The 144,179-nt window shown below is 45.7% G+C and overlaps 3 protein-coding genes across 3 annotated transcripts; 1 reads left to right on the forward strand and 2 right to left on the reverse strand.

Annotated features, from left to right (window-relative positions):
• Positions 1-6,155: 6,155 nt before the first annotated feature.
• TM6SF1 (transmembrane 6 superfamily member 1) lies at positions 6,156-34,515 on the forward strand. The gene is made up of 10 exons (XM_066355709.1): positions 6,156-6,564; positions 11,334-11,437; positions 13,871-13,968; positions 15,479-15,582; positions 18,448-18,530; positions 19,253-19,374; positions 21,657-21,761; positions 23,827-23,919; positions 24,092-24,211; positions 33,524-34,515. Exons 1-10 carry the CDS (start codon positions 6,473-6,475, stop codon positions 33,713-33,715), a joined length of 1,113 nt encoding a protein of 370 aa, XP_066211806.1. The 5' UTR covers positions 6,156-6,472; the 3' UTR covers positions 33,716-34,515.
• A 136-nt stretch (positions 34,516-34,651) lies between these two features.
• On the reverse strand, positions 34,652-81,088 carry HDGFL3 (HDGF like 3). Its single transcript, XM_066355710.1, has 6 exons — positions 80,441-81,088; positions 54,045-54,121; positions 52,377-52,515; positions 51,592-51,750; positions 44,949-45,095; positions 34,652-36,985 (listed from the first exon to the last, which is right to left on the reverse strand). The coding sequence occupies exons 1-6, from the start codon at positions 80,522-80,524 to the stop codon at positions 36,980-36,982; spliced, it is 612 nt and encodes a 203-aa protein (XP_066211807.1). The 5' UTR covers positions 80,525-81,088; the 3' UTR covers positions 34,652-36,979.
• Positions 81,089-103,389: 22,301 nt separating this feature from the next.
• On the reverse strand, positions 103,390-135,787 carry BNC1 (basonuclin zinc finger protein 1). Its single transcript, XM_066355359.1, has 5 exons — positions 135,574-135,787; positions 119,819-119,918; positions 118,603-118,838; positions 113,984-115,848; positions 103,390-105,611 (listed from the first exon to the last, which is right to left on the reverse strand). Exons 1-5 carry the CDS (start codon positions 135,580-135,582, stop codon positions 104,927-104,929), a joined length of 2,895 nt encoding a protein of 964 aa, XP_066211456.1. The 5' UTR covers positions 135,583-135,787; the 3' UTR covers positions 103,390-104,926.
• Between the last annotated feature and the right edge of the window lie 8,392 nt (positions 135,788-144,179).

Consider the following 144,179-nt stretch of genomic DNA (forward strand, 5'->3'; position numbering starts at 1 on the left):
AGGAGCTGGAAGCATCAACTCCCATATGTGCCTTGACCAGGCAAGCCCAGGGTTTCGAACTGGCGACCTCAGCATTTCCAGGTCGACGCTTTATCCACTGCACCACCACAGGTCAGGCAAGAGGTTTTTCTGATTAACCTCAGGGGTAAGCTGAACTGCAGCAACCTTGGGTTTGAATATAGTCCTTGTCCCAGTGCTCAGGCTTTTCATGCAAGAATGTCAACTTACCCTCCATTTGTTTGCCTGCCACACCATAATATTCTGTCCTTATCAACATAGAATACCTGTTGGCCACTATAATTTCAAACTCCCTCTTGCCTCATTTGTATTAAAACATTATTATATAAAATGATATTCATTGAGCAGTGACTGAAGGATATTGATCAATATGCTCTGATCAGAGCAGGCAGTTAGGTTCCAGCTGGCATGTGAGAAGAAGACTATTGGCGAGTCCCATGGGGAAGGTCTCTGAGGTGATGTCCAATCTCTACGGGAGATAGTTCAGTGGTCACTGGTGATGTCCGTCCAGGGCTTGGACTGGAAGAAGTGCTGGTGTGCTCACCAGAAGGGTATTTTCCACCCCTGCCCCCAGATATTGTAACTTTTATCTCTGAGCCAAGCTAAAGCTGCAGAAATTCATTGTGAAGATCATTTGTGTGCAATTCTTTTGACTTTGTGAGTGTGCTGAGGGGTCTGGGCACTATGCCAGTCCCTTGCATTGAGGTTGCACTGAGACAACTGTTCAGAATCAGGCTCTATATTTATTGCAGGAAACGTTGCTGAGGACATACTATATGACATCGTGTTCCCTTTGAGAGGATCCATGGGAGAGTTCTGAGCATCTGATCTGTTTTTATCTTATGGGCACTGTGAACGTGATCACTGATTTTGTTTCCCTTCTTGTTTTGGTTGCTAGGAAACCCAGGACAATGGACAGACCTCATCTAGCAACTGCACAAGACATCTTGGCAAACGTTTTGCATACTAACTTCATCTCTTCCATCATTTTCTTATCACTTTCTTGCAGACTTCCTCCTTCTCCCTCTTTCTACTTCCCTCCGTTCTTTCTACCCTGCTGTCCTTGCTGCCTCTCTTTTTTTTTTCTCTTCAGTTAATTGAGCCTGTGCCCTATTCTTGGCATTGTGTTAAATGCTGGGCATGCAGCCATCACCACCCAAAAATATCCATGTTAATAACTGCAGCTCTAGTCAGGGTGCTCATGGTTACAGAAGAGAAACCTAGTGTTTAATGTAACGTAGTGTTTATGGTCCCTTAGTGTTTCTTTGAGAACACTGGTCAGTCTGTGATCCCTTCTCTGGGCAGGATCTTAGTGATCTACCCACCAAGGCACACCATCCTTGCCCTGGTCATTCTCAAGTCATTTGTTCTACAGACTATATAGCCCTCAGATCAATCAGTTTGATTGCCCCTTGCACATTCATCTAGTGTGTGCAGACTTTGATAAGAACACAAGCACAACTTTTGTCAGAAGGATTAAAAAGCAGGACATGAGTGTATGAAGAGAGGAAGAGAAAGGCCCTGGCTGGTTGACTCAGTGGATAGAGCATCAGCCCAGTGTATGGATGTCCCGAGTTCTATTACGGGTCAGGTCATACAAGACCATCTTCTTTTCTCCCCCTCTGTCTGCTTCTCTACTCCTCCCTCTTTCCCTTCTCTTTCTCTTTTCCTCCCACAGCCAGTGGCTCTATTGGTTTGAGCATCGGCCCTGGGCACTGAGGATAGCTCAATTGATTTGAGCATCAGCCCCAGATTGGGGTTGCTGGGTGGATCCCAGTCAGGGTGCATATGGGAGTCTGTCTGTCTCCCCTCCTCTCACTCAAGAGAGAGAGAGAGAGAGAGAGGAGAGAGAGAAGAGGAAAGCCATGGGAAGGGGTGAAGTAGGAGTGGTAATAATGGTGGTGGAGAAGAACGTTGCCATGTGCTCCTACTCTGCCTGGTGGCTTTCATTCTTTTTGTTGTTGTTGTTGTATTTTTCCGAAGTGAGAAGTGAGAGGGGGGTTGGGGGGATGGGGAGATGGGGGACACAGACAGACAGACTCCTGCATGCGCCTGATCAGGATCCACCTCGCATGCCCACCAGGGGGCAATGCTTGGCCCCTCTGGGGCGTTGCTCCGCTGCAATTGGAGCCATTCTAGTGCCTGAGGCGGAGGCCATGGAGCCATCCTCAGCGCCTTAGCCAGCTTTGCTCCAATGGAGCCTTGGCGGCAGGAATGGAAGAGAGAGATAGAGAGAAAGGAGAGGGGGAAGAGTGGAGAAGCAGATGGGCGCCTCTCCTGTGTGCTCTAGCTGGGAATCAAACCTGGGACTTCCACACGCTGGGCCAACACTCTACCGCTGAGCCAACCAGCCAGGGCCAGCTTTCATTCTTAGTTCCTACTTCCTCGTGACAAGTTCCCCGTAGTTCTGCTTTCACTTCCTCTCCATGGCAGAAACAGGCATGGCGATGGGCCCTTCTATTTAATTTCTAATAAGTCGATTATTTTTTAATTGACATGACAAAGAACTGTGTCTTTCTCTTCAGGGAATGTGCAGTGTGTGGACCTCCATGTTCCTATTCTTGCTTCCAGAAACCTTGGAGTCAAATTTCACAGCTATAATATTAGCCTTCATGGCTTTGAAAGATTGATGCTCTTGAAAAAAAAAAAATCAAACAACCACTTTACTGTCTGAGTGTCTTCTATTTTAAATCATATCCAACCCTTTTTCAAATGAGTGGGAACTTAATAAATACTGATCTGCATTTAGAAGAACTCCAAGGAGACTTTAGCCTCCTGGGCAATGAATGAGTCAACTGGCCAAATCTGTAGTGTGTCCATTCACCATTTCTTTCTTTTTTTATTTATTGATTGATTTTAGCAAGAGAGGAAGCGGGGTGAGGTATGAGAGAGAGAGAGACAGGAACATCAATCTGTTTCTGTATGTGCCCTGACTGGGAATCAAACAACCAGCAACCTCTGCACTTCCAGACAATGCTTTAAACCAGGGGTAGTCAACCTTTTTTTTTTTTTTTTTTTTTTTTTCATTTTTCTGAAGCTGGAAACAGGGAGAGACAGTCAGACAGACTCCCGCATGCGCCCGACCGGGATCCACCCGGCACGCCCACCAGGGGCGACGCTCTGCCCACCAGGGGGCGATGCTCTGCCCATCCTGGGCGTCGCCATGTTGCGACCAGAGCCACTCTAGCGCCTGGGGCAGAGGCCACAGAGCCATCCCCAGCGCCCGGGCCATCTTTGCTCCAATGGAGCCTTGGCTGCGGGAGGGGACGAGAGAGACAGAGAGGAAAGCGCGGCGGAGGGGTGGAGAAGCAAATGGGCGCTTCTCCTGTGTGCCCTGGCCGGGAATCGAACCCGGGTCCTCCGCACGCTAGGCCGACGCTCTACCGCTGAGCCAACCGGCCAGGGCCTAGTCAACCTTTTTATACCTACCGCCCACTTCTGTATCTCTGTTAGTAGTAAAATTTTCTAACTGCCCACCAGTTCCACAGTAATGGTGATTTATAAAGTAGGGAAGTAACTTTACTCTATAAAATTATAAAGCAGAGTTACAGCAAGTTAAAGCATATAATAATAATTACTTACCAAGTACTTTATGTCAGATTTTTGCTAAGTTTGGCAGCATAAATCTTTATAAAACAACTTACTATAGTTAAATCTATCTTTTTTTAAAAAACACCTTAGTCATCCATTCTTTTTTTTAATATTTTATTTTTAACTTTATTCAGTTTTTGTTTTGTTTTGTTTTGTTTTTTAGAGAGACAGAGAGAGAGAGAGAGAGAAGGGAGAGGAGCAGAAAGCATCAACTCTCATATGTGCCTTGGCCAGGCAAGCCCAGGGTTTTGAACCAGCGACCTCAGCATTCCCAGGTCGACACTTTATCCACTGCGCCACCACAGGTCAGGCCTAAATCTATCTTTTTATTTATACTTTGGTTGCTCCGCTACCACCCACCATGAAAGCTGGAATGCCCACTAGTGGGCGGTGGGGACCAGGTTGACTACCACTGCAACCAACGGAGCTATCCACCAGGGCACCATCTACCAATTCTAAGGTGTCCAATGCGGTGCTTTGCTGATGGTTGGCTGTGGCATTAGAGATATAGTGACTTATAGTCAGAAAACCTGAATTCAGATTTACCCTCTCTCTCTTTAGTTATTTCACCTGGGGCAAGTTGTCTTGCCTCTTTGAGCCCAGGTCTTCACCCACACATGTCTCTATATTCTTCAGTGAGCTGCTTGAGGACAAAAGGAGACAATGTTGGTCGAATGACCTTATAATCTAGCGTTGCAGAATGGGATTAGATTCACTGGGTTTGTGACCTCCCCCAGAAACCTGAGCGGTTGAGAGTCTTCCCAACTACAAAGTACTCTCTGACCACTCATATTTTTAGCATTAAGAGAAACTGTTAACAAAAACCATATAACCCCCGATGTGTATATCACAGCACACCGAAACTTTGCTGTGGCCCTTGGGTCCCTTGCAGACACCAAGGGAGAAGCTTTCAGGGTTGGGATGTTGGATGCTTCTACCATTAGAGTCACATGCCCATGGCTGCTGGTGCTCTCAGATAGCATCCCGTCCCCATTCTCTTTGATTTTACCCTCTTCCTGAAACATTGAATTAATTTATTTGACTTTAAACCACATCTCTAGGCTGATGATCCCAAAATCTGTATCTTTAGCCCGTAGACTAGCACCCCCAATTGCCTATGAGACAGCTCCCACTGGGAGCCCTGGGGGAACTGAAAACCCAACAGATTCAAAACCAAACTCACCTTCAGCCACCTCCTCCCAGCTTTCTCCCCTTACAATCCTTCCCTAGATCTTTCACATCTGCCCTCTCCTCTTCCCTCTCATCGCCATCACTTTGGTTCGGGTCCTCATTATCTCTTGCCGGGACAATTGTTGTAGCCTCCTAATTGGTCTTCCCACCTCCGATCTCTCTTCTGGTCCACACCAGCTGATAGGTGGGGCGTTAAAGGCGCTACTCTGATCAAATCAGCCGCTCCTCTGGCTTGGAAGTCTTCAATGCTCTCTGCACACGAGGTTCTCTGAGATGGAGCCCCTGGTCTTCTCTCCATCTTCACTTCTTGCCAGCTCCCAGCATGAATGATATCGCAGCATTTCCAATCAGAGTAAATGACTTGAAGTTTATCAAGTGACATGCTCTCTGACGCGTTTCTGCCTTCACCAGATGCTGTCTCTGTTGCCTGGAGCGCCCAGGGGATTCCTCCAATAAGCACCGGGATTCAGGATTAGAGAGCTGGCTTTAGAAAGGCTAGGCAACTCTGGAGCACATTGTGCCTCTTTTCGGCTCACTCCTCAGTCTCTTCAGCTCACTGGCAGTTTTAGGGACACGAAGTACACGTGTATCTCCCTCCGTTGTTTGAGCTGTCTGTTCGTATCTGAAACTCATTTCCCTTCCCTTTCCCAGCCAGTGGACCAATCTAGGCTGTCCAAGGGGATTTTCTGAGACCTCCTCCCCCAAAATGGTGGAGCAACCAGGGGAACACTTGGTTGGCATTCGCTATCTCTACAACCAATAGGCATCTGTCTGGAAATGTTCTGTGAGCAGAGCCTTGTCTTCGGGTCCTGTACCCTGCAGGGTCTGGTGTGAAGGTTGCCTGGGATAGACATGAATGGTGCTCTAGTCTCTTAATTCATGGTATTCATCTGAGTGTCAGTTTCAATCCAAAAAATGGGAATTGCAGGTGACAGTAGTATATAGTGAGTGGTACAGGGTAAGCACTTTGTGCACACCACCTCAGTGACTCCACAATCACACTGACGTGGGTCATCCTCATTTGATAGCGGCTAGAAAAGACACAGAGACGTTAAACAGCTTGTGAGTGCGCACCCAAGTTTTAAAAAGGGATTCGGACTCCATGAAGGGTATTGTGCTTGGTGCCCGCTGATGGCTTACTCCATCGACAGGTTCCTAGGTTTCTAGTCATCTGTCCCTTTCCAACCCTGGCCATGGATTCCCCACGTGGATGCTCTCACGGACCTTTCCCGCTCAGACATCCCACCCCCTCCCCAGGTCTGGCTCCACCCTCCTCTGGCTCGGCTAGCACCTCAACCAGGATCCTCCCCAGGTCTCCCACGACAAGCTCTGGGCTGTGCTGCCACCTTCCCGCAGAGCTGCCGTGCCGCTGGGGCACCTGTCCCCTGGCAGGGGGCTGTCACCGTCCCTTGGCGTGCCCCGCGCGCGCGCCTGAGCCCTGGCGCCCCTGGGCTGGAGGACCGCGAGAGAGCCCCCCACCCGGGTCTGCACAGTGGCCCTGCATACCCCGCGGCTGCGCGCCGGCGGAGGGGGCGCTGTGACCCCGCGGGGGGCGCGCGGGGCGGGGCGCGGGGCGCTCAGAGGGCTCAGTCGAGGGGCACCGGCGCTGCCGGAAGCAGGGGCGGGGCGCCCGCGCGGGATGCGGTGAAGGGCAAGCGGCGCGTCGGCGGCGATGAGTGCCTCTGCGGCCACCGGGGTCTTCGTTCTGTCCCTCTCGGCCATCCCGGTTACCTATGTCTTCAACCACCTGGCGGCCCAGCACCAGTGAGTGGGCGCACGGGGGGTACGGGAGTGGTGGGTGGCGCCAAGGGGCAACAGGAGCCCCGGCAACTTTTCAGATGGGGCTGAGCCGCCACCGCAGGGCCGTGGGTCGCTGGCCTCCGGGACTCCGTGGCCGGCAGGAGGGGTGGAGGGCAGGAGAGGCGCCCGAGGTTGCACCGGCAGGGGTCCCCGTTCAGGCGCAATTCTGGGCCAAGTGCTGGGTCCCGATCGTGCCAGCACTGAGCCAGGCACCCGGGGCGCAGAGGTCAGTAAGGCAATGCCCCTGCCCTTGAGGAGCTCACACCTCTGCTCTGTGCGGAGCCTGTTCGCTGTGCTCGTCGTGCCTTGCTCGGTTCACGTTGACAGGAATGTTTCCATGTATGGACACATACATACTTATCATTTCTTATTAATTTTAGAAACTGTTCAGAATGACTAGCAGAAATATCCCTGAACCAGGGACAGAGAGCTGGGTTCTAGGCCTGGCTTGGGCACTGATTGTGTGACCTGGCCTCAGTTTTCTGGTCTGTCCAATGGCCTATGCTTGCATCCTTGTATCAGGATCCACAGAGACTGGGTGGAATGGGGAGCCGAGAGGGAGGCAGAGCTGTGCCGTCCTGCTAAGGAGATGGGTGGGGCTGAAGGTGGCGCACATGGGCTTGGTTCAGAGCCCTGCCCCTCAGTCCCCAGTGAGGGATCCCTGGCTAAGTAACCCTGAACCAGCAGCTGCAGGCCTGTCCTGGCAATGGGAAAGGTGCCAGGCTTCGTGCCTGCTGATGTTCCCTGCTATCTGCGGGAGAAGGAAGTAACCTGTTATGTTACCCACCGCAGTTGGTGCTAAGGAAATTGCATCAGACTGTAGGCTGCAAACCCTCTCTAGACCTTCAGGCTGCGGAGATGTGTCTGCCCACAGGGCGGTGACTTCCTCCTCTCTTGCTGCTGGAGCACCACTTGCTGCCTCCTTATCCAGATGGCACCCATCCATCCTGAGCGACCCCTCAGCATGGGCAGTGACAGCCCTTGGCCTGACCCCAGTCTTGGGGCACCTCTCCTGGAAGATGCAACTCTGGGCAGTGAACGTCACACATCTGTGAATATAGTGCATGGGAGACCCTGCACTTCTAAGTGGGCATTTTGGGCAATTCAACGAATAGTTGTTGAGTACCTACTGTATACTTGCCGCTGTCCTAAGTGTTGGGGATATAGCTGAACAAGCCAGAAAGGACTGGGGAGGCGTGTGTTGAGACAGACATCAACAAATGGAATGGGAAAAACACAAGAGAGTGACTGGGAATTAAAGACTTCTTGGAAGGGGTGACCCTTGAGCTGCAGGATGTGGTCGCAAGAACATCTGGGGACAGAGCCTTCAGTTAGGGGAACAGGGAGCAGTGCAGGGACTGGGATGTGGCTGGTGGTGAGGATGTTTTGGAGGGAGAGCAGCACAGCTTACTGACCGACTGCATGGGAAGAATAGGGTCTGAGGATGACCCTGAGTTTTCACCTCAGCCACTGGGAGGATGGTGATGGCATTTACCAAGTATGTGTATTGCTGAGCACACTGCTGATCCCTGCAGTTATGACTAATTGTTCCATCCATTCTTCCCATTCCCCTATAGGTTAGAGTCCCAGTGGTCTTGGATCCCTCCCTCTTCTTTCTCCACTTCCTCCTCCTCACTGTCCCCTTCTCCGTAAGTCCTGGGGCTGGGCTACTATATGTTCCCTCCTTCCAGTTCCCCTGGCACTGGCTCTCTGAACCAGACCAGGGCAGAGCTGCCCCGCGCCCAGCCCCTCATGCTAGTGCTTCAGCCACATCAGACTCTTCTGTGCCCCTTGGACACTCCCTAGCCATCCTGCCTTCTCTCCTCCATGTCCCTGGCTGTTGGAGCCACACCTGGACTTTATGGCCCAGAGTAAAATACCACCTCTTCCTTTTCCAGACCCTCCTCCAAGCAGATGTGATCTCTCCCTCCTCTGAGTCCCCCACCCCCAACGATTGCACTTCTCCCACGACCGTTACTTTCCTCGGTCAGAACTTTCCTTCTCAGCCATAGCTCACCTTCTTGTTGACCTACCTGTCTGGCACTCAGTTAGTTGGAAGTAGTTGAAGCTAGTTCCTTTCCATCAGACCTTTTACCAAAGCCTGAAAACCAGAAAAAGCAGATTAGGTTGAGGAGTCAGGAAAGGGTTGGGATCTCTGTCTCTCTGTTTCTCTCTGTCTCTCTCTCTGACACACACACACACACACACACACACACACACACACACACACACGGCTCATACTCACCCATACCCAACCCCTCTCAGTTGATGTCTGTTCTCAGAAGGGCATCAGTAACCTCTGCTCATCAACCCCCATTCCAAAACCAACAACTCAACCGTTGGGTTTGTCCTAACCCTTCACCATGCTCCATGTCCTTGCTGGACCCATTTCTCCCTGTCCCGGGCAGGTCCTGCACATGGTTGTCACCAGGAGACACAGGTGGCCTGCTGCCCCAGCTCTCTCCTGCCTTTGCTCCTCCTCTAAAAGGGAGAGCAAGAGAGGACTCCATGAACCAGTTTCCACTGCTCTCCATGGTGTAATGATGCTGCTGTCAGTGGAGGGCCTCAGTAGGAACAGCTGTAGGGGTTGTCTTCTGGCCACTGCCTACATCAGGCTGTGATTAATATGCCAGTCAGCTTACATAGTATACCTGACCATTGTCCTCTTCGTGGGATGCTTCAGCTCAGCATCATGTTCCGAACCTACACCAGCTTCCTCTTCCATCCTTGCCTCCATTGGCTTATTCCTACGGGAGGAGCCTGAGTCATCCGCTGATGTGTGCCACTAGAAACTTCCTGTTTCAGTCTCTTACCTGGACACCACAGTCATACTCATCATAACATTGTGTCATCCATCCATCCATTCATCCATCCACCCATACATCCATGCATCCATGCATCCATGTCCACCATCCATCCACCCATACATCCATACATCCATGCATCCATGTCCACCATCCATCCACCCATACATCCATGCATCCATGTCCACCATCCATCCACCCATACATCCATGCATCCATGTCCACCATCCATCCATTATCCATCCATTTACCCACCATCCACCATCTACTATCATCCACCCATTCATGTGACCGTCCACTATTCAGCCATTCATCCCCCACCCATTCTCCATCATCTATTACTTACCATCCATCATCCATCCACCCATCATCCATTTATCTATCCATCATCTGTCTATCCATATCTCCTTTCTCACTTCCTCCCTCATCCATCCGTCAACTATTTACACCTTAACAGAGGTCCCCACGTGGACTTCCAGCATCACAGTCTCCCAGGTATCTTGAAAAAATTTGTGTATTCCCATGCTCCAAACTCCTGAAGTATTCTGATTCTGCAAGTCTAGGGTACATCTGATACCCAGAGCCCACTCCCCTGTCCTTTGTGTGCTGGGGAGACAGCTTTCCTGCTCATGTGGCCAGCCTCCTTGGGGTCCATCTACCTGCAGATTGGAAGGATCACTTCCCTTCTGTGACACTGGGGAGAGATTTCTGACTGGTGCCTGGCACACATCCCAGCTGTGGCACATGGAGTGATCATCAGCATGAGTTTGTCCCTCAGTTATTAGTAGATGTTGGTGGGCTGTGGAGCCTGCAGCTGAGGAGGGTACTTCCTAGAAGTCTCAGGGCCATATGGTGAAGGTTATTCAAAGCCTCACATTGGTGTGGTATGGAAAGGCCTCAGCTGAGAAGTGGCATTTCCTGCTACTCTCACAGGCCGTTGAGAAGGCCCTGGTGTGGGGGCCCTCGAAGTGGGGCAGGTTGTTCTTTCTTCACAACAGGAGGCCCTGTTGGTCCTGGAGGTGTGAGAGGAAGAGTGTCGCTGTGGGACCAGAGGTGACCCCCAGGGAGGGAGAGCTCAGAGTCCATTAAAATAGGTCCCCGTATATAGACAGGGACCTCTCCTATTAATCCACAATGCTGGGCACATAGAGATGCAGAATATATTTTTTCCCTCAATGTATTTTTAAATTAATGAATACACAGACTAAAATAAATGCCGTGGCATTCCTAAGGTCACATAGGTCGGCAGTGGCAGAGCAGCTCCTAGAATCAGGTCTCTTGACTGCTAAGTCCACCAAGCCCCATGGCCCCTTGCTGCCCACTGCGGAGGGGCCGCTAGTCTGCTTGATGCCCTACCTCTTCCTAGGAGCAGGTTCAGGGACTGTGCCCAGCCTTGCCACCCCTTGGCTTTCTGGGTGTGGGACGGGATGCTGACCTGCTGGCCCTGGGGGTGGGTGACTGGCTTCACTCTGGCCTCAGATCTGGCCCAGATTCTTCCCCTCCTTGGACTGGCCTTGTCCTCTGGCCCCTTTCATTATACACATGGCCTGTGGCTCTCCTCCCTCATCTCCCTGGAAGGTGTTTGTAACTGTGACTCCGGCGTGTTTCCTGGAGCTCAGGCTGAGTGTTTCCGGTTGACACTGTGGAAGGCCGGTCAACCCATGGGGAACAGGCTTGGAGGCGCAGAAGCATCATTTGTGCAGAGGAGCAGGCTGAGAAGAGAGTCAGGACCCAGTGGTTCTGGTCCCCAAAAAGTCACAGGGGTGGGCCAGAGGAGCTGAATGCTGCAAATAAATACCATTAACTCCACAGTGTTTGGGCTGCAGACTGGGGCAGAGCTGGGAGCGACTGTATTCAACAGCCAGGAAATTCCCGGCACCAATGTGTTGATGTTGATAAATGATCGCCTCCCTGTTCCGGCCCTTGCAGCTTCTGGACAATTGTTGGGGCTGCTGCCCTCATCCTGCTCCTGGTTGCCCTGTTGGCTCGGATCCTCGTCAAAAGAAAACCACTCCGGGATCCGCTGTTCTTTGGTACGTCCGGCCCGGTGGCGGGGAACTGCTGGGTCCGCTGAATAGCTCAGCAAGGTGGCCCCCGTCCCTTCTTCTCCGTGGCTGTGAATAAAGTGGCAAGAAGTGGACAGGGGTAGAGTGGCAGGAAATGAGGAGTATTTCAGGATGACAGGGCACTCTCCTCCAAGCAAACACCTCGTTCAGGCTGTGGGCCCCACCCCCGCCCAGCTGGAAACCTAGGAAGGAGCTGGTACTGAGTCCAGGTGGGAGGTCAGAGTGTGCTGGGGACATGGGGTCAGGGAGGGGAGAAGTGGAGGGTGTCCTTCTGCCAGGATCCCAGCCATGTTGTTGCAAACGGCAGGGTTTCGTTCATTTTCTTATGGCCAAAAACTATTCTGTTTTCTATACAAAGGTGGGCAAAAATAGGTTTACAGTTGTGAGTACGTAAAACAGACTATTTTTGTATTATTGTTATTTATTTGTATTACAACTATAAATCTACTCTTGCCTACCCCTGTATATAATATAAACACACACACACACAGGTACACAGTCCATTCCTCCGCTGATAACATTTAGGTTCTTTCCTTTGCTTGGCTAGAAATGTTTACTTTCCATGCTTATGTGTCTGCAGACCAGTTGGGGCTGCTCTGCTTCCGGCTGTGGGTAGACTCAGGGCTGTCCCGCGTGTCTCCCTGTTCCTGGATTCGCAGCTCCCCAGGGTGCACCTTGACACCACAAATACAGAGCCTGGCTGGGGCTCGCGGACAAAGAGCGACGTACGGCTCTTAAGGCCTTGGCTTGGAGCTGACCTGTCACTTTCACACACATTCCACTGACCCAGGCAGGTTCTGTGGCTGAGCCCATCATCCGTGACATGGGAATATATTCTCCGCTTGGTAAAGGTGGGAACAGAACTGTAACTAATTTCTCCCGATTTGCGTATACAAAGCACTCAGCTGCAGTCACATCTCTCCTGACTCCTGAGGTTGTGAGCACCCTCGCTCCTACACTCTCAGCCCTCTGTCCTTGTCCCCATCAGAGCATTGAACACATTGCAGTGTCAGGAACAGGCCCCAGGCCAGACTCCTGCGCACCGGAGGGCAGAGGCTGTCCTTGTCCTCTCTGACCTGGCGTCTGACACTCCTGTTGGTAGAAATGTTGACTGGTCATGTGCTGATGCTTCTTTTCTGGGAGACACACGATGGCCGATCACCTAGGATGGCTAATTACTGTCAGTGAGACCCGGGCCAGAGGCCTCCAGGCTCCCTGGGGAGGCAGGGTCCACAGGGCAGCCTGCACGGGCCTTCCGCTGCTTCTGGGGAAGTGTCGCCATGCACTGCCTGCCCCACTCTCTTCCCTTCTCTCTCCACTGGCTTTCTCCACTGTCCATGCCCATCACAGTTCATGTCAACTTGAAAAATACAGCTTTATTGATAACCTAACATATGCTAAACTTGATCACTTGCTGTTTAAAAAAAGTATTTTTCCTTAGCCCTTTGTTGTTGGTAGTTTTAAGCCCATTTAGAAGATTCTGACATCCTGACCTGTGGTGGTGCAGTGGATAAAGCGTCAGCCTGGAACGCTGAGGTCACTGGTTCCAAATACTGGGCCTGCCTGGTCAAGGCACATATGGGAGTTGATGCTTCCTGCTCCTCCTCCTTCTCTGTCTCCTACTTTCTCTCTCTAAAATGAATAAATAAAGTCTTAAAAACTATGTTAAAAAATATGCTGACAACCTTAATAAGGCGCTCTAAGATGCTGTGTCTTTCCTTCTTTAATATTCAGTTCCATATTGTATCTACTTTTTTAAATCCTTCACCATTCTTCTTAAAGCCACTATCCCTTGAATATCAGCCATTGTCTGTCTCTAAGATCTCAAGTGTGGTGTAGGGAAGCATATACTCATTGGGTCTATAATCTTCAAACAACATCAGAGTAGTTAACTCTTTCGCAACCAGCACAAAGTTTCTGGCAGACCGACTCCTGTTGGTACAAGGTTAACTGATTATGTGTTGACGCAGACCAGTGGTGGGGCAAACACGCTAGACAGAAACTGAGTTGGCCTGTTTGCTGATCATTGAGACGAATCATCTCTTTTGAGTCATTATTTTAAACCTGGTGGTTGCCTCAATGCTTTGGCTACTGGTTACAGGTTTTGTCCCGGTGGGGTGCAGCTGTAGCCCTGAGCAGCCACTTATAGGGTATGGAGGATGGGACAGAGGTCACGGATGAGTTTGTCATCCTTACCCCCCAGCGGGCTTTCCCTTGGTGAGAGCACGTGGGCAGTGACGTCAGACCCATGGCACGGGCGGTATATGTTCCATTAGTTTGTGTTGACAGCATGCACAGGATCCTCTGGGAAACACGGACAGCAATCCGTGATTACTGGTGAGTGCCAGCCCTCTGCCCCTGTCTCCAGCGCTGCGCTGTAACTGCTGCTCTCCGCCCTAGTGTTCGCGGTGTTTGGATTTACCAGCGTGGTGAACCTCATCATAGGACTGGAGCAGGATGGAATCATTGACGGGTTCATGACACACTACCTGAGAGAGGTATGGCACTGCTTCGCGACTATGAGCTTTAAGCCCATGAGCCAGCCACCTGAGCCACTTTGCCCAGAGGTGAAATCCTTTCACTTGGTATAAGCAGGTATGATACACGGTACGTCATTCACTGCCATAGACAGGGGTCGTTTATTCACATGGAAAGTGGGGATTAGGGCATGGAGCACGATTCTTTTCAATGTGTAGTCTGAACAACTATCTCCCACCTGACCCACTGCCTTTCTTCTTAATTTGTATTTAACCTAAGTGAGGTACTTTACATGAATTGAGGATTTGTGTAATATTTTTAAACTATTACTACATCCAAAAGCCCACATCTGTCTTATGTATATAAATGAACAAACGCTGAGGCATTTGATGAAGTTCCCTGGCACCTGAGAGAGCTAGTCCTATTTTCTAATTGTATGGTGTGATGAATCCAGCCCCAGAGAGGTTAAGTAACAAACTCAAGGTCACACAGGAAATAAGGAGCAGAGCTGAAAGCGGAGTCTTCATCTGAATCTCAAATAATGGGGAGCTTTGTATGCATGCTCAGGGAGTTTTTATTTTATCCTATATGTGAGGGAAGGTTTTAATTCAGGGAACAATGCAGGCGGCTCTGGGAAGGAAAGGCTTGAAGGGAAGAGTCCGTGCCAAGAGCTGGGTCCCCAGTCGGGAGGCTGTGAGTGCCTGGATGGAGGACTTGGGGACGAGTTGGGGGTGATGGGGAGTAAGGTCTGAGATGATGTCCTGCTTTGGGAAGGTGCCGGTTATTCAGCTCGAGGGGAGCCCAAGGAAGAATCAGCTCTGCAGATGTTGGTTGAAGTGGACTCCGGGGTCCTCCTCCCCTTCCTCCCTCCATGTCTGACATGGCAGAGAGATGGTATTGTGCCAGCGCAGTGACAGACCGGAGACCCACCCTCAGCACGAGGTCCACAGAGGGAGGAGCAGTTGGGGGAGGCCTCATTGTGTTGGTGACACTGCTGCAGCCTTTTTCAAATGTGACAACGACAGTGGACAGTAAGCGTTTTCTAGGGAGGTGCAGGGCCTTTCAAGGAGAAGAACAGTTTGGGCAAAAGCTTTGGAGGTGAGGCACAGCCTGTGTGTCCTGTGTCCCCTGCTGCCCTGGGGTGCAGGTTTGCCGGGGTGATGCTGAGCTCACCAGACAGGAGGGGTTTCAGGTGGTTGAGGAACATCCTGGCAGATGTCCCAGCTGGCAGGGCTTTGCAAGTGTGAGGAACGTTCCCAGCGCAGAGGGGTGGGGGCATCTGAGTACCGTTAGTACCTCAACATCTGGAAGGAAAGGAGCTTGCCCAGCAGATGGTAGGGGGAGAAAATGGTCGAGGGTTTTGGCAGCTCCAGGGTAGTGATATTTCCACATTCCCACCAATTCTGTGATTTTATCAGATGATGACACGTGTCCTGTTTGATTTTATTAATACTTGCCGTGCAGGCCTGCTGTTTTACGTCGGTATCTGAGTTGTATGTAAAGTGGACTTCCTTTTACTGCCTCCCTTAGGGTGAACCGTATCTGAACACGGCGCATGGGCACATGGTCTGCTACTGGGACGGCTCTGCTCATTATCTGATGTATCTGGTGATGGTGGCAGCCATAGCATGGGAGTAAGTCACTGCGCCTCGTGTGTGTGCCTTTGCCACCTTACCAACCGATCAGCGGGCATGTAAGGAAAACACACGCAAATGCACAGACAGGCACGCATGGACGCGGAGAGCTCGCTGGAGACAGTTAGACAGGTTTTTTTTTTTTTTTTTTCCTGAAGCTGGAAACGGGGAGAGACAGTCAGACAGACTCCCGCATGCGCCCGACCGGGATCCACCCGGCACGCCCACCAGGGGGCGATGCTCTGCCCACCAGGGGGCGATGCTCTGCCCCTCCGAGGCGTCGCTCTGTTGCGACCAGAGCCACTCCGGCGCCTGGGGCAGAGGCCAAGGAGCCATCCCCAGCGTCCGGGCCATCTCTGCTCCAATGGAGCCTTGGCTGCGGGAGGGGAAGAGAGAGACAGAGAGGAAGGAGGGGAGAGGGTGGAGAAGCAAATGGGCGCTTCTCCTATGTGCCCTGGCCGGGAATCGAACCCGGGACTTCTGCACGCCAGGCCGACGCTCTACCACTGAGCCAACCGGCCAGGGCCTAGACATGGTTTTATTCGCTGGACTACACTGCCTTTAAACGTGTCCTGCTAGGTTAGCCTCCAACCAAAGTGCCACAGTGACAGATTGGGCAGACCCTTCTCTTTCTCTTTTTTTTCAAAAATTTATTGATTTTAGTGAGGAGATGGGGGCAGGCAAGAGAGAGGGGGAGAGAGATCTGTTCCTGTACGTGCCCTGACCAGGGATTAAAGCCACAACCTTCAGATTTTGGGACAATCCTCTAACTCAGTGGTCCCCAACCTTTTTTGGGCCACGGACCAGTTTAATGTCAGAAAATATTTTCACGGACTGGCCTTTAGGGTGGGACGGATAAATGCACAAAATAAAATTATGCGACCGGCATAAAAACTGTGGTGTTTTTAAATATAATTGTCGAACTTACGATATTTATTGGGCTAAGTTAAAGGAGAAACGAGCATGTCATTATTCAGGCTGTATTTAAATTTGTTATTCTGACAACGTTTCATGTTATTTATTCTTTCTGCACGGACCGGTACCAAATGGCCCATGGACCGTTACTGGTCCGTGGCCTGGGGGTTGGGGACCACTGCTCTAACCAACCAAACTCTCCGGTTACTGCTGATTACATTCACTTATGAGAACAGTCTTTTTCAGGAATTTCCGCCCAGCACATTCTAATTCAAACCTTTAACCTCATTTCAGCTGAAAGCTCTCCTTCCCCAATCCAGGTGTAGCTTCGCCCCACGCTCTGGGGCTACACCTTCTCAAGTCACTCTGCATTGGCTTCTCTGGGAATGTGTGTACATGGGGGCCTCAAGCGAGAGGCACAGTCTGAGGTGACATTGGTATCTCCTGTGTGTTGGCACCCTGCATTATGACACACCAGGCCTGTGTTGTGGGGCACACCTGTGTTCTCTGGAGACCCTGGCTACAGGAAGGAAGCCCTGCATTGTGCCGAGCCGGCCAGCGAGCACTGCTCTGCTGCCTGAATCGAGGATTTCCCTGCCCATGATGGCACACCCACAGCTTCTGCCTGCTGGCGTCCCTGTAGCCCACGACAGCTCAGGTCCAGGCATCTTCTCAGGCTGGCCCTGGGCTCCAGGCTCGAGGTGTTTCTGAGAATGCCTGGGCTCTGCTTGGATGCAGTCAGGAGTAGGCCAGTTTCTGCGTCTCTGTTAGCACTCACCAGGGAAGAAGACTCCTGCCTGTCCTCCTGCTGACAGTCCCTGTGAATGGGTCTCTAGGAATCGATGGGCTTGGCTTGGGGAGTGGGGAAGGGCAGGCAGCCCCTTATGGAGGTGGATGATGGGGATATCAGTAGAAAGATCTTTTGGTCAACATCATCTCTTAAGAAGATTAGGGGTACAAGCCCTGGCCAGTTAGTTCAGTGGTAGAGCATCAGCCCAGTGCATGGATGTCCCGGGTTCAATGCCCTGCCTGGGCACACAGGAGAAGTGCCCATCTGCTTCTCTACCCCTCCCCCTCTCCTTTCTCTCTATCTCTTTCTTCCCCTCCTGCAGCTAAGGCTCCATTGGAGCAAAGTTGGCCCGGATGCTGAGGATGGCTCCTGGCCTTCACCTCAGGTGCTAGAATGGCTCTGGTTGCAAAGGAGCAACACTCCAGAGGGGCAGAGCATTGCCCTCTAGTAGGCTTGCTGGGTGGATCTTGGTGGTTGGGCGCATGTGGGAGTCTGTCTCTCTGCCTCCCTGCTTCTCACTTCATAAAAATACAAAACAAAAACAAAAACAAAAAAGATTAGGAGTAGCTCTGGCCAGGTACCTCAGTTGGTTGGAACTTCATCCCGAAGGGTAGAGGTTGCCAGTTTGATCCCTGGTCAGGGCATGTACAGAACAGATCTATGTTCCTGTTTCTCTCCCTTCCTCTCTCTAAAACTGATCAATAATTTTTAAAAAATGTATATATATTTAAAGAAGATTAGGGGTGCATGACATTTATCTACATCTTTGGAGCTATGGTCAAAATTCTGTGACACCAGGGAAAAGCCCACTTAACATTCTATTATTCATACTTACAATGATTTAAGATATGAATCCAATTTTCTTTCTTTTTTGAGCCTTCTTTTTTGTTTCATACATAAACATGGGAGTCTTTCACAGCTATGAGCACGTTGTAGTTAACAGGTCAAAGAGCAAGCAAAGTTCCTCTTCAAAAGGACACAGAGGGTTCTATAGTATATCACCCCTGGAAGCAAAATTTGATCACCAGGGTTCCCTGTGTCTGACCTATTACTCTCCAGTGAGGTTTGATTCATGTATTTTACTAGTTAGAATAAAGGTAGTACTGTGAGTAATCATTTGCAAATAATATTCTAAGCCAAGATTCTTTTTTTTGTTACAGGGAAAGTTATAGAACCATTGGCCTCTATTGGGTCGGATCTATTATGATGAGCATGACTGTGTTTGTGCCAGGAAACATTGTAGGTAAAGTACTTTCCTTTTCTGAGACAATGGGGACTGTTTTTAAGTAGAGAAGCTATTTTGGTTGTACTAGAACCAAGAAATTCCAAGCTTACCAAAAAGCTGTTTTGCCAAATTATTCTTTTCCTCCTTAATCTTACTTTAAGAAATGCTTTTGAGAAATTCTCAGAAGTGTACATTGAACAACTAGGCAATTTAATGTCAGTGATTCCTGACTTTTAGAAGGATCTAGATGGGGTAAGTATTGTGTTTGTGGCTACATTTAGTGTTTAAATACTTCTTTCAACTTACATACAGGGTGGGGCAAAAGTAGGTTTACAGTTGTGAGTACACAAAACAGTTCATCTTGTTATTATTAATATTATATTATTTTCCATACAAATAACTGTAAGCTTACTTTTGCCCCACCTTGTATATAACTTTGACACAGTAAGGGAATTCAGTGAATGTATTTGAAAATTAAGACTGTTTAAAGCTAATGCAAATGAGGTTATTTATGAATTCAAGAAATCAGGATATTACAGTAAATATACTTTAAAAATACTATAGATGGTACTAAACACCTAACAGTTTTGGGTTGACCTGTTTTTTGTTGTTGTTATAAACATTGTCTGGTCCATAGCAAAACTTTAGATAACTACAGATGGGGAGGTATCCTAAATGTTACTCAGGTTTATACGTGCTTTTGGTAAACTTTTGATTTTTTCCTTCTCTTTTTTCAATAGGCAAGTTCGGAACACGCATTTGCCCTGCCTTTTTCTTAAGCATACCATACACTTGCCTTCCTGTCTGGGCTGGTCTCAGAATCTATAATCAGCCACCAGAAAATTACCATTATCCCTCAAAGGTGATTTTGATTTAGTTGAATGTAATCTGTCTTCACATTCACAGGATTTACTCTCACCCACTGGCTACTGAGCTCCATGTATGGACAGGAGCATTTGGGGCATTGATACGTGTGACTGTTGATTCTGCAGTGTTGGTGCGTGCCTTAGTTCTGGTGGGCAAGACTGGGCGTGAATACGTCTGCTTCCTGTGCTGGGGGTCACCGTGGCGCTTCCCCTCAAATTCCGCATGTGTGCTGAGTGTGCGGTTTGTCTGGGGCTGTCAAAGGCCTGGAGTTTGAGTGTGTGGGTACCTCTTTCAGAGCAACCATGCCTTCATCTCCCCAAAGGGAGGCTGGTGAGATACTGTGTTCAAGTAACACACACAGCCATGGGGTCTGATTACTGAGTTCCAGGCACTTGGAAACCAGCTCCAGATGCCTTTGGGGACTGCTCCCTTCTATTCGCAGCCAGTGGTCAAGGTGAAACAGGACTGGCTGGGCAGGATCTGGTTAAGGTCTTCATTTCTAAGCTAGTGACATCTTCCTAAGTCTCTCTTCCTTTTATAGGTATCAGGTCCTTAAGCAAAACTGATATCTGAACATATGCATTACTAGAGATAATCAGAACATGATTATTCATTTTATAAAAAGACTTACAATAGGATCCATTAAAATAGATTTTAACTTATAAACATTTCATGTAACATTTCCACTCTTGCTACACAAACGGAAGTTGGTACACAAACAACTGGTACCCCTTTACAGTTACATCCTCTTTTTTTTTTTTTTTTTACAGAGACAGAGAGAAAATCAGAGAGAGGGATACACAGGGACAGACAGACAGGAACGGAGATATAAGAAGCATCAATCATTAGTTTTTTGTTGCACGTTGCAACACCTTAATTGTTCATTGATTGCTTTCTTATTTATGCATGCCTTGACCGCGGGCCTTCAGCAGACCGAGCCAGCGACCTTGGGCTCAAGCTGGTGAGCTTTTTGCTCAAACCAGATGAGCCATCACTCAAGCTGGCGACCTCGGGGTCTCAAACCTGGGTCTTCCGCATCCCAGTCCGACGCTCTATCCACTGCGCCACCACCCGGTCAGGCAACAATTACATCCTTTGGAGGACTAGGTGGTTGTTAAAGAGAAAAAGCAAACACCACAGCCTTGTCCTCATTCTACTGCCTTTGAAGGCTCCGTGTCAATGTGTTAACTGTGTTCATATCATAAGACACAGAACTGTTTATGATGATTATTATTTTAGTGAGAGAAAGAGGAGAGACAGAAAGGGAGAGAGATGAGAAGCATCAATTCTTCATTGCGGCACCTTAGTTATTCATTGATTGCTTTCTCATAAGTGCCTTGACCCAGGTGCTCCAACCAAGCCAGTGACCTTTGGGCTTAAGCCAACGACTGGGGGTCATAGCTATGATTGCATGCTCAAGCTGGCAACTCCATGCTCAAGCTGGTGAACCCGCACTCAGTCTCCCAGGTCAACACTCTACCCAGTGAGCCACCACCTGGTCAGGCTATTATTATTTTTTAATAATAATAATAATAATAATATTAAAACACAGAGATGACCAGGGAGAAATGGTCATTGTTGAGCAGTGCTGACAGGGACGTAAATTCAGAATTGCTCTGCAAAGCAATTTGGCTACATTCTCAACCTTACCAAACTGAACCCTTTAACCAGTAATCCCACTGCTAGGGCCCTACCCTATGAAAAGCGTCAGAGAGATGCTGTCAAAGGTTTATGTGCAAAGTTGCTCACCACCTTAAGTATAACTGAAAATGCTTAAATGTCTAACAGAGAAGAGCTCCATACAATGTGGTGCTTCCACATGATATTACCTTTTCAAAGGATTTTACTGATGTGGGACAGTCCTATAATACAGGTAGGTAGATGTTGAGTGTCCAAAGAACAAATACAAATCCATTTATACATTAAGTCCTAAATTTGTGAAAAATAAAGCAGCTATTAGTAGTAGGGTGGTGGGTTTATGGTTTATTTTTAAAATAAGTATGTCTTACATTTAGAATCACAAAAATGCTATATGAAGAAAAAGTATGGACTCAGAGCTAGAAGGGCCCTTTGAAATCACATGGCCAATCTACCCATTTCACAGATGAGGAAACTCAGACTGAAGAAGAAAATTGTCCTGAAGTCACATGGCTGGTGATTTATGATATGAACTGTGAATCTTCAGGATTCACTCATCATCCATTGCACTTAGATTTCAGTAAATCTCAGATTCTTCTTTGGCACTTTGGGCCTGCTCATTCGTTACTCTTATTTTAGGTCATTCAAGAAGTGCAAGCAAAGGACCTGCTGAGAAGACCATTTGATTTTGTGTTGGTCATATGTCTCCTCTTGGCAACTGGATTTAGCCTGTTCAGAGGCTTGGTAAGCGTAACAGATCAAAGTTACACATATACTAGACTGCCTTGCACACTGACTGATATCTCTCCCATTAGATCCGGGATGGTGAACCTGCCCCCTACCCCTCTCCTATGGGATCAACCGCAAACCTCCCCTTTTAAGGGCGTGGAACCATTCTGGGCTACTTCCTGTGGCCCGTTTCAGGTCCTTATATAAAAGCTTTGTCCCGAAGTATTGTCCCTCCTTTATTTTAGGGCAACTGGAAAATGAGCCATTAGACTGTCATTCTTTTAGTCTCTTTGATGTTTCTGATTTAAATATCTTGGGAAAGGGTGATAACTTAAGACCGCACTATAACTTTGGTCTAGGGCTTCCATGTGTCCTTAGGAGTAAGGCAGTAGGGGTTAGGAAGGGCTACCAGAGTAAGGGGTTAGAATCCTTGCCACTTAAGTAGCTGTGTGGCCTTTGAAAAATTTCCTCACCTCTTTGACCCTCAGTTCTTCCTCTATAAAATAATAGAATAGAAGCTAGTTTATAGTGTTTTGAAGATTAAATAATGAACATCAGACACATGCAGATGTTATTTTTATTGATCAATGATCCTTTACAGTGCCCCAGTGTCATGATTTATTTTTATTTTTTTAGTGAGAGAGACAGTAAGGGAGAGAGAAGCATCAACTCATAGTTGTGGCATCTTATTCATTGATTGCTTTCTCATATGTGCCTTGTCCAGGGGTCTCCAGCTGAGCCAGTGACCCCTTGCTCAAGCCAGTGACCTTTGGGCTCAAGCCAGTGACCTTGGGCTTCAAGCCACTGACCTTTGGGCTCAAGCCAGCGACCCTACAGTCAAGCCAGATGAGCCCACACCCAAGCCAGCGACCTCAGGATTTTGAACCTGGGTCCTCAGTGTCCCAGGCTGACGCTCTATCCCCTGCACCACCACCTGGTCAGGCTCATGATTTATTCTTGAGACACTAATTTGAACAGGCAGAATTTGATGGTGAATTATATTCAGCTTCAATGGCAACTATTAACTGTCAAAGCCTGCTGGCATCACACAGCAGTTGGGACACAGACTGGCAGGTGTGAGCTGGTATAGGGGATTCACTGTTTTGGGGTCAGTGGGCTGGGTTCAGGCTGAGACGCTGTCATAAGATGTGGGTGGTTGGATACTCCCTGGGGGAGACCTGGCCAATAGAAGAGGCTCAGAAAGGGAAGTAAATGGGGAAGCTGGGCCACAGGCTTTGCTCAGAGCACAAGCGGTGCTAGTTTGCTGTAGTGCCATTATAAGAACTGCAGCAAAAACAGCCCCACCAGCAAGGCTATACCCACTCCCCTGTGCACAGGAGAATGTGTACACATGATGTATGCGCACTTGGCGGGTGGGGCTTTTAGGTTGGGACCCCTTTTCCCAATTCTGTCACCAGCTTGTGTTCATGTGTGTCATCTACTTGGGACATCTATGTCCAAGGACAGGAAGGATGATGCCTAAGGGAGGTGATGGAGAGGGGACCCAGTAATGAGCAAACGAGATGCTTTGTCTCTTCTGTGGCCTCGAGTCTCCTGTGTTGGGACTAAACCTGCTCTGCTCTCAAAGTGGACTCAGGAGGTGGCTTCGCACAAGAAGCCCCTGCTTTCAAATCCTGGTCCTTTACTGCCCCCTAAGGCCACACACTCTGGGAGACACTGGACAGAGGATACTGTTTTTCAGTCTTGAAAAGCACAGTAAGATGAACTTGGTAAAGAAATGTGCTCCCCTTCTTGCAGAGATCAGCGGGCTAGCTCCTCCAGGGAGAAGTGCAGTGGGTGTGCTTCGCTAGCAAAACCTCGGTGCTTAACCTGAATCCTTGGGGGGCACCCGAGAACAGGGCATTAGTTCCAGTTCCTGCCCCAGTTAATGTCAGCTTCATCTCCTCAGAGTAAATCTGCAGAAGTACTTCTCTCCTGCTTTTACTGAGGAGCTCCCGCAACATACAGTTGTCACACTGCCAAGCCGCTTTGTGACTAAACCTGACACGTTCAGCCTCATCAGCAAACAGAAGAACCAGATGCGACCGCATCTTGATAATGAATTCACTTCTATTTTTAGATTGCTTTGGATTGCCCAGCTGAGCTCTGCCGATTTTATACACAATTTCAAGAGCCCTACCTAAAGGATCCTGCTGCTTATCCTAAAATCCAGGTCAAGTAGTTACGAAGCCTAAGGTTTTTCTTAAACTCTTCTTCTCTCTTTAAGAACGGGAAAATGTGGTTCCACGTGGGAAATAGGGATTAACAACTTGATCTTTGACAATGTTAATTTCTGGTGCTTTCCTGCAGGCCAGGCTAACTGCTGATGTTTCTGTTCAACACAGATGCTGGTATATCTGTTCTATTCTGTCCCTTATTTTCTGATGGCGCTGTATGGATTGGTGGTGCCAGGGTGCTCCTGGATGGCGGATGTGACACTGATCCACGCCGGAGGACTGGCTCAGGTACTAAGAACTGGCTCCACAACCAGTGTTCACTGGGGAGCCGGCTATCATGGTTGAGTATCTATAAAACATCCCTGCTCGGTGTTTTAGGGTAGGAAATTGGACTATCTCATTTTGTTTTATAGTTTTTGGTTTTTTTAAGTGAGAGGAGTGGAGATGGTGAGACAGACTCCTGCATGCACCTCAACTGGGATCCACCTGGCAACCCCATCTGGTTCTCAGTGCCCGGGGCTGATGCTCGGACCAACCAAGCCACTGGCTGAGGGAAGGGAAGAGGGAGAGAAGGGGGACAAGGGGGAGAGAAGCAGCTGGTCACTTCTCCTGTGTGCGCTGACCGGGGATCGAACCTGGGATGTTTGCATGACAGGCATATGGTCTACCACTGAGCCAACCTGCCAGGGCCTGTTTTATAGTTCTTGAGAAGACATTTCCACATACTCATTTTATTGAAATCTCACAGTAACCACCTGGTAGGTGCTCCATCAATTACACAGATGAAGCCCTGCAAGGTGGCAAAGGCCACCTATCCAGCAGGTGGCACCGCTGCTTTCACACCATTTCCCAGTCTCTCAACTCCACAGCTACTAAGGAGAATTGAGAGCCGTTAACTTTAATTATTTATTTATTTATTTCCTGTATTTTTCTGAAGCCAGAAACGGGGAGAGACAGTCAGATAGACTCCTGCATGCGCCCGACCGGGATCCACCCAGAACGCCCACCAGGGGGCGTCGCTCTGTTGTGACCAGAGCCACTCCAGTGCCTGGGGCAGAGGCCGAGGAGCCATCCCCAGCGCCCGAGCCATCCCCAGCGCCCGGGCCATCTTTGCTCCAATGGAGCCTCGCTGCGGGAGGGGAAGAGAGAGACAGAGAGGAAGGAGATGGGGAGGGGTAGAGAGGCAGATGGGCGCTTCTCCTGTGTGTCCTGGCCGAGAATCGAACCCGGGACTTCTGCACGCCAGGCCGGCGCTCTACCACTGAGCCAACCAGCCAGGGCCGAGAGCCATTAACTTTAAATGTCTATCTAAATCTAAGACCTAGAATTCCACTATCCTGTGCTAGACAGAACCAGGACTCATTTAAAAAATGTTTTCCTGGGAAGTAGAACCTGTCACTCTGCTCGCCTTTGCTCCTCAGGCCCATCCCTGGCCTTAAATAAGTGTTCAGAGAATGCTTCTACCCTGGTCTGGAAATGAAATTAGCTATGGGATTATTTTATTACACAAAGTACATTTTTTACAGAACAAATACCAAAACAAACTGACCTTACGAACAAGGAATAAAATTAATTCATTTTATCTTTTATTTTCTTACTATATAAGTAAAAAAACCAAATGAACTTTTCTTTTAAAATTACTCTCTTCATCTTGCTCTTCTAAGTAGGTACAAGAATGAGGTTCACGTACACACTGGGCATATCCCGTTCATTATAATCATGGCAGAGTAACTACGATGGCAAAAAAGACACTACAATTTACAGGGCTGGGAAAGTTAACGATGCTCACGGGAAGTGGTGGTGTTAAAATAATTGAACAACCGGTTCTCTACTCTAATGACCATTTTAAGTATAAAAAAATGATATACTGAAGGTAGTTTATATTTCATGTAATACATAAATAAGAATGAAAGAGGTACACAAAGCTAGATGATGTTACGAATTTTAAAATATTAACCCTTTGAGTTTTTTGTTAACCCTTTGAGTGAGGACGTACGTGAACGTTCGTACTACTCAAAGGGTTAATGAAAAATATTATATAATACTTGACAAAAAACAATACACGTCACCCCCTGGTTGTTTGGCACCTTTTCTCTTTACATTGTTTACTGAAGTAACAAACGTGAAGGAATTAAAATGTATTACTTTATCAAAGGTATAATGAGGGTTTGTTTGTTTTTTGTATTTTTCTGAAGTTGGTAGCAGGGAGGCAGTCAGACAGACTCCTGCATGTGCCCTACCAGATTCACCCGGCATGCCCACCAGGGGGCGATGGTTGGCCCATCTGGGCCGTTGCTCTTTGCAACCAGAGCCATTCTAGTGCCTGAGGCAGAGGCCACAGAGCCATCCCCAGCACCCGGGCCAACTTTGCTCCAATGGAGCCTTAGCTGCAGGAGGTGAAGAGAGATAGAAAGGAGAGGGGAAAGGGTGGAGAAGCAGATGGGCGCTTCTCCTGTGTGCCCTGGCCGGAAATCGAACCCAGGACTTCCACACACTGGGCCGACGCTCTACTGCTGAGCCAATTGGCCAGGGCCAAAGGTATGAGTTTTAGGAAATGAATAAATATTACAAGCATAGTTCCATCAAATTTTTTTCACCTATGGACAGAATGAACATTACTGTGGGTGCTTAGAATACGCTGTTGTGCAGAACTCTAAAAAAAGAGTAAGGAACGTAAATCTGTGATTTCCACAGTGGGTAGCTGCCCAGGCGCCCACCTTAGAGAGAACCCTGATTACAAATGCCATTTTAACAGCCGCTTTGCCAAGCTCAACAAAAAATTGTCAGTTCTGCCCAACTGGCGTGAACCAGCTGCCCCCTACTACTGCTCCTGGGTCATGTTGGGCTGCATCCTTTCTAAGGTACTTTGTGAGAGTTTGAACTCTTGGTATTCTTTACCCTTCCCGTTCCCTTCCTTCACATCTAGCCCATCACTAGGTCTGGTTGGCTGTCTCAGAGCAATTCTCAAATCCATCATCTTCCAGCTCTACTGCTGCTACACAAGTCTGAGCTCTCATTATTTTACTTGTAAGGCAAACCACGCTGCGTTTGATTTACCTACTTGTGTGGGATAGGCTATGTGCTCCACCGGAGTAGCAAATACCCAGCGGCTTAACACAATCAAGTTTTATTTCTTGTTTGTACAAAGACCACATATGATCTTTTAAGAACCAGGCCTGCCACCGACCCCACTGCAAGGGAAGCTGTTGAACAGGTCCTCCTGTGTGATGCACGCATCGCTTTATCTCAGCAAGTTTTTTAAAAGCCTCACTTGGACATAAGAAAGCTGAGGTTAGGGGCAGTTTACTTGCCTCAGGGTACTAACTTACTTAGCAGAAGACTAGGGATGTGAAATCCTGCCTGACCCCAAGGCCTGCGTTCTTCCCCAGTTACCCCTCTCCTCATGCAGCCAGCCAGCCACGGCACAGCCCCTACGGTGCAGTGTCAACACGGTACAGGGCATGGGGTTCTGAGAACCTCGGGGGTGGGAGGCAGTGACGTCTGAACTGGGCCGAGTGGGCTTCATTAGACTGAGACCCAACTCCAACCAGGTGGCCCTGGGAAGGGCAGTGTGGGCAGTAGAGCAGGTGGCAGCAGCAGCCTCAGGCAGACCCCAGGCTGTGCAGGAATCCTCAGGCTTGTCCATCACCCAGTTTGACAAGGGCGCCTGAGCCTGCAGACTAGACCATGTGAAGTCAAAAGGCCATTTCTGCTGCCTGGCACACTGGTGTGATCTGAGAATTCTGTACCTCTTGGTGGGGCTTTGGTATCTGCCTCTTGGGAATGTTTGGCCTAAAGAAAAGTTACAAATCATGCTGCAGCAAAACTGCACACAAGAATGAACTCCAGTCCTGTGACTTTTCTATTTGGGAAACGTATGTGGCATGGGAGGGTAACTGACACATCATGGAAAGCACTCTCTATATGCTCAACTCACACTTTTAGCTCACTAAAACACCGTTCCTGTTCACAATCCCACAAACCATCAAAACCTGCATTTATTGAAAGATCCGGTAAATTCCTGAGAGCAATGTGATTTAATAAGAAAAAATATTTGAAAAAATTCTAGATCCGTACAAGTTGAAGGAAAACATGTTAAAGTTATTGGATCCCTGATTTCAGTCCATGTAGGAGTCGTAACAAATTTGCTGCTTTCAGAAATCAACAGATCAATCAGAAAGTAAATCCAATCCAACCAGGGCACATTTTACACCCAAGTTCCAATGGGGACTTAAATCATACCCTGAGTGTCTTCTCATGTAAAATCTCCACCATAGTATTACTGTTACAAGTATAATCTGAAAAGTATTACAGGCTCTTTAGATCCACTCGTTGGCATTTTCTGTTAATTGAATATTTTTCTGCTAAAACATCACTGCAAATCAAACGAAAAAACCAATATGGATATAGTAAAAACGGCTAAGGGCTTGAGCCCTGAGGCAGACCAGTCCCAATCTCAGGGGTCACCAGTGACCTCAGAGACCTGTTACATCAGCACTGGGGTCCTCAGGTGCCCCCTCCATAGTCAGGATAATAACAGTATCTTTCTCATAGCTCTGCTGTGAGGATTAACTGAGGTAGTATCCACAGGGCTTCCAACAGTGCTGCACACATAATCAGCCATGAACCTCTTGGCTATCATATTTGTTGTTAGAAGATTCCCAGGAAGAATCCTGAAGGGAAACACATTGTATACCTCAGCAGGTTCACGTATCCATATGTAGCTATGTATATTGTGTGTAATTACCTAAGTCAGGGAAACCGGGAGAAAGCTTTGGGACAGCTTCACAGTGGGTTTGGCAGGAAACCTGCCATGCTGTCAACACTCCTGGCTGCAAGAGGACCAGGTCATCAGGCGACGCCCTTTCCATCTACGCCCCAGACTCCCATTTGCTAGGATGTGCAGGTGCCATGGACTTTCTCACAAAAGGGTCTGGAGGCTGCTCTGTGGGTAATCTGGTTGTCAAGACTTGACTCTATTGGAGGTGAATTTTATAAGTTTTTTCCTTCAAGGAAATCTTTAAGAAATACCTGCAAGTGAAGGTTTAGGAAGAACGTGGGCAATTGGGACACTAATTGCAAATCGTTTTAATCACGTATTTCGGTGTGATTCATCACAAAACATCTTTCTTATTCAAAGTAGGCTTTGGGTTTTCATGTCTCTACATGCTTATTATTCTTTAGTGGAGACAGTCTGGAAATTGTCAAAAGGTCGGCAAGGGGAACTAAATACATAGAGCCCTGGTTTTCAACAAAGTCCAGTACAGTTCCTGATCAGGTACTCCGGTTGGGTTTTGTGTCTGTTGGCGGAGCCTCAGGTGTTTGGCACAGTCCTAAGCTCTTGACAAAGATCAACTCATGGAGCCCACATGGCAAGCCTAGGAGGCTGGCTCCACTCTTATCTTTTACAGACGAGGAAGCCAAAGTGGTGACATACCAGTGGAGCCAGGATTGGATGCACTCAGTCTGCTTCCAGATTCAGTGTTTGTTTATCATTTTTAGCAAGTGCGAGACAGGAAGGGCAACAGATGAGAAGCATCAACTTGTAGTTGCGGCACCTTAGCTGCTCATTGATTGCTTTCTTGTATGTGCCTTGATGGGGAGGGGGAGACTCCAGGCAAGCCAGTGAACCCATGCTCAAGCCAGCGACCAAGGGATCATGTCGACGATCCCATGATCAAGCTGGCAACTTTGGAGTTTCAAAGCCAGGACCTCAGCATCCCAGGTTGATGTTCTATTCACTGCACCACCAACAGGCTATTTTATTAGTATTTTAAACAGACAGAGAAAGGTACAGAGAGAGAGAGGGAAGCATTCGTATTCCACTTAGTTGGGCAATCATCATTGGTCACTTCCTGTATGTCCTGACTGGGGATCACACCCACAACCTTCGTGTTTTGGGACGATGCTCTAACCAACCACACTATCCTGCCAGGGCCCAGAGTCAGTGTTCTTAACCATTAGCCTATGCTTCTCAGTAAACCCTATGAAATGGATAACATGATTCTGGATTAGCTACTTATACTGTATCACCCAAACAGTATGGATATTGTCCCAATAATCATGTCCCTTTCTGCTTGTATTTATGTGGACACAAAACTTTCAGTTCTCTTTTCTGGAACCAGGAATGTGAGATTTTCAGTCACCCCTTCCAGGTTGTCTCTACATAAGAAAACATATTATAATTGAACTTTTCTTTGCCTCCTTGCATTGTCTACCCTAATCATCTATTCTAAAAATAAAAATATCTCAATTAAATTTTAGGTAAAAAATAATTTAGAATTAAGTAGAAGACAAATTAAGAGGCACTCAACCTCACATCATTCAAGTTTGGAGAAACGCCTGGGGATCCACAACTTGCACCTATAACCCTGGGCCACATGCCGGTTCATAGCACTGAGTTCACTGATCTTCCTGACCCCAGCCTAGGGGTCAGGCTGGGCTCTCTAGGCCTCATCATACGGAAGGAGCATCACCCAGGAGACATACACCGTGCAGCCCCTTTTCAGTTCCATGCTTGGGAAGGAAAGCCTTCAGGCAAGACTGAGGTTTTCCTGAAACTTCAGAACGTTGTGCACTAGACTCCAGATGCACTGGGAGGAAGCTATGGTTGGGTGCTCAGCTGAGATGTGGTCACCATAAATATACCATCAAAACTGCGTGGTATTGGCCCTGGCCGGTTGGCTCAGCGGTAGAGTGTCGGCCTGGCGTGCGGGGGACCTGGGTTCGATTCCCGGCCAGGGCACATAGGAGACGCGCCCATTTGCTTCTCCATCCCCCCCTCCTTCCTCTGTCTCTCTCTTCCCTCCCACAGCCAAGGCTCCATTGGAGCAAAGATGGCCCAGGCGCTGGGGATGGCTCCTTGGCCTCTGCCCCAGGTGCTGGAGTGGCTCTGGTCGAGGTAGAGCGACACCCCGGAGGAGCAGAGCGTTGCCCCCTGGTGGGCAGAGCATCGCCCCTGGTGGGCGTGCCGGGTGGATCCCGGTCGGGCGCATGCGGGAGTCTGTCTGACTGTCTCTCCCCGTTTCCAGCTTCAGAAAAATACAAAAAAACCCAAAAAACAAAAAAATTCGCGGTATTGGCCCTGGCCAGTGGCTCAGTAGATCGAGTGTCAGCCCAGCATATGGAAGTTCCAGGTTGATTTCTGGTCAGGGCACAGAGAAGTGACCATCTACTTCTCTCCACCTCCCTTTCCCCTCTCTAAGCCAGGAGCTTGATTGGTTCAAGCATTGGTCTGAGTGCACTTGCCCCAGGCACTAAAAATAGCTCCATACTATAGCATCAGTCCCAGATGGGGGTTGCTGGATGGATCCTGGTGAGGGGTCATGCAGAAGTCTGCCTCATTCTCTCCTCTCCTCTCACCTAAAAACAAACAAAAACTGCACAGTACTGGAAACTGCAGAAAACTGGCCTCAGACTTCTCTCACATCCAGACACCTCTTGATTAGAAATATATTTTTGCCCTGGCCGGATAGCTTGGTTGGAGTATCATCCTCGATTCTGGTTCAATTATTGGTCAGCGCACAAACAGGAACAGCTCAATGTTCCTATCTCTGTCTCTCTCCCTCTTTATAAAATGAATGAATAAATATATTTGACCCTCATTAAATAATTCTGAAAGGCCTACAAAACATGTATGAAAATAAATGTTTTGTGGAAAGTTGATGTATTTTTAGTCACGAGACCATGACTGCAGAATATTTATTGAACTCTAACAATCTGAGAGGCGTCGCACAAAACATTAGACACAGTACTTGCCTGGTGGGCTTACAGTCTAATCTAAGGACGAGCTGTTTTTCCGACTGCTCTGAGTGTGCTGTTGGTGAAAAAGAGGGATCATCAGCTGCAGGACTGGAGCAGGACAAGCCCAGGCATCCCTAGCCAGTAGGCATGACTGCTCACATTACCCACGCTCTCTAAGTGTGGCTGGCATCTCCCCCAACCTGGTGATTTCTGTGATGTATACAGTACATGTGCCTATAAAGATAAAGACACCAAACCTGCATTTCTGAAAATCAGGGTTTGTATCTGGTCTCTAGTACAGAAGACAAAATTTGGTTATATATCAGGGGAACACTGTTACTCAAAGTAGGCCCAAAATGGGGGTGGGGGGCGCTCTATTCAGTGCTTCCGGAATGCCCTTAGGCACAGCAACTCAGGGCAGCCTCCTAGTGCCCTTTGCTCGCAGGGTCTTTTGTCTTCACAGCCCCAGCTGCAATGCGTAACATTTGCTGGGTTCTGTTTGGGGGAGGGCAGGCATGTTTCCCGGCAGAACCCCCTCAGGGCCTCATGGGTCAAGTGCAGAGGTGTCTTTAGCAACAACACAGCACACTAATACAATTTCTAGCTCCAGAGAATAGGAAAATTGTATCAGAGGTCCCCAGGACGTATCAGTAATTTGTGAAAACAAACCATTAAAACATCTGTCACTGATACAAATCCACACACTTGCTACTTATGGAAGCTCATCATTTCCTTGTAAATAGTCAAATGCTCAGTAACACCTTCATCTGTCAACCACTCAGCAGAATAAACCGATTTCATATAGAAGGAAATGTAAGTTAACTTATATGTACTTAAAACAAATTAGTAATAGTTTTCATTATTAAATATGTGCCTTCTTTAGATTAACGTAGTTTTGTTTTTTTTCTTCTTTTTTGGATCCTGATGAATAATTCACCACTTATTACATTTAGATTCCTAATTCTTTATTCGCGAATATCTTGAATTTCAGCAAGATATGAAAAAGCAGACTCCAGGACTGCATTTTGTATATTACAAGGATCCTGAGGTTATCTTCTCACAGAAGCCTTTTCTAATACAGTTTTTCCGTTCTTGTGATAAGTATCAAAAAAGCCCAACCAGCACATGCTGATGGAAGCTCTGAACAGTGTAGATGTACAAATGGGAAGCTCTTGCCTTTCCTCATTATAAGCTCGCCGGCTGTACTTGAACTTATAATTGGATTTGAAAGGGTTGTCTGCATGGACAGCTGACATTTTATAGAGAGCAACCCTAGCACTGCCCCCCACCCACACTGGTAACAACCTTATCTTACAAAATAACCTGTAGCATCTTTTAAGTTGCATAAGAAACAAATACATGAATCCACGAGCAAACAAAAATATATAATCAAGGGCTTTCAGCTTTTGCTTCAGGGAGTAGGTGCAAGACTGAGAAATGACACCAAGGTCCTCAGCGCCATTTGAAATAGTCATGCTAAAAATATTTTAGCTTTCTCAATTCCGTACTTTCTTCATTTTTGTAGGAACACAATTTGTGAGCCACAATTGGGTCTCTTTATAGGATCTCCATAGTGCAAATCAGAAAGAAACTAGGATTTTATTGTTATATTGAACTACTGTTTGGTATGGGGCACTGGATTGGTTATAAAACAGCTGCTAGGATAAAGCCCCTCTAAAGGTATATTTTATTTGAACAATTCTATCAAGACTGCCCTAAATTCAAAGAAATATTGAAGACCATGGATTGTTTGAAAGGACTGGTTTTTCAGGGCATAAGAACATGTTCTGAATGACTCATTCAGAACTCATAACACAGAATTCATGCTGGCTTTTTCTTTGTGTTTTAAACATACAGGCTCAGTTTTCTCACATCGGAGCCTCTCTTCATGCTAGAACTGCTTACGTCTACAGAGTCCCTGAAGAAGCAAAAATCCTTTTCCTAGCTTTAAACATAGCATATGGAGTTCTTCCTCAGCTCCTGGCCTATCGCTGTCTCTACAAACCAGAGTTCTTCATAAAAGCAAAAGCAGATGAAAAAGTTGAATGAAAACGTGATACCATGTTGCTCTTCTCTTAGACTCCTCCTGACTTGTTATCCCGGAACTGATGTTTGTCCCATTCCGCTCCCTTCCCACGCAGGACACTTGAGAACATATAAACTAGTGTTCTGCACTGTGTATGTGAGCTACCCACGGGATTATGTGGGTAAATTGTCTTTTTTTTTTCTGAGGGAAAGCTGAAGTTGTTGAGAAACAGTTTGCTTCAAGAAATATATTCAGGATGTTTTGTGAATTAACTTGACCATCTAGCTCAATACTGTTTGCACATATTAAGTATCAGTGTGAAAAATTACATTTTAGCTATGACAACAGTGAACATCAACACAAAATTATTCAAAAGTGAATATGGTTTATAAGTATTAAAATTCAAAATAGTAAATAGAGACTGAAGAAATATTTTTTGCATATAAGATGTATATGATTCATTATCAACATCGATATAAAAGGCAAATGATCAGAGCATTTTAAAATGTTATTTGAAAAATGTTTTCCCAAGGAAAGTATATTTACCTCTGTCTTAAAAACAGCTTTTACTAAATTTTTTTTTTTTCCCCTGAAGCTGGAAACGGGGAGAGACAGTCAGACAGACTCCCGCATGCGCCCGACTGGGATCCACCCAGCATGCCCACCAGGGGGCGTCGCTCTGTTGCGACCAGAGCCACTCTAGCGCCTGGGGCAGAGGCCAAGGAGCCATCCCCAGCGCCCGGGCCATCTTTGCTCCAATGGAGCCTCAGCTGCGGGAGGGGAAGAGAGAGACAGAGAGGAAGGAGAGGGGGAGGGGTGGAGAAGCAGATGGGCGCTTCTCCTGTGTGCCCTGGCCGGGAATCGAACCCGGGACTTCTGCACGCCAGGCCGACGCTCTACCACTGAGCCAACCGGCCAGGGCCACTAAAATTTTTTTTTTTTAAATAGCTAAGGAGGGATTGATAACTATCATTATCCTAAATGGAATACTTGTTTTACTGGTGACTAAGAGATATTTCTATTGTATTTCTGTGTATATTTTTAATAAAATTATTTTTGACCTTTTATGATGACAAATTTTATTATATTTGAAACATTTCCCCCCAGAAAGTTTGGTAGTTTATTTTAAAACCTGTCATTTGTATGTTCCAATTCAAAATGTCACCTACATTCTCCTTATGTTTTAGTGTCAGCAATGAAGAGGGTTTTGATGAATTAAATTTTATTTAATTTTAAATTAAAATACTCAAAATTAAAGGCCCTTAAAGGAAAAAAAACTGGGTGTCATTCCTACTATCTTTTGTGTGTGTGTGTGTGTGTGACAGAGACAGAGAGAGAGAGAGCACGAGAGAGAGAGAGACAAATAGGGACAGACAGGAAGGGAGAGAGATGAGAAGCATCAATTCTTCATTGCGACACCTTAACTGTTCACTGATTGCTTTCTCATATGTGCCTTGACGGGGGGGGGGGGGGGGGGGGGGGCGGCGGCTAGAGCAGAGTGATTGACCCCTTGCTCAAGTCAGTGGTGACCTTTGGGCTCAAGCCAGCAACCATGGGGTTTTGAACTTGAGTCCTCTGCATCCCAGTCGAATACTCTATCCACTGTGCCACCGCCTGGTTAGGCTCATCCCTAGTTATCTTTTAATGAACTTTTCACATCTAGGATTGTTGAGTGGCAACAGCATAATAAAGAAAAGTCAGTGTTTGCCAAATGAAAGGAACCAGAGACACCGCCAGCCCACGAGCCCGGGAGCGGGGGAACTGGTACCCTCATACCAGCGGCTGCCATCACTGTCACTCTCACTAACGGCCCTAGACATTTAGGGCTTCTCACATTTTGTCTTCATTATTCATTAGCTCCTTACCAAAATAAGAAAACTAAAAGAAAATGGGGTCCGGATCAATACACAGGTAACATCAGCATCTGAACTTAGGGCCCACTGCGTGGAAAGTACCTACGACGTATAAGCAACCACAGAGCTGTTCCTAACCCGCCCCACAGTTTACAAAAAACTCCTAAAACCCAGCAAGTGTTTAAAAAGAAAAAGAAAACCCTCACCTGGACTGGATTCTATTGTTGACTTGCTGTTAACAAATTTTGCTTTAATATATGAATTACATTAATACCTCACATTACATATATGAAGCCAAGTTACACTAACTGAGTTGTTTACAACCTCAAATCTTACTCCCCAGTACACATTCCAATAAATTTATTCTGTAAAAACAATACATTTTTGTTTTTAATTTTTTTTACAGTAAACTTTTCAACTACAAACCTCGAGTACGCGAAATATGTTCCAAGGACAAGCATAACAGGATTGAGAAAACCCAAACTGACTAAATGTGTTCTCACAATATAAGCTGGCATAAAAATAAATAAAATTCTCTAGTATCACAATAGCAACAAGAATGTACACAGAAGAATGGCCTGTGAGTGGACGGTAACTATTCTAATTCTAGTTCGGAAAGAAAACAAGTTTATTTTAAAAGTCTCTACTTAAAAGTTAATGCTCTGTCTGGTTTCCCATAGGGCTACGGCTGACTTCCGGCTGTGAAAGGTAAAGGCCCCGCCCGGAGTGATGTGTTCAGACTGTGTTGGCAGTGGGAAAAATAAACTTGCCTTTATTTTGGAGTTAACACAAAGAGACTCACTGACTTCACATAGAGAAACTGAGTTTGTGTACATAACAACAGGGTTTCGAGAAGTATAAGCTGTCAACGGGCTATATCTAATACAGAATAGATCATTTACAATATGATTAAAACTTTACACATGGCCTCAACAGCGAAGAACAGTCTAATTTCGTCTTCAATATGCCAACATTGTATATCTAGGAATTGGTTCCTGGGTTCTGTCACAGAGAAGAAATATGCATCATGGTGAGTGGTCATTTTTTTTAAAAAAATGCAAATTTATATATTAACTGAGTGTTTGGTGGTGTGGAGTCAAGGCAGGAGCAGTGAGAACACGACCGCCTTGATCAAAGGATCCTAGACATGTGTAAGTTTGTGCAAAAGTCTTGATAATCCTTAGTGGTTAAGGGCAACTTCATGCAACCAAATAACAGAAAATGAAATCAATAACCTTAAAAAAGGGTAAAATGTCTTTTTTTTCCCCGTTCTCTAAACACAAACAGAGAGGAATGTGGATAATGTACATACAAACTGGGATTCTGTCAATGACAACAGGGACCATGTTGGTTCATATCAAATCCAAGAGTGTCAGACAACCAAATGCACGACCATTTGTGGTCTCTCTGAATATGCGGCGTTTGTTCCGGTGGTTAGGTCTGCAAAAGAAAGAAAAGAAACCTTCAGGTGACTGAGATGTCAACAACAGAAGCGATCACACCTATAAGCACGCCACTGGGCCTCTTGCGATTTTCACCAGCTGGCAGCCCTGACCACTCAGCAAGAACAGCCTGAGGTTCTGCTTTATACCCATCGGTGCAAAATGCCAAAGGATCTATTGTGGGAATTCTAGTGTCTTATTAAAAAAAAAGGAAAACCAAACAATGAACTTTGCTTACTGCCTGGCAGCCCTAAGTGCATGGTGCAGGCTCTAGGACATGAATGCAGTGGGGAAACTGAGGCAGTCCATCTCTATGAGGACAGTGATGCCACAAAGAGCAGGAAGCTGTTTAAAACTTGAAAACAATTTGGCATGTATGCACATCGTTCTGTATAATATTTACAACTCAATTACTGTGATATATGGCTTGTAGAAACACTAGGGTTGACAAAATCAAGACGGACAAAAAGGAAGGAAGCCTAGCTGTCTTTCAGAGTTTAGATGGCATCTGTGTGACAAACATAGAATGTTTCCACTTCCTAAAAGAATGTTTCCATGTGGGTCTCACTTTAAGCTACATCTCTCCATAGGAATCCTATTTTTATTTTCTTCATCATTAACCCAAATACATTCAAGCTCCTAGTAATGCTCTCATGGGATGAGTGAAGGAGGGAACTCAGGCCCCAAATGTTTTCCTGAAACAGCCTGCCTCAGCCCTTCCCTCCTCTAAGCAGGTGAGTGCATTTATGAGCACATACAGCTCACTCAGCGTGTCCTCACACATAGACCCAGTACCAGACTGACCTGTCTGCACCCGAATGACTCCAGAGCCTCCAGAGAGGAGAAGCTGCTAAACCTACCATCCCCTCAAGTGGCAGACATACACTTCACTTCTCAGCTCTACCAAAATGAGAAAACTAATCTTAAAAACAAACAAAAAATCACATTTAAAATCTCTAAACTTGCAAAATTCAGTGCCTGGTGACCCCGATTAACCAATGAAAGCACTAGATATAAGATTATAATCCCAGCCTGACCAGGCGATGGCGCAGTGGAGAGTATCAGACTGGGACGTGGAGGACCCAGGTTCGAAGCTCCAAGGTTGCTGGCTTAAGGCAGGATCACAGACATAACCCCACGGTAGCTGGCTTTAGCAAAGAAACACTCACTCTGCTGTAGTCCCCCAGTCGAGGCACATATGATAAAGCAATCAATGAACAACTAAGGAGACTAAGGAGCCGCAACAAATACAGTGTTTCCGTAAAGTCATGGTGCACTTTTGACCAGTCACAGGAAAGCAACAAAAGGCAATAGAAATGTGAAATCTGCACCAAATCAAAGGAAAACTCTCCCAGTTTCATACCTATTCAGTGTAGTTCAATGTGGGCTCACGCACAGATTTTTTAGGGCTCCTTAGGTAGCTATCCCGTATAGCCTCTACAGACTCCTCACTGATAGCCTACCAGAACGGGGTTTCTCCACCAGAACTGCTGGTTTCCTTCAACTACTTATCCCACTGAGTAATGTTATTCCTTTGTGGTGGTGCTTCGTTATAAACGCGCCAATATTCACATTGCACTTTGGTCACAGATTCGAATTTAGCGAGTCACAGAACACACTGAACTTTCCTCTGTACCGTCCACATCTCCACTGGCATGGTTGTTGGCTGCTCCACTGTATACACGATGTTACGTCATCATCCGCACATGCTGCCACATCATCCTCCAGAAACTGGAAGGGTTTTCCTTTTATTTGGTGCAGATTTCACATTTCTATCGTCTTTTGTTGCTTTCCTGTGACCGGTCAAAAGTGCACCATGACTTTACGGACACACTGTAATTGATGCTTCTCATCTCTCTCCCATCCTGCCTGTCTGACCCTCTCTGTCTCTGTCACCAAAGGAAATAAAAATAAATTAAGGTGCTGTCAAATGCGTGCTTATAAAAGCAAATTATAAATCATTTATTTATTTAACTTCTCATACCATAAATTCTGCTTGCATCTGTGCATCAAAAAAATTATGGTATGTTCTGGCCATGGCGTTCTCAGGGTTTGCAAGACAGGAAGTCTCCTCCAACTGAGCAGCCGGAAGTGCTTCCTCCTGCATGGCTCCCTCCCTGTATGGGACAATGACTGGTCACTCCAGTCAGATCCTCCTGAGGCTTCTGTTGCTGGCGGTTAAGTCGAAGCACACCCAGGACACAGGAAGCAGAAGTTATGACACAGTACAAGTCATAGGATCTTTCATGGTTCACCATTTTCACTTGGAAAAAAAAATGATGATAAAACTATGGTTATTGGCCCTGGCCGGTTGGCTCAGTAGTAGAGCATCGGCCTGGTGTGTAGAAGTCCCGGGTTCGATTCCCGGACAGGGCACACAGGAGAAGTGCCCATCTGCTTCTCCACCCCTCCCCCTCTCCTTCCTCTCTGTCTCTCTCTTCCCCTCCTGCAGCCAAGGCTCCATTGGAGCAAAGATGGCCCGGGCGCTGGGGATGGCCCCTTGGCCTCTGCCCCAGGCGCTAGAGTGGCTCTGGTCGCAACAGAGTGACATCCCGGAGGGGCAGAGCATCGCCCCCTGGTGGGCAGAGCGTCGCCCCCTGGTGGGCGTGCCGGGTGGATCCCGGTCGGGCGCATGCGGGAGTCTGTTTCTCCCGGTTTCTAGCTTCAGAAAAATACAAAAAAACCCCAAAAAACTATGGTTATTAAGACTCAGGTATCTGACACTTTGTCAGATATAAATGAAATGAGCCTATTACTTCAAGGAAAGCAATTGGCAGTATTTGTTGCCAATGAGAAATTTTTAGTTTCTAAGTGAAAATCAGAACTCTGAAAAACTTAAATCCTCCATGATTAACAATTTCCCAACAGATTTTTCTGACAAGATAGGGAGTGATATAAAAAATGTGGTTAAAATTATTTTATAATAAAATGGGTATATTTATAGTAAAATATTTGGAAGACATGGTTAATTCAGGGAATCAATATTTTCCAAATGGGTAAAGGCTATTCGAAGTGCCAGACAGTCCAACAGAATTCCACATTGCAACTTACCCTGGAGAAACTACCACTTATAGAGTTGGTGTAATATCAAAGTATGTCTCCACAGTGATCTACAGAGACTATTAAAATACTTGCATCTCCCTTTTCCAACTAACATCTACGTGAGGCCAGGTTTTCTTCAAGTAATTCAACCAAAACAACACACTGCAACCGACCAAATACAGAAGCAGACAGGGAAACCCTGATGCTTCCTATTAAACCAGGCATTAAAGAGATTGTCTCAAAAATTCTTTTTGGAAAATGCAGTTACTTTTTATAAACGTGTTATTTATGTTAAGTAATGGGTTTATTATTATTTTTTTTTATTTTTTCTTTCTTTCTTTCTTTCTTTTTTTGTATTTTCTGAAGTTGGAAACGGGGAGGCAGACAGACTCCCGCATGCGCCCGACCAGGATCTACCCGGCATGCTCACCAGGGGGTGATGCTCTGCCCATCTGGGGCATTGCTCTGTTGCAACCAGAGCCATTCTAGTGCCTGAGGCAGAGGCCATAGAGCCATCCTCAGCGCCCGGGCCAACTCTGCGCCAATGGAGCTTTGGCTGCAGGAGGGGAAGAGAGAGACAGAGAGGAAGGAGAGGGGGAGGGGTGGAGAAGCAGATGGGTGCTTCTCCTATGTGCCCTGGCCGGGAATCGAAGCCAAGACTCCTGCACGCCAGGCCGACGCTCTACCACTGAGCCAACCGGCCAGGGCTTTATTATTATTTTTAAATGAATTGATAAATATCTTTAAGATTTAATTTCTAAATATTTAAGGAAATACTAATAGCTATACCAAAAGCTCTTTGGGGCCCTCAATAACTTTTGAAATTATTACAGGGATCCTGAGACCAAAGAGTTTGAATAAGTAACAATGAGAAACCAAGCTGGAGAGAGAAACTGGGGCTGGAGTGTCAAGACTGAAACACGGTGGGGGGTGTACTGTGGACTTGGTCTCAACGGCAATGGGAGACATGAGGATGCTGCGCTGACAGAGAACACCAGGCCCACAGTCAGAAGAACAAAGGCAGGGCTACTGTTTAGTGGTTACAGCGAACACAGCACTGTGTCTGTCCTCCTGACAGTGAGTCTATCCTCTCTCTTCCCAAGGCTGGGGGACAGCCTTGTGATTTAGGAACTTGACTCCAGCTCCAGGGCTGGGCAGAACCCAACTGGTCCAAGCCAGTTCTAACCACAAACCAGTGGTTATTTCAGGAGTGGGCAGTTTTCTGACATGGTTCGCCATGACCCCTGCCTCCTGGTATCATACCCTGTGTCATCCCTTCCCCTTGAGGGTGGGTGGACCCTGTGACTTGTTTCTTTTTTCTTTTTTTTTTTTTTTTTTTTAATACAGGGACAGAGAGAGAGAGTCAGAGAGAGGGATAGATAGGGACAGACAGACAGGAATGGAGAGAGATGAGAAGCATCAATCATAAGTTTTTCGTTGTGACACCTTAGTTGTTCATTGATTGCTTTCATATGTGCCTTGACCGGGGGCCTTCAGCAGACCGAGTAACTCCCCGCTGGAACCAGCAACCTTGGGTCCAAGCTAGTGAGCTTTTTGCTCAAGCCAGATGAGCCCGCGCTCAAGCCGGCGACCTCAGGGTTTTGAACCTGGGTCCTTCCACATCCCAGTCTGACGCTCCATCCACTGCGCCACCACCTGGTCAGGCTGTGACTTGTTTCTAATGAACACAATGAGGCAAACGCAATGAGATGTCACTTCCGAGGTTAGATTACAGAAGACAAGACAGACCCCTGTCTTGCCAGCATACTCTCGCTGGTACTTTGTGCTGCTCCGATGAAGCCAGATACCCTGCTGGAGGTGCCCATGGAAGGACTCACATGGCAAGGCACCAAGTGAGGCTTCTGGCCAAAAGTTAGTGAGGAATGGGGCCTCAGTCTGACAACTGTGAGAAACCAAACCCTGCCAAGAACTTGAATGAGCTTGGAAGAGGACTACCCCTGAGCCTCAAAGTGATCTGAGCTCCTGTTGACACCTTAACTGTAGCTTTGGAGACACTCAGAGACAGAAAACTCAATAAGTGACACCTGTCCGGATTCCTGATCCATAGAAAATGCTAGATAATAATAATAATAAGAAGAACAAAATTGAAAAATATATTATTTAAGCTAATGCTAGTCATGGGCTAAAATTTTGAAAATTAAAGAAAATAATAAATGTAACACCAGTGGTCATCAATGGGGAGGAAGAGGATGGGATGAACATGTATATTAGATATAAATCATTGTTATGTTTTAGTTTTGGTGTTGAGTGGTAGTATCACTGATATTCTTGGGAATACTATGTTTATTTCTTTATATTATACATATATTTCTGTAACAAATATATTACTAAAAGCAGGTTAAAAATGGACCCTAGGCTCTTACTAGCTGTGTGATCCTGGGCCAATGCTTTCAGCCTCAGTTTCCCCAGCTCCAGAACAGGGACAACCCTGCGCCCACCCCCTGGGGGTGTGAGGACTCATAGCAGTGCTCGCCGGAACAGGCGGTGTGGATCCTGGTAAAAATGTGAGCCCGCGCTACTCAGACCACCACTGTTGCTACTTCTAGTAGGACTATTTTCTGAGGTGCTTTCAAGATATTCAAGTACAAATGATTCCATTAACAGGAAAATGAATCCGCGCAGGAGACAGAGGGGGATGTCATCAGTGACAGCACAGAGGGGATGAGATGGGGACAGGGGAAGCTTTCAGGGTACAAGTGCACCACGACAGGCTGCAGAGAGAGGCTCCGGAAGGAGACAGCAGGACCTGGGAGGTGGAGTAGACTGGCCACCTGGAGGCCAAGTCAGGAGGAGAAAGGGGTCAATGGCGCGGGATGCTGCAGAGGAAATGAGAAGACCCGGGAGACACTGGAGGCGGCACTGAGAGGGTCCCCAGGGACCTGTGTAAAAGCAGTGCCAGTGAAATGGCTGCAGGAGAAGCAGAAATGTGGTGGGGGGAAGGCATGAACAGGAGGTGAGGAGGTGGACATGAAGAGAGAACTCTTTTAAACCTTTTTTTTTAATACAGAGACAGAGAGTCAGAGAGAGGTATAGACAGAGACGGAGAGATGAGAAGCATCAATCATTAGTTTTTCGTTGCGCATTGCGACACCTTAGTTGTTCATTGATTGCTCTCATATGTGCCTTGACCGCGGGCCTTTCAGCAGACCGAGTAACCCCTCGTTTGAGCCAGCGACTTTGGTTCCAAGCTAGTGAGCTTTGCTCAAACCAGATGAGCCCGCGCTCAAGCTGGCGACCTCATGGTCTCAAACCTGGGTCCTTGGCATCCCAGTCCGACGCTCTATCCACTGCACCACCGCCTGGTCAGGCAAGAACTCTTAAGACATTCAGAGTCAAAGGGAAAAGTGAGAAGGGGATAAGAAGTGGAAGGGAGGCATCCCTGAGGTTAACAGAGACCTGACACAGTCTGTGGGCCCAGGGGAAGAAGCTTGTGGGAAGAAGGCAAGGGACAACTGGCAGGGCGGGGCCCTGGAGGACAAGGAGGAGATGGTACTGGGGACCCTGACTCAGGTGCCAATCAGTGCTTCTCACACTTCAGCGTGCACACAAATGACCTGGGACATAGTTCAAACACAGCTGCTGCCACGGCAGGTTTGGGGCTGGGCCTCTGATCGTGCCTTTCTAACAGCTCCCGAGTGAGGCTGATGCTGCCTGTCCACAGACCATGCAGGAGCAGTGCAGTGAGCCCTCCACCTCCTGCTCCTCCGTCCCGGGAAGTGCAGCTAGAAACGAACTCAGCAGTGCTGGGATGGAGCGGTGGGAGTTCCGGCTGTGTGCGGACTAGAGCTCTCTGGGAGGGAGGCAGTGGGCAGAACCAAAGGAAATCAAATGTGTCAGGTCCCGGAGCCTGCAGTGAGGCTACAGGCAAAGGTAATGGCACAGGACTCTCTAGTGGAGAGGGGTCCAGAAAAAAAATGATAGGCAGGGGACAGGGCAGAGCTGGGCTGGATGAGAGGAACACGGACATCTGGACCTACCAACCTGGGAGCACCTTCGAAAACTGATGGAGGACAGAGCTGAGAGGTCAACGGGACTGACAAAAACAGGCAAGGACTCAGCTGACAGCAGAATTCAACAGACTAGTAATACATTTCAAGGGTTATTTTTTTAAATGATTCACTACTGTTCAATCAGACTCATGGAAAATGACCAGGGGCAAAACTTACCATCACTAACACTTTCATAAGAGGGTTCTTGCCTGTGGCTTTGAAGTTAACAGGCTAACAAAAGTTAACAAGACTCCTTCAGAGACTCCAGAAGGAACTGACCTTGGTGACATTCTCATTTTAGACATCTTAATTTCTTTAATTGTGAGTGAATACATTTCTGTTATGTCATCCCTAGAAAACTAATACAATTGGGAAAACTTAAAAAAAAAAAAGTTACCAATACTCATTGTGGACAAGTTTTCTTCTTGATCCTTTAAATGTCAACATTCACATACTGTTTGAATATTTCAATATTTCAAGTCCCCATGGGCACATTAAATCACAACTGCTTCCAGGAAAGAAGCAGTACAAAACACTCAACTTCAAACATACTATTTGTTTGTAACGAAAGAAATGCAACTGTCACAGTTTTAAGTGGCATTTCATAATTTCAACATTTCAACCTTACTTTCACAGGCTCTCAGGTTGCTCAAAAGTTAGTTTAAAAAAGAATAAACTATCCACAGAGTTTCACCCTGATAAGCAGGTGCAGCTCCCACCTGGCTCTCTTGTGTGCAGGTCCTAAGCCCCTGATCCCTTGTTTAGGAACTGTCAGTGGATAGCTATTATCAGGCTGGGAACATTCTCCATTTCCTAAGACAATGTTACTAACGCTGAGGTATGGATCCTGACTGAAGCAAGTATCTTCTGAATGAATATGAGACAAGAAAAGCGCCCGCATCTCCTTACCCCTTCGCTGGTTTTCTGCAAGTCTGAAGTTGTGTTTCTTGTGTCATTGCCGGCATCTCCACCCTCTGAGCTGCTTTTGTTTTCCTCTTCTTTGCAGTCCTTGTCATCTTCATCTCCTGGGGATTTCCGGGATTGTTTAGAGGATTTCTAAATGTTTAGATAAGTTAAAAATTACAGTCAAACACAGAAACCCAAACACACAAGTATAAGAAATGCAGAAAGAGCCGACCTAGCTGCAACATGCAGGGTGCCAGACTGGGCTAGTGACCTTGGACCTGTCATTTCACCTCATAGGGCCTCAGTTTAAGCAGCTGGAAAGGAAGTAGAGGTGGACTAGATGACTGTTTTGAAAGTTCTGTTCCAGCAGTGAGAGGTTAAAAGTAGACAATAGGGAATCATATACCCAGAACACTGTCAATGATTAAATATAACAGGTCGGACGCCACCCGAGGAATGCCACAGAGCTGGAAGGCTCCCTAAGGTCAGCGTGTCCTGCTTCTTTTTACAGCAGAAACTGAGGTCCAGAGAAGCGAGGTGAATTGTCCACCATAACATGTGGATACTCATGCTGGGGCACCTTCTGGAGCTGTCTGGGTGACGGTACACATGGAAATATCTCGACAAAACTTTTACATCACTGTGTGATATAAAATAGTTAATTTTTAAAATTATGGATAGTCATATAAGAACCCAAGGCCGGCCCTGGCCGGCTGGCTCAGCGGTAGAGCGTCGGCCTGGTGTGCGGGGGACCCGGGTTCGATTCCCGGCCAGGGCACATAGGAGAAGCGCCCATTTGCTTCTCCACCCCCCCCCCCCCGCCTTCCTCTCTGTCTCTCTCTTCCCCTCCCGCAGCCAAGGCTCCATTGGAGCAAAGATGGCCCGGGCGCTGGGGATGGCTCCTTGGCCTCTGCCCCAGGCGCTAGAGTGGCTCTGGTTGCGGCAGAGCGATGCCCCGGAGGGGCAGAGCATCGCGCCTGGTGGGCGTGCCGGGTGGATCCCGGTCGGGCGCACGCGGGAGTCTGTCTGACTGTCTCTCCCCGTTTCCAGCTTCAGGAAAAAAAAAAAAAAAAAAAAGAACCCAAGGCCATTCTGGTGAACTAGCGCTTCTGTTTCTTATCATCTTGCATTTGAAATCAAGATGGACTCTGGGGAAGAAAAAAATACGGTGACAGTTCACAGCCAGAGCTGCTTTGCTGAACAGCATCAAAACGACTGAAGGCTAGTCTCACTGGACACACCTTCAAGAAAGTAAGCTGTAGCATTTTACTATCATTTCCTCTTTGAGAAATTTTAAGAGTCCTTTTTAAAAATTTTTATTTACTGATTTTTTTTAAGGTGAGGAGGAAAGTATAGTGAGATAGACTCCCGCATACGCTTGAACCAGGATCCACCTGGCAACCTCGTCTGGGGCTGATGCTCAGCCCGACCAAGCCATTGGCTGCGAGATAGGAAGAGAGAGAAGCAGATGGTCACTTCTCCTGTGTGCTATGACCAGGGAATTGAACCTGGGATATCCATATGCCAGGCCGATGCTCTATCCACTGAACCACTGGCCAGGGCTTTTTTATTTATTGATTTTAAAGAGGGAGAAAAACATCAGTTTACTGTTCTATTTATTTATGCATTCATCGGTTGATTCTTGTATTGCTTTAACAAGGAATCAAACCTGCACACTACCTTGGTGTATTGGGTTGACTTCATAATCAACTGAGCTACCCAGCCAGGGCAAATTGGTTTTTTAAAGATTTTATTTAGAGAGGGGAGAGAGAAAGAGAAGGAGTGGAAAACATCAACTCGTAGTAGTTGCTTTCTATATGTGCCTTGACTAGGCAAGCCCACTGTTTCGAACTGGTGACCTCAGCGTTCCAGGTCGATGTTTTATCCACTGCACCACCACAGGCCAAGCCAGACAAGGGCAATTTTAAGAATCTTTAAGCACATGGCAAATAAGGGCTAAGGCAAAAGTGGTTTAGCCAACTCACTTTTGGTCTTCCAGAAATGAATTAGTAAATGGGAGCTTCCTTGGAAAATCAATATTTTAAAATGCAACTTTCAGAGAGAAAACATCTGCTGGCAATGTGATAGAATACATAACTACACTGCTTTGCATCTTTACTCAACTGAAACTACCAACCCAGTCCAAAACGTCTGTTTAAAGTGAGATCATTTTGGCCTTGGCTGATTGGCTCAGTGGTAGAGCATCGGCCCAGAATGTGAATGTCCTGGGTTTAATTCCCAGTCAAGGCACACAGAAGTGTCCATCTGCTTCTCCACCCTTCCCCCCTCACTTCTCTCTCTTCTCCCCTCCTGCAGCCATGGCTCGATTGGAGTAAATTGATCCCGGGCACTTAAGATGGCTCCATGGCCTCTGCCTCAGGTGCTAAAAATGGCTCCAGTTGTAAAGAAAGAAGAGCCCCAGATGGGCAGAGCATCGCCCCCTAGTGGGCTTGCCGGGTGGATCCCAGTTGTGGCACACACAGGAGTCTATCTCTGCCTCCCCTGCCCTCATTAAATTAAAAAAAAAAAAAAGATCAATTTTACTTTTTACATGAAGGGATTTAATAATTCCAAGGTACTGAGTGTCTAGAGTAAGGGTTAGGATCAAGTATGACAATACAAAAGTGGAATACTTTTTGTTCCCCTAGGAAATAGGGTATGATTACTGAAACATAGCAACTGCTTTATACAGTAATTCTAAAATAATAGTCTTGACCTACAGTTCCTCTAGATCAGTGGTAGTCAACCTGGTCCCTACCGCCCACTAGTGGGCATTCGAGCTTTCATGGTGGGCAGTAGCGGAGCAACCAAAGTATAAATAAAAAGATAGATTTAACTATAGTAAGCTGTTTTATAAAGATTTATTCTGCCAAATTTAGCAAAAATCTGACATAAAGTACTTGGTAAGTAATTATTATATGCTTTAACTTGCTGTAACTCTACTTTATAAATTTTATAAAGTAAAGTTACTTCCCTACTTTATAAATCACCATTACTGTGGAACTGGTGGGCAGTTAGAAAATTTTACTACTAACAGAGATTCAAAAGTGGGTGGTAGGTATAAAAAGGTTGACTACCCCTGTTCTAGATAATAATGTACAACTCCCTAAAATTCATGGTGTTTACAAAGGCTACTTATGAGTAACCCTATGAGTGATTTACAGGTATTATAACTGGGTAGACACAGATCAGAATCAAGACAGTAAGAAATCTAGCTGTAGGCCCTGGCTGGTTGACTTAGTGATAAGGCATTGACCTGGCATGTGGATGTTCCGGGTTTGATTTCCGGTCAGGGCACACAGGAGAAGTTACCATCTGCGTCTCTACTGCCCCCCTTTCCTTTCTTTCTCTTTCTCTCTTCCCCTCCCTCAGCCATGGCTAGACTGGTTCAAGTGCATCGGCCCCAGGAGCTGAGAATAGCTTCACGAAACCTCCACTTCAGGAGTGAAAAATAGCTTGGTTGCCAGCATGGCCCCAGATGGGCTGAGCATCTATCCTGGATGGGGGTTGCTGGATGGATCCTAGTCAGGTAACATGCAGTAGTCTGTCTCTTTGCCTCCCCTCCTCTCACTTGGAAAAGAAAAAAAGAAATCTGGCTGCCATGCTGTTTGGTAACCTTGCCAAGCTCTTACCAGGCATATTCATTGCAGTTCTGGAATTTGGGGAAAGGACCCTTCATCTGTTTCATCCGTGTGGTCTTGATTTGGTTGTGTGTCTAGTTGTTATCTCTGTCTTAGCATCATCATAAATTTAATTTGTTGTGAAGCCCTCTGAACAGCCCTACTGTAAACAGTAACTAATTTACATGCAAATAATTTTGATCTATGACTTTTCAGTCTCTGTTAAGGCTCAAATATGAATCATCAGTATACTTACTGCTAAAATATATATATATATATATATAAAACCTCCCTCAAATCTGCCTGTGCTATTGCTTTTCATTCTGATTACTGACTGAACTTTGTTTTTTTCACAGAAAGATGGAATTAGGTGGGACCTTTATGCTTATCTAGCTGGGATGCAGTAAAAAAGTTTGCCAATCACTGATTTTTAGTGGCAAAGAAAAATTATTCGACTTTAAGAAATAGGTGTAAACCGATGTATGAGCCCCAGTACTTCTGATCTTCATAAGAAACAATGAAATTTAAAAGCCATATAAGCACATTACTAAATGCCTAAGCCACCTAGGATAATTTAGGGTGGCACAACATATGACACACACTCAGCAGGTAATCATAAATTCAGTAAGATCAATTCTATTGGGTAGTTAAGTGAAGTCCAAAAATCTAAAATAAATTCAGCTTAAAAAATAACTGGAGGCCCTGGCTAGTTGGCTCTGTAGTAATGTCAGCTTGGCATGTGGATATCTCAGGTTTGATTCTGGCCAGGGCACACAGGAGAAGCACCCATCTGCTTCTCCACCCCTCCCCCTCTTGCTTCTTTCTCTCTCTTGTCTTCTCCTCCCCTTCTGCAGTCAAGGCTTGATTAGAGCGAGTTGGCCCCAAGCACTGAGGATGGCTCCATGACCTCCGCCCCAGGTGCTATAAAATGGCTCTGGTTGCAATAAAGCAAAGGCCCCAGATAGGCAGAGCATCACCCCCTAGTAGGCTTGCTGGATCCCCGTCAGGACACATGTGGGAGTCTGTCTCAGCCTCACCTCCTCTCACTAAATAAATAAATAAATAAATAAATAAATAAATAACTGGAATGATGCCCGACCTGTGGTGGCACAGTGGATAAAGCATTGACCTGGAATGCTGAGGTCACTGGTTTGAAACCCTGGGCTTGTCGGGTCAAGGCACATACAAGAAGCAACTACTATGAGTTGATGCTTCTCATTCCATTCCCCTTCTTCTCTCTCTCCCCCCTCTCTAAAATCAATCAATAAATCTTAAGACAAATAAATAAATAACTGGAATGGAAAATATAGTTTGACATGGAAAATTCTAATTATTTTGTTATTTGCAAATTTTATCCCTATCCAAAGCAAATACCATGGTTTTCATTAGATTCATGGGAAGTCATATGTATTTATACAATCTTACCTGTATGCAAGTTGGGTGGATTTTATAGACCATAAAATAAAATGTTTATAGTCTGATAAATTCCTGGCACTTAATTTTAAGCAGTTTCCTAAGTCTATGCAGCCACAAACTACAGGAATCTAAATGGAAGTAACTTATCCAAGCATTCAATCATGCGACAGACCAACTGAAGTCAAGTTTGGACCAATCTTTGATCTTCAAAGGCCCACCTATCTTGCTTTCAGTTTCTAAAAAATGAAGTTTTCACAATCTCATGGTTTTGTCAATTATATTTCTGAATTACTATATGAAAAGCCTAAGACTTTCAATTTGTAAATCTGGGATCATGTCACTCCTCTGTTTAAAACCTTCAATAAGTTACTATTACATTGGAATAAAATCCAAAGTCATTAGTGTGACATACATCTCTCCATTACTTAGCCCCTCTTGTCTCTCTCCCTTGATCACGATCTTCCAACCATGCCTGCCTTCTTCCAATTCAGAGCCTGCCAACCCCACCACCTCAGAGCCCTGCCACCCCCTCTCACTCCCCCTGTGTTCTCAGTGTCAACCTCGCCTTTTCAGAAAGGCCTGGCACTTCGTCTAAAGTAAGTACCCTTCCCTTCTCTGTCATTGCCTGCTCCCATTCACTCCCTTCACAGTGTCTATTTAGTTATTATTTGTTTGTTTACTCCGCCCTCCCCCATCCACTCACTTTACTGTAAGTCACCTGAGGGTGAGGAAGTTACACAGGGTAGGGATGAAACTGGATTTACTTGCCACTGTGCACCTAGTGCAAGTGTCTAACAGACTCAGTGACCAGGAAATAGGAGAACTGAACAAAAAAGGGACAAAGAACATTCTTTAAAGCAGTAAGTCAAGTAAGACTCTCTTTCTATGTCTGTCTGCAACACAGTGCGATGGTCTTGTATTGTACTGATCACCTATGGTCCTAAATTCTTTTTTTTTTTTTTTTTTCCATTTTTCTGAAGCTGGAAACAGGGAGAGACAGTCAGACAGACTCCCGCATGCGCCTGACGGGGATCCACCCGGCACGCCCACCAGGGGCGACGCTCTGCCCACCAGGGGGCGATGCTCTGCCCATCCTGGGCATCGCCATGTTGCAACCAGAGCCACTCTAGCGCCTGAGGCAGAGGCCACAGAGCCATCCCCAGCGCCCGGGCCATCTTTGCTCCAATGGAGCCTTGGCTGTGGAAGGGGAAGAGAGAGACAGAGAGGAAAGCGCAGCGGAGAGGAGGAGAAGCAAATGGGCGCTTCTCCTGTGTGTCCTGGCCAGGAATCGAACCCGGGTCCTCCGCACGCTAGGCCGACGCTCTACCGCTGAGCCAACCGGCCAGGGCGGTCCTAAATTCTTGATACTCATCTGAAGGTTACTGTAGGCTGCACGTCTAGCTTATCTTCTTGACTAAAGCATAGTTCTCCTCTTGCTGAGAAGGTGGTATTTTCGGGGCCAAATCAGCCAGTTGCCCTCACCTGAGGTTACAGAGGCTCCACAGAGCACATACATGTCAATGTATCCAATGAATAAAGTAAAAATAACCCAAAACTTTCAATGACTACGCACACAACATCAGTAACAACGGGAACAGTTTCTAAGTTACCTTTGAAGTGTAGGACTTTTTCCGCTTTGAGCCAGCCTTTTCATTCTTCCTTTTGCCTTTTCCATCTTCTTCAACTCGATCACCTTCCTCCTCGCTGCTCGCGTCGGCAGTGTTCCCGCCTTCTCCCTCAGTTTCTGATGAGCTCTGTTGCTGAATTGCCTAAGAAATAATAAAGTATTAGCTAATTACATTTCTGAAACAATAGCAAAGAACACAGACTAAGAATAGAATCATTCTATTTTAATTTGAAAGGGTTTAGCTTACAATTAAGATTTTCAAGGCCCTGGCCAGTTGGCTCAGTGGTAGAGTGTCGCCTGGCACGTGAATGTCTTGGGTTCAATTTCCGGTCAGGGCACATAAGAGAAGCAATCATTTCCTTCTCTTTCCCTCCCCCTCCCCTCTCTCTCACAGCTATGGCTCTATTGGTTTGAGCAAGCTGGTCCCAGGCACTAAAGATGCCTATGAAGCCTCTGCCGTAGAAGCTAAAAATAGCTTGGTTCCAAGCAATGGCCCCAGATGGGCAGAGCATCCCTCACTTAAAAAAAAAAAATTTTTTTTTCAAAATAAAGGACTGTCAATCTCAATATTCCTGTGACTATATGACTTGAACCCTCTTGGATAACATAATTACATTTGATCCAAAATGCTACTAAAGTAAAAAAGAACTCTCGCTTCAAAAGGAGGGAGGATAACTTTTAGAACAAAGGACATATAAAAAAGATCCATAAAAGGAGTTAAAACTGCAGAAATGAGCTATAGCAAGTGATAATGAAGTAAACCATCACCTGGTATCCAGTGAACTTTACTCCTGGGTTATTTTCTATTTCCCACAATCCTTCATTAAATCCTTTTCGTTTGTTTGACTTTCCAAACTTGTCTTTGTATTCCTTATATGGAAAAAGGTCTTTAGGACCTAGAAATGCACTGCAGAGATACATTAGAAATAGAATTGATACTGTGACCTTCAAAAATAAGGTATTTTTAATATCAATATCTACTAAGGTGGCAGAACATACTTCAGTAAACAAATTAAAAATATACAGAAATCCTGAGTTAGGCACACAACACAAGATATTTTACACATGTTTCAAGGCAGAAAAAGTGGATAGCTGGGTGTACAACCACCAGCAACCCTGGACTGTGCTACTTCCTAGCAATTTCTTTATGAAAGAAAACAAAAATTGTATAATCCACAGTGTCTATTAGATAAAAGCAAAACAAAAGAAAATCAAACTTCCTGAAAGAAACACAACTATTTCTCATGTGCAGACAAGAAAGATACATGTCTTTAAGGGCCGTTCCTTGGCGAGCTCTCTTTCCAGACAAGAATGAGGAAAATGTCAGAATGTCAGAGACAGCAAGCTAAGACACAGCTCATGCCTGGCTCTACTAACACTCAAGCGAACATAGGGGATGACCTTGAATTTGAAGACATAGCAGATTTTGTGATAGCTTTCCCCCTATTTGCAATTCCTATTCCATTTGTATGCATGTAATTAACCATATACATTCTTAGTGTGTCCAACTGCCAACGATCCCCTAGCACCCACTATCTTCTTCCTTTTATTGACGGATCACTCCTCCCAACTGTTGCTCCACTACAGCTGATGTGTTCCTGCCCTCCTTACAGCTAGATGTGGCCCAGGACCAAGTTCTTGCCACTGGAATGAATGCAAGGGGAGGTAATCTGTGCAGCCTGTAAGGTATTTCCCTGTAAGAAGTTACTTGTTATTCACTTCTCCTCCCGCCCTTCCCTGGGAGATGCACAGGTGCTGCTTAGCCAATTTGTTTTAGTATTTTTAAATTAAAACATTTTTTTCCTTAGAAATAAGCAGACAAGGACAACACCCCAGAGAAGGGCAGGACAGGGTGACAGAAGAACCCGGGTCCCTAGAATTCTACTCACCTTGTTCTGCCTATCTCTGGATTGTTAAAAAAAAAGAAAAAAGAAATAACTTTCTATATTATTTGAATTACCTGTCTTTTCAAGTTCCTTTATGCAACGGGTTAACCTGTACTCTAACCAGTACGATTAGAAAACTTTCAGAATTTGTGGTGTGTCTGCATCTGAGTCCAACACATTGAGAGAGCCTGAGAGAATGTAATTTTGTACTGTGAGGTATGAATGGAGAAACTTCGCTACAAGGGAAGTATGGAAGAGCTACAAAAGAAATGACCAGGAGTGGTGAGGGGACCACTGGATGGTTGGAAAGTGTCCAAAAGGGGAAGTCTAAGTGATTCCCAACATTTAAGCAGAAATAAAAATGACATTCAAAAGCACAATAAATGAAAATACATATCTTAAGAAAAATATATTAGGAAGTTTGGTAATTTTATATAATTGATTACAACGATTTTCCCAACATGTCAAGTATTATAGATCGTCTATTAACAATGTTGTTTAGCAGAGTCAAATTAGAGCTTTTGAAACTATAAGTGGTTCGCTGACTTACGTTTCGTGGGTGCCGAAAAAGAAGATGGGGTATTTGTTTGCTGGAGGCTTCACTGCTCCCTCGGGGAGTTCATCAATCTATCACAAAGAAATTTAAGTTACTCAGTATGCAGTTAAATTATGTAAAATACCGTAAACGTGATACAAACATTGTTCTAATAATTTATTGCTAATTTCAAAATAAAATGACTCTATTATCAAAATCCCAATAGATTTTCTTTTCCTGAACCTTACAAAATGATTCCAAAGGGCATATTTTATGGCCCAACACACAGAGACTGCGCTGTAAATTGACTGTAAGCATCATCAGGAGCCACAACTCCCCATTTTCTTCCGCTTGACAGAATTACTCCTGGGAATCTATCCTAGTGAAGTAATTTTAAAAAAGAATAACAACAAAAAACCCCTAAACATTTACTTTTCGGGAATAATAGCAAATTTATACACACACACCCCTAGAAATGCAAGCACTGCAAGATAGGAGAATTCTGGAAAATTAACTTGATGAAATACTGGATTACACAGTCATTGAAAGATATCATCTCTTGCCACTGCGAATCTCTCTCCCCACCCATCTCAGCTAGAATTACCATTGAAAATGAACATTTAGCCCTGGCCAGTGGTGCAGTGGACAGAGTGTTGGCCAGGAACACCAACGTCGCTGGCTTGAGCCCAGGTCAGGGCATATACGAGAAGCAATCAACAGCACAACTAAGTGAAACAAGTTGATGCTTCTCCTCCCCCAAAATAAAAATAAAAAATGAAAGAAAATGCACAGTTGATTCAGCCACTTCCTCACTTCCAATCCTTTTGCAGATTAGAATAGATAAATACTATCTTATTAAGATACTACTGTTTGAATAGTGTTATTGAAATATTTGAAGTACTTGTAGAATTAAAAATGAGGCATTTGAGTTATAATTCATAGAAAAAAGGTAAATATGAAGAGCTAAATAAGTAAAATCCAACAATGCAATATTTCTAGACCAACCTCACAGGAAATAGAAGGCAAAAATTACCCCCAAACTGAACACAGCATTCCTAGCTCTGTGTGCATCTAAAACCTGTGGAGCTCTTTTTTTTTCTTTTTTTACAGAGCCAGAGAGAGGGATAGACAGGGACAGACAGACAGGAACAGAGACATAAGAAGCATCAATCATCAGTTTTTCGTTGCATATTGCGACACCCTAGTTGTTCGTTGATTGCTTTCTCATATGTGCCTTGACCGCGGGCCTTCAGCAGACCGAGAGTAACCCCTTGCTTGAGCCAGAGACCTTAGGTCCAAGCTGGTGAGCTTTTTTGCTCAAACCAGATGAGCCCGCGCTCAAGCTGGCAACCTCGGAGTCTCGAACCTGGGTCCTTCCGCATCCCAGTCCGACGCTCTATCCACTGCGCCACCGCCTGGTCAGGCAGTGTGGAGCTTTTAAAAACTAAAAAGACAGTACTTCAGACTTTCACTAGACCTACCAATTCTTATGTATAGCTGAGGCTGAGAGCCTCACTAGGTTCAAGTTCAAATTCCTTACAATGTTATACACACACACACACACACACACACACTTAGACTGTTTCAAGAAATAGTCCTTCACTTCCTAATCTCCAGCCTTTCTTTTGGTTTCCAGGTGTGAGATCACAAATACCTACAAACCATTTCTATCTACAGGTCCTCCAAGCAGCTTACACTGGAGGAGAGGCTACAAATGGGAGAAGAGGCTCACACGTAGTGTGGAGAGTAAGAAGAGAGCCTGGTAGCTAGGCTCCTGGAGAAATCCACAGGCCTGTTAACTAACACATGGCATCAGCCTGGGTTTACTCACCATCACAAGTGTGTCACTGAGCTGAATAAACCATGTGTCAGAGCAGATGCTCTAGTGCACTGAGAAAACACGGACTCTGAGTCCAGAAATGTGCAGTGAAGCCCTGCTTTGGATTTTTTATTGTGATTTCAAAGGTATCACTTCATCTCTGAGGCTTTGACTTTCATGTCTGTAAAATGAGATGGCCACACAAGGCAGCCTCCAGGTTTCCTCCAAGTCCTGGAGTGCCATGGGTTGTCTAAAATGGACCCGACTTTCTTTCAGTCTGTTTTTGTTTCCTATCTTAATTATGCGGAGGGATTTCACCGCTTTTCTCCCAAAACTATTTTTAAAAAAGATAACCATGTAAAACTAAATTCAGACATATTTTTAAATTTTTAATTTAAAGGGGTGACATTGATCAATAAGAGTACATAAGTTTCAGGTAATAAATTCACATATCTTGGCCTGACCTGTGTGGCGCAGTGGATAAAGCGTCGACCTGGAAATGCTGAGGTCGCCGGTTCGAAACCCTGGGTGTGCCTGGTCAAGGCACATATGGGAGTTGATGCTTCCAGCTCCTCCCCACCTTCTCTCTCTCTCTCTCTCTCCTCTCTGTCTCTCTCTCTCCCTTTCTCTCTCCTCTCTAAAATGAATTAAAAAAATTAAAAAAAAAAAATAAATTCACATATCTGTGAAATGAATTTGTAAGATTTGTGCCAATTTGGGCAAATCTCTTAACTTTTGGTATCAATTTCACTGGGTTTTATGTTGCCAACATAAAATGACACGTAGTATCTGCTTTCCCCCCATAAATTCCATTTGTTTGATATAAAGCACTGCCATCTCTCTGTTTGTTGTACTGAAGTGTGATAAAGAAGTATTTCCAGTTTGGGGGTAATTTTTGCCTTCTATTTCCTGTGAGGTTGGTCTCCTAGAAATATTGCATTGTTGGATTTTACTTATTTAGCTCTTCATATTTACCTTTTTTCTATGAATTATAACTCAAATGCCTCATTTTTAATTCTACAAGTACTTCAAATATTTCAATAACACTATTCAAACAGTAGTATCTTAATAAGACAGTATTTATCTATTCTAATCTGAAACAAAAGGTATTTGGTGTTATCTCCCCTCATCTTCCCTTTCCTATTCTTTATTAATCCTTCCCCCTTCTTTTCGCTACTGTGTCTTACTGTTTGGTTTAATAAATTAGTAATCACTGTTCCTGCTACAGTGATTATAGGCAACTACCCAGGGCAGATGCCGTCACAGGTGCAGGACAACGATACAGAGCTACTCTCAAGTGTCAGCTTCAGCTGAAGATCCCAGACAGAGATGACACATTCCAAAGCAGGTAACCGTATCATGCCAGTCAGAAACCCTTAGGTTCTGGTCGGTTAGCTAAGTCAGTTATGAGTGTGGTCCCAAAACAAAACGGCTGCAGATTTGATCCCCAATTAGGGCCCACACGGAAGCAACCACTGAATGCACGACTGAGTGGAACAACAAATGAATGCTTCCCATCCCCCCTCCCCTCTCTCTGTCTATAAATATAAGTCTTTAAGTAAAAAGAAAAAAAAAGAAAGAAAAAGCCCTGCCAGACAGCTCAGTTGGTTGGAGCATCGTCCTAAAGTGCAGAGGTGCTGGTTCAATCCCTGGTCAGGGCACTTACTAGAGCAACTTGATGTTCCTGTCTCTCTCTCCCTGCCTTTCTCTCAAAAACAGAAACAAAAACAAAAATCTTGTAAACTTTAGCTTTACTGTAACAAAGAAACAAACAAAGGCAGAGATGGCAAGAGAAGAGTTAGAGAGTAGGATTGTTAGAAAAAACTCCCCTTCCCCAAGACCATCTGAAGAGCTCTGGAGTCTGACTCAAGTCTGTGAAGTCTTAAGAAGTGGAGGACTTTCTGAGGCAGAGTGAAAGGGGAACGGCTGCCTGGGACTGGCCTGCACTCCCCGAGATTCCATGGTCAAGACACAAGACTTCATGAGCCATTCCGGCCTTATACAACCCCAGTTCTCGAGTTTGGGCTTGATGTACTTCTAATGAACAGAATATGGCAAAAGTTACAGGATGTCACTTCCATCTTGCTGACTCTTATCCTTTTGCCTGCCTGCTTTGAGGAAGAAAGCTGCCATATATGAGGTGCTTGAACAGAGAAACCAGGTGGCTACGAACCCAAGAAGGGCTCTCTGACCAACAGCCCAGAAACAAATGAGGCCTTTACGCCAATAACCCAGGAGGAACCAAACCCTGCCAACAACGACGAAAGTGAGCCTGGAAGCAAGCCCAGCCCCTTAGGATGACCTCAGAAGATACACTAAGGCGAAAGGTGCAGGTAAGCCATACCTGGGTTCTGAACTCACAGAAATTGTAAGATAGTAAATGTGTGACATGTACACCCTAACTTAGCATTTTATTTTCAGAAATTAATTATACTTTTGTATTACCATTTTGGTGACTACCTTTTTCCATGTCTCTCTCTCTCTCTCTCTCACACACACACGTTTTCCACATATGGAATCTGTCATGTTTTATCATGAGGATTTTTCTTCTTTTTCTGTGTGCGCATATTTATCGAGGGACTGACTGAGCGGAGCTTATCTCTACAACCTCCCCCAGACTTACTTATCCCCAGGTAATCGTTATTAATAACAAAGTATGCTTCTCTCCATGTTCAAATTCATAATCATATACATACAAATGTTTTTTATACACAGACAAAAGTGTTTTGGAGGGAGGACTACTGTATTTTACAGACACACACACACACACACAAGGAATCATATTTTATCAAATTCTCTGCATTATGAAGAATCCTTAAAGTCAACTGGTGTAGATCTAAATAATTTATTTTTAATAGATGCATAATAATCCAGTGATTGGATAACCTATAATTTATTTAACTCCTCCCTTGAGGAATGGGTATTTACCTTATTTTTACTGTTTTTGCCCTTGGAAAAGGCTACATAAACGTATTCAGATTTTTATGTACTGGAGCTTTTATTTCCGTGAGACAGATTTCCAGGATTGAGACTGTTGGATCATAGATTAGATTTATTTTTCATTTTAACAGATACTGCCAGACTGCTTTCAAAAAAGGCTGTAATAATTTACATTTCCACCAAGGTTTAGAAATGACCTCCCTCCCATTTCTGACAGCAAAAGGTGTTCTTGCACTTTTAGATCTGCATTTTCCTGATTAATGATGAGATTAAACATCTTTTCATAGGTTTATTGGCCATTAGGATTTGTCCATTAGGGAATTGCTTATTCATATCATTTTTGCATTTCTCTACAAGGTTCTTTTTACTATTCATTTGTAATATATTAACTTGATATCTATAATTTCCATTGCAAATATCCGTCTCCGTTATATAATCTGTCCATTTGAAATGCTTTTGCTTGAGTTCCAGGACACTGCACTCTTCTGATACTTCCTCTTTCCTTCCCATCTTCTCCATCCTCTCTCACAGCGTCCCCTCTCACAGGGCCTTCTCTCTCTCCCCTGACTCTGTGGGTGGTCTCAAATACAAGGTTTTACTGCCATACATGTACCCCAAGGCACATTTCTATTTCCATCCCCAAACTACAGACCTCCCTCCCTTCCGAGCTTCAGCCTCACATCCTTGGGTATCTTCAGGCATTTCACATTTAAGAGTTCTGAAAACAAACTCTTAGTCTTATGACCCAACTCATCTATCATTTATCGTAGTATCGCCTATGTGAGTAATGGCGTCACTGTCCAACCAGATGCTCTTATTAGAATCTGGAAGTTCTTATTGATTTCTCTCCCATAAAGACTTATCTATCACTACGTCCTTTCAATTCTACCTCCAAATACCCAACTAACCAGCTCTTTCTACACCTACTGCTTTCCCCTCTGGTCTGTTCCACCATCATCTGATGCCTCAACTTCTACAAAAGTCTCCAAACTGGGCCCTTTGCTTCCACCGCCCTGCCCCTTCACCCTACATTCAGTTCTTCAGATCACATTATTCTGCTCAATACTCTACAATGACTTTCTATAGTTTTAAAAATCCTAAACTCATTAATGTAACTGTAAGACCCTACATGGTACAAATTTTGTGTACCTCCTGGAACCCATTGCCTACCCCCTCCCCCAGTCCTAGCTTGTTCTGTATTAGCCTGTGGGAGAGGAAAACACAGCAGAAAGGCAGGAGGGAGGAAATACTCTGCCTACGTTCATATTTAAGGTAGCAGACAAAAGGCAAGCATCGCTGAATCAAACCCAGAACGTCTGTGAAAAGAGGGCCCCATGCCCTGGACTACTTGGTAGCAGACAAAAGGTAAGCATCACTGAATCAAACTACAAATATGACGGCGCATCGAATGCCTCCAAACTTAACTTATAGCGGCATTAAAACATTCTAAGGATTTAGAACCATCTGCTAAATGCATGCTATTGTACTTTATCCTTTTTAAAGAAAAAAGATGTGAAGATAGCTTTGTCTTTCTGCCAAAAGCAACAATCTGAAAATAAAAAAGCAACGCAAAAAACAAAGCAACGCAAAGAACTTTGATGAATACATGTTCCTGACAGGACTGCTAAACAAATATGTAAAAATAGAAAGTAGACAGTAGGAAGAAAACACCAATATGGGCCACAGTTGAGAGTGTAGACAATGGTGATTATTCTGATTAGGGAATTAATGTTAACTTTCACGGTTTCTATGTAATTGTCAATAAAATTAAAAAAAAAAACAGCAGAGCACAATGAGCTAGTTGCAACAGTTCCACAGTAGAGGACAGGCCTTGGTGTCTGCATAATACACAGCATCCAGCACACACAGTGTTTTCTGGAGAAGTTTCTCAGAGACCGCCTCCCTCAGTTTATGTCTCGGGATGAAATTTATCACATGAACATTTGAATAATTCTAGGCATAAAACAAAATTAAACCAGATTTAGTCTTAAACCATGTTGCTTTTGACAAATAAAGCTGGTAGCTTAGCCAAACCATACTGACCGCCTTAGCTGTGCAAAAACTCATGCACTCACGGTATTTTCTAGGCGCCGTCTCATTTTTCATGTTTTCAATTCTACCCAGTTGCCTTGCAGAAGGCCAGGTCTGGGCAAACTCATGAGGTCTGTCCCAGTCTCACCTTTGCATCTTTCGGCAACTTCCTCTCTTGCGCCATTCCAGGTATTTGATAACGTCGCAATGACCCCAGGGCCGCCGATGACATCGCTCTTGCCCTCCCCACATACACTGCATTAGACTTCCATAAAACTGACTCCTGGGCTCTCTCTTCAGAGTTTTGGTACTTTGCTCACTTAAATAATTATAAGGAACACAAGAATCAACAGAGCAAAAAGGCAACCCACACAACAGAATAAAGTATTTGCAAATCGTGTACCTGATAATGAGGTAACATCTAGAATACATAAAAAACTCTTACAACTCAATAACAAGAAACCTACAATCCAATTTAAAAATGGGCAAAGGACTTGAACAGATATTTCTCCAAAGAAGATATACAGATGGCCAATAAGCACAGAAAAAATGCCCATCACTAATCATTTGGGAAATGCAGACCAAAACTACGAGATACCTCCTCACACCCATGAGGCTGTCTACTATCAAAAACGCCCCCAGAAAAGAGTAACTGTGGACAACGATATGGAGAAACTGGAACTCCTGTGCACTGAGGGTGGGAATGTAAAACAGTGCAGCCCCAATGACAAACCTGGCGTTTCCTCAGAGAATTAAAAACAGAATCATATGGTCCAGCAATTCTGCTTCTGGGCATACACAGCAGTCCCTCCAGCTTGCAGTTTTGCTTCCTGCAGTTTCAGTTATCTGCACTGAACCTCAGTCCAAATATACTAAATAAAAATTGCATAAATGAACAATTCAGAAGTTTTAAACTGCAAGCCAGTCTGAGTAGCATGCCAATGCTTCTTTACTCCTTGCAGACAATTTTGAAGTTTTGGTTTTTTGACAGAGACAGACAGAAAGGGAGAGAAATGAGAAGCATCAATTCTTCCTTGCGGCACCTTAGCTGTTCATTGACTGCTTTCTCATATGTGCCTTGATTGGGGGGCTATAGCAGAGCAAGTGACCCCTTGCCCAACCCAGTGACCTTGGGCTTCAAGCCAGCAACCTTTGGGCTGTCTCAAGTCTATGATCCCATGTTCAAGCCAGTGACACCGTGCTTAATCAGGTGAGGCCACGTTCAAGCCGGATGAGCCTGCTCCCAAGTCAGTGACCTTGGGGTTTCGAACCTGGGTCCTCCATGTGCCAGTCTGACGCTCTATCCACTGCACCACTGCCTGCTCAGGCAATTTTGAAGTCTTTAATGAAAAGATAAATGACAGTACACCTCCTAAGATGTTTTTTTGTTTGTTTGTTTGTTTGTTTTTAGTGTGTGTGAGAGAGAAACAGGAAGGGAGAGAGATGAGATGCATCAACTTGCCCTGGTTGGTTGGCTCAGTGGCAGAGTGCTGGCCTGGCATTTGGAAGTCCCAGGTTAGATTTCCAGTCAGGACACACAGAAAATGTGAGCATCTGCTTCTCTTCTTCTATTCATATCCCCCCCTACCCCCAGACAAGGCTCGATTGGAGCAAGTTGGCCCCAGGTGCTGAGCTTTAGGCCTTGCCTCAGGCGCTAAAATAGCTTGGTTGTTGAGCAATGAAGCAGTGGCCCCAGATGGACAGAGAATCACCTGGTAGGGGGGCTTGCCAGGTGGATCCCAGTCAGGGCACATGTGAAAGTCTGTCTCTGCCTCCCTGCCTCTCATTTAATTAAAAATAAAAAAGCATGAACTTGTCATTAGAGAAATACAAATTAAAACCACAACGAGATATCACCTCACACCAATCAGAATGACACATTAACAAAACAAACATAATAAGTGCTGGTGAGGATGTGGAGTAAAGGGAACCCTCCTGCACTGCTGGTGGGAATGCAGACTGGTGCAGCCTCTGTGGAAAATGGTATGGAGATTCCTCAAAAAATTAAAAATGGAACTGCCTTTTGACCCAGCCATCCCACTTTTAGGAATATATACTAAGAACACCAAATCACTGATTCAAAAGAAAAAATGCACCCCTATGTTTATGGCAGCATTGTTTACAATAATGAAGATCTGGATACAGCCCAAGTGTCCTTCAGTGGATGAGTGGATTAAAAAGCTGTACTACATATACACATGGAATACTATGGGGCCATGAAAAAGGAAATACTACCTTTTGCAACAACATGGATAGACCTGGAAACTATTTTGTTAAGTGACATAAGCCAGGCAAGAAATAAAAATATCATATTACCTCACTCATATGAGGAATCCAATGAACAATGTGAACTGAGGAACAGAATAGAAGCAGAGGAGAGATCAAAGGAACCAGAGGAAAAGAGGACAGAGGGAAGGGGATGAGAGGATGAGATCAGAGAAGGGAAAGAGCTTGGTGAAATTATATATACATAACAGCATTATAGAGAGCAGAAGAGCAAATCCTGGAGGAAAGCGGAGAGGGTGTTGGGGGAGGGGGCAAGAAGGATGTTGAGGGGAATTCAGGGGTGTGGGAGGATGTATTCGATGGGACACTTGAATCTATGTAAACACAATAAATTTAAATCAATAAAAAAATAAGAAAAAAAAAGCATGAACTTGTAGTTGTGTCACTTTAGTTGTTCATTGATTGCTTTCTCACATCAATTGAGCCAGTGACCCCATGCTCAAGCCAGCAACATTTGGGCTCAAGTTGATGATCCCATGCTCAAGCTGGTGACCTTGGGGTTTCAGACCTGGGACCTCAGTGTCCCAGGCTGATGCTCCATCCACTGCACCACTACCAGTCAGGTTCTTGAGACATAAGGTTTAAGATAAATTCCAGTGTTGTTATTTTGAGCATAAGGATGAGAAAACTTAAGTTCATTTATCATTCTGACCAAGTGACTTGCTCAGAGTTACAGAGCAAATTACAAAAAGCTGCACTAAAATCCACTGCCCTTTTACTCACCTCCACAGGATGAGAGCAAGAGGTGAAAGGAAACACAGAACTGACAGAGATGTTTTGACAATCAGGTAACACCATGATTTAATTTAGAAAATTTAAAGCGCAGGTAAGAAAAGGGTTTTAACCAGTTTGGGGATGAGCTATTCATGTGTTCATTGTAATTTTTTCCTTTGTTAACGGTGGTAAAATACACACAATATGAAATGTACTGCCTTAACCATTTTCAGCGGTACAGTTCAGCAGTGTTAAGTACATACACATCATTGTGCAACCATCACGTTCCTCCTGGGTTGGTCAGTTCTATTGTAGTTACTTCTTGTTCGTCCAGTCTAGCTGCTTGGCTGATGGGAGAATCTTGTCATCACTTTCTACATGTACTCACTTTCATTCTTTTCCTCTCGCACCTGCACTCCTGTTCCCTAATCTAGCTCCAGCTCTTTAAAGAGAAGGTCTTCTCATTCCTGTTCACAATGGGGGGTGCGGCACCATACAGACACGACTTCCTCTGCTCACTGGATCTTTATTAAGTGAAACACGAAGGTAAATAATATGTTGAAAATGACGGAAAAGAGGATGAGCAGGAAGAGAGTAGTGAAAGTATTATCATCAGAGGAGGGTGGACAAGGGCTGGCCTAGGGCCAAGAGGACTCACACGTAGTATTAAGGACCTACATGACATTAATCCTGGAGTAGCCCCAGGCTGTGGGGCTTCGTGGTTATGTCCAGGTGGTCTCGGTAGACCACTTGCTGAGGCAGAGAAGACCGACTATAAGAATGACCCAGAAGGGGGTTTGTGGGGTGAATGTCCCAAAGTGGAACCAGCAGGGGCTGGTATAAGAGAAAATGAGGAGGCCAAGGGGCTGACTCAGTGTTTACCGTGACAGTAAGTGAGAAACAATTTTAGTGGAGCAAAGCAGGGTTCTTCAATGACTGTCACCTCCACCAACTTCTCCAACAGTCTGCTCGTGTTGAACTGCTCTATTTCTGTAACTTGCTTTTACAGCAATATGAAAACAAGGAACACATTTGTTCCTGGTTACCTGATCCCTTGTAGTTAAATACATCTTTGCCCCAAACACAAAGCTTATTAAAAATAAGCAATGAGACATCATATTTCATAACCCTATCAAATCAAAGGCTTTGTCCTGCCACCTGTGTAACACCAGATCGGGCCAGGAAACAGAAGGCTGAGCTGCAGAACAACCAGAGGTCTTGAATACCTGACATTACACTAAAATTAATCTAACATCATCCCTTTTGTTTCCAGATATTTGTTTAGTCTAATGAGGTTATTTTCTAACAGAAGTGTGTTTATTTTGTGTGAGCCAATTGGCCAGATATGAGATATAAAACTGTGCTTATTATAACTTTTCAGAAACGTATTTTTTCAGAAATTTAAGAATCTCTGATTATCATCAATGTTAGGTTCTCTCTAATTGATACTGCTGTAATAATAGCAAGGAAATCTCTTTTTGGTTGGACAAAAGGTGATTTTAAAAGAAATACAGTATCATTAGAAATGTGTTGGACCCATGACTTTACATCGTACCACAAACCGGCCCCACCTGTTACGTCCTCTGGTTTAAAGCTGCCAATCATACACAACTTGACACCTCCGCCATCTAGTCTCACAGACCCATGAATATCCCAGAGCCTTGGGGGCTATCAGCCAGGGAGCGCAGCAGTTAGAAAATGGACAGAGTCAATTATCCTTCAGAAGGCATATATATGAAACTATAATTACCTTCAAGAAAGTTGTTGATAGCCTGACACAGTGATAGCCTGATAGATTGTGGCACAGTGGATAGAGCATTGGCCTGGGATGCTGAGTACCCAGGTTTGAAACGCCAAGGTCGCCAGCCTGAGCATAGGATCATAGACATGATCCCATGGTCACTGGCTTGAGCAAGGGGTTACTGGCTTAGCTGAAGCTCCCAGGTCAAGGGACATATGAGAAAGCAATTAATGAATGACTAAGGCACAACTATGAGTTGATGCTTCTCATCTCTCACGTTCCTGTCTGTCCCTCCCTCTCTCTCTCTTGCAAAAAAAAAAAAAAAAAAAAGAAAAAAAAAAGCTGTAGATACATTTGCAGTTCAAAGATAAAAAGGAAGATGAGAGTAGAAAGATTTGCTCTGTATACCTGGCCTTTTGAGATATCAAGGGAGACACTGGTCTGGGTGGTCAAATGACCTAGCACAATACTGTAACTTTCATTTTTTAAGTTCATATAATCTTCATATAAGACTGCAACTACTCCTTTCCCAAATCCAAATACTGTTCTATACAAACAGATATAAATCATACAGTAATTTCCCCTTGGCCTAACAGACCAGTCAGTGCTTTTCAAACCCTAGGTCCGTGATGGCGAACCTATGACTGCGTAGCCATTTTCGATGCCACGCAGCCGCATGCAGCCGCATACCCGAGAAGTATGCCAGGTGCAGAGGCCAAGGATAAAACATTTGCTGTAGTGTAGACACTCTGCGCTGGAGGTCTGTAGGCCAAAACAACAGAACTCTGGCACAGAGTGTCTAGTTCTGGGACTTCCGGTCAGGCCATTAGGGGATCTTTGACCTCACTTCCGGCCATAGGAGCAGGGAGCAGCAGAGTGCCCCAGGGGATGCATCTCGGGTGCCCTGTGATCGCCATTACCAGCAACCACATAACCACAGCAACCATCATCCAATCTCCTGTTCTGGGGTGTCGTGGATTTCTAATTGACCATCATTACTGAGATAAGTGAGGAGGAGGCGGGAGAGGAGAGGACCTGTGCTATGGATGCCGTTTCCCTCCATTAGAAATAGCAGCAGCCATCTTCATTTACATAAGATGCAACTTGCAGAATTTCAAGACAGCATCTGGGCTCAGGTGTTTGTCAACTTGAGGTCAAAGCTTGAGAATCTGGAAAGGTGCTGCTTGGAGAATCAAGAGTGCCACTACAAACAGGAAATCTGGAGTGCCTGGAACCGATTACCAGACACTTTTAGCACCCTGAAAAATATAGCAGTGGCTTTACTCACAATTTTTCCCTCTACGCACTTTTGTGAGACCTTATTCTCAGCATTAATAATATCAAAACCAACAAAAGAAACAGATTGACAGATGAAGTTAGTAGCGCTTGCTTGGGCTTGAAGTGTACAAAATACCAACCTTCAATTGAAGATTTAGCCAATGAAATTCAGCAACAAAAAAGTCACTAATAGGCAGGTTAAAAAATTCCCTCTCTCCCTCACTTATCTTAGTTCCTGGCACCCCACACGTTAAATAATATCAGGACCAACAAAAGAAACCAACAGACAGATGAACAAAGAAGTCACTAAGCAGGTAAGTTAAATAATTTTTGGTTTATTAAATAGTTATATATTACAATTATACATTTTAAACTTTAAATATCACAAAATTATGGTTTTTTTCTCGAAGTGACACACCACCCGAGTTATGGTCAGGTTTTTTGGCGAATTTTGACACACCGAGCTCAAGATTGCCCATCACCGCTCTAGGTATTGAAACCGATGTACTGAGTTGCAACATGACTTTATATAAGATCCTATCACATATGATTTGGTGAAAAGACTTTTCTGGTGTGTATGAAATTAATATATATTTCTTACTGTGGGTTTAATTCAAAAAAGTCTGAAAGCCACTAAACTAGATTGTATCAGAATCCATTAGCAACAATGACTTATTTCCAAGTTCTAAACACTTTTTCAAATTTACTGACTTAATCCTCAAGAAGCAGTCCAGTGAAGGAGAAAATAAAATAGTTGGTTTGATTTTGTGACTCACAGGTCTAGAGGGTATTAATTTTAAATCCATTCAACATATGCTAATCGTATAAAAATAAACTAAAAATTTATAATATTGTTCCTCCAAAAGTAAAGATGCCATTAATACAAAAAGCTCTATTTCAGTGAGAGAGGAAAAGAGAACTAAAGCCACAAGTTTCTGATGTTCCTCCCTACAAAAACACTTCCTAATCTTCCGTGAAACTCGTCTAAGTATTTGCTGAACTCTACTGAACCTATTGACTTCTAACAACTCTCATCTTAAACATACAGGGTGGGGCAAAAATAGGTTTAGGCTGTTCATATGGAAAATGATACAATAATTAATTAATAATACAAGAACAAACTCTAGCCCTGGCCAAGTGGCTCAGTGGATAAAGCATCAACCTGGTGCACCAAAGAGTTGACCCCAGGTCAGGACAAGTACCAGAAGCAATCAATGAGTACACGCCTAAATGGAACAACGAGGTTAAACAAGTTGATGGGAAAGTTGGAAAAACAACAACACCGTTTCACATACTCAAAACTGCTAAGTTCCTGCCACGTTATCAAGAATTTTCCAGTCCCCATGGAGGCAGCCCTGCTGTCAGCACCTACACCCACACTTTGCAAGCCGGCTCTCTGCACTTTGGAGAAGTCTAAGACAGTGGTCCCCAACCTTTTTTGGGCCACAGACCGGTTTAATGTCAGAAAATATTTTCACAGACCGGCCTTTAGGGTGGGACAGATAAATGCACAAAATAAAATTATGCGACTGGCGTCAAAACTGTGGTATTTTTAAATATAATTGTCGAACTTATGAGACAAGCATCAAGAGTGAGTCTTAGATGGATGTAACAGAGGGAATCTGGTCATATTTTAAAAATAAAACATCGTTCAGACTTAAATATAAATAAAACGGAAAAAATGTTAAGTTATTTATTCTTTCTCTGCAGACTGGTACCAAATGGCCCACGGACCGGTACCGGTCCGCGGCCTGGGGGTTGGGGACCACTGGTCTAAGAGACTATAATCAGACTTAGAGGATCCCCTCAGAGCTTGGTCTCAAACAAGAGGAGAGTAGTTTATTCATAGATCCTTTTGTATGGCCACACAGTCCTGTTTATTTCACCCCAAATCCTGAAGCTATGTGGAACCTCTAGAAATGTCCCGTCCTACTCAGGAATCTGTGGGAGGAGGAACGATGGGAAGTCCCCACAACTCTCAGAGTTGAAAGCCAACTCACTATTACAAAGCCCCAAGGAAGCAGCTGAAAGACATACCAGCCAAACCACAAATGCGTTTGCTGAGACTTTACAAGGTTCTTAGTATTTTATAATAAGGAGTGTGGTGTTCCAGGGAGATAATTATTAGTAGTCAATTAGCAAACACATCTTTCATGTACATCTTAGGAAAAAAAGAAAGAATGATCGTGTTTCCTGTTTTGCAGACATTGTAATCAAAAAGATGCCGGAACCTAACATATCAAGACAGCAGTTGAATAAGGTGCTTGTCTTAATTCCTGGTCTCGCTGACTTTCCCTACAGTGCAGGCAATCTTGCTTGGAAATCTGGAGAATGTCATTCTGAAGTCACGCTCACTAGTCATCAAATTACAGTACTACTTCATTGTTTTTACCTCTTTGTGGCTCTCTGTGATCCTATATATGGTTATTTACCTGACCAACAGCAGCAAATCATTACAACAAAAATTCAACCACTATCTCTATTTTAATCAGCTAGAAGGAGATTATATGAACAGCAGTGAAATATAGAAAAATGCTGTTACAGGAACTGAGAATTCAGTGTAGCAAAAAGCCACACAGGCTAGTTAGTAGTAGTTCTTATGATTTAGCTTCTTGGCTCTACTGAACCAGTAAATCTCATAACTACCTACCTGACGTTCAGAGTATGGGCTCTCTTACCATAAGGGTTGTGGAACCTGTACCTAAGTGAACTCCATCCTGTTCACTCAGAATGATCAATGCTTTTTCCATATGCATAACATTCACTTTTATACTGCTTTGTGTCAAAAAGCTTTCAGAGAGAGAGAATAGAGAAATAAAATGTTACAATTAATACGCTAGATAAAATGTGTGTGAGTGTGTGTGTGTGTGTACACACTTAATGGGTGGGTGGGAGGAGAGAGAGAGAGAGAGAGAGAGAGAGAGAGATAGATTACTTCACATCACTGCCAAATGCTTTTTCAACCTTTTCACCTAATCCAATATCCCATTTCCTATGTTCTTGTGGCATTCTTAATACTCTGGGATTAAGGCACTTTTTTTTTTTTTTTGTATTTTTCTAAAGCTGGAAACGGGGAGGCAGTCAGACAGACTCCCGCATGCGCCCAACCAGGATCCACCCGGCATGCCCACCAGGGGGCGATGCTCTGCCCATCCGGGGCATCGCTCTGTTGCGACCAGAGCCACTCTGGCGCCTGAGGCAGAGGCCATGGAGCCATCCTCAGCACCTGGGCCATCTTTGCTCCAATGGAGCCCTGGCTGCGGGAGGGGAAGAGAGAGACAGAGAGGAAGGAGAAGGGGAGGGGTGGAGAAGCAGATGGGCACTTCTCCTGTGTGCCCTGGCCAGGAATCGAACCCGGACTTCTGCACGCCAGGCCGACGCTCTACCACTGAGCCAACCGGCCAGGGCCAAGGCACTTATATTAAGTGTGACCTTCAGTGAATTTCTTAAGCATATTGAGGTTCTCATATGGGGATATCTACACCTCCCAGGAGTGCTATCCTATACATAGTCATCCTAACATGTACTCAAGACACATGGTAATCTGATTAGATATATATCCTATATGATATACCATATTCCCTCAAGTATAAGATGCAGCTTTCCCCCCAAAATCTGGGGTCTAAAAACTGGGTGCATCTTATACAGTGGTTGTAGAAGTGTGGCATTTCAAATGCCATAGATGGAACTGAGGACAGGCAATATATGAAGACAGTGATTCATCATCAGACACAGATTAGGACAAGCTAATGGATGGGAGTTTTGACAATGAGGAGTTATATGAATTTTATGATGAATAAAACTTAAGTTCAATAACTTTATGTAATACTTTTTTTTTTTTTTTTTTCAAATTTCGGGCCCAAAATTAAGGTGCGTCTTATACATGAAGAAATACGGTATATATTCAGCCCAACTTATAAACAGAAGTTAATTTAATAACTGTGTCTATTAAAATTACAAAGATTTTAAAAATTTTGAATACCCGCCCTGGCCGGTTGGCTCAGCGGTAGAGCGTCGGCCTAGCGTGCGGAGGACCCGGGTTCGATTCCCGGCCAGGGCACACAGGAGAAGCGCCCATTTGCTTCTCCACCCCTCCGCCGCACTTTCCTCTCTGTCTCTCTCTTCCCCTCCCGCAGCCAAGGCTCCATTGGAGCAAAGATGGCCCGGGCGCTGGGGATGGCTCTGTGGCCTCTGCCCCAGGCGCTAGAGTGGCTCTGGTCGCAATATGGCGACGCCCAGGATGGGCAGAGCATCGCCCCCTGGTGGGCAGAGCGTCGCCCCATGGTGGGCGTGCCGGGTGGATCCCGGTCGGGCGCATGCGGGAGTCTGTCTGACTGTCTCTCCCCGTTTCCAGCTTCAGAAAAATTAAAAAAAAAAAAAAAAAAAAAAAAAAAAATTTTGAATACCCTACTTTGAACGAATATGTCAGAAAAAAGATAGTCTTTTATTCTGCTAGTGGGTAAAGGTAGTCACAACTTTTCTGCAGGGCATGGTGACAACACAGACTTAAAACTTCAAAACACATGCATGCCTCCTAACTCAGAAATATAATTTCCAGAGAATTGTCCTAAGAAAATAATTAATGATTTAGCTAAAAGAAACATTTTTCAGAGTATTACTTTACAGTTAAAATTAAAAAAACACCTGGAAATAGGCTCTGGCTGGTTGGCTCAGTGGTAGAGCGTCAACCTGGTATGTGGATGTCCCAGGTTTGATTCCTGGTTAGGGCACACAGGAGAGGTGCGCATCTGCTTCTCCACCCCTTCCGCTCTTGCTTCTCTCTCTTTCCTCCTCCTGCAGCCATGGCTCCATTGGAACAAATTGGCCCCAGGCACTGAGGATGGCTCCATGGCCTCCGCCTCAGGCACTAAGAACTCAGTTGCTGAGCAACGGAGCATCATCCCAGAAGGGCAGAGCAGTGGTCCCTAGTGAGCTTGCGGGGTGGACCATAGTCGAGGTGCATGCCAGAGTGTCTCTGTGCCCCCCCCCCCACCTCTTACTGAATAAACAAACAAACTGGAAATAACCTTAATGTCTTATAACAACAAGTGGTTACTATTTATTATAGGCCCATATCACAAATTACCAGATGGCTGTTACACATAATGTTGTAGAAATATATTCATTGCCATTGAAAGTCATCTAAGATAGAGGATTTAATTGGGGGAAGAAAAGATGCAAGATTGTATATATTACAAAAAGTATCTACATATTTAGGTGAAAATACACGATGGTAATAACTTGGTATAGGAATATTAATCTTTTGACAATGAACATATTTGTGTAATAAAATCTCTTACGAAGGTGAAATTAACATTTACAGCAGGAAGGTCATTCCAGTCTCTCTTTTAAATAAAGATAGCTTAAGCGATTTACACTGTGTGAGCAAACTGTTTGGGTGCGAGGACCACCACCGACCTTGAAGGGCCCTTTACAGTCCGCACTTCTCTCTCGGTGGTAAAGGACCAGTGTTTTTTTTTTTTTAATTTCTAATTTTTTACAGACATTTAAATAAAATATATTAAAGATGATTAGAAAAATAAATTAAAAGCCATTAATATAAGCCTCATTTTAAAAATTAGATTCACAAACATAAAGTTACTCTCCAAGTTGCTAAAAAATTGTCTAAACTCTTTCAATTTCTGTGTCTCCCCTGTCACCATGCTTTCGGTGGCACTGCTTGTAATCACCAGGAAGCTTTTTGCAGCAACTGGTCACTGTATCAAGTAGACTAGATTCTGATCCAACATCTGAAGACTCTTCCACAATAGAGGACAACTTTTTTCAACCAATAGTAATATTTGGGTTCTTCCCCTATGACATTTACTAGATTTACTAGATCATAATGTTTTTCTAATGCTTACAGACATTTTCAAAACAGTAATATATACTTTTAAACCATCAGTTATTTTTCCAAAAAAAAAAAAAAAAAAACCAAACCAAAAACAAAAACAAAAAATAATCAAACACGATCTCATATATCAGGGATCGGGAATCTATAGCTCGCAAGCCAGATGTGGCTCTTTTGATGGCTGCATCTGGCTCGCAGACAAATCTTTAATAAAAAAATAATGTTAAAAATATAAAACATTCTCATGTATTACAATCCATTCATTTCTTACCGCTCATGTTCATGGCTGCGGGTGGCTAGAGCCAATCACAGCTGTCCTCCGGGACAACACCAAATTTTTATTGGATAATGCATAACGTACACGGGTCGCTGTATGGCTCTCACAGAATTACATTTTAAAATATGTGGCATTCACAGCTCTCTCAGCCAAAAAAAGGTTCCCAACCCCTGTCATATACTATAGTAGAAATCTGACTTTGGAGAATTAATATTTTCCAAATCATGGGGAAACAGGAATCATTAGATTAGAGCATATCAAAGGGGGTGTGTGCCAGAAAATAAAGATCCATCTGGTTAAAATGGCAGCAAAGGAAAATGTACATATTGGTAGTAAGAGTTTAAACTGCCTGTTTGCTCCCAGGATTAAGCAGAAGAAAATGAGATACTTTGCCAGCTCTTTGGCAACATGAACATAATCCCTGGGGCAAAGGCTGAATGAGCCTCTGTCATTCTTCCTGAGGAATGAACCAATGATGTACTTCTCTGGACTCAGGCCCAAGTAATGAAGATTATAAACATCTTATTTTATGTTAAGATTAAAAAGAATTTAAGTCCCTAGTGATTCCCTCAACATACACTGCCTGGTCCCCAGAAATAAAATCTCCTAGTCTAGTAGTTAATTATCAAAGGCAAAAAAATAAAATTGAGGATTCCCAACCAGTATTTATACTAATAAAGGATACAGAAACCCTTTCTTTAATTTTAACCATGATGTAGCAGGTGCTCAATAAAAGTTCAGAAGGGGTCCAGCTGTTCCAGCTGTCACACAATGGTAAGTTAAATGCTTCATTGTTGTTTTATCAAGCGAGAGGATGAAGCTTGATCAAAAATATGATGAGCAGCAACCTGGCAGGACTGAAGCTTTAGAGAAAAAATCTTTCTCACAGCTAAGAATGATGATAATTCAATGCATCAAGAAGCTTGGAGTATGGCCCTGGCTGGTTGGCTCAGTGGTAGAGCACCGGCCTGGTGTGTGGATGTCTTGGGTTCAAGTCCCAGTCAGGGCACATGGGAGAGAAGTGCCCATTTGCTTCTCCAGCCTTACCCCTATTGCTTCTTTCTCTCTCTCTTCCCCTCCAGCAGCCATGGCTTGATTGGAGTGAGTTGGCACTAGGTGCTGAAGCTGACTCCATGGCCTCCACCTCTGGTGCTAAGAAGAGCTTGGTTGCTGAGCAACGGAGCAATGCCCCAGATGGGCAGAGCATTGCCCGCTAGTGGGCTTGCTGCCTGGATCCCAGTGGGAGTCTGTCTCTGCCTCCCTTTCTCTCACTGAATTAAAAAAAAAAAAGCTTTGAGTATTAAATTCTTCTTTTCCTCCACCTCAACATAGTGTTTTAAACTGAGGCACTAATTTACATACAGTCTAGTGGACAAGTCTCAAATATGAAGCTTAATAAATTTTTATATGTGTATACACCCTGATAAGCACAACCTAGTTCAAGATACAAAACATCTCTAGTGCCTCCTCCCAATCAGAACCCACCCCATCTCCGCCTACCAGGACTTGATCATCCCTGGCAAGTTTCACCTATTTTCTTTTTTTAAGTTTTCCATTGAGAGAATGGAAGGGAGAGAGGGAAAGAGGGAAGGAGGGAGGGAAGCATCAACTCCTTGTTGTACTTAGTTGTGCACTCACTGATTGCTTCTTCTTTATGCCCTGACCAGGGATAAAACCTGTGACCTTGGTGTGCTGGAATGACAGTTTGCCCATTGAGCAACGCTGCCAGGGCCAATTTTTCCTGTTTTTTGAATGTCATAGAATATGCAGAATGTACTCTTCTTTCTCTGGCTTTTTTTCATTCAACCTTCTATTTTTGAGACTCAGCCATATTTTTGTGGGCATCACCAGTTTAATCCTTTTCATTACCGACTAATAAGGCATTGCATGAATATACTTCAAATTTGTGTATCCGTTCTCCTATTGACGGACATCTGGGTTGTTTCCAGTCATCTATTCTGGATAAAGCTGCTATGCATGAGCATTCTTTTTTTATTATTATTCATTTTAGAGAGGGGACAGAAAGAGCAAGAGAAAAAGAGAGAAGGGGGGAAGGAGCAGGAAGCGTTAACTCCCATTATGTTCTTTGACCAGGTTAGCTGGGAGTTTTAAACCTGTGACCTCAGCATTCCAGGTCAATGCTTTATTCACTGTGCCACCACAGGTCAGGCTGTATGAGCATTCTTTTTTTTTTTTTTTTTTGACAGAGACAGAGAGAATCAGAGAGAGGGACAGATAGGAACAGACAGGAAGGGAGAAGATAAGCATCAATTCTTTGTTGCAGCACCTTAGTTATTCAATGATTGCTTTCTCATATGTACCTTGATGGGGGGTGGTTTACAGCAGAGTGAGTGACCCCTTGCTCAAGCCAGCGACCTTTGGGCTCAAGCCAGTGACCCCTCGCTCAAGCTGGTGAACCCGTGTTCAAGCCCGATGAGTCCGCGCTCAAGCTGGTGACCTCAGGGTTTCGAACCTGGGTCCTCCACTCTATCCACTGCACCACCACCTGGTCAGACTGTATGAACATTCTTGTACAAGTCTTTGAGTGGACATAAACACCCATTTCTGGTGGGGATATATGCCTAGAACAGACTGCTACGTTACCAGATAGATATGGGTTTAACTAAAGTATTCAGGCCAGTTTTCTTTCTTTCTTTTTTAGATTTTATTTATTCATTTTTTTAGAGAATGAGGAGAGAGTGAGAAAGAGAGGAGGAAGGAGCAGGAAGCATCAACTCTTATATGTGTCTTGACCAGGAAAGCACAGGGTTTTGAACCTGAGACCTCAGAGTTCCAGGCCTATGATTTATCCACTGTACCCCCTCAGGTCAGGCTCAGGCCAGTTTTCTAAAGTGACTGTATCATTTGAGAGTTCTCACAAAGTTTTCTAAAAAGCTCTTCAGTTGAAACATGGGGTTTTGAAACTTTTTGTTTTTCCATCTTTTAAAGCAAAGAGAACAAAACAGTGCTTACAGCTCAGGGATACACAAGATAGTATGAGAAGAAAATAGTACAGCTTCTATTTTAACTTCTTGTTCTGTTACCTAAAAAGTAAAATTTACTAATATTTAATATATAAATTGACATGGAATCCTTATTCAGGTGGTTATACTTATTTCCTTTGGGCATACTGTGATTTACTGCCATTTGTGTGGCTAGCTGAGCTGAATTATGGAATATCTCCTTCTACTGAACTCTCATCAAATGAACAAGTGGCTAAAGGTGTGCTACAAGTTTAATACTAACAACACAAGCACAAGCAAACAAGGAAATGTCCCTGCTGACAGTGCTACTGCAGAAAATCTCTTTACAAAAGAAAAACTGGCCATGTAGTCAGAGCTCACAAGGAGCAGGCAAAAAACATTCCAGAAATTAATACTTTTAAAAATACAGATTAAATCTATTGTACTAATGATATTTTGCCAATAAGAATTTTAAAAAAGCTCTTCAGTTGATACTGTATCACGTTATCTCTTTTAGTTTCTTTTTGTGTTTTATAATGTATATAATATTCTCTCAAAAATTAGGGATATATTATCGCTTCATATTCATTTTGAAATATTCCCATTTTTTTTGTATTTTTCTGAAGTGAAAAGTGGGGAGGCCCAGAGACAGACCCCTGCATGCGCCCGACCAGGATCCACCCGGCATGCCCACCAAAGGATGATGCTGTGCCCATCTGGGGCATGCTCTGTTACAACAGGAGCCATTCTAGCACCTATGGCATAGGCCATGGAGCTGTCCTCAGCACTGGGGCCAACTTGGCTCCACTGGAGCCTTGACTGTGGGAGGAGAAGAGAGAGACAGTGAGAAAGTAGAGGGGGAGGGGTAGAGAAGCAAATGGGCGCTTCCCGTGTGCCCTGGCTGGGAATCAAACCTGGGACTTCCACACGCCAGATCAATGCTCTACCACTGAGCTAGCCGGCCAGGGCTCAAATATCCCCTAATTTTTTTTGAGCAGTACAGTACCAAATACAAGTATATATATTTTAAAGCAGTGGGCCCCAACCTCTGGGCCGGGACTGGTCTGCAGAGAAAGAATAAATAACTTACATTATTTCTGTTTTATTTATATTTAAGTCTGAAGAATGTTTTATTTTTAAAAAATGACCAGATTCCCTCTGTTACATCTGTCTAAGACTCATTCTTGCCGCTTGTCTTGGTCATGTGATACATTTATCTGTCCCACCCAAAGACCGGTCTGTGAAAATATTTTCTGACATTAAACCAGTCCGTGGCCCAAAAAACGTTGGGGACCACTGTTTTAAAGTAAATTTACACATAGTTTGGATACATGCTCAAAAAGAATTGTGTTTTTTTTAACCAATAAGGGACACAATCAAGAAGGCTCAGCCTCTTGTTTTAGAAAAAAACAAGAGTATTTAGGTAAGTAATCCCTATGCATAAATGAACTTCTAATTTTTAAAGGCATATACGATAAAGTATACTTTAGTCAAAATAGCTAGCTGCTACTTAATGTTGCAATAAGAATTTGTAAACAGAGAGGAGCACAGGAATCAACTGGGAAGAGGCCTGAGGGAACTTCCATGGGTATCCACATTGCTCTGTATCTCAGTAGGGTTTATTATTACTTCAGTGTACACATTTGTCAAGGTCAGGGAATGGTACAGTAAGGTGTGTTTTAGTCTATGTAAATCTTACCTCAAAAGGATAAAAAAAAGGATCTATAAAAAATATTGACCTCTAGTTAATGATATGCATGCTGAAGTGTCTAGGAGTAAATCACGGTGATGTCTGTGACTTACTTTGAAATGCATTAAAATAAGATGGACTGCTCTACGGCTAGAACAACAAATATGGGATCGAGCAAGTACAGTAAAATGTTAACTACAGAATCTAGGTGGTAGCGATATGGGTGTTCACTGTACAATTCTTTAACTTTTTCTATCTGTTTGAAACTTTTAATGATAAAATGTTAGGAAAATAAATCTACTCAAGAGTTGAAAAAATTTTAAAATGTAGCCATACAGGAGAAGTTAGAAACTTGAAAGGAAAAAGGTAGAAACATTAAAGTATCACTGCTTGGTGCTATTACATGCACTAATAAATCTGTGAGGTAAGAATGATTCCTATTTTAGACAAGTAAACTGAAACGCAGTAAGATTACAGACCATGCCTGAGGTCAGAGCCGAAGCCTGCCTAAAAGCTGAATCCAGCCTAAGTTTACTAAACATCTGAATTCTCGGCACCCGTTCCTCATGAGTGACTGCCTAGCACCAACTGTCTTCCCTATGATGGTTACTTCTCCGTTCCAGCTGTTAGAAAGCTGAAATCTGTCTCCCCCATGTCTTCCCTCCTAGGTTTGATTTCTTGGAGTCATACAGAATCCCCACATGACTGGCATTCCTAACAAGTAATAGTATTTGAAATCTGAATAGGATTTTTCTTTCCACTTAGTATTTTATAACATCATCTACAAAACTATCGCTAGGTTTGAAATAAGGAAATATCCCATAGGATTGGGATGAAAATAAAGTGAGAATATGTATGAAGCACACAGCACTGTAACTAACAAAGATTAAGGACTCCAACAGATTTTTCTCTTTCTAATCTTCATCTTTCCTTGGAATCTGCAACATGCTGCTCACTATAAAATAATGCACTGAAAAAAAAACTTGATTGAGTTCATGTTAAATGTGAACATAGATTTTTCTTTTCTGCATCTTACCTAACAACTTTTCTTTTCAAAGATTTTATTTCTTTTTAGAGGAGAGAGAAAGAGAAGGGGGAAGGAACAGAAAGCATCAACTCATAGTAGTTGTTTCCCATATGTGCCATGACCAGGTAAGCCCAGGGTTTTGAACCAGCGACCCCAGTATTCCTGGGTGATGTATCCACTGTGCTACCACAGGTCAGGCCTTATCTAACAACTTGATTTTATTAACTCATTTTCTTTCCCAGTTTGCCTTGGTTTGGAATAACTTCTAGGAATTTTCTTAGATATACCACTAGAAACACTTCCATGGCACCTTTCTGTTTCAAAATTACTATAGGTGGCCAAGTTATGCAAGTAATTGGTTAATGAAAATTTAAAACTATTTTCTTTTTGACTATAAGAATAGTTCTCTAAGAGTTAAAAAAAAAAAAGCCATTGTATTATAAGGAAATGACCAACTACTTATGATAAACTTTAATTCACTTTTGACTGTATAAACATATGTGCCCTATAGCTGTTTACTTCTTACTTGACAAATATACTCAGGTATTCCCTAAAGAACTCTTTAAGTCACATACCTTGCCCCTTTAAGCAGTAAGGTATGAAAAAAATCAGTTATGCTACCATGAAAATTGTGTCTTATTTAAGGACAACGTACAGTTCAGACGTGGAGAAAAGTTACTTGCACAGCCTAAAGGAACCTGATTAAGACTGTTTTTTCCACTTGGAGTCTGAGAGGATCATTTTCTATTTGCAGAAATGAGCCCAGATCAGACACCAGGTCTTCTAATTCCTAGCCCTGTGTCCTCTCCATTTTACAACTAAGCCAAACTAAGTACAAAAAAACCGCAATTATGTCCATCCATTACTTCAACTTCACTAAATTGCAGTCTGGTCATCCATGATGTCACTTCCTTTTTTGAATAGGTGTTATTACTAAAAAAAAAATTTTTTTTTTGGTTTTGCTATCACTTGACTACTTTAGAGTTCACATTAATGCCAATATCCCCCATGTCTAGTTGTATTCCTCAAGGACACCAACATAGTCTCCCAGATGCCCTGTCCCTCCTTTTCACTCTATTTCTTATTTCCAGCAATAAACTGCCAACTATTACAAAATTATTATAAAAAGGATTTAGCTGAAAACATAAAGCACACACGGTAGTGTTGTATCTCCTATTCAAAGGGCCTCCTAAAAAATGTTACTGTCGTATGACAGGCAGATGCTTTCTAGCGAGGGAGCCCGGCGACACCCCTGCCACAGCGGCCGGAAGAGCCGTTGTGGGCCGCAGCCGAGGCCAAGGAGCAGGTCTGGGCGCGACCTAAAACAAACATGGAGGTGACGAGGCGCGAGGGGCGTCCTGGTCCCACCAGCCCGCTCTCGGGCGTCGGCGCACAGGAACGAGGCGAACAGGGAGGCCCGGCCCCGGGGCCCCGGCGGGCAGGCGGGGGCTCCGGGGTCGCGCTCAGGGAGCACTCAACAAGTCCGGATGGCGGAGGATGCTCGGAGCGATGGCTGAACGAGTGCCAGCGGGCTCCTGCTGGCCTCCCGGTGACACCGCCCGGCCTCGCCAGGATGCGCCGCCGCCGCCCGCTGGCTCGCGGACGGCCATTTGCAGCGCACGCCCCGACGCCTCTGCCCGGCCGCCGCCTCCGCCCCAGGCCGCGGGTTCCGCCAGCGCCGGTCCCGGGCGGCGGCGGCCTGCGGGGCCGAAGGGCCGAGGCTAAGGGGGCGGGCGCGCCATCATGAAGGGAAAATGGTGGGCGGGCGGGCCCGCGCGCGGCCGCCGTACTCACCCGGGCCGGCCAGTGCGGGTAGCCCTTCATCTTGGCGAACACCAGGTCGCCCGCCTTGTACTCGCGGGGCCGCGGACGCGCCATCCCGGCCGCTCCCCTTCCCGGTCGTCCTTGGTCGCCGCGAAGACGCTGGCAGGCCGCCCCCCCGCGGGCCAACGGACTGCGCCGCGCTCTCCGCGGCCTCGGGCGGGCGGGCGGCCGCTCCGACGAGGGCAAGCGGCAAACGGCGGGGACGGCGAGGGCGGCGGGTGGGCGGGGGGCGCAGCGGGCCCGCAAATCACGGCCTGGCGGCGGGGAGGGGCGCCCGGCCTCGGCTCGGCCCGCCGCGCGCTCACGGACGCCGCGCCGCCTGCCTCATGCCGCCGCCGGCCTCCTTCCCGGTTCCGGGCGCGGCGGGCCGGGCCTCGCGCCTCCTCCGAGCCCCTCCTCGGGCAGCAGCCGCGAGCCGATTATTGTTCTCGCGCGCTCAGCCCCCGCCCCCTCCCGCGCCGGCCGCTTAATTCCTAGGTGCACGGCCGGCTTCCGCCCAGAAACGGAGCGCGCCGGCCGCTGCGCGGAGGACGGGCGGGCGGTGGGCGCGTCCTCCCAGCACCAAGCCCGCGCCGGGCGGGCGGGAGCGCCGACTCCGGGGCCGCCCGCCGCCGCGCTCTTTTGTTCTCGGCCCCAAGCTGCCCGCGCGGCCCAGCCAATCACCAACCGGCCGCCCCTCCCCGCGTCCGCGCCACGCGGTGCACCCCCAGCCCCATGCCCCCGGCCCGGCTCCCAGCGGGCGGGCACCGAGGCGCTGCGGACCCTGGAATCGTCAGGCCGCTGGAAAGGCCACCGCTCAGCACTCGGCGACCTTGTTGGGTTCTCGCCCCAGGTCTGCCCTTGACAAGGCAGCGTGACTCGCCCAGGGGGGCAAAGTGGGGATTCAAACTTGGATCTTCAGGACTCCAAAGCCGTTAGTGGTTGTGCGTCCTTATGGCTGGGGCTTATAGGCCTGTCGTTTTGCGAAAGGGACTAACTCTCAAAGGTCACTCGTTTTCAATCCTGGCAACCTTTTGGACAAGGTGTTTTTGAATCTTGCCCAATGAATGAGTGCTGCCTCTTTCATCAGCCTAAAACCCACCTTTAAGAAGTCAGCTGGCGTAGCCCCTGAGCGAAACTGACTGACTTTGGCTTTCGTGTTGTCACAGGGACAGTGCTCCTTGTTTGTGTCTGTCCCCTCTTCTATGCTTCCCTGGCCTCTTTCCCTTTTATAGAAGTTTCTCCCAGCATCTGCCTTCCTTACTTGCCCCGTAGAATTGTGTGTGTGTGTGTGTGTGTGTGTGTGTGTGTGTGTGTACATCCCTGCTCCTGTGCCTTGATGCTTGGCTCCCAAAAATGGGACTTTAAAAGTACCTAGACTTTCTGTGGGTTGTTTGCTTTGTTAATAGTGCTTGATATTATCCACTGATGCATTTCCTTACTATGTAATCTGGTGATTTTCCTTTGCAGATCTTCACTTTCCTCACCAGTCCTTGTAGGGTTCACTTTTTCCTCTTTTCTCAATACAGAAGACTCATCTAGCTCCTTTTGCCTCAGTTGTAATAGCCCCTGCCTTAGTCCTGTTAGATAATAAAAACTTAACTAAATTTGAAAGGTCTTACTGGCTTTTTTCTATTCATGAATGGGCAGCATCCCTTCTAGCAGAGAGAATGGAACTGTACTCAATGAAAGGCTTTTATAGGCAAAAGGGGGCGCAACAAGGAATTTATTTATTAGTGAAGAACAGATTGTTTCCGGTAAGGTCATGTTTCTTTGGGGAACTTGGTGGTCCATCAGGTAGATGACCTCAGTAGTGCTGACCAGGTAATTCCAGATTGACTGGTCTAAAATTTCACTCCTGGGAAATGTTGACACTGTAATTAAGTTAGATATTATTAAGTCTCAGTTTGGTGACAGGGCTTAGCACAGTGACTTCATTTGGGGTCTGTTGTCTCTTTTTTAATAGTCCCTTTGGGTTGCTATAATGAAATACCATTTACTAGGTGACTTATAAACAATAGAAAAATGTATTTCTCACAGTTCTGGAGGCTTGGAGGTTTAAGAAGGCATGAGCAATTCTGTCATCTGGTGAGGGCCGGCTTCCTGGTTCATAGATGACTGTGTTATCAGTAATCTTCCCACAAGGAGTGGGAGGGAGTGGAGGGCAGGGAAACTCAGGGTCTCTTATAAGGGCATTAATCCCATTCATGAGCGCCCCACCCTCATGACCTAATCATCCCTCAAAGACCCCATTTCCAAATATAATTGGGCACTAGGATTTAATGTATGAATTTGAGAATACACAAACATTCGTTATATAACAGTCTGCTAGTGTGTCTCCCACTTATTAGACCTGTCATGTGTACCTGTCATCATGCCATCATGTACTGCTCATGAACCTGTGAATGGTCCTATATCCTCTTGTGTCAAACCCAGATGCCTCTGAGTAGCTATTGACCGCTTGCCCCTTGTTGTCTGGCCTGCCAGTTGGAAGCCATGGGAGGACTTTAAGCAGGGGAGGGACATAATCATGATTTGTTTTAGACATTACTCTGGTGGCCAATGTGGAGATGGATTTGAGGGTGAGAGGCTGGAGCTCAATTGGAGGGGCTCTCACCAAAAGAAAGAAGACTTTAATGGGGCTTGCTGACTCACTCGGTGGCACATTGGTAGGAAAAAGGGAAGAGTCAAAAGCCATTCCCTGGGCCCTGGCCAGTTGGGTGAGTGGTTAGAGCATCAGACTGACATGTGGATGTTCTGGGTTTGATCCCTGGTTAGGGCACACAGGAAAAGCGACCATCTGCTTCTCTTTCCCCTCTCTTTCCCCCTTCTCTCCTTCTTTCCCTCCTGCAGCCAGTGGCTCACGTTGGCCTCAGGCACTGAGGATAGCTCAATTGATTTGAGCGTTGACCCCAGACAGGGGTGGCCGGGTGGATCCCAGTCAGGGTACATATGGCAGTCTTTCTCTCTCTGCTCCTTCCACTTATAAAGCAAAAACAACAACTATTCCTTGGTTTCTGGCTGAAGCAACTGGATGATTATTTTAGACCCTCACTAAGGTGAGGAAATCCACAAAGAATGGGCAATTTGGGGATGAGCTCATGAGTGGTTTTGTGTGTTGATATTTCCATGAGGCACCCAGGGAGAGATGTTCAGCAGACAGTTGCATACACAGTTTAGAGAAAGTAGTCAGGGCAGAACATAGAAACCTGATGGAGGTTCCCAGGAGACTATGTAAAATGAGAAAAGGAGTGGCCAGGGACAGAGCCAGGTAACACCAACAGTTAAGGGTCCGGCAGAAAAAAAAAGAGGAGCGTAGTGCTCTTTCTGTAGGAACCAAAAGATTCCAGATAAATGCCACAGAGAGGTCAAGTAAGATAAGAAGATGAATCCATTGAAGCTAGTGACTGGTGTAAAGCCAGTAGCCACGGCCACCATCACAGCTGCCTGACCCATTCAGGTTCGCATTTGATTCCGACAGACGATAATGAAACAAGAACTGGTAGGTCATTATCTTTAATCCTAGCTTGCACCTGGTGGGCAAGTAAAAAACACACACTGGGCTCCAAAACCCACTCATTCAGTGCTCACAAAGCTACTGACTTATCCGAGTTTCCTAGAATCAAAGGTTTCTAGCTCACCAGCCTTATTCACCTCTGTTTCCCGTCTCCTTCTCTCTGCACAAACTGGCTTCTCCCTCAGCACTCCATCTTGGCTGCTTCTCCTGGCCTCCTCCTCGTGGCCTTGCTCTGCTCTCCTTTCTCTGCTCTCTCCTTTAATGCTAATCTCAAGAACTGAGCGAGATCAAGCTCCCGGTCTGCCCCATTTTATAGTGTAGAAATCAAAACCTTTAATCCAATATACAAATAAGGAAGCCTCTGATACAAGTCACTTAGGGTGGGAAAGGCTTAGTCTTAAAACTAAGCCTTAGGGTATAACGACCCTGCCTGCTTACAGCCTGTCCCCCACACCCAGTGCAAACTATAAGCAAGCAAACCTATATATCGTATTTACAAACTTATTTGACCAACAACTGGGAAGCCCCTGGTGACTGCTGGAAACTGGCTGACCAAAATGGTGCTGAGAAGAACCAGAGGTGTGAATGAGAGATGACAATGCGGAGGCAGGAACGTTGGATGACTCACTCCCACCAGTGGAGACGGAGCAGCGTGGAAGCGTGAAGAAAGAGTTCTGATTGTTGAGCTGGTTTTTAATGCTTGGAGAACTAATAGTTTGTAATGAGAAGGAACCAGTAGAGTGGTTGAAGACAGAGGCCAAACGGGGATAATTGCTGGGGTTGGTTATTTTGAGAATATGGATATTTCTCGCAGTCTAGGCTTTGGTGTCTGGTTTTCTGTTCAGCTTGGTCCAGCAGCTCGATACACATGATTTGCCTCCCTCTCCTGACTTACCAAGTCAGAGTGAAAAACACACACACAGGATCCCCTTATTAGGCTCCCTCGGACTGGTCATCAGGAAACTCCTAATGTGCTTTTAAGCCCATCCATCTGCAGCCAGCTTGGATGCAGACCACCTTGTCAACACATTTTTGCCAAGGATGAAGCATTGCCCCATGGCCTTCAGTGCAGCAGAGCTCTCAGGCTGGTTCTTCCACTTTTATTCAAAGACCTATTCCTGTGGTTATTCCAGAACAATGCTCTATTCAAATATTTAACAAATAATAAGGAACCCTTTAGAGATACTGTGATAAGGTGCCAAGGAATTGCAAAACTGTTGATACTGGTATTTCAAAAAAAAGAGCCAGTCCCCCCTTACCCCTCCTTTCTGAGGAGGACAAAAACCCCAAAGACCCCTTGCTCAAGCCAGCAACCTTGGGCTCAAGCCAGAGACTTTGGGATCATGTCTATGATCCCACGCTCAAGTTGGCAACCTTTTGCTCAAGTTGGATGAGCTGACACTAAGGCTGGTGACCTCGGGTTTTTTTTGTTTTTTTTTTAAGGCACACTCTTAGGTAAGAGGTGCTTTTTTTTATTAGTCATTTTTAGAGAGGAGAGGGAGAGACAGAGAGAGAGAGGAGAGACAGAGAGAGAGAAGGGGGAGGAGCTGAAAGCATCAACTCCCATATGTGCCTTGACCATGACCTCGGTTTTGAACCTGGGTCCTCAGCGTCCCAGGTTGATGCTCTATCCACTGATCCACCACCTGGTCAGGCTTGACTCAGCTTCTTAATAACATTCTTAACAGTTTCTTCAAATCTTTTCCTCCCAAATTAATCCATTCCATGATGCTTCAAGAGCCCAAAATCTATTCCTCTACTCAAATTAGGTATGACATATACAAAGCATCTACAACAGTGCCTGGAACATACTAAGTACTCATTCAGAGTCAGTTGATAGTTATTTGTTGGTGTCATTCAAATGGTGTAATGAAAAGAATTGTGGAAAGGGAGTCAGGAAAATGTGGTGTTAATCACATACACACACACAGATATTAGGCACACACACACTCGGCATGTCAGAAGGGAGCTCCCTGGACTTTGCATCAGTTTATTTCCCCTACTTTTGCCACTAGAGAGGTATCTGATACCAAAAGCTTGAAGAGTTTGGAAATTTGGCTACCATTTTTGCTAGTATTGTTCCAATGTTAATGTATATGCTGCCAAAGGGAGCACTGGATCAACAGTTAGCATGCCTTCATTCATTTTGAACAAAAATTTATTGAGTACTTCTATGTACCTGTCATTGTTTGAGGTCTAGGCCCAATGGAGAACAAGGAGGATGGTGCGTGGTCAAATCATGCTAGATGAAATAGGGTTGCCGTTCGGCCTAGCGTGCGGAGGACCTGGGTTCGATTCTCGACCAGGGCACACAGGAGAAGCGCCCATTTGCTTCTCCACCCCTCCGCCGCACCTCCCTCTCTGTCTCTCTCTTGCCCTCCCACAGCCAAGGCTCCATTGGAGCAAGGATGGCCCAGGCGCTGGGGATGGCTCTGTGGCCTCTGCCTCAGGCGCTAGAGTGGCTCTGGTCGCAACATGGCGACGCCCAGGATGGGCAGGGCATCGTCCCCCCCCATGGGCAGAGCGTCGCCCCCTGGTGGGCATGCCGGGTGGATCCCGGTCAGGTGCATGCGGGAGTCTGTCTGACTGTCTCTCCCTGTTTCCAGCTTCAGAAAAATGCAAAAAAATAAAAAATAAAAAAAGAAATAGGGTTGTCAGAGTCCCAGGAGGCTAGGTTATTTCACTTCAAGCATCTGAAGGATTACTGTGCAGAGTGAAGGATGTGGAACAAATGATGCTTTGCTAGTTCTTAGCCAAGGCATTAAGAGACATACCTGTTTTTTGTTTTCACCCTCTTTCAGTCATGACCCACCATGTAACTAACTACCCTGCTGGTAAGGAGGGGAATTGGCACATGGGGAGAGACAGGCCCTAGAGAATGAAAGAGAGAGAGAGGGAGAGACCCAGCTAATCCCCAATTCTTCTGATCCCTCATGACATGCTGGATATGTGAATGAAGTCATCCTGGGTCCTAGCCAACACGGCATGGCACACAGATAAACTGCCCCTACTGAGACTTGCCCAAATAGCAGAATCATGTGCATGTATATGGTGGCAGCTGTTTTAAGCTATAGAATTTTGGGGTGGGTGGTTATGGAGCAACAGATAACTGAAGCAGGGTTTAACAGTGGATTAGATACAGCTAAAGAGGGCTACTGACCTGGAAGGTAGGTCAAAAGGAACAATGTTCACACTGAAGCCCAGACACAGAATAGAAAGGCACAACCAGAAAGGAACCTAGTATAACCACATCAGCTTTCTATTGGTTAATATCTGTAAGGTGTTTTCCGTCCATGAGATGTGGTGAACAGTCTAACATGGAATCTCAGGTGATGGTGATGAGTGAAAATGGGGTTGAAGCAGTATTTGAAGCAGTGGTGGCCAAGAGTTTTCTAAAACTGATGAAAGCTCTCAAGCTATTGATTAAAAAGTATTTTGAGCCCTGGCCGGTTAGCTCAGCGGTAGAGCGTCGGCCTGGCATGCGGGGGACCCGGGTTCGATTCCCGGCCAGGGCACATAGGAGAAGCGCCCATTTGCTTCTCCACCCCCCCTCCTTCCTCTCTGTCTCTCTCTTCCCCTCCCGCAGCCAAGGCTCCATTGGAGCGGGGATGGCCCCTTGGCCTCTGCCCCAGGCGCTAGAGTGGCTCTGGTCGCGGCAGAGCGACGCCCCGGGGGGGCAGAGCATCGCCCCCTGGTGGGCAGAGCTTCGCCCCTGGTGGGCGTGCCGGGTGGATCCTGGTCGGGCGCACGCGGGAGTCTGTCTGACTGTCTCTCCCCATTTCCAGCTTCAGAAAAATACAAAAAAAAAAAAAAAAAAAAAAGTATTTTGAATACCAATTGTGATAAAAACAAAGAAAAGGAGATTATAGTAAAAATGCTGAAACTCATAGGCAAAGAGAAGACAAAGGCAGAAATACATTGTCGTCAAAGGTGCAGCAAAGAGACTGACAGCTGCCTCATTAACGGGAAGAAAATAACAGTGACCTAAAATCCTAAACCAAGCAAACTATCTTCAATTAAAAAAGAAATAGAGGCTCTGGTTGGCTGGCTTAGTGAATAGAGTATTGGCCCAGCATGCAGAAGAAGTTCCAGGTTCAATCCCAGGTCAGGGCACACATGAGAAGTGACCATGTACTTCTCTTCCACTCCCACTCCCCCTTTTCTCCCAACCAGTGGCTCAGTTGGTCCGAGTGTTGGCCTCAGGCACTGAGAATGGGTTGGTTGACTTGAGCATTGGCTCCAGATGGGGAGTGCCGAGTGGATCCTAGTCAGGAAGCATCTGAGAATCCGTCTATCTCCCCTCCTCTCACTTAAAAAAAAGAGGGAAAGAAATATAAAGACAATTTTTAGATTAAACAGAAACCTACGGAATTCCGCTACCGTAGGCCTGCACTAAATGAGATACTAAAGGAAAACCATCTTAGATGGAAGCAGGGAGATGCAGGAAGAAATGAAGAATGGGGCCTGACCCATGATGGTGCAGTGGATAAAGCGTCAACCTGGAACGCTGAGGTCACCAGTTTGAAAGCCTGTGCTTGCCTGGTCAAGGCACATATGGGAGTTGCTGCTTCCTGCTCCTTTCCCCCTTCTCTCTCTCTCTCTTTCCCCCTCCTCTCTCTCTAAAAATGAATAAATAAAATCTAAAAGAAAAAAAGAAATGGACAATGGGAACAAATAAATAAGTTGAAAAGCACATTAGCTGTTTTTTATATTTTTATTTTTTTATTTTATTTTTCCATTTTTCTGAAGCTGGAAACAGGGAGAGACAGTCAGACAGACTCCTGCATGCGCCCGGCCGGGATCCACCCGGCACGCCCACCATGGGGCGATGCTCTGCCCACCAGGGGGGGCGATGCTCTGCCCATCCTGGGCGTCGCCATGTTGCGACCAGAGCCACTCTAGCGCCTGAGGCAGAGGCCACAGAGCCATCCCCAGCGCCCGGGCCATCTTTGCTCCAATGGAGCCTTGGCTGCGGGAGGGGAAGAGAGAGACAGAGAGGAAAGCGCGGCAGAGGGGTGAAGAAGCAAATGGGTGCTTCTCCTATGTGCCCTGGCCGGGAATCGAACCCGGGTCCTCCACACGCTAGGCCGACGCTCTACCGCTGAGCCAACCGGCCAGGGCTGAGCCAACCGGCCAGGGCTAGCTGTTTAGGTAATGATGGATTACTTGGGTTATACATGGAGAAATAAAAATTCACAAACAGTGTGTTGGCCTGGCGTGCAGGAGTCCCGGGTTTGATTCCCGGCCAGGGCACACAGGAGAAGCGCCCATTTGCTTCTCCACCCCTCCCCCTCTCCTTCCTCTCTGTCTCTCTCTCCCCCTCCCGCAGCCGACGCTCCATTGGAGCGAAGTTTGCCCGGGCGCTGAGGATGGCTCTGTGGCCTCTGCCTCAGGTGCTAGAACGGCTCTGGTTGCAACAGAGCAACGCCCCAGATGGGCAGAGCATCGCCCCCTGGTGGGCATGCTGGGTGGATCCTGGTCGGGCGCATGCGGGAGTCTGTCTGACTGCCTCCCCATTTCCAGCTTCAGAAAAATACAAAAAAACCCACAACAAAACAAAATTCACAAAAAGTGAGATTGAGGTACATGGAGTTATAAGACCTAAGGTCCTAAAATAATAAAGTGGCAAAAGTGCTAACATATTATATTTTAGTAAGTTAATACACATTGTGATCTCTAGGATAACTAAAAGAACAATAAAAGAATGCTCAACTAATGGGAATAACAAAATAGCAAAATACTACACAACCCAAACAGGTAATAAAATAGTAGATTCTGGCTGTTTAGCTCAGGTGGTTAAGAGCATTGTCCCGATATGACAAGGTTGTGGGTTCGATCTCTGGTCAGGGCACACATGGGAAACAATTAAAAAATGCATGACTGAGTGGAAAAACAAATGCTTCCCTTTCCCCTCCCCTCTCTCTCCCTTTCTCTCTCTTTCTCTTTCTAAAGTCAATAAAAATTAAGCACTGGCCAGATAGCTCAGCTGGTTGGAGCATTGTCCCAGAACCTGGAGGTTACTGGTTCAATTCCCCACTCAGGGCACATACAGGAGCAGCTCAATGTTCCTGTCTCTCTTTCTCCCTGCCTCTTTAAAAAAAAAAAAAGAAAAGAAAACACATCACATTATTTTCAAATATATATAGAACGATGTGGGCTCGTAGCGTTAGTTCCAAAAGATTAAAATTAGCCATTGTACATTTTCTGACCACAGTAGAATTAAGATCTGAAATCAATAATAAACAAAAAATAACTGGGAAGTCCTAAGCATTTGGGAATTTTTTATTGCCTAATTTTAAATAACCCATGAATCAAGGAAGAAATCACAATGAAAATCAAAATATACGGTAATGGCTCAGTTTTCGTTGACTTTGGTTATTGTTGGTTTCAGTTTCTGTAGATTTTTTCTGCAAAAAATTTGTCTCGGATTTCATAGGCGTGCCCACATGACCTCACTGCTAATTTTGCGAAAACAAAGGGCGACCGACCCACGCGTTCTCCTGCTCAGTGTGGTGTTGTTTCTCGTTGTGAGAGCATCACCCCATGCATCTAGCCCGGTGATGGGCAATCTTTTGAGCTTGGTGTGTCAAAATTTGCCAAAAAGCCAAGCATAACTCGGGTGATGTGTCACTTCTAGAAAAAAAACCATAATTTCGCGATATTTATAATTTAAATAACAAAAATGTATAATTGTAATATATAACTGTATTTAATAAACCAAAAACTAATTATTTAACTTACCTGCTTAGTGACTTCTTTGTTCATCTGTCTGTCGGTTTCTTTTGTTGGTCTTGATATTATTTAACTTGTGTGGGGTACCGTGACCTAAGATAAGTGAGGGGGAGGGGGAATTCTTTAACTAACCTGCCTATTAGTGACTTTTTTGTTCTGAATTTTATTGGCTAAATCTTCAATTGAAGGTTGGTATTTTGTACACTTCAAGCCCAAGCAAGCGCTACTAACTTCATCTGTCAATCTGTTTCTTTTGTTGGTTTTGATATTATTTAACGCTGAGAATAAGGTCTCACAAAAGTATGTAGAGGGAAAAATTGTGAGTAAAGCCATTGCTATATTTTTCAGGGTGCTAAAAGTGTCTGGTAATCGGTTCCAGGCACTCCAGATTTCCTGTTTGTAGTGGCACTCCTCTTGATTCTCCAAGCGGCACCTTTCCAGATTCTCAAGCTTTGACCTGAAGTTGACAAACACCTGAGCCCAGATGCTGTCTTGAAATTCTGCAAGTTGCATCTTATGTAAATGAAGATGGCTGCCGCTATTTCTAATGGTGGGAAACGGCATCCATAGCACAGGCCCTTGCCTCTCCCAGCCTCCCCCTCACTTATCTCAGTAATGATGGTCAATTAGAAATCCACGACACCCCAGAACAGGAGATTGGATGATGGTTGCTGTGGTTATGTGGTTGCTGGTAATGGCGATCACAGGGCCCCCAGAGATGTGTCCTCCATGGCATTCTGCTGCTCCCTGCTCCTCCGGCCAGAAGTGAGGTCAAAGATCCCCTAACGACCTAACCGGAAGTCCCAGAACTAGACGCTCTGTGCCTGAGTTCTGTTGTTTTGGCCTACAGACCTCCGGCACAGAGTGTCTACACTACAGCAAATGTTTTATCCTCAGCTATTGCACCTGGCCGTGCAGGAGCCGAGGATGAAACGTCCTTCTCGGCATGCGGCCCCATACTTCTCTGGTATGCGGCCGCATGCCGTGTGTCATCGAAAATGGCTACGCGTGTCATAGGTTCGCCATCACGGATCTAGCCAAACAATTTCATTGCTTTTCAGTGTTTTTGTGCTTTTATTTTTTATTGCGAGTGCTAATACTACAATTACAGGTAAGTGATTACTGCATATGGTAATTGGATTTACATTGATTCATATGGAAATAATTGCCTTGGTTTTCATTGGTTTTGGATTTCACCAATTGTTTTCGGATGGATTATTGAGGAAAACCAAGGTATCACTGTATTTTGAACTGAATAATATTGGAAGCACAACAGGTCTAAACTTGTGAGATGAAGCTAACTCTGTTTAAAGAGTCCTAAGTATATATGTTAGGGGGAAAAGGGCAGAAAGCCATGATCTATGCATCCTTCTCAGGAACTTAGAAAAAGAACAGAAAGGTAAATCAGAAAGGAAGGAAGGAAATAGTGAAGAGTAGAAATTAATAAACGATAAAAATCCATCACAGAGAGGCTCAACAAAGCCCAAATCTGGTTTTCTAAAAGGACTAATTAAATGGATAAGCCTCTGTCAAGACTGATCAAAAGAAATAGGAAAGACACAGATCTTATGAGGGATGATAAGGAGGAATTTGAAACAGGCATTTCATGTTCTACAGATACTTAAAGTAATACAAAGGGCACTTTATGCCATTATGTTTGAAAATTTAGATGAAACTGACAATGTATTAGGAAAATACATTTTTCCAAAATTGAGACAAGAAGAACTGTGAATGGTCTTAAATCTATTTAAGAAAAAAACTTCATCTGTAATTGAAATTTTCTAAAGAAAACTTCAGACCTAGTGGCTTCTCTGGTGTATCAGAACAAATACACTGCTCACAGAAACTAGGGGATATTTGATCACTTCTTATTCATTTTGAAATATCCCCTAATTTTTGTGAGCAGTGTATTTTAGGGAGAAATCGTGCCTATCTCACATTTTTTCAGGGAATAGGAAAAGAGAGAAGACATTCTGACTTGTTTTAAGAGGCCAGTGCAATCTTCATACCAAAACCTGACTAATACAAACGTAAGGGAAGAAAAACACATACCAATCTCTCTATAACATAGATGAAAAAGTCAACTAAGCCTGACCAGGTTGTGATGCAGTGAATAGAACGTCAACCTGGGTCTTCGAGGACCCAGGTTCAAAACCCTGAGGTTGCCGGCTTGCACACAGGCTCATCTGGCTTAAGCATGGGCTCACCAGCTTGAGTGTGGGATCACCGGCTTAAGCGTGGGATCATAGACATAATCCCATGGTCACTGTCTTGAGCCCAAAGACTGCTGGCTTAGGCCTAAGGTTGCTGGCTTGAACAATGGGTCACTGGCTTGGCTGGAGCCCTCATTCCCCCATCAAGGCATGGCATGCATAAGAAGCAATCAGTGAACAACTAAAGTACTGCAAATATGAGTTGATACTTCTCATCTCTCTTCCATCCTGTTTGTCTGTCTGTCTCTGTCTGTCTCTCTCTCTAGCTGAAAAAACCACTGGTATACATAAAAAGAGTAATATATCACAACAAATTAGAATCTAATCCATAGTGCAGGTTGATTAACATTTGAAAATCAATCATTATCATTCACAACATTAATATATTAAAGGGGGAAAAATGATCCTTTCAAGAGATGCAGGAAAAGTGATATAATTCCGCATACATATCCCCCCCCCCCCCCAGCAAACTAGGAATAGGTGTTTTCTTAATAGAATACAGATATCTACAAAAACATCTACCAACAAACTAAATTAATGGTGAAATATCGAAAATTTTTTCTAGGATTCTGAATTAGGCAAGTATATCTATTCTTACTTCTTCTATTCAAGATTGCACTAGATTTTTAGCCTGGGAAATAAGGTAAGAAAGGAAAAAGCAAAGTATAGGATTGGAAATAATTTTGTTAGGTTTGTCCCTTTCTTGTTAGGTTCTGTAACGTATTAGAAGCTCCAAGAACCCCCAGAGTCGAGACAGCTTCCCTGGGCCTCCACTTAGCATTTACCCCATATATTTGACTCCGAAATTTTTCTCTTCAACACTTCTTACTGTATCAGTCACAGCTCCAGGCCAGAGGCATCCTGGCCCCCAGCCCTGCGTATCACAAACACTACTAAGGACCTCAGAACCAAAGGCGACTGCATCAAAACACTGCGAAGGTTTGGGGTGGCTCCAGTGGTGGGATTCAGCAGGTTCACACCGGTTTGGCAGAGCTGGTACCTAATTTTTTGTTGAGTTTGGCAAACCAGTTGTTAAAATGGCACTTGTAACCAGAGTTCTCTCTAAGGTGGGTGCCTGGGCAAACGCCCAGTGTGGAAATCACAGATCGACCTTCCTCGCTCTTTTTTAACGTTCATCTGTTCAACAGCATATTCTAAGTGCCCATAGTCATGTTCATTCCATCCGTAGGTGAAAAAAACTTGACGAAACTATGCTTATAATATTTATTTATTTATTTCATAAAACTCATTATACCTTTGATGTAATACTACATTTTAGTTCCCTCGCATTCGTTGCCTCAGTAAACATCACATAACATAAAGAGAAAGAGTGCCAAACAACCTGGGCGTGGCAAGCTGTCATTGAAAATATCTTCAATAACAGCTTTACTGTTTTTTGTCAGGTACCATATTATTTAATATTTTTTCATTAATATTTTAAAACTTTTCCTTATAACATAATCTAGTTCTGTGTACCTCTTTTATTGTTCTTATTTAAGTATTAAATGCATGAAATAATAAACTACCCTTTGGTATATCTTTATTTATTTATTTATTTTTTATTTTTTGTATTTTTCCGAAGCTGGAAACAGGGAGGCAGGCAGACTCCCACATGCGCCTGACCGGGATCCACCTGGCATGCCCACCAGGGGGCGATGCTCTGCCCATCTGGGGTGTCGCTGTATCGCAACCAGAGCCATTCTAGCGCCTGAGGCAGAGGCCATGGAGCCAACCTCAGTGCCCTGGCCAACTTTACTCCAGTGGAGCCTTGGCTGCGGGAGGGGAAGAGAGAGACAGAGAGGAAGGAGAGGGGGAGGGGTGGAGAAGCAGATGGGCGCTTCTCCTCTGTGCCCTGGCTGGGAATCGAACCCGGGACTCCTGCACGCCAGGCCGACGCTCTACCACTGAGCAAACTGGCCAGGGCCTGGTATATCTTTTTTTAAAACAGTCATGAGGGCAGAGAACTGGTTGTTAAATAATTTGAATTTCACCACTAGATGGCTCTCTCACCAGTATGGGTGCTCAACACAGGCTGGGAGTCTAGAGATCTGAGTGGGAGACATGCTGAGGAAGGAGAAAAGAACAATCACCTTGTCAAATCCTCCTCTGATAACTTAAACACAACGCATTTTTGCATAACAAAATATCTTTTCCAGGTAGGACTAATCTTCACATTTTAATTTATCATTTTGGCATGAATGAGCAAGGTGTAGGCCAACAGCAGCACAGGGTGGCTAAAGAACATTTCATACTAACCTTATTGTATCTATGTCTACACCTGTCGAGATGTACCATATAATACCAATTCTTTCCCTTGGCATAAAATGGACATTTAGTGTTTGAATGGCAAATACTTTTTTCATGAACATGTTTTATAAAGGTTAAAGTTAAAACAAAAACACTTGGCCCTGGCCGGTTGGCTCAGCGGTAGAGCGTCGGCCTGGTGTGCTGGGGACCCGGGTTCGATTCCCAGCCAGGGCACATAGGAGAAGCGCCCATTTGCTTCTCCCCCCCCCCTTCCTCTCTGTCTCTCTCTTCCCCTCCCGCAGCCAAGGCTCCATTGGAGCAAAGATGGCCCGGGCGCTGGGGATGGCTCCTTGGCCTCTGCCCCAGGCGCTAGAGTGGCTCTGGTTGCGGCAGAGCGACGCCCCGGAGGGGCAGAGCATCGCCCCCTGGTGGGCAGAGCGTCGCCCCTGGTGGGCGTGCCGGGTGGATCCTGGTCGGGCGCATGCGGTAGTCTGCCTGACTGTCTCTCCCCATTTCCAGCTTCAGAAAAATACAAAAAACCCCCAAAAAAACCCAAAAATTCTTTGGCTTTATATAAATAATGTATTATTTAAATAAAGCTCAAAATTGCCAAGGGCTATTTTTTCCCCTGAGAAGATAAGCAAATGGTTAATAGGTATATGAGAAGGTGCTCAATATCACTAATTATCAGGGAAATGAACATAAAAACCATTGTGAGATACCATACCTCCAGGAAGAAGGTTTAAGAACACTCAGGAAACATGTTTGTTTTTTTCCAGCTAGCCTTGGAACTAGAGGACAGAGATGTGTCATGAGGGGAATTTCCATGAATCAAGAGAAATGTACAACACCAATTGCAACAACCAAGATATTCCAGCAGAGGGCACCATTCACCAACAAGCTGAAATGCGAAGCTGCAAATAGGTTTTAGAATCAGTGTCCTAAGAAAACAGTCTGGCGGTTCCTGAAAAGAATCAAAGATTAATAAGACATATATGTCCTTTTATAATTATTAATACTATTATCAACTACAACAAACATCAACATTGGTTAAAACTTATAAGCCTCCAAAGACATAAAAAAAAGTTCAACATTACAGTTACCTGGTTACCCAGCAATTCCCTCCCAGGTATATACCCAAGTGAGATGGACACATATCCACGCAGAAAACTTGTCCACAAATGTCCATAGCAGCATTATTCATCAAAGCCAAAAAGTGGAAACCATTCAAATGTCTATCAACTGAGGAGTGGAAAATCAGATTAAAATGGATGCGGTATATCCATACAATGGAATATTATTTAGTCATAAGGAGCAATGACATATCTGTTACCGTATGGACGAGTCTGGGAAGCATTATGCTAAGTAAAGGAAGCCAGATGTAAAAGGCCACATATTATACAATTCATTTATATGACCATTGGCAAATGCATAGCAGCAGAAAGTCGATTAGAGGTTGCTGGGGCTGGTGTGACGGGAGAATGGGGAGAGACTGCTTCATGGGTTTTATTTGGGGGGAGATGAAAATGTTTTGGAACTAGATAGAGGTTGCACAACCTTGTGAGTGAACTGAATACCGCTGAATTATACTCTTTAAAATGGTTAAAATAGTAAATGTTATGTGAATTTTATTTCAATAAAGAAAAGAAAAAAACAACCCTATAAACTTTCTAAAAGAGGTAGATTTTAAGTTAAATCAGGGGCAATCTGGATGTGAGTAGATTAGCTCACTTAGAAAAAGTACCCTTAGGGAGGCCACTAGGCTAAATATTTACCCCCATGGTCTGTGTCCCTCTGGGAGGGTAGGAAGTAAAGTTTTTGAGAGCTTGATCAGAGGGGTAGATATAATCAGATCCCTATGTTTAATGGTAAAAAGGCTAGTTTTCATCTGTCAGCTGAAGGTCTGCTGACTGGAAAGTATGTTATCAGACTCTAGGAGGCTCGTGCTTTTCTTAGGTTCAAAGGCTGATGGAGAAAGTAGTTGCTGAGATCAGTTTTCTTTCTTTTGTTTTCTTTCTTTCTTTTTAATGTTTATTTTATTGATTTGAGAGAGAGAGGAAGGGAGGGAGGGAGAGAGAGAGAGAGAGACAAGAATATCAATCTGTCCCTGTATGTGCCCTGACCAGGGATCGAACCCACAACCTCTGCGCTTCTGGACAGTGCTCTAACCCACCGAGTTATCCGGCCAGGGCCTGAGATCAGTTTTCTTAAAGTGTTGGGTGGAGGCTCAGGTTAATTTGAATACAAATGGGAGGATGACCCTTCAAGGCTGAAGGTTTTGGAATATGTTGACAATTGACAAGTTACATTTATGTAGCCACACATTTAGGAGGGGAGAGGGAGAGTGCCCATCCTTGAGAGGGAGAGGTCATGACCCCAAGCCCTCCTTCTGATGGGCCTAGCCGGGAGAGATACTAGCAAGCTGAAGACAAAGACCTCACTTCTGGAAATTCACCATGTCCAATGTATTTTTGTTATTTGGTTTAATACCTGTCTCCCTGGCCAGCCTCTAAACTCCATCAGAGCAGGGACCATGCGCACTGAGTTCACCAATGTGGACTCAGCCGTGCTCGGTACACGGTAGGTGGGTTCGCAATCCGTGTCTGGGTTGACAGCTGAGGCCGCAAGGAAAGCCCTGGATGAGCGGTGATCGTGGCCATATGAGCAGTGGGGGTGGGGTAAGGTGAGTCAGTGAGCAAAGCTTGATGACACGTGGGTGCCAAGAATGGGCTCACTCCACTCAACGCTGAGAGGGAAGGAGTGTCCTGGAAGTGACCGGACCTGCGCTGTATCTCAGAAGAGGACAAGGGCTCGTGGGTCAGAGGCTAGGGAGGCAGTGCCTGCATAGAAAGCAGCTCATGCAGGACCACCAGCGCTGACGAGCCCTGAGACTGTGGGGCAACGGCAGGGGGTCAGCCTGTCCAAGGCACCTTCTGGGGATTCTACCTGAGGGCAGTGGGAAGCACCTGGCGGCAGGGGCGACCTACAGGCGCACCTGGGGCTACTGGGGGCTTGGTTCCAAATGTCACAGTAAAGCAACTATCACAATAAAGCGAGTCACACGAATTTCTCAGTTTCCCAGTGCATATAAAAGCTGTTTACACTATCCTGTAGTCTATTAAGTGTGCAATAATTATGTCTAAAAAGCAATGTACATACCTTAATTAAAAAATACTCTGTTGTGAAAACAAATGCTAATCATCATCTGAGCTTTCAGTGAGTCTCATCTTTCTGCTGGGGGAGGGGCTTGCCTTGATGTTGATGGCAACGTGGTCACTGCGAGAAAAGCGAGGTCTGCCTGGGGGCAGAGCTGGTTGTGGCTCAGCTCCTTCCGGCTGCTGTCTGCAAGGTGGGTGTGAGGGAAATACCCCAGGGAGGCAGAGGACCCCCTCACTGCACTGACAGTGCAGTGCATTGAACAAGAGGGAAGGATTTGGAGGGCCTCCCTGGTAGGTACTGTGTTGGGGTCTGGTGACCGAGTACTGAGGGGGCAGTGAGATAAAAGAAGTCTAGAATACTAATGACAAGGATGATACTTACCACTAATGTCTGCGTGCCAGGTTTGGTGCTGAGGGCTTCATACACACCATCACAACCCACCGGAGTAGGGACTATTTTTATCCTTATTATATGGATGAAGAAATGAAGACCCTGAGAAGTTGTTATTTGGGGTCAGAGTAACTTGGTTAGTAAGTGGAATAGCCAAGGACAGTTGGACTTGAAGAGCCATGCTCTTGGCCCTAGCAGGTTAGCTCAGTCAGTTAGAGTGTCCTCTCAAAACGAGAAGGCTGTGGGTTCGATCCTTGGTCAGGGCACATACAGGAAGCAACCAATGAAAGCAAAATTAAGAGGAACAACAAATAGATGCTTCTCTTTTTCTTCTTTCTTTTTTTTTTTAAATTTTTATTTACTGATTTTTTTTTTTTTAAGTGAGAGGAGGGAAGATAGAGATAAGACTCCTGCATGCACCCTGACTAGGCAACCCCTGTCTGGAGCTGATGCTCGAATCAACTGAGCTACCCTCAGTGCCCGAGGCCAACACTTGGACCAATTGAGCCACTGGCTGCAAGAGGAGTAGAGGGAGAGGAAGGGGAGTCGGAGGGGGCGAGAAGCAGATAGTTGCTTCTCTTGTGTGCCCTGACCGGAAATTGAACCCATAACGTCCATACACCGGCCGATGCTCTATCCGTTGAGCGAACAGGCCAGGGCCCTTCACTTATTGATTTTAGCTAGAGAGAGGAATGGAGAGAGTGCATGCAAGAGAGAGAGAGAGAGAGACAGAGAGAGAGATAGGAACATCGATCTGTTCCTGTATGTGCCCTGACTGGGGATCGAACCTGCAACCTCTGTGCCTCAGGACAATGCTCTAACCAACTGAGCCATCTGGTCAGGGAAAATGCTTCTCTCTTTCTAAAAAATTAATCAATAGGCCGTGGCCAGTTGGCTCAGCGGTAGAGCGTCGGTCTGGCGTGTGGGGGACCCAGGTTTGATTCCCGGCCAGGGAACATAGGAGAAGCGCCCATTTGCTTCTCCAACCCCCCCTTCCTTCCTCTCTGTCTCTCTCTTCCCCTCCCGCAGCCAAGGCTCCATTGGAGCAAAGATGGCCTGGGTGCTGGGGATGGCTCCTTGGCCTCTGCCCCAGGCGCTACAGTGGCTCTGGTCGCAACAGAGCGACACCCCGGAGGGGCAGGGTATCGCCCCCTGGTGGGCGTGCCGGTGGATCCCGGTCGGGCGCATGCGGGAGTCTGTCTGACTGTCTCTCCCCGTTTCCAGCTTCAGAAAAAATACAAAAAAAAAATAATTAATTAATCAATAAATCAGAAAAGAAAATTAAAAAAAAAAAGAAAAGAAAAGAAAAAGAAAAGCTCTCAGCCAGACCTGGGACTACCCCAGGATTTGTGTGAGTTGGCCAGGTGATGGCACCACTACCTCAATCTGAGGAAACAGGAGGAGGAACATGTTTGATTGGCAGGGAAATGACAAACTGAGTCAAGGAAAAGTTAGCTGGATACGCTGTGAATTACCCCACAACAAGCAGCAGTCAAGATGGCAGCGCTGGGGACCCTGCCAGAGGTGTCGGTCGAGAGGCATCAGCTGACAGTAGTCGAGGACGTGGGAGTGAATGAGACAACCTATAGAGAGCCTGAGCGTGAGAAAGAAAAGGCCCAAGAAGGACCAAGGTGCACCAGTGACCACATGTCATTTGGATATGGCCATCTGGGAGTCACCAGGAACCGCAGCGAGTGGGGTCGTCATTAGCATAAAGGAGGAACAAGAGTGCAGCGATGAGGGCACATCAGGCGAAACCTGAGATTCTGAGCACCAGGCTGCACAAGGAGGAGGAAAGAAGAGTCCCTACAAGGGATCAGGGACCCAGAAAGCTGGTTCTTTGTTGTTGTCCTTTTAATCAGTTAGATGAGATACACAAAGAGCATAGGCCAGAGAGATGGAGCAAGGAGAAAGGATGAGCTTGATAATAAAAGGGAGCGGAGAGAAGTGATGAAATGACCCTTTAGGCAGCTGGAGGGGTGAGGTGAGTTCACCAGCTTTCAGAATGAATAGGTATAGTTTTAGGCCCTCGCTGGTTAACTCAGTCAGTTAAAAGTGTAGTTCTGAGACAACAAAGTTGCAGGTTCTATCCCTGGTCAGGGCACACACGAGAAGTGACCAATGAATATACAACTGAGTGGAACAACAAATGAATGCTCCCCCCCCCCTTTCCTTTCCTCTATCTTTCTCTCTAAAAAGAAAAAAAAAGGTAGACTTTTGAGTCCAGTAAAAAAATAGGTTAAGTCTACCTTGAACAGGACACAGGGCTTTAGAAAGGGAAGATTTGGCCAAGGGCTTTCAGTACTCGCTCCAAGTCCACTGCCACATGTGCACAGAGGCCACACTTCCCACGGGCTGCTCGCTGCCAATGCCTGAGCGTGGCAGAGCGATGATTCCCGGGGACCCCGCCCCTGAGGTTTGATCCCCGGTCAGGGCGCACAGGGCACCCCGCCCTTGCTCAGATGACTGGCCTGGGCCCGAGGACCCCAGCGGCCTTGCTGATCTCCTTAGCCTACAGGACAGTCTGGGATTCTTTCACCCAACCGTAACTTCCTAGCTTTCACTTGGGGTCAAACCTGCATTGCATCTGCTGGCTCCCACAGCTGCCTTCCTATTTTCTCTCAATAAAATACTTCCACATTTGGTGGCCACCCAGCCACCCGCAGGCACAAGGAACAATGTCAGAAAGGCTGAGCCAGGTAAACTCAAACCCCACAATGAGAGGTGTTGAAACTAAGGAGATCATAATGAGTCTGAGTGTGACAGCAAAAGGCAGCAAGAGGGGTGGTGGGTGGACAGGAGGATCCTGGTCACCTTCTCATAGAGGCCTGCAGCTCATGCTGACTGTCCATCTGGCATGAGAGAGATCCTCAGATGTGACCACATGGCAGTGGGTATGAATACAGACAGATGGATGGGGGTGGGTGGCCCACAGGGGAGAGGCTGAAGGAGTTCCCACCCAATCCTCTGAGGGCAGGAAATGAGGACAGCTCCTGGGAGTATGGGTCGATGCAGTAGAACCTCGCAAAGAGGAGAGATGGGAGAGCTATTGTCAGGAAGGAGAGAAAGCTGACAAAGGTTGTAACAGGGAGAGGGGATGGAGAAGGAGCGGGTCAGAAGAGGTTTCAGGGCCTCGCAGGCCCTGGCAGGGGTGGCGGGGCTCTGGATTTCATGCTGTTAAGGGAAGCCACTGCACAGTTTGAGATGGGAGCAGTATGTGACCTGATTTACTCTAGGAAGGACCATTCTGGCTGCTGTAGGAAGGGAGGAGGATGCAACAGACCGGTCAGGAGGCCACCGCAGGCCTCCAGGTGAGAGATGACGGGGCCTAGAGTAGGGTCAGCAGTACAGGTGCTGTGAGATGAGAAAGTTTCCCCAATGACTTTTCTTTCAGTGAGACAAGCACACACATGATCATCACCTCAGAGGGGACCTGGCTGGGTAGATGTGGCCATGCTTTTATCTATACAGTGGAAGGGTAGAAAATAAGGGTAGTGAGGTTAAAAAAGTTCAAAAACTTACTTTTAAAAAACTGTAAGGGCCCTGGCCAGTTTGCTCAGTGGTAGAGTGTCTTTTTAGTGTGTGGAAATCCCAGGTTCGATTCCCGGTCAGGGCACACAGAAGCAGCACCCATCTGCTTCTCCATCCTTGCCCCTCTCCTTTATCTCAATCTCTCTCTCCCCCTCCTGCATCCAAGGCTCCATTGGTTCAAGCACATTGGTCTGAGGAGCCGAGGATGGCTCCCTGGAGCCTCCACCTTGGGTGTGAGCATGGCCCCAGACAGGTGTGGCCAGGTGGATCCCGGTCAGGGTGCAAGCAGGAGTCTATCTCCCCTCCCCTCACTTTAAAAAAAAAATTTTAAGAATGAAAAAAGAGGCTTAAGCCTTTCATTGTATTCTGTTTTGAACACTGGCTGTGAGACTTACTTTGATAGCACAGTATTTTTTGTTCTTTCTTTCTTTTTTTTTTTTTTCTTTTCCATTTTTCTGAAGCTGGAAACAGGGAGAGACAGTGAGACAGACTCCTGCATGTGCCCGACTGGGATCCACCCAGCACGCCCACCAGGGGGCGACGCTCTGCCCACCAGGGGGCGATGCTCTGCCCATCCTGGGTGTCGCCATGTTGCGACCAGAGCCACTCTAGCGCCTGAGGCAGAGGCCACAGAGCCATCCCCAGCGCCCGGGCCATCTTTGCTCCAATGGAGCCTTGGCTGCGGGAGGGGAAGAGAGAGACAGAGAGGAAAGCGCGGCGGAGGGATGGAGAAGCAAATGGGCGCTTCTCCTGTGTGCCCTGGCCGGGAATCGAACCCGGGTCCTCCGCACGCTAGGCCGACGCTCTACCGCTGAGCCAACCGGCCAGGGCAGCACAGTATTTTTTGAAAGTCACTTAATTTTGATAACAAATCAATACTTAGCCCCTCTTCCCAGGGAAGTAACCACTCCATTCCTTTGGGCCTCATGGACTGCTGCAGTTTCCATCTTGAGGTGGCCGCAGCAACTGATCCTCGCCTAGTCCTCCAGCCCCGGGGTTTACAGCTTTGTAAGATTCAGTGTGTGTGTGTGTGTGTGTGTGTGTGTGTGTGTGTGCGCGCGCGCGCACACGCGCGCACATGCGACCAGAAGCACTCACAATGAGCAGTCCCTGGGACAAAATCAATCTTACAAAAAGTTTGCCTTCTGAAACAAAAGATATGCCATATATTTTAATTAAATCATAGAAAACTCATTTGTATACAAACATTTTTTTCCACTCTGAGGAAACTGGAATATCGAATAGCTAGGTAACAAAACAGATGAATGATACATCTCACTTTAAGCAGAAACAAATTTTATGTTGTCACATTTACGTTTTTAAAAATGTTGAAATAATCAGTAACAGGTTGTCGGCTTCTCTCACTTTTCGGCCGTAGGAACACTCTCTCTTACAAACCCCAATTCTCTTTGAGGATGTTTTTCATTATTTAAACCAACTAAAACTTTTAAAAGATAGTTAACATGAAGTCTTAATTATGAAATCAATTTCTTTCTCCCTACCACGGGCTTTTAGATCGTCATAAAGGCCAAACCTCAGGAGATGGCCTTATCCCACAGGGCCAAAGCTTCCTTTCTCCAACAGCACAAATGTGCACAACAATGGGGACTGTATTTCAGAATAAGTTAAATATTAAGATATATAGTATGGCAACAGTGTCCGTTTCTCTCTACCATGTACATCCAGAAGTTCACCCTAACCTTACACGTTCATAAAGGTTACCAATGAGGGGGTCCAGTGATATTGATTATGCGCAACAACCATCAGAACCACAATTCTCTCAATGCCTGGGCCAAATATGTACAAGCGGTCCCTCCAGAGCCACGCCCGCATTCGTTCTGCAAGGGATCGCCTGGACCAGGCTCTGAACTTGACGTTCAAACGGGCAGTGGTTTTAAAGTTGAGGTCGTCACTCGTTCTGCTTTCAAACAAGACCCAGCGGTCACACATGTCTGTACTCACCCCAAATACTCACATAATACAAATGCAAATTAAATATGATCAAAATTATTTTAAATTAAATTGAAGACTACTATTTTTAAGTGCACAGCCACCCCCCCCCCCCACCCCCAGATGTGTTATAGAACGAGAACTAACGTGCTTGGTGACATTTGTGCTCCTGTGTGTTAGGGGCCAACCTGCCCCCCTCTGAGAGTTCCCTGGAGTAAGAGACCTTCATGTGGGGGACGGGGAACAAAAGTAATTTTCCACTCCAAACGGAGGGGTTGTCTCCAAAAGTCATGTTCCCAAACTGAAGGCTAGATTTCAGACTCATGAAAGCAGGAACCAAAAACTGTGATCTCTAGGACTGGCTCCCTCACCGGTGGTGACAGCCTGCCTCCCCAGGACCCTCCGCTGACCCCTAATCCTCGAGCCTCACTCTAAGCCGCCCCCAGGCCCGGGCCCCTGTTGTCAATCTGCAGACCTGGAGCTCTCCCAGAGAATGTGTAAACAAATCTGGGAGAAACCGTGTTTCTGCATGTTTTCATTATGTCAGTAAAAAACTAATGGGAAAGGCTGGCCCCACGTCAGCTTCTCACAGGGCCTGTCCGTCCTTCCTCCTGCTGGAGAAGACAGAAAGTCAACGCAAATGCCTCTGGCCTGGCTCGTCCCGAGGGGCATTCAAGTTAGAAACGTATCCTTGGACCACCTTATTCCTGAACCCCGACAAACGCCCCTCCAGCCTCGTCACTGGAGGTGAGCCGGAGAGGAGACCAGGCTCTTGTGCAGGTTGGGGTTCTGGCTGTGCCTGTTGCGGCTGCGGACGGACGAGAACATGGTATTGCAGCCGGGAACTTTGCACTTGTGCAGCTGGCGCAGGTGCACCGTCTTGTAGTGGGCCCTGAAGGTCCCTTTGTTACTGTACGTCTTTTGGCAGAGATGACATGTGATGGGCAACCCAGAAGGCAGGCTGGCGAGGCTCTGGTCGGCCTTCTCCATCAGGACACAGATGGGGTATTCGTCTTCCCCGGGGACAAGGCTCGGCCCGTCGCAGTTCCCGTCGCTGTCCTCTGTGAGCACGGTGCCCTCCTCGCTGGCCCCGTCCGAGTCCCAGGAGGAGTGGCTGCTGCTCTCCGACTTCATGCTCGAGGTAGTGCTCAGATCCAGGATGGTGCCTTCGCCCGGCAGGCCGGAGTGGTAGCTCTCCAAGCTGGCACTGTGGACCTGGGTCATCGGGTAAACCAGGCTGCCCATCCGACTGGTTCCCTTGAAGATGACGGACGGGTGGGGGGCCGGCTGCGGGAAGGCCACCTCCTGGAAGGCCTCTTTGTCCACATCTTTCAGCAGGTAGGCTGTGCGGAAATGGTCCTCGCCGCTCTCCAGTGCTTCTTGGGTCAGTACTTTCTGATGAAGGTTTAGGTTTGAACTGTGTCTACGAGAGTGAGAAGATGATTAGCAACAGGTTGGGCTGATGTTTTAAAAACAGTCATCATTCTGAGTGGAGACAGTAGATAGATACTAGAAAAGATCTGTGGCATATAAGAAGTGATAAGTGGGTGTGGGATGTAACGCGTGTTTAGTGGACACTGGCCCACTGCTGTTCACTGCTGGTCAGAAATTAGCATTCACGGGAAGTCAACAGTCTGGAGACTGTTGTTCTCTTCAGTTTCCACCATCTGATGAACATGTTAACTTCCTGGACTTTCATCTAAAGAGAATAGCTACGTCAGCCTGGCGTGCAGAGGTCCCGGGTTCGATTCCCGGCCAGGGCACACAGGAGAAGCGCCCATCTGCTTCTTCACCCCTCCCCCTCTCCTTCCTCTCTGTCTCTCTCTTCCCCTCCTGCAGCCAAAGCTCCATTGGAGCAAAGATGGCCCGGGCATTGGGGATGGCTCCTTGGCCTTTGCCCCAGGTGCTAGAGTGGCTCTGGTTGCAGCAGAGAGACGCCCCGGAGGGGCAGAGCATCGCACCTGGTGGGCGTGCCAGGTGGATCCCGGTCGGGCGCATGCGGGAGTCTGTCTGACTGTCTCTCCTCGTTTCCAGCTTCAGAAAAATACAAAAAACAAAAAAACAAAAATAAAGAGAATAGCTAGACTATTTCAATCAGGTCAATTTGACCAGGACCCTGCAACCAGGGGCTCCCAGCAACTAACTGGTCACAAATGACAGGGAACTAAGTGGAGGGCTTTTTCTCAGTGGAACCAGGAAATGTAATCTTCTACAGCTGCACTCATAGGTGGCCGAGGACCTCAAATGTAGCTGTGTCATATACTGAAATGATAGTATTTTGGATAAACTGATGAAATAAAATGTTATTAAGCCCTGGCCAGTTGGCTCAGCGGTAGAGTGTCAGCCTAGCGTGCGGAGGACCCGGGTTCGATTCCCGGCCAGGGCACACAGGAGAAGCGCCCATTTGCTTCTCCACCCCTTCGCCGCGCTTTCCCTCTCTGTCTCTCTCTTCCCCTCCCGCAGCCAAGGCTCCATTGGAGCAAAGATGGCCCGGGCGCTGGGGATGGCTCTGTGGCCTCTGCCCCAGGCGCTAGAGTGGCTCTGGTTACGACATGGCGACGCCCAGGATGGGCAGAGCATCGCCCCCTGGTGGGCAGAGCATCGCCCCTGGTGGGCGTGCCGGGTGGATCCCGGTCGGGCGCATGTGGGAGTCTGTCTGACTGTCTCTCCCTGTTTCCGGCTTCAGAAAAATGAAAAAAAAAAAAATGTTATTAAAACTTACTTCACCTGTTTCTTTTTTACCATTTTAATGTGGCTATTAGAAAATTTTTAATCTCCTATGTGTGCCCTGGCCAGTAGCTTAGTAGATAGAGCATCTGCCCAGCATACGGACATCGCAGACTCGATTCCTGGTCAGGGCACATAGGAGAAGCAACCATCTGCTTCTCCCTGCCTCCCTCTCCCCCTTGTCTCTCTCTCTCCTCCAGCAGCCAGTGGCTCGATTGGTTTGATTGTAACCCCGAGCACTGAGGATGGCTCTGTTGGAGCACATCAGCCTCAGGTGCTAGAATAGCTCAGCTGATTCAAGCATTAGACCTAGATGAGGTTGCCAGGTAGATTCCAGTCAGAGCACAGGTGGAAGTCTGTCTGTCTCCCTTCCTTTCATCTAATAAAAAGAAAATTTCTATATGTCTTGCATTAGGGTCTAAAGCAGGGGTCTCAAACTCGAACAATTTTGTGCGGCCCGCAGACTAATCCACCGGGCCGCACAAAATTGTTCGGTGGGCCGCGAGTTTAAGACCCCTGGTCTAAAGCATTTGCATACATATTGCCCAAGAAGTTCTACAGATATGAAAATCTGATTGGCTAGAAATAGTAGGGTGTGTGTGTGTGTGTGAGAGAGAGAGAGAGAGAGAGACAGACAGACAGACAGACAGACAGCACACACTAACTTCAGTTCACATTTGCAATGTTTCACTGGATACCAGACGGGGGTTTTGCAAATGCAGCACTGTAGGTACACCACCAATCACCAACCTCCCACCTGGTGATTACTCCTGAAGCGCAGACAGTGAGTATCCATTATGACACATTTCTTTGACTCACACGATATCATTTGGATGTAACTTGTCAATCAGTGTTGGCCTTGCTCAGAGATCCCCTGCTAACCTGACTAGCAAACACGGCCCTTACCAAGGGCTACAATCTTAAAGCTGAAGGAAGAATGACTCTGAACAGGGAAAATTCTCCCTAAGCACAGCTCAGAATGCATGCCAGGGTCAACCTGGGAACACCACCTTCAAAATAAATAAGGATTAGGGCAAAGAGCAGAGAGGTGGAGGTGGAGGGAGACTTTACATGGGGCATGGGGGGCACAATGTGGGTAGAGAGGGTGTTATATTGAGTGGGACACTTGAAACCATGTCAACACAATAAATTAAAAATAAAAATTTTAAATAAAAAAAAGAACTGTATTTTCTCTTCTAAGTCTTCAAAGACACATGAGGAGGGGAGAAGGTCTAATCCTATTTAGAATCGACTATTCAATTCTCTGTTCTGTCCCCTCATACATTCTTTTTCTGGACATCATCAGAATTATATTCCCAGATCACCCACTTTGCAAGCCGCTCTTCTTAACTACAACTCTGACCTGTGATTATGTCAGCGCTCTGGGTTGAAGGGGCAGGAATGTGTCAGCAGAAAACCAGACAGACGTGAAGCTGACGTACAGGTTCCAGTACATACAAGTGGTTAAAAAAACCAAAAACCCAGACACTGGCCCCTTGTACAGAAAGGTTCTATTGTGACAAAGCCCAGCTCTGGGCCCCATGCTCAGCTCCTGAGAGTCCCATGAATGCCAAGAGCCAACTTGTAGGCTCCTCTAACATTCTCCTTAAGCCTTAGAGCAGGGGTCCCCAAACTTTTTACACAGAGGGCCAGTTCACTGTCCCTCAGACCGTTGGAGGGCCGCCACATACAGTGCTCCTCTCACTGACCACCAATGAAAGAGGTGCCCCTTCCGGAAGTGCGGCGGGGGGCTGGATAAATGGCCTCAGGGGGCCTCATGCGGCCCGCGGGCCGTAGTTTGGGGATGCCTGCCTTAGAGAGTTAGATGCATTTCCGAGGTACCATGTCCCCTAAAACCAATGATGACCATAACTACAGAAACTCTCTGTGCATCATGTCTGGCTTTTGACTTTGGTGGCGCCATGCTCACTGCCCAGGGCTGTATCCCCCCCCCCCCCGCCTCCCCCACTCCTGTTTCTGACCACTCAGATGAGTTGAGATCCATGGTTCTCAAAGTGTGGTCTGCCACCCCTAGTGGTCCCTGAGACCCTTTCAAAGGGTCCCTGAAGTGAAAACTCATTTCATAATGATTCTAAGACATTATTTGCCTTTTTAAGCCTCATTCTCTCATGTGTGTACCGAACAGTTTTCCAGAGGCCGAGTGACAGGTGACACTGCCACTGGTTGAATGCATAAGCTGACAGTGAGAACCTAGCTGCCTTCTACTAAGTCGGACATTAAAGACGTTTCTGAAAACAAAGTCACTCATGTCACCAAGTTTTTGTTTTGGAAAATGTGGTTATTTTTCATTAAAATGTTATTTCTGTTAACATATAATATTATTTTAAGTGATGTAAAATTACTTTTTGCAGTTTTAATTTCTAATACAGTAACATTTTTTTTTGCTTGATTTTAGAGAGACAGAGAGGAAGGGTGAGAGGGAGGGAGAGGGAGAGAGACAGAGAATTCGAATTCATTTGCTCCACTTAGTTGTGCATTCTTTGGTTATTTCCTGTATGGGCCCTGACCGGGAATTGAACCTGCAACCTTAGCATCTCAGGACGACACTCTAACATACTGAGCTAACTGGTCAGGGCCTAATATAGTTAATCTTGAAAGATATAAAACCAAAGAGAAAAAAAACTCTTAAGGGTCCTGAGCTTTTAAGAAGTTGTAAAGGGACTGTGAGACCAAACTTTTGAGAGCTGCTGGTTTAGTCATACCCCTTCTTCTGGGAAGCCTTCCCTAACTTCTCCAAGAGCTTGGTGCACCCTCCCATGTGCCCACAGTGGCCTATGTTCTCCCACTGTAGCAGCCACCACATCAACTGTAATCCCCTGTTTACTGGTCTATCCCCATGACTGGCCTTCATGGGCAGGACATGTTCACAGCATCTAACATAGAAGGCTCTTCAGTACCTGCTGACGCTAAGGAAGCACCCAGGGTGCTGCCCCAGTCGCTTCCTGACGGGCCCAGCGGGTGCTGCTGGCAGCAGAGCCTCTTGAAGAGGGGAAGACAGTCACCTCACAGCAACACAGTCCTTCCTCACTTCTGACTCAGAAATGGTGGTGGACCTGGGCCCACCCACAAAGTCCTAGTTAAAGTGGTGCCATTAGAGTCACAGATTCTAGGTAGGATGCATGCTGTCTCCTAGGCTACTAGAATTAGTCCTTTAACTTTAGAATGCAAGCTGTCTTCCTGTGCTGGGGGGAGGACACTTGTCTGTCCAAGTAGGTCAGAAAGTCAGAATATATTAAACATACGAAAAAAAGAAATAGAAAACACCTGAAATTCAGTATAACTCCTAGTTCAGCAGACATCATAGGTCAGAACAGTATCATCAATAGGCACAGTAACTCTCTCTTTTTCACAGTAGCAGCTTATCCATGGACAGAGACACTCCTCTTGGAGGATGGACGGGGAAGATCAGGTCACTAAATAACTAGGGCATCCAGGTAGTTTGGTCCAACAGCCCAGCCACAGAAACAGGCATTTTAACTAATATCACCTGTGCTCTATCCTCCACATGTGTCTTTGTGAGCCCTGTCCAGGGATGAGTGTGGGAGCCTGTGCATTTCACCCTCTTAATAAATCAGGCCTTACAATTTGGACTAAACTAAGGTAGTGGTGGTGTTGAACTGCCCCAAATCAAGCTTGTTTGAGCACATGTAACTTTTTTTTTTTTTCTGAAGCCGGAAACGGGGAGAGACAGTCAGACAGACTCCCACATGCGCCCGACTGGGATCCACCCGGCATGCCCACCAGGGGGCGACGCTCTGCCCACCAGGGGGTGATGCTCTGCCCCTCTGGGGGGTCGCTCTGTTGCGACCAGAGCCACTCTAGCGCCTGGGGCAGAGGCCGAGGAGCCATCCCCAGCGCCCGGGCCATCTTTGCTCCAGTGGAGCCTCGGCTGCGGGAGGGGAAGAGAGAGACAGAGAGGAAGGAGGGGGGGAGGGGTGGAGAAGCAGATGGGCGCTTCTCCTGTGTGCCCTGGCCGGGAATCGAACCTGGGACTTCTGCACGCCAGGCCGACGCTCTACCACTGAGCCAACCAGCCAGGGCCTAACTTTTTTTTTTTTTAAGAGAAGCAAGGAAAGACACACACACACACATCGAGCTGTTCCTGTATGTGCCCTGACCAGGGAATCTAACTGGCATGCCCCAGGATGACGCTCTAGAGCTACCCAACCAGAGCTTAACTTTTAATATACTGATACAGACAGAGAGAGGAAGGAAGAGAGAGAAAGAGGAAGGGAGAGAGAGGAAGGGAAAGGGAAGAAGGGAGAGAGAGGAAAGGAGAGAGAGGAAGGGAGAGAGAGGAAAGGAGAGGGAGGAAGGGAGAGGGAGGAAGGGAGAGGGAGGAAGGGAGAGGGAGGAAGGGAGAGGGAGGAAGGGAGAGAGAGGAAGGGAGAGAAAGGAAGGGAAGGGAGAGAGAGGAAGGGAGAGAGAGGAAGGGAGAGAGAAGGCAGGTGGAAGGGAAGCATTTGTTTACTGTCCCATTTGGTCGTGTATTCTTTGGTCGCTTCCCGTGTGTGCCCTGACTGGGCATCGAACCCGCAACCTTGTCATTTCAGGACTAGGCTTTTAACTGACTGAACTAACTAGCCAGGGTAAAAAAATATAACATTTTAATCTTTTGCAAACCATGTTTAGCATTAATCAGATTGCATTTCATCAGAGAACTGGTCCTTTCCTGACAGCCTACTGGGGTCTTCTGCTGGTAGGTTCCTCCCTTTACAGGCTGAGGAGCCAGGTGACCTGAAGAGGGATCACATGACTCAAGTTCATGAATAAAAGCATACTCAAGATGATAATGCCAGTGCTATGTCCTGGAGTGATGAGACACGATTTGTACCCTGGCACTTTGTAAAAGGTTTGACTCTGAGTGTGATGAACACCCAGCAGTGATCAACTTCTCATCTTTTTTTGTGTGACAGAGACAGAGAGAGGGACAGACAGAAACAGATAGACAGGAGAGAGATGAGAAGTGTTAATTCTTTGTAAGGCACCTTAGTTGTTCGTTGATTGTTTTCTCATGTGTGCCTTGATGGGGCAGGGGGCTACAGCAGAGTGAGTGACCTCTTGCTCAAGCCAGCGACCTTGGTCTTTAAGCCAGCGGCCTTTGGGCTCAAGCCAGCAACCATGGGGTCATGTCTATGATCCCAAGCAAAAGCCAGTGACTCCATGCTCAAGCTGGTGAGCCTTGTTCAAACCAGACAAGCCTGTGCTCAAGCTGGTGACCACAGGGTTTCGAAGCTGGGTCCTCTGCGTCCCAGTCCAATGCTCTAGCCACTGCGCCACTGCCTGGTCAGGCCGACTTCTCATCTTTCATCCCAACCTCTCTGCAATAACCTGCTAAGTGTCTTTATTCTCTGATAGCTCACTATTTTAAAAATCTTTAATCAAGCAGTTACTCCTTTCAAATACAGCGGTCCCTCATCTATCGCAGGGGTTAGGTTCCAGAATCCCCCTGTGATAGGCAAAAATCTGCAAAGTAGTGACCTTATATTTATTTTATTACTTATATATATTTTAAGGCTTTATAAATCCTCCCCATACTCTTATAAACCTTTCCCACACTGTTATTAACCTTTCCCACACTCTTATAAACACTTCCTATGCTCTTAAACACTTTCTACACTCTTAAACCTATATAATTTTAAAGAACATATAAAAATACCTATATACTGCAAAATCCCGCAATATAGTAAAAAATCCGTGATACAAAATTAGATATATACAATTTAAAGATCCGCAATTCAGTGAGACCATGAAAAGTAAACTGCGATACGGCGAGGGACTGAATAGCTGGGTTACTAGAAATCAGAGAAAATGTTCCATTCAATGGACTTCATGTTATAAAATGAAAATTAGACAAGTTATAGGAAGCTACAAGGACCATTTTATAAGCGCCCTCCTTCTTCATCTAATATGAGGACTAGTTCAAGACTCCTTATGCCAAACCGCTGGGGCCAGACGTGTCTCTGAATCCAGCATTTCTCAAACGTTTGAAAAAGCAGAACGATGCATATACTGTAATAGCATACTGATGCCCTCTTAATAAATCCATTCATATTTCTGCACTGAATAGATACAAAAAGCCACTTAAAAGGTGTTTATTAAACAATAACAAATAGTCTCACATCTGTTCTGGTCACGTCTTGTGGCCAAATGAATTTAGGTTTTGGAATGGAAAATTCAGGAGGTGGATCTATAACAGTGTTTTTCAACTGCCGGTCTGTAGACCGGTCCACCAGAAATTTTGAGCTGTCTGCAAAAGAGTTAACCACCCTTATAAACGAAGATTATAGACCTTACTAGATGAATGATCTTAAGTCAAATTCAGGGTGATTTCTGCCTTAACGGTTCCTGAACTAATTCTCCTATTTTCATGGGTCCCCAAGTGTAAAAAGGTTGAAAATTATGGATACAGGACTGTGTTTCTCAAAATGTGGTCCCCAGCCCAGCAAAACCTGTATCCCTGGGCACTTGGAAAAGCGAGTTTCTCAGGCCCCATCCATACCTCCTGAAACAGAAGTCCTGGGAGCAGGGCTCCGAGGTAATTTTTTTTTAATTAAATGAGAGGTGGGGAGGCAGGGAGGCAGAGAGACAGAGAGACAGACTCTTGCATGTGCCCTGACCAGGATCCACCCAGTAAGCCCTGTCTGGGGCCAGTGCTCTGCCCATCTGGGACTGCTGCTTCATTACTCAGAAACCAAGCTATTTCAGTGCCTGAGGTGAGGCCATGGAGCCATCCTCAGCACCCGGGGCCAACTTGCTCAAACTGAGCCATGGCTGTGGGAAGGGGGAGGAGAAAGGAAGAGAGAGAGAGAGAGACAGAGAGAGAAAGAGAGAGAGAAGGGGTGGAGAAGCAGATGGTTGCTTCTCCTGTGTGCCCTGACTGGTAATTGAACCCGGGAATTCCACATGCCAGGCTGATGCTCTACTGCTGAGTCAACTGGCCAAGGCCACCAAAGTATACTTTTACAACTCTCCAAGTGATTAAGATGCAGGTTCAAGTTTAAGAAGCAACACCTTAGGGCACACAGTTGCCAACAGGCGCCTTACCTGTCCCTGCTCCTGCGGGAAGGGAAGGTGGCTTTGCAGCCTTCCACTGTGCACACGTGGGTCTCCTTGGCGTGCATGTTCTTGTGGTGCATTTTTACACCGCAAGCATTCTTGAAGGTCTTTTGACAGATGTCACACTGGTGGCGGCTTTCCTCCTTCTGCCTCACCAACGCATGCTGACCCATGTGCTCCAGGTCTTTAGACTCTTCGAAGCAAGGAAAAGCCATTGCTCTGGTGGACAACGTGTTGAAGAGCCCCCCAGCCAGCAGGCGCTGCTGCAGTCTGACGTAGTCTCTGAATGGAACACAGGGCTCCATCCCAGGTGGCAGGTGCAGCTCCTGGCCACCGTCCTCCACCTCCCTTGGCACCATGGTCAGCGCTGGCTTCTGCTCCATCTCCCTCTCCAAGTTGAGCGTGGCCTGCTCAGGGGTTCCGCGAAGGGCTCCCCTGGGCTCGATCACTGACTGGAGGTGGCAGGCCCTCTGCCCTTCAGGAAGAACCTTCCCTAAGCATGCCACTGGCATGTGCTGCTCCTCCAGCGCCCCGTCGGACTGAGGGCTGCAGGCCTCGGGCTCCTCTTCACTGACCACCTGCAGTGGCACGTCTTCGTCCGAGCTGAGCGCGTGCCTCCTCTCGTCAGCTATCTCCACAGCTTCCTTCTCTATTTTGATAGGCATGCTGGACTTCCGTGATTTCTTCTTGGGAACGGCATCGAACGGCATGTCATTGGAAACCAGCTGTTCTGAGATCGAGGAAGACAACAAGGGGAGGGAAGGCAGCATGCCGGGTGTGTTCGCCAGCTCAGCGGGCGTGGCCGGACTGCGGTAGAAAGGAAGGACCGGCTGCACTGTCTTTAGGTTGGGAAAAAGCACACCGTTCTGTCCACTGCTCGGGAAGGCTGACTGGCCCCTGGAATCCTCGCCTGAACCAGGGCAGCCGGCGAGAGGCCTCGAGTCTGGAGATGTCACTGCGAAGCCGGCGCACTTGTAGGTCTCAGAGGCGGCCAGGCTCAGGCTGTTCCGGAGGTCCTTGTCCCTGTTGTTCCTGTTCATTGGCATGTGCAGCCGGGGGTTGGGGTTGGCGCTGTGGCGGTTCCGGCTCCGCAGGGAGCTGAAGACCATGTTACAGCCCTCGATGGTGCACTTGTGCTTGATCTTCAGGTGGACGGCGTTGTAGTGGATCTTGAGGGTGCCCTTGTCATAGAAGGTCTTCTCGCAGGCGGTGCAGAACACCCGGCCCTTCTTCGTACCAAAGCTGTTCCTCTCGGGCTTCGCTTTGGCTTCGGGGGACAACTGTGTCCTTTCCAGCTTCGTGACGATGTTGTAGGAGCTGGAGTCACTTAAATGGGCGTTGTCTTCCTTGTTAGCGATGGCATCGGGGCAGCTTAGACACTGCTCTTTCTCTGCCTGAAACGGTGTGGAGCTGGAGGTCAGGAAGCCGCCGTCGGGGAAGGGGCCGTGGATTTCCTGCCTGAGGTCCGGACTCTGGTCCCGACCCTGCTCCAGCACGTACTGCTCGGGCAGCGAGCCTACCAGCGCGGGAGGCACGGGGTTGAAGAACTGGAAAGGCAGCATGAAAGTCATGTTGTTTATGAGGTTCTCGAAGGGGTGCACACTGCTGGGGCTCCCTTTGTCCACGGGAGTGGGGAGGCTGGGGCCCCGGTGGCTGTAGCTCTCGATGAAAGCCCGGATGTCCACGTTCGCTGTGGAAGGTGGGAGGACAATGGACTGTTCTTCCTTCTCTTGAATGGCCATGAGCTCAACTATGGACTTGGTCTCCCCAAAACGGAGGAACTGCTGCAAGGTGGCAACCTCCTCCTCGCTGGTCATGATGCTCCAATGATCCAACACCTTTCCCGACGCGTCCTACACCCAAACCAGAATTTAAAAGTGCAGTTAATTTCCCACTCCTTACCCTTTACCCCAAGAAAGGAGCCACCTGGCCCTGGCCGGTTGGCTCAGCAGTAGAGCGTCGGCCTGGCGTGCGGGGGACCCGGGTTTGATTCCCGGCCAGGGCACATAGGAGAAGCGCCCATTTGCTTCTCTACCCCCCCCCCCCTCCTTCCTCTCTGTCTCTCTCTTCCCCTCCTGCAGCCAAGGCTCCATTGGAGCAAAGATGGCCCGGGCGCTGGGGATGGCTCCTTGGCCGTTGCCCCAGGCGCTAGAGTGGCTCTGGTCATGGCAGAGCAACGCCCCAGAGGGGCAGAGCATCGCCTCCTGGTGGGCAGAGCGTCGCCCCTGGTGGGCGTGCCGGGTAGATCCTGGTCGGGCGCATGCGGGAGTCTGTCTGACTGTCTTTCCCCATTTCGAGCTTCAGAAAAATACAAAAAAAAAAGAAAAAAAAAAAAAAAAGAAAGGAGCCACCTGGTCACACCTCCGCTGGTACCACCACGGGGCGCCTCTGTGCATATTAGAACATGACACCCCTTCTGGATGATCAGGGGGCTTGAGTTCAGCCCCCATCCACACCACTCTCCCAGGCCAGGAACTCAGTGCGGAAAATATATGCACAGGCCCTGGCCAGTTGGCTCAGTAGTGGTAGAGTGTTGGCCCAGTGTGTGGATGTACCGGGTTCGATTCCTGGTCAGGGCACACAAGAGAAGCGCCCATCTGCTTCTCCACCCCTCCCCCTCTTCCTCTCTATCTCTCTCCCCACCTTCCACAGCCGTGGCTCAATTAGCTCAAGCGACTTGGCCCCAGACACTGAGGATGGCTTTGTGAAGTCTCCACTTCAGGTGCTAAAAATAGTTTGGTTACGAGTATGGCCCCAGATGGGCAGAGCGTGAGTCCTGGATGTGGGTTGCCAGGTGGATCCCGGTCGGGGAGTATGAGGGAGTCTGTCTCTCTGCTTCCCCTGCTCTTACTTAATAAAAAAGAGAGAAAAAGTAAAAGAAAATATATGCACAAACCTAAGGAGCAGCCCAAAAGGGAGACATAAAATTATATTAGTCATGCCTCAGGGAAACGGTGATTATTTCCCATCTTATTTCAAACGAACTGGACATCCTGCATTAGGCAGAATAATCCTCCCCACAAAAATTAAAATATGTATCTTTTGAACAACAGTAACTTTATTTAGAGACTCTAGATGAAGCAATCAGACCTACAGATATAGCTCGAGTACTTATTTATTTATTCACTGAATTTTAATAATCTTCCCAAGCAACTACCATCGGAAAACAAATGAACCTGTATTGATCTACGGCCCGTGTTCAAGCAGAGCCGTAATTACACTGGAGTGGTGGAGATCTTTCAAACTCTAGCAAGGCCTAACTTTTCCCAAAACTACAATAAATATTTTATCACAGAGCATGTATTTGATGGCCTACTGAGATTTTTCACAGTGCATGTAAGAGTTTTGAAGATGATGAGGAATGTAACATCATAAATTTTTCATGCACTGGAGGTTCAAGGTAATTGATTCCATATTTTTAATCCCAACACTAGAAAGCAAGATTATTAGGATCATTAAATATTGATCTATGTCATAATGTAAGATCATAATGCTATTCTACATAAAACGTTATTTCTAAGCTTGCTGGGGTCCTACATGCGAGAGGAGCAAAAGCATTTCCAGAGGAAGACTACAACCTTTAAATTCAGAAAGTTGCAGGTTCAAATTCACGGTTTGCCACATGGGAATTGAGTGACTTCAGCAAGATTTAGAAGCGCTCTGAGCCTCTGGTTTTTCAACTGAAAAATGGGGATAATCTATCTACCTCCTAAGATTCCTGGAAGAGGGTCTAGGAGAAAAAATGGTTAGTAGTGTTCATGTTAGAGATACGGCCTATCTAACACCGACGTGTATGTTAGTCTTAGAAATATATTCATATGTTCCTTTCACTGAAATTTTAACCCAAGTTAGCTGACATTTTCTAGTGTAGTGGCAAGAGAAAAAAAATGCTGTAGCTGTTTCATATGTCAGAGAAAGGATATAATTCATATCAGGAAATGTGTTCTTTGCTCATGAAAACATCTTGATAACCTCTGGGTGTCAAACAGGAGGCTTGTCCTGTAGCTCGTTATAAAAAGAGAGGTAGCTGACCTGCGGTGGTGCAGTGGATAAAGTGTTGCCCTGGAATGCTAAAGTCACCAGTTTGAAATGCCAGCCTTGCCCTGTCAAGGCACATAATGAACAGCCACAACTAGAGTTGATGCTTCCTACTCTTCCCCCACCGCCTTTCTCTCTCTCCTGTAATATAAATAAAATCTTTAAAAAAAAGCACCTAAGCAGTGGTGGCAGAGTGGATCGAGCGTCAACCTGGAATGGGGAGGTCGCTGGTTTGAAACCCTGGGCTTGCCTAGTCAAGGCACATACGAGAAGCAACTATGAGTTGATGCTTCCCATTCCCCCGCCCCATTTCTCTCTCTCTCTCTCTCTCTCCCCTCTCTTTCAAATCATTGAGTAAAATACACTGCACACAAAAACTAGGGGATATTTCAAAATGAATATAAAGCAATAAAATACCCCTAATTTTTGTGAGCGGTATATTTTAGAAAAAATAATAAAAGGAAGGATAAGCACAACGGCTGTAGCAGTGGCAGGCAACTGGGTGACACCAGTTACATGGATGGGGATTTGAGGACATCGGAGGAGAAGGGTGGCCGTGGTCACCGTACCTGCAGCACGTATCCGCGGATGTAATCCTGAAGCGTCCAGTCCAAGGCGTGGAGAATCTGGAGGACCTCGTCCTGCTTCAGCACACTGAAGAGCCGGTCCAGGAGGATCTTCAGGCGCACGGGGATGGCCTGGGTCCCGTACAGCATGAGGCTGCTGATGTCAAACACCACATTGGACTGGACGATCTCCACCTGGCTTGTCGGATACATGGGGGGGATCCTCAGCTTACTCAGAGCTGGAAAACCAAATGGAAGGAAGAGCGTTTTTAAAGATTCTACTTTCAAGAGAAACACTGCATAGGATAGGCTAGCGCTAACTCTCAGTGATCTGTTCCCACAGAACAGAACATGACTATACAAATGATGAATTATCTTAACAGCTGTGGTGGGAACTCATGAAGTGGATGGGCCTAAGACCCTTCTGGTCTCCCTTTCCTGTGGCATCCCAGAGGAGGAAAATAGCCACAAGGAGGGGAAGTGCAAAAAAAGGGGTAAAACAAAGGAGGCAGGAGCTTAAGCAGGAAAAAGGAAAACCAGGAATCACCAGTGACGACCGTGGCCTTGGGAACCCGGCAGCCCTGGGCTGGAGCCTGGTCTGACGCTTTCTGGCTGTCAGGCGTGGCAAGTGAAACCCCCAGAATCTGCGCTGTCTGATGACACAGACATCAGCCTCATATGGCTACTCAGATTTAGATTTACATTCGTTAACATTAAGAAAATCAAAATTCAATTCTGCAGTCATAGCAGTCACATTTCAAGCACTTGGTAACCACACGTGGTTAGGGTCGGGTCAGGTTTAACAAATGAAAATACAGGATGCTCAGTTTGATCTGCATGTAAGTTTCAGACAAACCACAAACAAGAGGGATATACTTAAGCTAAAATCATGATTGCTTATCTGAAATTCAAACTTAACTGAGCAGTCTGCATTTTAACTGGGCTAGAGCTATTGTATTAGACTGCACAGAACAGTTCGATCAAAGGGAAGGCACTGAGGCACCAGGGCCTACATCTTTAGGAGGATAGGTCTAACAAAACATTTATTGTTAGGAGTTTTTAAGAGATAACCTATATAAAGCGCTTAGCCTGTTACAGGGCACACAGTACTAACTTACTAAATGTTCGCCGTCATTCTTAGACATTACATCCATTCCTGAATAAATGTAAGTTATTTAGAGGGACCACTACCAGCCAAGAGAGGGGGGAGAATAGTTACCGTGGGCCACCCATCCATGCCTGCACTGCTCGCACTGACGGTGGTTTATTTTCCCTGGTTTGAAACTTTGGCAACTGCAGTTCAGAGTACAGCCAATAGCCTGCAGAAGAGAACACAGGAAAACTTAGCCTGTTTAGCAGTGTGTGGGACATTCAGCAACAGTCACCAAGCAATGCATGCTCACTCTGTGCCAGGCCCGGACCTGCATATTGAACTCCTGGAAAGAGGCATGGCTGGCCCAGGACCTGGAGATGGCGAATATGTCACACAGATATTCTGCATGAGAGATTAGGCTACACACATCAGAATGTTTTGTAAGATTATGGCTTGGAAGGAAATACCTTGCTTGTTATTATTATGGACAGAGAAAGGGTGAAGAGACATATTTTCACTCAATCTCTAAGCTGACCAGAGCAGCAATGCTGAAATGTACACAGAGACTGCCTTTGAACAAGTAAAGGGGAATTGATCAGAACTGAGAGCAACCCACAAGTGGACTTTGTTACTCATCAAGATGTGGAAGAAGCCAAATACCAAAATAGAGGTGAGGACATGTAGGGGCTGATGGCCCCAACTCCACGCACTGGACTGTGTGACTGAGGGAGACAGACACAGGCTGGACCAGCCCTGCACAGATGCCCAGTTGCATGTTCAAGTGTTGTATGTGCTGTGTGGGTGTGTAGTGTGCTAACATATGGATGAAATAAAAAAAAAATAGAGATGTGACAAAAGTCTAGTATTAGCATCAAAGCTTCACATATATTTTTAAGATGAATTCCTCAAAAGGGGATAGAGGCCTGCAGAATGTAATCTATTATTAAAGAGAAAAAGGTCTCACGGGAGCTGGGACAGAGAGGTTCCCAGGAAGAGTTGCTGGGTAGGATCTATGTGATTCAAGAGAGCCTTGAAACTGGGAAGAGAGAGAGAGAGAGAGAGAGAGAGAGAGAGAGAGAGTGTGTGTTTAGAGGGGGGATGGAAAAGCCCCACAATTAAGGGTTTAAACCTCCATCTGCCAATTAAGGGACTATGTGGCCTTGTGTGGGGACAGGAAGGGGAAATCTGGCCTAGGACTTGGGAAACTCAATGTAAGGAGTCTACAACTAGTCTTCACTTAAAAAGCAGTTGCTGGTAGGACTGCAAAGGGTGAAGACATTTTGGAAACAGCCGGGCAGAAATTTACAAAAACCACACGATCCAGCAACTTCACCCCTAGGTATGTGCCCAAGACAAATGAAAACATGTGTCCACACAAAAACCTGTTCTCCAAAGCCGGAACAACCCCAATGTCCTTTGATTGATAACTGGATAAACATGTGGTACATCCTACAATGGAATATTATTAGACAAAAAGAAAAAATCAAGTACTCATAGATGCTATACTACATGGATGAATCTTGGAAACATGAGGCTACAGGAAAAACAACACAAAAAATTAAAGAAGTATAAAAAGTTGGAGGCTGTGTGATTCCATTTACATGAAATGTCAAGAACTGGTCATTCCATAGAGACAGGAAGCAGACCAGTGTTTATGAGGGGTGTGGGGAGAAGGTAGGGATGAGAAGTGGGGAGGGACTACTAATGGGTGGTAGTGAGGGGAGAGTAGTGATTTTCTTGTTTTCACCTTTTTAAAAAACTGTTTTAAACTGAGATGCAATTCACATATAAAATTCACCCATTTCAAGTCTACGATGCAATGATTTTTTAGTATATTCACAGAATTGTGCAACCATTGTTACAATCTAATTTTCATCATTCCCAAAAGGAACCCTGGTAATGAGTTTATGGTGGACATCACTGTCTTAATTTCTTCTGGGTATATTCTCAGGAGCGGAATTGCTGGATCATATAGTAACTGTTTCACTGTTGGAGAAACTGCCAAACTGTTGTCCAAAGTGGCTGAACCATTTTACAGCCCCACCAGCAACATATGAGGGCTCCAATTTCCCCACATCCTCACCAACACATCATGAACAGGTGGACCACAGCCGACTCTGATGGCATGAATATACTCCCAACGATACCACAATGGTAGATATAATAAATCATTATACATTTGTCCAAACCCACAGGATGTACAACACCAAGAGCAAATTCTAAGGTAAATGATCGACTCTGGGTGGTTATAATGAGTCAACCTAGGTTCATCCTTGTAACAAGAGTGTCCCCTGGTGAGGGATGTTGATAATGGGGGAGCCTGTGCATGTGTAGAGGTAGACAGCACATAGGAAGTCGCTGTGCTTTTCAATTTTCCTGTGAATCCAAAAGTGTTCTAAAAAATAAAGTCATAAAAACAAATCAGTGATACAAGTTAAAAGTTACATGATTTGACTGTCATCTACAAGTCTTTTCACATTACAACAGGCCCGACTGGAGCAACTAGATAGAGATTTTTCAGGTGAAGGACTAGCGCTGTTCATGAGTGAGGTGTGTAGCAGACAGCAACAGTGGTATCTGATTACTAACAAACAGGAAACACGGAACAAAAGGGTTTAGTCTTTGTTAAGTCTTATAACACAAAGAATTCCAAATAAGCACAACACTCTCTTTCTTCTTAAATGTACTCATTCCCAATGCAGGTGATATTGTCCCAACGAGGTGGCAATTTGTTACTGGGGTGTGTATGTGAAAAAATATTACTCTTTTTTATGTGCAAAGCACAGATATGCATATATAAGGTCTACCGGAAAGTTCTGTCCGTTTCTATCACAACAAGTTTCGACACGTAAGCACATGTTTATTTGGCGCATGTGTGCCTCTCTATTTTTATCATTTAATGTATACATACTGACGTAGCAAATTAACTAAAACAAAGTTGATTCATGTTAGTCTTATGTGTGAAGTGATAGTGTATCCATGGCTACTGATAAAGTTCATTTACGCCACTATAATTTTTACGAATTTCAACAAGGAAGAAATGCTACAGAAGCATGTCTGTCGCATCCACCATATTCCCCAGACTTAGCACCCTCCGACTATCACTTGTTTTTGTCCTTACAAAATTTTTTGAAGGGCAAAAAATTTAAAAATGAAGAAGATATCAAAGAAGCACTGGTTCCATTTTTCGCATCAAAAGATAAAACATTTTTCAAAAATGGGATATACAAATTGCCCTCACGCTTATTAATTATTAAGAAATCATTAATAATAATGGCAATTATATTATTTAATAAAGTTTATTGACAGTAAGAAAAATTTGTATTTTGTTTTATTCCAAAAACGGACAGAACTTTCCGGTAGACCTTATATAAACAGGTATATAATATATGATACGACAATAAAATTTCACTGGGGAATCATAATTAGGGAAAAACTTCTTAAGTCTTCTTAGATGTGAAGGTGCAGGGAGAAATTCAAAATAACATGGAAGGCCCTAGCCAGTTGGCTCATTGGATAGAGTGTCAGCCTGGCATATGGACATCCTGGGTCTCAGGTTCGATTCCTGGTCAGGGCACACAGGAGAAGTGACCATCGGCTTCTGTCCCCCTTCCCCTCTCCTCCTCCTTTCCCTTTTACCCTCCCGCAGACAGTGGCTTGGCTGATTCAAGCACCGGCACCACATGGGGGTTGCTGGGTGGATCCTGGTCAGGGTGCATGCGGGAGTCTAACTATCTTCCCTCCTCTCACTTTAAAAAAAAAGAAAAGAAAAAAAGATTGAGAAACACTGCTCAAATGCCAGAAATTAATTTGCTTTTTAGTTACATGGTCTCTACTTATATATATTTACATATATTAGTATTTTAAAAATAAGTGAACACATACATCTATACACCTGTATACAAAATTATAGTTATCTTGACTGTCATTTAAAAGATAAAAATCAGTAATAACTTAATTTTTATTACATACTGTGAAAAAAAATTGTGAAGGACACTATTAGTTTGTGGCACACACATTAAGCCCTGGCCAGTTGGCTCAGGGAGCATCAGCCTGGTGTGTTGATGTCCTGGGTTCGATTCCTGATCAGGGCACACAGGAGAGGCACCCATCTTCTTCTCCACCCCTCCTCTCTCTCTCTCAGTTCTCTCTCTCTCCTCCTACTGGAGCCATAGCTCAATTGAAGCAAGTTGGTTCCGGGTGCTGAGGATGGCTCCATGGCCTCGCCTCAGGCACTAAGAGCTCAGTTGCAAAGCCCTAGATGGGCAGAGCATTGCCCTCTAGTGGGCTGCCGGATGGATCCCGGTAAAGGCACATGCGGGGAGTCTGTCTCTGTCTCCCCTCCTCTCACTGAATTAAAAAAAAAAGGTTTAGTTTGTGGCACACATGATATGTTATACAGCTTCTCAAACTTTCCCACAGCTCTCTGACTGTCAGCTCACAGATGAAACAATCATCTGTACTCCTGAGAGCTACCAGCACACTCAGTCCTAAGCCTCTGAAATATTTTACAACCTACATTCTATGACTGTTTTAAAGAAAATTGTAAAAATGAGGAAGGTTCATATTTTGGATGAGGTACCTGAAAATGCCACTCACTCTTTAAAAACAAGATGATTCTCCCTAAGGATTCATGTGAAGCCCTAGGACACCCTGGGTGACTGCCTGAGGGCCAGGACAGCAAAACCATACAGGGCACAACTCACAGCACATGTCAAAGCCTAAGGATGGAACATTTCTTCCTCCTTCTCTTGATACCTGAGACTTGGTTTCTCAACTTCTGCATTATAGACATTTGGAATCAGTTCTTGGTGGTTTCTTGGTGGTGGGGGCTGCCCACACAGCATAGGATGTCTTGTAGCCTCCCCTGCTTCCACCCACCAGATGCCACAGTAACACTCCGTCTCCCAGTTGTGAAAACCAAAAATGTCTCCAGACATTGCCAAATGCCCCTGGGGGTAAAACCATGCCCAGTTGAGACCCACCGACCTAACCTGACTATTCAGTTTTAGCCGTTTCTAGTCTGGGGGACAGAAACTTAAGTAGTTTTATCTATAATCACAATGTATGAATCCTACTTTATAAGAAATGTTCATGTGGTTCTACATGAAACTGGTTGAATAAGGCTTAATAAAGCTCATTAGACATCTTTGGAAGTAAATCTCAGAGGAATTATTTATGAACTAAAAAAGCTAATGATCGTGGTCTTAGAAAACTTTTAAAATAAGTCCCTTGAGCTTTTCCACCTATCTCAGAATTCCATAATGTAGTAAAATTATAGCACCATTATCTAAAGTAAAATTTCTAAAATGAAATCAAACCACCCCAAAATTCTAATTACAGGTCGAAGAGGCTCATGTAAAATCAAAATGGAAAACTCCTGAAACGTAGTACATCCTTATCCTTTCCTCTGGACTCCTGATAGACGTGCCTTTCTTCGGAAACACAAAGCAGATGTTTACAATATTCTCAACTCATCAAGACACGATTGTTGCTTTTTGTGCACTCAGTTTTAATCAGACTTACTCGATTGTTATTAGTCACTTCGATGTGCTACAAATCAACTTTTGAAATTCTGGTCTGCTTTTCTGGTAATTATCCTTTGCTCATTCAGTCATCCATCCAGAAATTACTAACACACCTAATATGTGATGGGTGCTTCGGTTACTTGCAGTCTTGGGTTGCAGTTATGACCTAGTCTTTAGGAAGGTTTGAGGGTCCTGCTTCCTTTTCTGGACACCCGTGCTACACCTTCAGTTTGGAGAGGTGCTGCCATGGGCCTCTTGTCAGGGAGATGCTGCTCTGAAACTCTAGCAGTGGCCAGCCCAGACACACTGAGGTAGATGCACAGACCTCTGCTGGACAGTGTGTGTCTTTGATGGGATTTGAATTATTGAACTTGAGTATAAAAATGTCTACTTCAAAGCTGTTTTCATCTCTACTCCATGCAAATATTTTCATATCGTGGAAGATAACATTCAGGTGGATATTCTTGGGGGACTAGATGGAAGGGAGGAGGAAAAAAATGATAGAGGAACTTTGGGGTTTCCAGATTCATGGCATTGACCCTTTCAGGGGCTCACTTGTGATCTGGCTCAGGAACCAAAAGCCAACCAGGCACCAACCAGGCGGCTCCGCAGGTTCAAGTACGTTCATCTGCCCTGGCCAATGCAGCTGCCATTAGCCACAAGTGGCTCTCTAAATTAAAATTAATTAAAATAAAATTAAAAATTTAGTTCTTCATTAACAGCCATATTTCAAGTGCTCAGCTACATGTGGCCAGTGGCTACTATGAGTGCAGATGAGGACATTTCTGTCATTATAGAGAGTACCACTGGAGAGTTCTGAGTCGGACGGTAAGACCAGCTAGCTCCTCTTCCCGTATCTGCCCTTCCACGGGGTAGCATTCACATTTAGATGGGCTCATTTAATCCTCACTACAGAGCTGTGACGAGGGAATTATTCTCAGGAAACTTAAATGTTTGAAAGATTTGTAATCTGCCCAAAGTCACATAGTTGGTGAACTTTACCGAGCATTTATTACGTGTGCAGCAGTAAACAGTGCCCATGTGTTACCTCATTTCTTTTTTTTTTTTTAATTGATTTTTGGAGGGAGAGAGAGAAACTGCAGTCTGGTGGTCTACTTATTTATGCATTTATTGGTTGATTCTTGTATTTGACCTGACGGGATAAAACCTGCAACCTTGGTGTATCAGGACGATGCTCTAACCACCTGAGCTACTCGGCCAGGGCTGCTACCGCATTTCTTAAACCCACCCAGGAGGTAGGTATGACTATTCCCATTTTATAGACAAGGAAACTGAGGAATTTACAGACTATCAGGGTAGTCTCAAATTTCAATACCCAAAGTAGATTTATTCTTGCAATATCAATATTTGGTGTTAACCACATTTACATTTATGGGTTTATTTAATCCCTACAACAACGTTGAGAATTAGGCATTATCATCCAAATATTTACCAAGCATTTATGATGCAGACATTCTAACCTCTGAGTGTTCAAGTGTTGAAAAGACCAACAGGGTCCCTACCTTTCAGGAGTTTATATTCTAGAGGAGAGAGAAAATAAATAAGTACTGTACACAGAATAAGACTAAATGCTATGAAAGAACCAAGCAAAAATCTCTGCTGGCAATTTTACTGGGTGGCAAGGAGGGGCAGAGGTAGAAGTAAGTGCCTCTTTGATAGGGTCATCACCAAAGGATTTTGAGGAGGTAACATTTGAACTGAGTCCTAAAGGATAGCAAGAAGCCTGTGTAGAATTGGAGGCAGAGGGAGTGTTTTAGGTAGCGGGTACAGCCAGTGCAAAGGCACCGAGGCACAAAAGAGGCAAGAGTTTTTATGGCACAGAAAAGAGACCTCTGTAGAGCTGGAGTGGAGTTAATACAGTTAAAGGTAGAAAATGGGGGTCAGAGAGGTGACAGGGATCACTCTGCTTAGGACTGGGGGCCAGCCAAGGGGTATATTTTATTGTAAGTCTAACGATAAGCTTTTGAACAAGGGATAAAATTAGTATGATTTTCCTATTAAAATGACACCTCTGGGCTCTGGTGCAGTAGCTCTGTTGGTTACAGCATCATCCCAACATGCCAGGGTTGTTCAATCCCTGGTCAGGGCACACACAAGAATCAACCAGTGAATGCATAAATAAGTAAAACACCAAATCAAGTTTCTGTCTCTCTCTTCCTCTCTCTCTCTAAAAATAATCAATCAATAAAAAATTTATTAAAAAAAAAAAAATGTCATCTCTGGATGCGGAGCTGGGGGGAAAGGGCTCCTTTGCCCTCACACACTGAGCATCTTTCACAGGGTTGGGGGCGGCGGTAATATAAATCTACGACTGGCCTCGGGCAACCTGTGTCTTACTTCCTGTTAAGTCGTATAAGGGCGTCCATGACTTGGAGCCCAACTATATATTGGGCTGGATGTCTGCTGCTGCCTTCTTCAGAGGCTCATTAGCCATATTAATGAGAAGATATAGACAGAGACTTGAAAAGACCAATTAGCACAGTAACAGTGGTGTTACTGCCAGGCCAATAGCAAGTAGGTTCTTAGGTCCTCTGGGCTCTGGGGGGGTCTGACTCTGCACAGACAGAGCTACCAAAATCACTTATGATAAAAACCTCTATATAAAAGTTGCTTCACAATGAATCATTCCTGAAAGAGGCAACAAAACTGCAACTCAAAATCAACACCTAGCAGCTGACCCTGGGCCTGACACTTGGTAAGACTTTCAATGTATTATTTAAGAGCATAACAAATGGGTCAATAGAGAGCTGTACCATGCTTACTAATTATAGATGCCCACCCAATATCCTTTTGCCCAGTCTGCGCCTTGGTAAAAGAACCTTAATTTCCATTATCTCCTTTAGTGGCTAGGTTACTAATTACTGGCCAGTGATATACAAGTAGAAGTTAGGTGGAGCTTTACAGAAAGCTCCTTAAAAACGGAGATGGCTCAGCTGAGGGACTTCTTTGCTTCTCCTCGGAACAAAAACATGATGCCTGGACTTCACAGGCTATTTTGCAATCATGAGGCAACCTCGGAGTCATAACCTAAGGACTACTGAGCAGAAAGGATGGTATCTTATATAGAAGCTCTTTTTCTAGCAGCCAAATACGGTTCCTAAGTTACACGGGGAGGACCACATAAAACTAAGTGAAACATGGCTAACTAGTAGAGATCACTATGGCCAAGTCTAGAGTGTGTGGTCCTCTCTTAAGTGTGAGATTCTAAGGTTGCGCCAGAATCTCAGAGGTAAAAATCCCAATTTCCTAACTTAAAAGAGAATGGCTCAGTCTGCTAAGTCACAAATCATTTTTTACAAGTCACCAAGCTTTAAAATAAAAATGCCTCAGGTTTTTCCAAGTTGTATTTTTAAATATTAAATATAGACGATTGCTTTTAAAATGTTAGTGTCCTGGGAAAAAACTGCCGATCTTATAATACAAGCAGCTAAACCACCTCAGCTTGTGGGGAGCGGGTTGGGCTTCTCTTTGCCTACAATGACATTGTTGCTTCCACTGTCTCTGTGATTACAGAACTAACCTCTTTGGTTCAGGAAACCGTACCGTTCAAAGGTAGACTGTCTCTACCCAACTACTGCTCTGCCTGCCTCTTACACACAGTGTTTTTTCTCACGTCTCTTATTAGAACCAGATTTTTTTTTTTGCTCCCTATTGTCCCTCCTCTCATTTTTTCTAACTTCTTTCGTTTTTTATTTTTTAAGTTTTCTACTGTTTTTCTTACATCTGCAAACCCACAGAAGTACGATTAGGGTTCTGAAAATGATAACCATTTACTAGATGTCTCAGAACAACTGGGATGAAGAGAGAATAACACCCAGGAGGTCCATCTTCCTGCTGATTGCAGCACGGGACAGGCCCACCTGGGGAAACACACTGAGGAAACACAATAGATGTCTATCTTATGCCATTGTCTTCCATTAGTCGTTTAATAAAAACGTTACCATTTAACAAACTGTTTTTTTTCGTTGTTGTTTGCTTGTTGCTAAGGCATCTACCATGTACATACAGGTATCACGTGGAGCCTCTCGGGGAAACAGAGATGAGGGTCTTCCAGTGTCTAATCCAAGGGAGCATGGGGCAGGGGAGAAAAGTCTTACAATTTGATTGGTCAAGAAGAGCCAAAGAGACGATACAATCTGTCAAAAATTAGTATGAGGCCCTGGCCGGTTGGCTCAGCGGTAGAGCGTTGGCCTGGCGTGCGGGGGGACCAGGGTTCGATTCCCGACCAGGACACACAGGAGAGGCGCCCATTTGCTTCTCCACCCCCCCCCCCACCTCCTTCCTCTCTGTCTCTCTCTTCCCCTCCCGTAGCAGAGGCTCCATTGGAGCAAAGATGGCCCGGGCGCTGGGGATGGCTCCTTGGCCTCTGCCCCAGGCGCTAGAGTGGCTCTGGTCACGGCAGAGCGACGCCCCAGAGGGGCAGAGCGTCGCCCCCTGGTGGGCGTGCCGGGTGGATCCCGGTCGGGGCGCATGCAGGAGTCTGTCTGACTGTCTCTCCCAGTTTCCAGCTTCAGAAAAATACAAAAAAAAAAAAAAATTAGTGTGAGCCACTCACTCTATTTAAATCTAGCAATTCAAACGATACTCAAAACAAATATAAAACTCATTGATCATCTTTAGAGATACTAGGGAACTAACCAGCGATTCCCCAAACTTGAAAATAAAGAGGAAGACTCAAGTACATAGTCTTTTTTATAAAACTGTACTTTAGGGCAACCGAACGCCAATGAGACCAAGATTCTCTTTACAGAAGTTTTCCAGTGAATAAATAAATGAAGAATTCAAATACCAGCATTTCTCAACTCCTAATTAAAAAGATGACAACCAGGTCATTTGCCTCTGTATGGAAGGATACACACTATTATAAATGGGGTGTTCTTGCTAAAAAAGTTCAAATCTGAATTAAGCCTCCTGGTCCACTCTGGCTTATGGAAAATGCAGGAGATAGAGGAATGCTGAACTGATACCACAGGGAAGAAAAATCCGGACTGAAGAGCACGCTACAGGACAAACAACGCAGCTTTTTCAACAGATAAACTACAAGGAAAAAGGTAAAGTGTAAACCTATAGATTCAGAGAGATAACATATGGACCTTTTTTGAACCTTGATGTGAACAAACCAATGGCAATATGAAGTTTATGAAACAATCAAGGAAACCTGAATACCAGCAATGAAATGGCATTAAAGAGCTGTTAATTTTTTAGGTGTTATATGGTGTATTGCTTCTGTCTTTTAAAAAAAGACTTTTCTTTTAGAGCCACGTATTAAAATGTTTATGAATGAAATTATATAGGACATCCTGGATGTGCTTCGATATGCTCCAGAGTTGGGACCAGTAGGGGAAGGGGTAGAGGGTGTAGGTGAAATGGGATTGGTTCAAAGTTGATCACTGTGGAACCCCTAAGCACGTATCACACTCAGCTACGTTAAACTATTTTGTTTGAAATTCTCTATAATAAAAAGCAAAGAAAACAAAAATCCCCCTCTCTCCAACATTTCCTTTTTGAGTGAGACAGCAAACACAGAGGGAGAAAGCAATGTTAGGCAGAGAGGCCAGACGAGGTTTTCTCCAGGAGGCAGCACGCATGTGCTCATCCGTGTGTGCAGGAAATACCACAGTCCTAGCCATAGAGAAGGCTCACCCTGCACATGTGTGTCAAGCGCAGGAGGCTGAGCCTCTCAGAGCACAGATTTATCATGGGCAGCGGGAGCCAGCCCAGACAGTTACACAGGGTGGGGTGGGGGTAGGCTGTCCAGATGGGCAGCTGGGAGTCTCTCCGTTGGCTTCATGAAGCCACCAGGGTTCTGCACAATGGGAGACACTGCTTGCCATGAGCACGGTTGAAAGATGGCACTTGGGAAGCCTCAGAAACCAGGTAGGCAGCATCTGCAACATAAAAATGACACGGAAAGAAAACTGACAGATTTTGGCTTCTCACCGCAAGCATGGGGATGAAAAGAAAGAAGCCAGTCAAAGAAGACTGGAAATAAGGAGAAGGGTCTGGCAGCAAACGGGCAGGTGTGAGGTGGAACCCGGGGGACAGATGTCGGGCCAAGTCTACCTGTGAGTAGAAAGTAGACATGACACCGCTCTTCGTATTCTCTTGCTGCTCAGTTCAAAGAAAGTGATGGGGAAAATACTTGTTCTTTGATCTCTATAAATCAAAGTATAAACTGTGTGCCAAAATAATTTAAGAGCTGTGCCTTTTTTCTTAAAATTATTAGTTCTAGAAACAAAAAATACAAAAAGGAGAAACATGCAAATGTTCTCGTAGAAACCAAACCAAATATATTTTTTTAAATTAACAACCACAACAAAACTATAGAGAAATATAAGTGACACATATATTATTTGCTTCGTAACGTTAAGTTTGGGAGAGTTCAGTGGTAATCTTCAGAAACCTTTGATACAGAAAAATAGAAGGACACTAACTGTACATATAGGGAACTTCTGAATAAAATGGTCAGTGTGGGTGGTGGTGGTGGGAAGAAAAACGGGAGAAAAAAACATTTTTATGTTAGGATCATTTTAACTAAGGTGGCCAGTTACACAAGCAATGCAATTTCATGTTGCTGCTGAGGCTAAATAGTAATGAAACTGCGAACATGTCTAAGTATAACTTTGAGAACATTTCTTTTAGGGACTTAATGAGAACTGGAATTAAAAATCTTAAAAACAAAATGTAAAAAGAATGCCTAGATTTTCAAAATCAACTTTTGAAAAAGAAAAAAAATCTGACAGCTAATTATGTCATCTTGATTACTTACTGTCTTCAAAATTCAGCCTGGTGTAGCGTGAAACACAAGACCTTGGGGAAAAAAATTTTACCTTCATAGTAAGTAATGCAAGAAACAATCAGGTTACAGAATAAGGCCAGCGCTTCTAGAAGCTAGTGTAGAGCGGGTAAGTAATTTTGATGTTTGTTAGAGTGCACAGAAGGATCACAGAAATCACTTTTAAGAGGAGACAAACTAATATAACTATATGAAAAAAAAATAGCCTGAATTAAGAGTTTACCTGAAACAACTATTTCCCTCGACATTGGCTGCTTGTAACTGGCCTTCACCACATTTTATTTCTCCATCTCTCTTTTCTTTCACATTAACTGAGTGAAATTATCATCCCCCCAAGGCCGAGTCCTCCTGTGATACATTTGGCTGGGTTATAATGACGAGTCTCTGTGTGCGCGGCAACAGCGATTAGCCAGTTTGCTTCCCACTCTGCGAAGTTTGAGAAGGCACCAAATTGGACCCTGGCGAAGAAGATCTGCTCTCTGCTTAGACCCATCCTTTCTGTACTTTTACCACGATATCAAACAGCCCTTCATATCCGCCCTTTTTGGATGAAATAGGCATATGTCTGGGTAGAAAAATGGGGCCACACAGGAATCTTGGAATTTCCAGAATTAGGAAAAAGGGCTTCAAAGAATGACAAGATAAGAGGAAATAAGGTTTTCAGGTGGAAACCGATTTTAAAAGGAAAAAAACTAAAACCTTTCCAGATGCCTCTTCTGTGCAGAACCCAGTTATCTTTCACATCTCCCAGATAAGTCATGAGAAATAAAACATCTACATAAATAAAATTAAAAACCTAGAGCAGAATACTCAAAATAAATTTAAAAATTTAGTGATTCCCTAAACATTGGTCTTAAATATCAAAAAAGGTGAGTGGCTCAGCATTGTGTTTTTCACCTTAGCTAGGATATTTCTAATTCTTTTTTAAACAGGGCTGCTTCTAAGAAAAGAAACTCACTTGAAAATGACATCTGTAGAGGTGGAAATTCGCCCTGGGGTAAAAGCATGCTCCTCCTGTAAGTAATTTACCTCGTGGAACCTTCAGGGCAACTCTTTAACCGCCACTGTCAAAATAACTTCTGAAGCCATATAGAAAAGCTAAAAGATACTTCTGACCATCACCCTGCATACTGCGGTTTAATTTTACTGAAAAACCGCACTTTTAAATCGTTTTCCCATTTATATTTCTCCCTAAGCGTTCCTAAATGATAAGAGTGTGCTTACAGGACAATTATTATTTATCCCACAGGAGAATCTATATGGCTTTTCTCACCTGAGAGGTTGGATCACCCTTCTTACCACACTGAGAATTCTGAGGCACAGAATGGGGCGGAGGCATGGGCCCTGGGTGCAGGCCTCAGCGCTGCATGGGAGAATATAAAATAGGAATAAAAATAGCCTTCCGTGCAAACCTTATGCTTCCAGGGCAATTACTCCATGTTGGTTAAACGCTTCTAATGTGAATTCTAACCAGAGCAAACAGATAATTTTGTCACATCCTAGTAGATATCAATGGCTTCCAAACTAACCAACCAGTTTCTCTCTGACTGAAGGAGGAGTATGTTTTACATCCTTTGCTATTCTGAAGAATCTATGGGTACAGAAGCTCTTCCAAATTAGATTACCCAAGTGTCTGAACATCATTATGAGTTCCCTAAGTATGAGCAGCACTTGTGCTCAGTTAAGATTTCACCACCTCTTTTCAGCGATTTTACTATAATAGGAACACATCTGACCAATAGTTGAGCTGGAATAATAATACTTTCTTAGGGAAATTAAAGTTGGCAAACTTACTGGATGAGAAATCGAATGATGACTCACAACTCATTCTTTTAGGTGTGCCAAAAAGGATAAAGTTTTGTATCAAAATTCATCCTAGCAAAAGTGGTGGCCATCTTTTCACACCTATTAAGCAAAATCAAAACCTGGACAATTCATAACTACTAAAGTAATGTTCTTTTACATGATATGCAAAAATTTCACTTTGACATACCCAATTTTAATGATGTTTTAATAATATATCTCAACAGATTTGTTAAGGGACAATTGAGAAGCCAGTATATTTATCACTGCACCAAAATCTTAACATGTACAACATATCCACAAACTATGTAAGAATCCAAGAAATCTCATGAAAAGATCCCATGAAACGCGATGGTGATTTAAAACAATAAACAAGAACTAAAATGACACCAGGAAAAAAAAAAAAAAAAAGAGACCTGCCAAGTGTTGTTTTTCAAACCACGGTCAAGCCAGAATCTTTGTCGCTTTGATGAGAAGAAATCAACTTACAAAAACAAAACAAAACAAAAAACTGTTGCTAGATTTGCTGTGTGGACCCAAAGCTGTAGTAACACATGTTTTCCCCTCCACAGTTACACACACTCACACCCTCTGACAGGGATTCCCAGGACACCAGTGGGGCCTCTTTTAGGCCCCTTAAGTGTTAACAGCAGAGGCCTGGCTGCGACCAGGCGTCTGGCCCGATTTAAATGCCCTGTCTTCAGAGGACTGCGGTGAGAGCAGCCATAAAACCAGGGGACATTACCGAACCTTAGAGTGTCTGATCCCCCCCACCCCCAGCACACACAATTTCACTCCTACAATTAAGGCTGCTCGTTGGCATTCCATTGAACTGTCAAAGCCAGGCCGGTGGCAGCCGCACAGCCACAAAGGGATGCCTTAAATGAGAAGAACATGTTCCTACACCGCATTTGAGAAAGTTTGGCTTCGAGCTATGCACTGATTAATATCAGATCTCCTCCTTCCCTCGCCTCGCCTCGCCACGATCTTGTCACATCTGGCTGACAAATCCTGAGCCTCTCGGGCAGAGCCGGGGGGCCGCGGGGACACGCAACGGCCTCCTCCGCCCGCAGGGAACCGACGCGGCGCTCCCGAGGAGAGTCGACAAGGGCACGCGGCGCTGGCGGCCCCGGCGCTTCCAGCACAGCCCAGCCGCCCAGTCCCCGCTGTCACTGCAGGTGTGCCATCATGAAGCGGCCGGGGACGCGCGTCCCGCTTCTGCGCACCCAGCCCATCCCCGCTCGGTCAGGGTCTCCGTCCGGGTCTCCGTCCCGGCGCTCCCCGCACAGCACGCGCGTCCCGCGCTGTCGCCGCCGCTCAGGGCGCCCCTGCCCCGCCCGCCTGCACCTTGCTCCCCGGCTTTACACAAAAGATGCGTCCCCGCTCGCGGCCGGGATCCCGGTAACTGCCGCCCACCTGTCCCCGCGGTTCCCAGAGGGACCGACGGCCACCGCGCGCTTCGTTCTCCACAGAAACCGCACCCAGGTACGAGCTGTCGGCGGCGGGACGAGAGGCAGGCGCACTCGGACGGAGCCGCGGCGCTGAGGGCGGGGGCGGCCCGGCGCCCGTGGTCCGGCCCGCACTTCCGACGCCGTCCCGGGGCCGCGGGCACCCACTCAGGACGCGCCGCCGCGCAGGTGGCTTCGGGCGGCGGACAGGACGCGTCCCCGGGACGCACGGGACCGGGTCCGAGCGGCGCCCCGGCCGCCCCGCGCGCACAGCGCCCCGCTTACCTCAGCCATACTGCGGTCGCCGCGGAGCCCGGCTCCCAGCGCGTGTCCCCGGCCCGCGTCCGCCCCGGCTCGGCGGGCGCCGCCGCATCCAAGCTCTGGCCGTCGGGGCGACGCGGCGAAGTGGGCGGCTCCCTGCACGCCCGCCCCCTGCGTCCGGGCGGGGGCCTCCCCCCGCGCTGTCCTCGTCCCGCTCCTCCCCCTCCGCCGGCCGCCGGGCCCCCGCCCGGGAAGCCCGCCGCCCGCCGGGGCCGCCCGCGGCCGCGCGGAGCCCGCGGAGACCTCGCCGGCGGCCGCGCGGAGGTGTCTGCCCCGCTGGGCTTGAAGGCACTTGTCGGGAGACACAGACGTGTCCGCGTCTGCTTCCCCTGGAGGCCAAGCGCTGTGAAGTTCGCTGGCTCGCGTCTCGGCGAGGCCGCCGCCTGCCTCCCCCCGGGCGCCCTCGGGGTCCCGCCGCGCGCGCCACCGGGAGCTTATTTCCAGCGGCCGTGTGGGGACTGTCCCTGACGTGGAGATGGGGTCGCCGTAGGCTTTACTGACAACCCACATAAGCCCCCTTCCCTGCTGTGGTCGCGGGAGTTACAGCCCCAGCTGACCGGCGTTCCCAGGACAAGGCGCTTGCTTTCTCAACCTCACGTGCTTCGGTTGTCAGTGGGATCAGACTTTCACCTCCCTTATTGTGTGCCGAGGATAAAATGAAATTAAGTGTCCTAAAATACCCAGCCGGAGCCGAGCCCGTGAGCCCACGGGGAGGGCCTGCCCGAGAAGCGGCTCCCTTGACCCCTGGGAGCTGACAGAGATGGGCCGCAGCTGCCAGCAGGACCAGGGCGGGCTGACGCAGAACCTCAGGAGAAGGCAGTTCTCTCCGAAGGCTGCACTTGGGGGCCCTTGCTGCCTCCTCCCCGATTTATTCCACCCACCCACCTTGCTGCTGGTGGAGACCCTTGACTGGGAAACAAAAGCCTTCTATAATCGGAGATTGTGGGGGGGGAGAGAGATGAAAGGAAGAGAGCTGCAGTCAGACAGAGGGTGCCTGAACTCTGAGAAGTGCAGGCCCCAGAGGAAGCGGAGGGAAAGGAGAGAAGAGGGTGCATGTGAAGAGTGTGGGTATCTCAGGTGGCTTCATGGGGTCTAGAGCAGTGGTCCTCAACCTTTTTTGGGCCACGGACCGGTTTAATGTCAGAAAATATTTTCACAGACCGGCCTTTAGAGTGGGACGGATAAATGTATCATGTGACCGAGACAAGCATCAAGAGTGAGTCTTAGACGGATGTAACAGAGGGAATCTGGTCATCATTCAGACTTAAATATGATATAAATAAAACGGAAATAATGTAAGTTATTTATTCTTTCTCTGCGGACTGGTACCGGTCCGCAGCCCGGGCGTTGGGGACCGCTGGTCTAGAAGGCCCTGTTGCCTCTCCGTAGGCAGGATTCATGCAGGTGATGGACTCGGCCCTGCCTCACGGGTGTGAGGACGTTGTTTTTTTCACGTGGCTAACATCTTTATGAAGCTTTACTTTGTAAATTCCAAACCCAGCTGCTTTCCTTCCATTTAGCTGGTGGCAACCCCACCCCCCCACCCCCCTTTGCTCCTCCTCCTTTCTCTGCCTGTTGTAACACAGTGCATCCTTCAAGGCTTTTCTCAAATGTCACCGCCCCCCCAAAGCCTTCTCTGATCCCCCACCAACTCTCCACTTCATGTGCTTTTGCTCTTTTCTGACCCCCAAGCACTTTTATCTGCCTCTCAAATGGTGCTTATCGCATCCTCTAGCCCAGTTTTGACGTGTCCTGTCTTAACTTCTTTGGTCACCACTCATCTTAGTGACTTCTGTGCTGCCATTGGGTTATTGCAAACAAAGCTCAGGTTTTGGAGTTAGAATGACCTTGGGTGTAGCTGGTTCCCAGCAATTAGAAATTGGCTGAAGAAGTCAGCTTTCTTGGCCTTACTGTCATCATCTTTAAAAGTAAGTATGCCCTGACAAGATAGCTCAGTTGGTTTAGAGCATTGTCCCAGTATACAGAGATTGCCTGTTCGATTCCCAGTAAGGACACATACGGGAACAAATTGATGTTCCTCTGTCTCTTTCTCTAAAATCAATAAATCAAAAAATTTTAAAGTAGGCATGAAACTGCCCTTGGACAGATTGCTAGGGCTAAAGAAGACAGTCTCTGTTCTGCAAATACTTCCTCATTTCCTTTCTGCTACACATAAAACTGATTTTTGGATTAATTTAAATTTGTTATCAGAAGAGTTCTTGCTCACAGTATTATTGAATGGCCATATTATACTTATGATAAATATACCAAAATGTATATAAGTCCCAGGCAATGGCCCACATAAACATCTTTAATCTGTCCTATTGAAGGTTTTGATCAATATCTTTGTATTTGTTGCAAGTGAATTTTATTCATTTTAGTAAAACTCCACTAGCAACAAATATCAGGGTCAACCTGTTTAACTCTATTCCTGGTTACAAATACAAGGAAGATTTTGGCAATACATAATTTGAAAATAGTCTGCCTATTGTCATCAACACTCTATTGGGATCAACATTTTTTTAACTGATTTTAGAGAGAGGGAGAGAGAAACATCTATTTGTTCTCTTGTTTATGCATTCACTGGTTGATTCTTGTGTGTGCTCTGATAGGGGATAGAACCCCTAACCTTGGTGTGTGGGGACAACGCTCTAACCAACTGAGCTACCCAGCCAGAGCCAGGATCAGCATTCTTCAAATATGACTACTGTGACCCACATAGAGAAAATCAGTAGGTTTAGATGAGAATTAATTTCCTGCAAGTTCACTTAGAATTAGGTACCTGATATGCTAAAGTCAGTCCTTGCATTTAGTCCCAGATTTGACAGACTTCTCTGTCACTCCTTGGAAACATGTAAGCAGAAATCGGGACAGAGAAACCATGCTTGCGTATAGAAAAGAACATGCTACCAGCTGGTAATGGCCATCCAGAACACGCTTCTTCTGCTGGTCATAATGTGACCTGGACATGACCGTTCCCTTCTCTAGGCCTCAACTTCTTCATCTGGCCATCGGGGGGCATCCCGGAGTGCCACCGGCTCTTATAGTCCTCATTATCTTTCTGTACTTCAACCTTGCTACTACTCTCCTTAATGTCTTCTCTAACTTTACAGTACCAAGGATTAAAAACAATCTTTGGCCCTGGCCGGTTGGCTCAGTGGCAGAGCGTCGGCCTGGCGTGCAGAAGTCCCGGGTTCGATTCCCGGCCAGGGCACACAGGAGAAGCGCCCATCTGCTTCTCCACCCCTCCCCCTCTCCTTCCTCTCTGTCTCTCTCTTCCTCTCCCGCAGCCGAGGCTCCATTGGAGCAAAGATGGCCCGGGCGCTGGGGATGGCTCCTTGGCCTCTGCCCCAGGCGCTAGAGTGGCTCTGGTTGCGACAGAGTGATGCCCCGGAGGGGCAGAGCGTCGCCCCCTGGTGGGCATGCCGGGTGGATCCTGGTCGGGCGCATGCGGGAGTCTGTCTGACTGTCTATCCCCGTTTCCAGCTTCGGAAAAATAAAAAAAAACAAAAAACAAAACAAAAACTCAATCTTTATTTTAAAAAGGGGACGAGTTGAAAAGACACAAAATCAGCAAATAGCTGTGACCTGTTCCTACGGAGGTGAGAAGCACCTCTTCTGAAATGAGAGGCTTGGTTGGATCGCTCTGTCCCAGAGTGAGGCCGTTCCCAGGGCGGGTTTTCTGTGACTTCCCATCCCGGGAACCATGGCTTATGCCAAGGGCTGGGCAGGTGGGGTCAGTGTGAACTCAGTGCCAGTGCCTGTCTGAAGTGGGCAGTTGTTGCTCTGCTTGTCATCAGCCAGGAATGTGTGCTCAGTTTTGCCAGATTTCCCGAGTTTTCAAGAGAAGCTAGAAATATTCTGATGCTGAAAAGATGGCAACTAATACAGTTTTTGATAAATATGCTGTGAGTCAAACAAAATATGTTTGTGCGCTGAATCTGACCAACGTGATGTTCATTTGCACCCTCTGCTATTTATAGTGATGGCTTCTTGAAGCCTGGGCTTGTAGTATATGGGTAGGTGTGCGATAAATATTTGTAGAGTAAATATCACTCTTGATGGAGAATGGTTCACAGCCCACTTGAGCTTTAAAGTGAATTTACAGAATGGTCACAGAGAGGTAAATTATAGCATAGGGTATGTAGTCAATAGTAGCATAATAAGTATGTATGGGGACAGGTGGGTACTTGAAATAACCAGGGGACCACTTTGTAAAGGACATAATTGTCTAACCACAATGCGGTACATCTGAAACTAATACAGAATAATATTGAATGTTATAATTGAAAAAAAAAATTAAATTTTAAAAAATAAATAAAACGAATTCTCCAAAGCCACACAGAGATTAGTAACAACCTTTTTATGTTGAATTCAGAGTCCACTAATGGGATGGTAAATTTTTCTAGTATTTACACCCTGATAAGACTCCCTGGAGTTGTTAATAATTCTATTAAATACAGAAGAGCCTCTCCTTCTGGGAAGCTGTCCCAAGAAAATTTTTCCCCAGTGGGGACAAATAAGCTTGAAAAAAAATATTTTAATTAAAAAAAGTATTTTAAATCATGGGATCATTGTAGTAAAAAGAAAAAAATACCTTTAGCTGTAGAGATTTGGGCACTAATGATGGGAAGAGCATATTACAGCAGGGCAGGTGGGTAGTTGCCTCCCACCTGAGCCCATCAATGGCCTGGAGGAGGAGCCAGCCCTGGGGCTGTTGGCAGAAAGGCTTTGTGACAGCCAGCAGGGCAGGGCTTTTGGACAATGACAGGGTGCTTAGAGAGCTGCTACTCTGTCACAGGCCTTCCAGCGGTGGCCTCGCATGAGTCCTCCACATACCTTTGAGGGCACTGTAGGGGAACACCAGCAGACAAGAGCCACATTTGCTCTGTCACCTCCCAGCCCAGACACCTGGTGGTGGCAGGTCTGGGCACATCTGCAGCTCAGCGAAGCATTGGAGCCTGACTAAGCAGCATTTGGGGCAAGCAGCCCCCCCCCTCACTGCCTCCACGCACACAGCTGCCTTCTAGGGGACAGCCGGCCCTCCACAGACCTGGCCCAGGTGTCCCAACTTCTTCCCTCCAGCCCCAGGCTGTTCCCTGTTGAGAGAGGAGATGAGGCATTCCAAAGTAGCGTAGCGTTTTGGTGGCACTAAACTGTTCCTGCTCCCCTACTCACACAACACGGGGGGTTGTAAGAGACCAAAATACCTGTAGATCCTACTCCGTAGAGGGGAATGCACTGTGCCTTGCATTTTGGGTTTGGGCAGCCATGGTTGCCAGAATCAAGGAGGGTATGTCTGAGAAAGAGTGAGGGGTACGAGTAAATTCCAAACTGAAAATGAACCCAAGCCTGATTCTATTCTTCTTCCCTGAACACATCTGCCTGAGATGCCACATGTGAGCCTCAGCGGCAGGTACCCTCGGCAGTCAGGAAGGAATACTGTTTTTGACATGGACAGGTTGAAAGCTTAGGATGGCTCTTTCAAATGTAGTTCTTGGAGAACACATTGCAAGTTCACTACCATTGTTGTGATATGTCTGAGGTGCGTGACATTAGCTTCTTATTTAGTCTGTCCTCCGTGGCCTTTAAACGATCGATGATAGTGATCGTTTGAAGAAGGCTGTGTCCTGACTTTCTAACAGCTCATTTTCTCATCACCAAGGCAATGGGAAGAATATGTTACAGGTAGATGCCTCCCTGGACACTTTATTCAGTGCTACAATTACATCTCTGAACTCAAGGAGCTATATATATTTCTGATTAAAGTATTGAAGAAATATTTGGTTGTTGAAATCTTTCAGACTGGCACTTTGCATATTGAGTTGATGAATTGGGGGAGTTTTTAAATGTTCTCTTTTGGTGACTTTTAAAATTTATTGATTTTTAGAGAGAGAGAGGAGGGACAAAGAGAGAGAGAGAGAAATATTGATTTGTTGTTCTACTTATTCATGCACTCATTGGTTGATTCTTGTAAGTGCCTTGCTTGGGGATCGAACCGCAACCTCTGACGGTAGGAGGATGCTGTAACCAACTGAGCTACCCAGCCAGGGCCTGGAATGAGTTTTATGAAGACAGGATGGGCTCTGCTTTGATGAATTTTGGGAGGCTGTTGAATATACATCTGAAGAAAACATTTAGGCTCATTAGAACATGGTGTCCTCTGCAAATTTAATGATCCATTATCCAAGTTGAAGGAGAAAATATTTGTGTTACTGTAACTGCAAATTCTAAATTATATCATATTGTTTTTGGAAATTGGGAAGAAAGTGTTAGGAAAGATGGGATAGAGGATGAATTTTGAATCATTCTCAATTAATACCTGATATCACTCTTTAAAAGCATTTTTTTAGGAGGAGTTCAGTGTATTCTTTTTTAAAATTTTAATTTAAGCCCTGGCCGGTTTGCTCAGTGGTAGAGCGTCGGCCTGGCGTGCAGGAGTCCCGGGTTCGATTCCCGGCCAGGGCACACAGGAGAAGTACCCATCTGCTTCTCCACCCCTCCCCCTCTCCTTCCTCTCTGTCTCTCTCTTCCCCTCCCGCAGCCAAAGCTCCATTGAAGCAAAGTTGGCCCGAGCGCTGGGGATGGCTCTGTGGCCTCTGCCTCAGGTGCTAGGATGGCTCTGGATGCAACAGAGAGATAGATGCCCCAGAGGGGCAGAGCATCGCCCCCTGGTGGGCTTACCGGGTGGATCCCGGTCGGGCGCATGCGGGAGTCTGTCTGACTGCCTTCCCGTTTCCAGCTTCGGAAAAATGCAAAAAAAATAATAATTTTTTTAAATTTACTTTTTAATGTTTATCTTATTGATTTTAGAGAGAGGAAGGGAGAGCGAGCGAGAGAGAGAGAGAGAAAGAGAGAGAGAGAGAGAGAGAGAGAGAGACAGGAACATCAATCTGTTCCAGTATATGCCCTGACGGGGGATTGACCTGGCAACCTCTGTGCTTTAGAACAATGCTAACCAACCAAGCTATCCAGCCAGGGCTCAGTGTACTCTTCAGGGAAAAAAAGAGCTATGAAAAATCAAACTTAAAGTTACCCATTTTACATTTTTGAAAAAGTAAAACCATCTTTAAATGCCTGACTTAACAAATTTAGAAGAAATAGATTACTCCTTACAGAGTTTATCTCTGATACTGAATAAAAATTACTTAGTAATCCAGAGTCTATGAATCTGGAAGGATTATAGGAGACACTATGTTGTGATTTCCTCTTCAAATTCCAATTCAGTCCTTCCCCAGCATGTAGCAGCCATGTGCTCTGGGTAGGTACCCAACCCCGATCTCACAGGTGATTGGTTCAATAACCTGTGCTTAGGCCAATCAGCACCATGGTATTTTCGTGGCCATAGGGGTTGGTTTTAGGGTGGTCCAATCAGCTCAAAGCTCAGGACTTTTATTTGTTTGACTTCTCAGAACAATAGTTATGAAAAGTTAAGTGTTTTTCCCATAGTTGTGAAGAAGGAAACATGTAATTCCTGTTATCACAGGCAGCCATCTTGTTAATAATAAAGAAAAATTGGAAAGAGAACAGAACTGATACACGAGGATGAGTGGAGTTGAGAGAATTATAGGGAAATTCAGCTGATGCTCTGAAAACGATGCCCGAAACCTCTGGCCTCTTTATATTTGTAAACAATTAAATCACTTTTATCATTTATACTAACATGAGATATTTTTTTCTCATTTTCAATAGAAAGTGTCTTGGCCCTGGCTGGTTGGCTCAGTGGTAGAGCATCAGCCCAACTTGTGGATGTCCCTGGTTCAATTTCTGGTCAGGACACACAGGAGAAGCAACCATCTGCTTCTCCATCTCTCCCTCTCCCCTTCTCTTTCCCTTTTTCTCTCCCACAGCCATGGCTCGATTGGTTAGAGTGCATCTGCCACAGATGCTAAAAATAAGTCGGTTGCGAGCATGGCCCCAGATGGGTAGAGCATCAGCCCCAGACGGGAGTTGCCGGGTGGATCTCAGTCAGGACATATGTGCGAGTCTGTCTCTCTATGTCCCCTCCTCTCACTTGGAAAAGAAAAAAAAATAGAAAGTGTCTCAATTGATATAAAAATCTACATTCAGTTTTACTTGGGGATTATTCTGGATTGAAGGATAAATAGAATATCAAGTGTCATCAGTCATAATGTCTTTGTTCATTCGTTCACTTTGAGATGACATTGATGATAGAGGATTAGGAGAGACCCTCAACCACAGGCTCATAATCCACAACCCCCAGGCCAAGTGGGGAGATCCTTCCAATCAAAGCATGTTTGTGCTTTAATTATCATTTTCTCCTTGATCTAAAGTAAAATACTGTCCAGAAGCGCACTGACCACATACTTTAATTTTTGGAAAGACTTTTCTCCATTGGCTTTTGAGATTTTGGAGGGAAGGCACTGTTGATTTTTACTGAATTTAGCACAGTGCTCTTCTGTCACAGTAGGTGTTTCATAAACATGAGCATTACCCATAAATGAATAAATGAAGAGATTTAAAAACACGTTCCTGACTTGTAGTTCCATAAAAGTACTTTCTTGTAAATGGCATAATTGAAGACTTCTAAAAAGGTAATTGCTAACTGC

The sequence above is a fragment of the Saccopteryx leptura genome, chromosome 13 (assembly GCF_036850995.1).
Source record: "Saccopteryx leptura isolate mSacLep1 chromosome 13, mSacLep1_pri_phased_curated, whole genome shotgun sequence".
In the NCBI taxonomy this organism is placed as follows: domain Eukaryota; kingdom Metazoa; phylum Chordata; class Mammalia; order Chiroptera; family Emballonuridae; genus Saccopteryx; species Saccopteryx leptura.

Coding starts and splice junctions, on each gene's coding strand:
- HDGFL3 (XM_066355710.1), bottom strand. CDS start 80,524: ATGGCGCGTCCGCGGCCCCGCGAGTACAAGGCGGGCGACCTGGTGTTC. Junction 54,122..80,440: donor ACCCGCACTGGCCGGCCCGG/GTGAGTACGGCG, acceptor TCTTTGTGATAG/ATTGATGAACTCCCCGAGGG. Junction 52,516..54,044: donor TTTTTCGGCACCCACGAAAC/GTAAGTCAGCGA, acceptor GTATCTCTGCAG/TGCATTTCTAGGTCCTAAAG.
- BNC1 (XM_066355359.1), bottom strand. Junction 115,849..118,602: donor TCCGCGGATACGTGCTGCAG/GTACGGTGACCA, acceptor GTTTGGGTGTAG/GACGCGTCGGGAAAGGTGTT. Junction 105,612..113,983: donor TCCCGCAGGAGCAGGGACAG/GTAAGGCGCCTG, acceptor TCACTCTCGTAG/ACACAGTTCAAACCTAAACC.
- TM6SF1 (XM_066355709.1), top strand. CDS start 6,473: ATGAGTGCCTCTGCGGCCACCGGGGTCTTCGTTCTGTCCCTCTCGGCC. Junction 11,438..13,870: donor CCGGGATCCGCTGTTCTTTG/GTACGTCCGGCC, acceptor TCTCCGCCCTAG/TGTTCGCGGTGTTTGGATTT. Junction 21,762..23,826: donor TTAGCCTGTTCAGAGGCTTG/GTAAGCGTAACA, acceptor TTCTATTTTTAG/ATTGCTTTGGATTGCCCAGC.